General features: G+C 54.2%; 1 protein-coding gene across 1 annotated transcript; it reads left to right on the top strand.

The window, feature by feature from the left end:
* The first annotated feature begins 31,260 nt into the window (after nucleotides 1-31,260).
* On the top strand, nucleotides 31,261-137,679 carry RXRA (retinoid X receptor alpha). The gene is made up of 10 exons (XM_059864931.1): nucleotides 31,261-31,576; nucleotides 101,956-102,221; nucleotides 107,640-107,790; nucleotides 108,627-108,806; nucleotides 120,284-120,453; nucleotides 125,755-125,884; nucleotides 130,189-130,321; nucleotides 132,414-132,505; nucleotides 134,005-134,110; nucleotides 136,994-137,679. The coding sequence occupies exons 1-10, from the start codon at nucleotides 31,549-31,551 to the stop codon at nucleotides 137,139-137,141; spliced, it is 1,404 nt and encodes a 467-aa protein (XP_059720914.1). The 5' UTR covers nucleotides 31,261-31,548; the 3' UTR covers nucleotides 137,142-137,679.
* The last annotated feature ends 2,647 nt before the right edge of the window (nucleotides 137,680-140,326 follow it).

The raw sequence follows: 140,326 nt of genomic DNA, 5'->3' as shown, positions 1-140,326 counted from the left end.
CCAAAGCGACGCCAGCAGCGAGCCTCCAATGGAGCCTCTTATCTGGGCGATCTCGGAGCGCTGCAGCCGTTTCGCAAGGCATGTGTCACAGACAGGTACCCTGGGACACGGAAAGGGGAAAAGCATTTGCCTGGGCAGGAAGGCGGCTGCGTCACTGCCACGAATAGCGCCCCGGCATCCCGTGACCCAAAAATGAGATAACGCTGGCAGTGCCGGCTGAGCAGCCCGGGGACAGCGGGACACACAGCCGCGCACGGAGCCCTGCGAGCGCTGCCTCTAGGGTGGCAATGTGCTCCAGTGTCGCTCTGATTTGTTAAGATTTTCTAAGCTTTCTGGTGTTTACATTCTTGTAACGAACTTTCTCACAATAACTTATTGTTTTGCGTTATTTATAGAAGAAGAACAATTTGATAGACTGTTAGTTTGTCCGGTGTCATTGGAGAGGTAGCACTGTCACCCTCCAACCCACTGTCACTTTTGGAAATCTATAAATGTTAGAGTTAGAAAATAAACTTCCCTTTTTCTTCACCTTGAAAACAGCAGTATGTGCGCTCGTGTTGTTTCGTGTCCTGTAGTGACACCTCAGCTCTCCCTCGATGTGAAAAGCACCTATTGGAGCTGAGGAACAGAATAATCCCGGAGCTGCTGGAGCTGGAGCGCGATTTGCTGTTCCTTCATTCATTCATTCCTGCTCCGCTGGCCCCGCGGTGGCAGCTGCCGCCCCACACTCTCTAAGTGCGTCTCACACTTTCCCCGCAGCCTTCTCGGGTGCTGGGGTGTAAGACTCAGAGCCTCGGACAACAGCAAAACCAGTCAATTATATTTGCACCCTGCCTGCCTTGAAAGCCCCGGAGTGTGTCGGGTGCGAGCACAGCCAGGGGAACGCGGGAGCTCCTGATAAATTCCAAACAAAAGCACCATTATCCATATGGGACCTCGTGAGTGCTTCACGTACTCCAGCAATTCCAAGCACTCCGTGTATGGCTCTTACTCGGTTTTAACTCGATTTCTTTGAGATGCAAATCAGAGGGATTATATTCAGAGGCTGCATCAGAAAGTCTTTAATCCAAATGGGCTATAAGATTTATTTAGAAGAGCCAAATGTCTTGTCTGGGACAGAAGCAACTGAGCTGAACTGAAACAGATGGACATAAAGGAAATTAAGCAACTCTAATGGTCTTATCCAGAGTTTGAAAGTATTTGGTTTTCCTAAAGCTCCAGCTCCTGGAAGCACGTGATGAGACGGGAAGCTCAGGTTTCACTTAAAAACAGGCTTTGCAGTTCACTGAGAAAAACAATAACCATGTTTTTATTCCTCCAGTGGACAGAACGAGGGCTGCCTTCCAAACCCTGACTCCTTGGGCTTATGTCATCAGAGGAAAATATATTGAATGGGAGTTTTGGAGTCCTCATTTTTGCAGCAATGTCATCATTACAGCAGCCTGGATTCGGGATTTTGGGAAACCTGAGGCTGGCAATAGGGATCCCAGGTAGTTTGTTTCCTAAAATAGGGAAAAACCTATCCCTTGGGTCTGCTGAAGGTTTGTCCCTTGAAAAGTTCTGCTGTTTCTGGTGGTGCTTTTTAGGTCTCACCTAAGGCTGGGGTTTAAGCAGGACACCAGCACTGCCAAGGTCACCTCCAGCAGTGCTGGATGCAGCAAACCCAGAGTGCACATCTTGGATGCTGATAAACCACTGGGCTGGAAACCTGGAGAGCTCAGGCTGTCCCCCAGGATCAGGCATGTCTCCACCTCTGCTGAGGTCAGGAGATTTTCAGCTGGCAGAAAAAGCCTTCCCTGGAATGTTTGGCTCTGTTTGGCCCTGGATAGTCTGCTCAGACAGCAGAACAGATTTGAGGACATGCTCCCTGCCATCCCACCAGGGCATTTCTGGTGGCAAAGATGGTTTCTTTTGGGGAGAAATGTTGAGGTTTGAGTTGCTTCTACCACCTGCAGCTTTTAGGTGCTAAATAATGATAAGGCTGAATTCTTTAGGTTTCCTGAGGCTCTTGACCACTACCCAGTGCTCAAGGAGATCCCACAGACAGTCTCAACCAGCCTTTGCAGCTGAAACTCCTGATAAAAACTGGGAGAAGTCTTTCTATTTTCAACCCCAAGCCATCCCCTGCTTGCTCTCCCAGGGGAGCATCCAAAGCAGGGACATTTCATGTGTTTGTGCATTTGCCACCCTTCACCCCACTGCATTTGCAAGAGGATTAAATAAAAGGTGAGAGAATTGGGGACAAGGGGAGGGAGGGAGTGTGAGAAGGAGCTCATCCATTACCATGCTGTGCACAATGCAGGAGGTCTTGGCCTCCTGGTTTGAGTGCTTATTCCCCATAAAATACATCTGAGAGAAATCAATACAAGAGGCATGCCAGAACTTAAATCAAAGCACAAGGAAGCAGCGTTTGGTGGATGGAATGACCTTGCAGAGAGCTGTCAAAACTGAAGCCCCAGCCCTGCTGAGCACAGAACCTGCCAGGAAAAAACCCTGGAGTGAGGACTTGAGGCTGGCATGTGCTGCCTTGGCATGGCTTTCACTCTGATCTCTGCAGTGGAAAGCACAGGGGTGAGAGAGGCTGGTTGTGAGCTGGATCAACGGCAGGAGGGCAGAGTGCCAGGAGGCTCCTGGGGCAGCTGGGAGAGCTGATGTGCTCTGTGCTGCCCCTTTGGGCTCCTCAAGTACCTCAGAGATAACGGGGCAGGGGTGGAGGCCAGCTTGGAGATACAGAAAATGTTCCCCACACCCTTGGCCGTGCGTGACCTCGGTCCCTGGTGTCCCAGAGCAGGCGTCCAGCTCCGCCAGCTCCGTGTCCTGCCCAGCTCAGCAGAGGATGGAGAGCTGTGTCCAGCATCCAGGACCCCTCCTGTTGGGCTCAGCCACCTCCCCAGGCAGGTGCCTGACCTTGGTGGCAGGTCACAGCGCCGTGCCACAGACATCATAAATCTGCAAAGGTTTGCTGCAGCCAGGCTCCACCTCTGCAGACTGCAGGGCACATGTTCCCATGCTGGGAAATCTGACCCCTCGGTAGCCTGAGAGACAGGAGAAGCCTGGCTTTGGTGTTTTGAATAAGTGGCTTTTTATCTGAAATCCCTTTGGGAGCATGAGCTCAGTAACCAATGAAATTATATCTGTTGTTTCAAGCAGTGAAGAAAACTTGGCTTGATGTTTATTGAGATTTATGGCTTCCCTTGAGCTTAATTGTCTTTGGGAGCCCTGGATCTTTTTAACGGTTCAGCTAAGTGGTACTAAGAAGGATGGTAATGGTTTGAGCAGTCTGCCCCCTTAGCATATCTCTTTCTCTCACACAATTTGCTGATATTTGGGAAATATAGCTGATACCCTCCCCTCCTGAGGTCACAGCTCTTCACTGGTGTGAAACTCCAAGAGGCTAAACCAGGTGTGAAAAGCTCCCAGTGAGTGTTTGCTCGATGAGGCGCTGACTTCCATCAGCAGGGCTGTGCTTCAGGGAACAGGGGAGGAGGACAGGTCTGTGCCCCCACTGGGGAGGGTCACCTTGTCCCCCTGCTTTGTCACCCCCTCCTGGATGCTGGGATTTGTCTTCCTTGATCTTCCTGGTCTCCATCAACCGGGTGGTTTGGTGTAGGTGCTTCTCAGGGTCCTCAGCCATGGTGGCTATTCTATTCCCTCTGCTGGGGGCTCTGGGCTGACTGCAGTTTAAGCTGCTCCTGCCTAAGCACAGCATCCTTTCTTGAGCATCCAAGAGCTCATCCACAGCTGACCAGTGGGGTTGGGTGTTGGGATCAACCTATGGAACTGCCATAAGGAGAACGCCCCTCTGTTCTGCTCCTTGCACTGGTTTGAACTGGGAAGGGACCCTCTGCGCTGCAGGGAAGGATTCTCCTGCCCAGTGCTCATCCCACAGAGACACAACTCGGTGGTTGGTCCCTCAGGGGAGCACCCTCAGCTCTGGAGGGCTCTGCTGAGGGGCTTGTCATTGGGAGGGGAGCATCACCCTTCACATGTAATTATTCCTCACCTCTGGAGCTTTCCCATCCCTTATCGGGGTGGCCCTGATGGTTTGTTATCTCTCCCCAGCCATCCACCAGAGCCTGGCAGCGTGGGCAATGACCTTCACCTCTTTCCTCACCTCCCTGAGATGCCGTGGTCACTCGTGGCGGTGCTGTCCAGCCAAGGTAATTACACCAGCTCGTTATGGTTCAGCAGGCACCTTCATTAATAAACCTCAGGTTTCAGAGGTGCCTAACTCAGCCATTGGAAACCACATCTGGCTGGAGCTCTGCAGCCTGTCTAAGCTTTCAGCTCATCTCCCCCTGCCTAAGCGGTTTAGGAGGGGCAGTAAACAAAGTCTGTTTTGCTGGGGTTTGCGTGCTTTAAGGCAAAGAAAGCAAACACAGGCTCGCTGGGCTAATCTCCTCTGCGCAGAGCTGGGGGCTGACAGCTCCTTCCTGGGTCATGCCAGTGGGATTTTTATCTCTGCTGTGGCTCAAACAAGGAGTGTGGGGATGTTCTCCCTCCCCTGCGTGTGGTGCTGGCTCGTGGCACTCGTCAGGGTGTTGTTACTCTCTTGTGGCATCTCTAAATTAAATGAAATTTAGATGATCATGCTGGATGTGGGGATATCTTGGACTGTGTTTTCTCTCCTAATAACTCTTGGAGCCATGAGCTTCCTGCTGTTTTAGGAAAAGCCCCTAAAGAAGTTGCACTCTGAGGGAGCTGTGAGTGAGCCTCACCCTGGTGACATTACCAATGTGGCCCTTGCAGAGATTAAGGATTTAGACCTTGTACTGCTCTGCCCACACATCTTTAAAGCCTGGCTCAGCACTTGGGATGGGCTCTCCAGGGTTTGACTATGGGGTTTGGAGCTCCTTCCGTGCACCTGGGTGACCACACCACCTCCAGCCCGTGACACCTCTCAGGGTTGGATCGTTTTCCGTAGGCCAGGCCTGGTGTGTGGGAGGATGAAGTGCCACAGAAGAGGGGAAAGCTGGGGCTGAGCTCCACGGGGGTGTCAGGAGAGGAGATGGGGTAAGGAGATGAGTGGGGGGATCAAAAGGAATGGGGAGACAAATCTCCAACCAGCCACACCCATCAATAAACCATCCCCTCTAACAACCACATCCTGCCAGAGCTGAAGACAAGGGAGCAGGGCATGGAGGGAGCAGGGACCACCTGTGCATATCCCAGGTGCTGAGGGTGCTTTCCCACCCTGAGGATTTGAGGAGGAGGTGGCAGCTCTGGCTGGGGGTTGCTGGTGGATTGCCCATGGGGTTTGTGAAAGCCTCGAACAAAGACCACACACGGGAGGCTCAGGAGAGCGATGTGTCTCAGACCTTGAGGGTACAGGCAAAAATGCCTCTGTGCCTGACTCACCCGCTGTGTGCTAACACTGACTCATAATTACTGATTTCGATTCAGACAAAAGATTTATCTGCACTGGAACATATGGAAAATGCTAATGTAACCTCGTAGTGGAAAGAGGAGGCTGGGCTGCTGCCTGGCCCTGTGTAAGGCTTGGCCAGAGCCTGATGGACTGGGACCAGCTTCCCCACCCCAATTTATGTGTGGCTGGGATGAGTCCCCAAAGCTGGAGAGAGTCTGATCACCCTCATCCCTGCCCACTCTGGAGGGAATTGTGCTTGCAAAAGGTGAATTTTGCAGCAAGGACCATTTTTCTGGGTCCCGGCTCGGTTTCCCTCAGCTCTGGGGATATCCTGCTGTCCCAGGAGCTGAGTCTGGCCCTTTTTCCTGTAGGAAGGCAGCTGTGGGGATGAAGATGTCTGGCAGGCAGCAGCACATTGGCCCTGGCAGTGTGTTTGCACGGTACCTGCCCCCCAGCACAATGTGTGCGGCACAGCGGGCCCGTCACGGCCAGCACGCTCCTAAAGCCTCTCAAAGAGAGGCACGAGCAGCCACAACCCCCAGGAGAGGGGTGGATTAAACCCAGAGCAGAGCCAGGGCTTTGTCCCAGGGCTGTGAGCTCCCAGGGTGATGGCAGAGCCCACAAACCCCTCAGCTGCTGCCTGATGCTGTCCCAGCAGGGCAAGGCTGCCTCGCCAGGGCTGTGCCACCTCCTGCCCTGCCTGTGCCACCTTTCCCTCCCTGCTGCTCAGCGCTGCTGGATGCTAAGTGGAAATTTCCCCCTGTGCCAAGTGTTAAATACTTATCAAGCTAATGCAGCGTCTTTGGAGGTGTGTACAAGAGACAACATGTTACCCTAATTAACGAGCAGCTGGGCTTGGCACCGGGCTCTGCTGCAGCTGCTCCCGGCGCCTTTCCCAGGCTCTGCCTCCTCCACACCATGGCAGGGGCACAACCTGCAGTGGGGTCAGTGCCTCACTGGCTCCTCTCTCACTTTAGAGAGCAAGGTTTAGTTCCCAGCCCGAGGTCTGGAAATCTGGGGGCTGTTTCTGGGCTGGGTTAGGTGCCCTGGATCGGTGGGTCTGTTTGTAGCAGCTGAGATTGGGATGAGACGTTTTGGGGTGCGCTGATTTGGAGAACTTTAGGGGAACCTGCTGCTGGAGGAAGATGAACCATCAGGTTTGAATGCCGGTTTGTCCCTCCCTGGTGGTGTGGCAGCAGCAGCTCCCTTGGTTGGCTTTGCTGTGGGAATTGTGCTTGGGCAGAGGTGGCCAGGTGTCACTGGGGTCGGTGTGGCAGCTCCAGGGAATGGGACACGTCTGGTGGGATCAGTTCCGGAAAGAGAGAGGGGCTGGGATGGGTTTGCAAAGCCAGCCTTGGGGACAAGGCTGCAGAGCAGGCGTGGGGTGGTGGGAACCATTTGCAGAGTTTCTCATCTGGTTGACTGCACCTTCCCAGGGCCCAGCCCCTTTTATCTGGACCACTATGGATCAGTTCACTCCTTCATCCCCCCAGCCAGCCCCAAGCAGAGCTGCTGTACAAACCCTCCCCATCCTTTTACATTGCCTTGAGCTCCCTAACTCTCCAACCCCAGAGAAGTCATCTCAGCAGTAGATGTTTGTATCATGACCTACATTGCTATTGGGTTTTAAATATAATTTTTTTTCCCTGTGCCATATACCAGCTTCCCACATGCAAATTGCTCTGAGTGAACCATTTATCTGGAAAATAAAGGTTATGTTCTCAAAAGGCATTTAGTTCCCTTTCTGAATGATTGAGTGAGTTTTCTGCTGAGAAAACAAAGGTCTTTAGCACAGTCCAAGCCAATGACAGGGAAAAAGGTTCAGGTAAAACCCCTCCATTTATTTAGCAGCTCCCCCTTCCTCATTCATATTTACAAGATAAAAGGGGCTCCATCAACCCATTAAAGTTAAAATATGTGTCCTGTCTTCAAGGAAAGCAAATCCCATCTGGCATCCCTGGAGGAATATAACCTTAACTTCAGCTTAATGCCACATTAGGGTATCTTACAGATTCTGCCTGAGATTTACCTGCCTTAAAGGGAGATTTATTTCTGGAGCAAACAGGCTCATGTGACAAATCTCCTTCCACGAGCAACTTTGCAGAGGAGGTGAATTTTTGACTCACTGGTTCCCTGCTCTCTGCCCAGTGGTGAAGGGGTTGGTGACACTGAGGGATCTCTGGTCCTTGATGGGGGATCCATTGCAAGGCTCTGTCGCCTGTCTTGGGAGCTGTGGGATGGGAGCCTGGGGAGCTCCAGGTGCTTGCACTTGTCTGGGAAATCAGAGTTTTCTGCAGCCTCATGCCAATGCTGAACTTCATGTTGGATATACCCAGGCGACTTCCTCACAGATATTAACCAAAAGTGGCTTGGGATGGAAATCAGAGCTTCCTCTGGTCTTTCAAAGGGTTTTCAAGGCTGTGGGGTCATGGGGATCAGAGAGCTGTACTGCTTATCCGAGTGGAAATTATTCAGAGTTACCTGGAGGCACACTTTGGTAGCCATCAGTTCATTACTATTGCTAGTTTTACTGATATTCATAAAAATTATGAAGGCTTTTCTAAATGCCAAATGGATCAGAAATCCTTTTAAGTGTATAATATTATTTTTAAAAGCCATGGGTCTAAAATAAGAGGAGTCTCTGTGGGGTTTCCCCTTTACCTACACCTTGGATTGCAGTTGTAACCCTTCCCTCGGAATTTGCTTCTGAACAAGCACAAAAATGTGAGGGATACTCTGATAAAAGGGTGGATTTTGAAGAGATGCTGCTCCTGGCTGGGGGTTTGGGGCCAGGGGATGTCCCCTGTCACCAGCCTCAGATCCTTGGGTGTTGAAGTGCACACTGCTCAGCCTGAGAATGTGAGGACAAGTCAGCTGCACTTGGGTGCAGCCTATCTCCTCTCTACTCAACTGGCCTGCCTGACTGGTTTTTTATGATTATTTTTTATTCTGTCTCCAGTTAGGCAATACAGTTGCCTGTTAGAAATATTGCCCTGGGCTGCCAGCTCAGCCGAGGAGAAAAGCGGGTGTGTGTTACCCAGGGAGGATGGGCATCACCCCTTCACCCTCCCTGGGGTGGGCACCCCTCCCCTTCCCCTCTGCCAACCCTCCCCTCCCTCTGCCATTCAACGGGAGCATCCTTTGGAGGGAATTTTCTTAAGGGTCCCTCCTGACCCCTCCCTCTGCAGCTCTCCCACACCCTCACTGGAGGTTGTTTGACCAGAGTGGGTGAATTTAAGCCCAGCCTGTAGTTTGGGATCATTAACCAGCAAGGTGCCCCTGGGAAGAAGCAAAAAGTATTTGGGAAAATTTGCTAACAGACTCTAATGACTTAATAATCCCTGTTGGAGAGAGCCTGGCAGGTTATGTGAATGTCAGCTTTCCCTGCTCTGCCCAGAGCTGGGTCCTGGTTCTGTAATGGGGGGGTGTGACCTCCAACAAGGGGGAAAAAGGGAAGACAAAGGAAAGCATGGACACACTTCCATGGTAGGATGAAGAGGGAGCACAGGGATAGGCATCAGCCAGGAGCCTCATCAGCCTGGGCACAGCTGGGCTTTCAGGGGCCAGAGCAGCTCCCACACTCAGCTCCTGGCATGGCCAGGGATGGATCCGGGTCCAGCCAGCATTCCTGGATGTGCCATTTCCAGCAAAAACATCTGAGACCCCAGGGGACACGAGGGGGTAATGCTGGTCACCCCTGCTGGGCTGTGCTGTGGAGGAAGGGAGGACACAGGGCAGACTCACATCCCTGAGCAGGCTCTGACACAGCAGCAGCCCCAGTCCCTCTGTCAGGCACGGTCTCTGGATGTTGCCCCAGCTCACCAGGCTGTCATTCCTGATGTAGCTCCTGATTTGGGGGCACAGGACACACAGCTGGTCAGGAATCTGCTCGGGGTCCTCAGAGCTGGTGACTGGAGGTAGCTCTGAGCTTCCATCTCAGCTTGCAGCAAGAACTGGACAGGGAATGTGGCTCCTAAAAGCTTTGACTCCTCTCAGCCAAGGCTGGCTGGAGTGGGAATGCTGTCCTATTTTGGAGAAGCTGTTGGGAATGCCTCCCTTGCCTGGCTAAGCCTGGCTAAGGTCTGAGCAAGGCTCACGGTTTACGGGTCTTTCCTTGAAGAAGAAGGAAATCCAGAGCTGTTGAGGTGTGCCGTGGTTGAAAACATGCTTTGCACTGCCTGGCACACCCATGGCACCGGGATGGCCTGTCCTGGAGCTGACATCCTGCCGGGAAGCTGAAGCAAAGCAGGGAGGTGCTGCACTCCGCATCCCGCAGCCGAGACGGGGCGCGGGGGGATCACCGCCTCCTTCCCCGTGGAAGCAAACACTCCCGGGGCTCCGGCTGCTCAAGCTCCGGCTTGCCTGCCATCAATACTGTTCAAACAAGCCCAATGGCAGACGTAGCTCGGGGCCAAGTCGTGGGGCAGGCGGCGGGGAGCAGCCCGGCCCGGCCCGGCTCCAGCCGGGGCTGCGGGAGGTCCGGGCGGGCGCGTGGGTGCCGCCGGCATCGCGTGCCAGCCGGGCTCTGCCAGCCGGGCTCCGCCAGCCCGGGGCTTTTCCTCCGCACCTGCGGCCACTTTGAACCCCGGCCTCGGCCCGGAGATGACGGAGATGCGGGAGAAAACGTGGGAGAGCCGTGCAGCCGCTCCCCAGCCCGTGCTTTTGTTGCGCATCCCGCCGGAGATGCTCCTCCTCGCAATAGGGGCATCCCGGGATTTTAACTGCAGTTCCAGGCTGCATGTTCTACTCCCTCCCTCCTGCATTTTTTTTGTGGAATTCCCCACAAGAAATGGGGGGAGGATGCAGAGAGGGGTGCTCCCTGCAAGGCACCCATGCAGAGCACCCAGTTTTCCTGCTGGGAAGCCACTGTGGCTGCGAGGGAGAATGCAGGCAGCTCCACACGCTCCTCCAGGAAAAAAAAAAAGAAAAAAAAAAAAAAAAAGGCAGACAGAAAAAAAAAAAGAAAAAAGGAAAAGGCTTCTGAAGCTTAGAGCTGGATATTTATACACTTGACATAAAGGATATTTCTGCATTGAAGTAATAAGCGTGACTCAGTAAACCAATGGGGAAAGGGTGTTCCCTTTGCAGTAAAACCTCAAAAGATCAAAGAACTCCATGAACAGTTTAACATTTCGAATGTTAAAGGAATTGGGTTCCCCTCCCTCTCCCCTTCACCCCTCCTTCAAGTTTTGAAAAATAAATGGTTTGATCTTAGCTGTGAATGGAATGTTTCAGCAGCTCCAGGGATATGTGGTGCTGGCTGGGCAGGCGCACCAAGGTCATGGCGTGTGTGTCCAGGACCTGGCTCCCTGCTCGGGGACATCCAGCTCTGCCTGGGACAGGGACAGGCCTTGGGGCTTCCCATTCCACAGCTGAGCTCATGCTGGTTTATGGAAGCTGCCTTTTCCCAGATTTCACTGTGTTCTTCCCTTGGTGGAGCAAATCCTGTTTTTTTTGTGGCTCTGTCCAGCAGTGGGGAGATCTTAGGGCTGGTTCCTGTCCTCTGGCAGCAGCCAGCAGCAGGAACTGGTGCTCCAGTGGGAATTCCAAGTGGATATACACCAGGGAGGGATCCAGCCTGGTCAGTGGCTCTCAGACACACGTGCTTCCCTGGGATCAATAGGCTGGAGTAATATATTGTGCCAAGATAACAAATCACTTGGCTTATTGGGTCTTAATTAAGGCTCTTTTATCTCCCTGACAGGCACACACCTGGGCTATGGCCCCGGCAATCCGTGGCCGTGGGGACGCCGCGCCGGAGCCGGGGGATTGATGAGGCTCTGCTGGGTGGAATTACCTCATTGTGTTCGTGCCACTTGGGGCCATCCATCTCCTCCTGGCTCCCCCTTTCCCCATCCCACAGCCAGAGCAGCGGGCACTGCCCTCCTTCCTAGAGCCTCGTGGGTGGCACTGCCCTCCTCCCCAGAGCCTGGTGGGTGGCACTGCCCTCCTCCCCTGAGCCTGGTAGGTGGCACAGGGCCAGGGGACATCCCCAGAGGTGGAGGAGCTGGGGGAACTGGCCTGTTTGGACTAACCTGGTGGGTTATGGATACAGTTGTTGTACCCTGACAGCACGAAATGAAGACCTCCATCACCGTAATGCATTGTCAGGCTGTGAGCTCAGCCTCCCCCCGAGATGAATGAATGCAATATCTCCTCCTGCCAGGGGGAAGGAAGGAGGAAGAGAAGGGAAGGAGGCTCTGCCTCTGAGCTCCAGGCAGAGCTCTTGCTTTGTGAGGCTGGAGAAGAAAAGGCATTTTTTATTTGCCAGGCAGAGGCTGAGGGTGTCTGATCCCTGTGGAGCCCGTGACAGACACGTTCGCGCTGAACCAAGGGCTGCAACGCTCCTGGGGTGAGTTCATCTGCCACTGCAGCAATCTTGCCCCCATGCTGCTGCCAGCTGAGGCACCAGGGCAACTTATTGTGACAGATCAACCCCAATTTCAGCTCATGAAACCCAAGGATGGAGGGGAACCATCCAGACCTGGGAGGCCCACACCACTGGAAGCGTGTGTTCACAGCCACAGGAGTCTGAGGCACGGGCTGCATCCAGTCATTGGAAAGTAGGACAGGTTTTACTCTGAAGCCTGACTGCTGCTGCACTGACTTGGAGTGAAATAATGAGGGCTGGGAGTTGCAGGAGACTCACAGCTGAGCAGCTGGGTCCTGCAGGACCCTCTCTTTCTGCAGCATCACCCTTAGGTGGGTTCTTAAATCCTCTTCCACCTTGGACTCGTCCTTCCTGGCAGGCACAGGGCAGCAGGAGGCATCTCTGCTTTGCACCCTGGCACTGGGGCGGGCTGGTAAAGGCATTTCCAACACCAAAACTAGCTGGAAATGACACAGACATTCCAAATATTCAGGTCACACTGTGGTCATAGGTTAATTTTGTGACCATGGAAAAAATTGCTTCAGATTTCTCCCTTTCCCAGCATATGATGTGCCACTGGAACAGGGAAGTAACAGTTCAGTGAGTACCCAGGTGATGCTCTTGGTCATATGGATCAGTCCTGGAGCTGGACTTGATGATCCTTTTGGATCCTTTCCAACCTGAGATGCTCTGTGAAACAGCAGTGCCCATATCCAGCCTCTCCTAATAATTTCTGACACTTCCAAGAGCAGTTGCAAGGGGCAGAGTGGGAACTGTGCTCTGACAGGGCAGACACCACATGTTTGCAAATAGTCACTTAAAGCAAGAAAAGAAGGTTCTGAGCTGAAGGACAAGGAGCCAATAATTCATCTGAGTGCTAAACAAAGTCCAAAGTACTCACATTACACCAAATCCAACTGAAGGGCAACACCCTTCTGTTCCTGAGTTTTCATGGCTATTTACAGGTTTTTGGATGAGCATGAGAAAGTTGATCTAGGAATGGCCAAATCCCATAAGCTGTGGGTAAAACCTTCCCCTGCAGACTGGTTCAGTGTTGTTATTAAAGCCATTCACAACGGGGTTTCCCCATGATAGAAGGTTGTTCCTGATCTCTGGCATCAGCCAGGACAGAATTCCTCAGCAAGGACAGAATTCCCTTCCATGCTGTGGGATGTTGGAGTCTGGACTCTGCTCAGCTTTTGGCTTCCTCTTCCCCACAGCTTTAACCAGAGCTGCTCTGGGGGGTGTTGGGGTGTGATGGGCAGGGCTCAGGGGGGGATCAGAGCAGCCCCACCAGCTCAAACAGCAGGATGAGACACTCATGCCCAAAGTGATGCCACTGGGCCCAGGAAAAACCCCTCACACCATGGCACAGGTATCTCTTATCTCTGCACACATTTTCCAGCCTTGTATCCCTAAGAGCTGAGCTGTCACATCAGCCACATGGCCACTGTGTCAATTTTTTGGCCTCTCCTTCTCCTTCCCACCAAACTCCCTGGCTCTCCCCAAGCACAGGATGCTGCAGAGAGCCCCAGCCCTGTTTTTCCTCGTGGCTGGGGTTGTTGCTCTGAGTTTTTTCCCTGGAAGGTTAGGCCAGCCCTGCTCAGAGCCCGTCTCCATGGCTGATATACGATGCCCCTGTAATCTCCAGTGACATAAATTTCACTCCTGTTTGTCTCCCCGTGTCACATCCTTCTTGTGCCGTGTCTGTTATTGTGTCAGGCCTTGCCTGGTGTTTCAGCATTTTCCCTTGTTTGTCTTCTTCACCTGAGGAACTCCATTATGGGATGTAACAGCTTTAATAGCTTGTAAATGGGAGACTGGAGATTTTATGCTTCAGGGAGTACCAGCCATGACAGCGACTACTCAGGAGTGGCCTTTGCCGGTGTTTAGTACCTAAACTGGCATTTTCATCCAACTTTCTTTCAAAAAAAAAGGGGAAAATAGCTTGCATAAAGCTGTGAATCCTCACCAGAGTCAGGTGTGTCCCTGCTGGGATTTGGAGATGGAAGCTGGGACAGACTGGCATGGCTGGGAGCAGATGGTAGCTCCTCTCCACATCCAGCAGCAGTGCTGGGTTTGTCCCTGTCACCTGCACTGATCAGCCTTGAACCAGGGCTCAAAATGTCCAGCTTTGCCACTCTCTTCCCAAAATCCTGCCCTGTGGCTGATGGAGCTGCAGCCTTGGCTTCTGGAAGTGGCTGTTTGACTTTCCCTCATCAGCACAGAGCTGCGTGTGCTGCAACCAGGATCTAATTAAGCTGGTTAATCTGAAGGAGGTACTACATCTCCATGGAAAACTGCTTCAGTTTGGCTTCTCTGAATAATAAACAAAGCACTTGGGCAGATGATAGGGTATTTAAGTGTTTACTCTTCAGAGCATTAAGTGCTAAATTTGTTTTTAGCTCCCCTATGAAAAGCCCTTGCAGAGTAAAAGCACACAAGGGTCTCAGTCATCCCTCGCAGTTTTCCTCCACTCCTGCTGTGTCCAGGGGAGAGCCTGGCTCTGCAGCAGCCAGCAGCACCGACCTTTAGGATCCCAGGTTTAATCTGCTGGCAAGGAGCAGGGGATAAAGCAGAGCCAAGCCCCAGATCCAGCCGTGGGGATGCTGTGTGCAGAGCTGGCCCAGGGAGGGGGCTGTCTTCAGCTACTCCAAACTGCCATGGCCATCCTCTTCTTTTTTTAATCCATTCCATCCATCATTTAGTGTAATAAATTCCCTAAATGGAAAAGATAGAGACAAAAACCTCCGAGTGAGCCAGAGCACAGAGCTCATTTCTCCTGCTTCCTCCTCCTTACTGTGACACGGCTCTTTTGGCAGCTGAGGCTTGGGATGAGGGACCTGAGCAGGATCCGGCCAGGAGAACGTGGAAAGGGAAGGAAAAAGGCCACTGGGATGGCCCTGTGCAGCCTCAGGAGGGGAGAGGTTGTTCCAGCCCACGTGGGGCTGTGATGGGCTGTGCTGGTCACATCTGGCCACTGCTGGCCAAAGACCACGGCAGGGAGGCCTTGGGGGCTGAACTCGCTATAGAAAGGGAGCACAAAACCAACAAAACAACTTTCCATTTCTAAAGCTTGAAGGGGTTTGCACCCTGCCATGCCAGGACAAAGGGAGAATTAGCAGCCAGCAAAGAGAAAAACAACACAAAGCCACATCAGAGTGTCAAGAAGCCAAAAAGCCTTTTTCCTCCTTTTTCCTCCTTTTTTCTCCTTTTTCCTCCTTTTTCCTCCTTTTTCCTCCTTAATGCCCGGGTCCGGCTTTAACGACCCTTGATGTGGATGCGGAGCCGATGCGGCTCGGCTCTGCAGCACTTCGCATTCATCTGCCTGTGCCTGGGCTCAGCTCTCCCCGCTGCTGCTTCAGCTGTGAATTTTTAAACCAATTTTGACACATCAAAACCGATGCAGGATGACTCAGAAGTTTTCAGACAGAACTTTCTCCTTGCAGCAGGGGAAGGAGGGGGCGCGTGCATATTTAGCAGCAACCGCCTCCTTTAAATCGACCTTTTTTTTTTCTTTTTCTTCTCTTTTTTTTTTTTCCAGAAGAATATTATGGTTCAGGCAAATTTGGGATGTGTCTGAACATGCTTCCCATCCACATCATGGATTCAATTACAATGCAACACTTTGCAGATTTCTGTTAAATTTTAACTTGTTTCACATGGGTTGGGTGAACTTTGCCTGACATTTGGAAGCAGGCAACTTGTGTCATCAGGTTACACTCACACTTATCTCTGCAAACATATCCTTGTACCCAGCCCAGCACCAGCACAGCCGTGGATGGCATTAATTGGACCTGAAATGTGCTTTCCTGGGGCGTTTGGCTGCTGCCTGCTCGGGGAGGACGGGTGTCACCTTGTCCCTGCACCACTGACCATGTGCTTGGGCACATGTGTGGGATGCACAGGAGCTGGTCATGGACAGAAATTGTGGGAATGTGGTCTTGCTGGGAGGTTTTGGTGAAGGGCAGAGCTGGAGCCATGAGAGGGGAAGGCTTTGAGATGATCCTGTTCCCGGCCAAGCTCCAAATTGCGGGGATGCACCACGGCAAAGACAAGGGGGTGCAGCTGGTGGCCCCAAAACCTGGGCAATCCCACAGCTCCATGGCAAAGCAGTGGAGAAGGGCCTCTCTCCTGTCCCCAAAGCCAGGCAGGGGCAGCGTGGCTGGATCACTCTTGCAGGACCAACCTGGCCATTCCCTGCTCTCCTGCATTGCATTGAGCCATGGAAACGCAGCGCTGAACATCTCCTTTGAGCAGGATGCCTTTGAGATGGCCAAAAACCCAGGTCTGATCAAAGCCTGGCTGCTCTCCTGGTGCCAGGCATCCTCAGGGGGAAGAGGGAAATATTAAAACCCCAAGATCAGTCAGTGGCTGGTTCTTACTTCAGCTGCACCAAGTGACCGGCGCTGCTGATCAAAGGCCTCGCCACTGTTGTTTTAAAGGTGACATTAACATTTAAGGAGCTTTTGAAAGCCCTGGCTTGCAATAAAAGGCCAGACACTCAGTCACAGAGCAACTCAAACGCAAGTTTAATGATAATGAAACAGCCTTTTGTTCTTAAGCTCAAAGAAGAACCACAAACCTATTTATAGTGTTTATAATAAGGGCTGTGAAGCCTTTGGCACACAATCCAGCACACCGATACCTGCGAGTTACCCAGGGATCCTGGGAGGGTGCAGGGAGATTTTCTGCTTCTCCTTGGCTTCCAGGCACAACTGCCATGCTTCCTTCCAGGCAGTGATGCCAGGCTTTGGCCAGCAGTGCTGGGAGGATGCCTCTGCCTGGTCGTGAGCCTCTGCCAAGCCCTGATGCCAGCCTGGGATCCATGAGCGTGTCCCCAGCCCAGGTGGCATGGCATGGCATGGTGCAGTTGGCACAGCATGGCTTGGCATGGCTCCTCATGGCATATTTTGGCACAGCCCTGCTGCTCATCCCCTTCAGGACTTGTTCCCACCTGGAGCCCCTTGCACAGCTGTGTTTTGGTCCCCAGTGGCACATCAGGCTCCAAAGCTCTGTTCTACACCATTCTTCCCTCTCTGCAGCCCCATGCTGCTGCCTGCACCCACCCAAACTCCCCCTGGATGTTCCCTGGTGCAGAGCAGACCCAGCTGGCTGTGCCTGCTGATCCCCTCTGCTCTTGGAGCCAGATCTCCAGAGAACCAGGCACATTTGGCAACGTGGTGCAGACAACCACGGGGTGCTGGGGCTCAGTGCTCACAGCCACCAGCCTTCTGCTGCCACCTGGGTTATAAATAGCCTGGAAATGGGATCTGAGCAGATAGGAGCCACGGCTGGGTAAGAAAATCCTCCTCTCCCTGCGCTGGGTCTGTTTTGTCTCTCACTGTGAAGCTCTTTGCTTTATGGCTCCCAGCCCTGCACCAGCTCCTGTGCTTCACCTCAGAGCTCCAATATGGGCAGTGGCTGGTACCTTCCCTGCCACATGCCATTGGAAATATCCAGCCAGTTCCCTCACCCTGCAAAGTCCTGGAGAGCCTCTGCTCCGCTGTACAGACATGTTTTTATGGCAGTGTGTTACATCAAAGATCTCTTCTACGCCTCCTCACCCTCCTAGATGTGGTAAATACTGCTGGGTCCTGATCACATGCATTCCCTGAGCAGGGAAAGAGCTGGAGAGCCAAGCAGGAACAGGGGAGGGAGGTTTGCTCATTTGGCTCCTCAAGGGCTCAGGCCTGGCAGGTCAGAGGTTCCAGCAGAAGGAAGAGTGCAGGATCAATGTCCTGCCATGCTGCCCCAAACCCTTCCCGCCCACAGCGTTGTCCCAGGGGGAATTCCCTCTATTGCCTCTTGCAGTGGTGACCAAGGATTATTATTGCTGCTTTCCAGAGGGGTGAGGAGGCACTGCACTCCAAGACCTTGCTCTACACTCTCTCTCCTGCACCTGGTTGAGAGCTCCCCAAGCTGGGATGCTCCCAGAGCCGGGATGCTCCCAGAGCTGGAATGCTCTCAGAGCTGGAATGCTCTCAGATCTGGGATGCTCTCACCATGGTGGTCATTGTCTCAGAGCCCAAGCTGGGAGCCAGGATCTCCCCTTTGGTTTCTGAGGGCATGGATAGCCAAATAAATTAGCAATGGGAATGTGAGGGAGTGGGGGAGGCAGCAAGGGAGAGCTGGAGAGCTGGAAGTGACCCGGACCCAGGGAACAGATGCAACTCATAACGTTAACGAGGGGTTTTCCCCTCCCCAAAGGCACTGCACTCTTGAGAACAGGGGGTTTTCTATCCCATGGCAACACCAAGCAGGGAAAAAATGGGCCTGGCTTTTATTTCATTTTTTTGTCCTTTACAGGAATCGCAGGCAAACAAAAGCCCTGAACAGATTTATCATTTTTCTTTCTCCCCCACCCCCTCCTTTTCTTTCCTTTTATATTTTTTTAAAATAGGGTTAGAACAAGATGGATGGTTCCCCAGGCCCAGGGAATGAGCAGATCGAGGCAACCCTGTCGTCTCTGGCATCCCATTAAGCCAAGCTCTGCTAGGAGGCCACGTAGGACTTATTAAATTTGCCCCAGCCCAGACCCCAAACCCCATTCCCAGCACAGGGCTGCCCCAGCTCAGCCACCTGAGTCCCACCTCACCTCCCACCTCCAGCACCTCTCCTGCATCCCCCCCAGAGCATCCCCAGCCCTGCTCTTGCCCCTCATCAGCCCGGGAAACAGCTCCATCCATTCTTGTCAGCCGAGGCCGATTCGTCACCGCCGGGGTGACAAGTGCTTGTATGGCTCTGTCAGCCCCTGGCCAGCCCGGCCTGGGCCCCCTGCAGCACAGCCAAGGGTCCCCACAGGGAAGGGGCTGGGGGCAGTGGAGGGGGGCACGGCCAGCCCCGACCTACCCCTGACCCAGGGGCTGCTGGGGCTGGAGAAATGCAGTCAGGGAGGGGCAGCAAAAAGGGGAAAAAGGGGGAAAAAGGAAAAATAAGGGGGTAGAGAGATAATCTGAGCCCTGCCAGGTCTGCACAGGCCAGGCTGAGCTGGTGGGCAGGCAGATAGGATGCTCCTCATCCTCATCCCCATCCTCACCAGCACGGATATTTCCACTTTAATACTTAACAAGGCTTTAAAACCCTTCGGCAGCCGGAGTTTGTTCTCGGCGATAAATTTTGAATAGCTTATAAATTATGGACAGCACACGGTGTCTGTGTCTGGGAGCAAGGCTGGCCCCAGATTGCTGCTCCGTGGTGTAAAGCTGTGCTGGCATCCCCAGGAACTGGATCTGGGATAGAACATTACTGGGATCAGCTCACATCCCAAAGCTCCGTCACGTCTGCCTCACACCTCCCAGAAATCATCCCCCAGCAGGCAGGAACCACAGGGCAGAGCTCCAGGGCAGCAGAGCAGTGCCCAGCACCTCTGTCCCCACCTTTGTGGGTGTAAATAGCCAGAGATATATGGATATATGGATATATGGATATATATATATATATATATATATATATATATATAGCCAGGGATATATGGATATATGAATATATGGATATAGGGATATATATAGCCAGGGATATATGGATATATGGATGTATATAGCCAGGGATATATGGATATATGGATATATGGATATATGGAGATATATATATATATATATATATATATATATATATATATATATATATACACACACAGCCAGGGATATATGGATATATAGATCTATATAGCCAGAGATATATGGATATATATAGCCAGGGATATATGGATATATGGATATTTATATAGCCAGGGATAAATGGATATATGGATATATATATATAGCCAGGGATATATGGATATATGGATCTATATAGCCAGAGATATATGGATATATGGATATATGAATATATGGATATATATACCCAGGGATATATGGATATATATTGCCAGAGATATATGGATATATGGGTGTATATAGCCAGAGATATATGGATATATGGATATATATAGAGCCAGGGATATTTGGATATATGGATATATACAGTCAGGGATATATGGATATATATAGCCAGAGATATATGGATATATGGATATATATATATAGCCAGGGATATTTGGATATATGGATATATATAGGCAGGGATATATGGATATATGGGTCTATATAGCCAGGGATAAATGGATATATGGATATATGGATATATATATGGATATATAGATAGATATATATATAGCCAGGGATATATGGATATATATAGTCAGGGATATATGGATATATATAGTCAGGGATATATGGATATATTCAGTCAGGGATATATGGATATATTTAGCCACCAGCACACTCCCAGGGTGGAGGGGTCAGGTTGCCCAGCTCCTGTTGGCAACAATCCCCCAAAGAGCCCAGCTCCAAACCAAACATGGCCTTGCCACAAGACCCACAAACTCCAGCTAAAATCCCTGCAAACCACAAGCCCTGGATCCCACAGAAACCCCTCAGCTCTGGGGCTGGAGGGGATCCACCCTGGACAAAAAATCCTGCCTGGGAGAGGTGATTTCATTCATAGCAGCGCTGAAAGCCAAAGGGGGCTGTGCATTGGGCCTTTCCCACTTTTTCCCTGGCACAGTAATTAGGTTACAGCCTGGCTCCAGCTGTATTCCAAAGCTCTGATGTCCAATAAATGTGTACAATGTTCATATATGTGCCTGCAGTACATAAAGGCTGGAGGAAAAGGGCCAGTTTTCACTACATTAATTCATAAAGCAGGTCAGGCTGGTCTGGCCCTTTACCTCACTTGTTATTTCTATTTATTAGTAATATTGATGTTTCAACCAGGGAGCAGGACCCTATCGAGCCAGCTTTAATATCAGAAAAGATTTAGCAGGAGAGCTCTCTGGAATGAAGCAACAACCCCAACACCGAGCTCCTGCATTGTGCAGCTCACAAACACTGTCACTGTTATTTCTGATAATGTTTTATTTTGCATTTTGCTTCTGTGGCAGATCCAGAATCTCTGATTACCCTTGGACATGTCAAAGTCCAGCTGCACCCTCATCAGGTTATTAAAAACCCCTGTCAGGACTGAAAACTAATGAGGTTTGAATGTTGTGGAGCCATGGTGATAACGGGGCAGGTACCCACTGGTGTGATGAGGTGATCTGAGCTCTGTTAATTACCTGGGGAGGGTCTGGAAGGGCTGCTGGGGTGGGCAGCAGGACAGGGACAGGGACAGGGACATAACAGCCCCTTGTCCACGCAGGCCTGGACACATTTCTCCCTATTTTTCTCCTGAGGCTTTGATGGTTTTTGCTGATGCTGCAGCACCCAACGGAGAAACCTGACCACCAACAAAATTCTGGGTAAAACTGAGCTGTGGCTGCAGAACCAGGGATTATTTGGGAGCAGGCTGCTCCAGCCTGGAGCAGCAGGACTGAGCTTGCCTGGCATCAAAGGCAGCACATCTGTGAGCACTGGGGGATGGATCCCTGCCCAGGGCAGCACTCTGGGATGGCACCCACGGGACGGGTGCCCCTGGGGCTGGCACCCACCTGAGCCTTGCTCCCCACACAGGGAAGGTGTTTAGGCTGAATTAGGGAATGGCCACACACTCAGAAGGCCAAAAGTAAGTTTTTAAGCCCAGCCCACTCGAGAGGGATACAGAGGCCTGAACCTCATCTAACCCAGCTTCAAACTCAGTGCCTGCTGAGATGCTGAGCAAGAGCCAGTCCTCAGCCCTGAGTGAGCCAAGATACACTCACTTAACCAGGGTTCATCTGGCAAAAAAACCTGGAATCATTGACCCTTGAGAAAAAGCAGACATGGGAAATAAAACTGTCCTGGCCTTCCTTGTTCCCCATCCATGCTGAAAAACTTCAGTAGCAGAAGTGAGGACTGGCCAATCGTTCCTGCCTCCAGCACATCTCGTGGCTGATGCTGAGTTGGGGACTGGAAGTGGAGGATTCCTGTTCTGTCAGGCAGCAGGACCCTCTATGCACCTGTATTTCTGGAATTTCTTTAGGATGATAGTATTTCCTACAGCATGGTGAGCCACAAACTGTGTTTCAGTGATGCACCCAACAGCAGGATTGAAAACTGCTGGGAGCAGCAGCAAACCCAGAGGTTTCCAAAGAGCCACGGGAATTGTGACCTGCCTTGCCCATCCATGGCCAGGGCATTTCACTGTCAGGCTGTGCCAAAAACTCTGGGATTTCTTGTGTTTGTGGAGCAGAGTTGTGCCAGGGGTACAAACCCCTGAGAGCTGAGGTCAGTGCTGGGGGAGGAAACCAAGAGATTTCAAGAAATTTCAGGAAAAGACTCTTGGAATTCCAACCTTGCTTGCTAAGCAAGACCTCAGGGGTCAGACCCAGCTCTTGGTGACGCTGCCACAAAATCTGAGTGAAACTGGGAGAATCAGCCAAGGTCACTCCAGGCTGGGGAGTGACGTCCGACTTCCCATGGTGTAAGTGGCAGCAGAATAACCCCCTCCTCCCCCAAAGCTGCTCTCCAGCCCCTCTCCCACCATCTCTTTTGAAATATTTATGTTGGATTGTCCCATGATTTACACTGGAAATCCCTGAGCTGCCTCTCTGTCCCCGAAACGTGCGGTGTCAGCAGCTGGCAGCCAGGATTCCAGGATGCATCCTGGAAATCACAGTGCTGGGAGAGGAGGCACGAGAGCTGCAGAGGGGAATGACCCAGGCACTGCTGTTCCAAAGCACTTTTGGGGGTGCTGCAGGGTTTGGGATGTAGAGGAGAACGGAGCCCCCAGATCCACTCACAGAATCCTGGGCAACCCCAGCCCCCCGTGTCAGCCCCTCAGGGGGTGTGCCACAGCCAAGAGGGAATTTTTCTGGTGGACTTTCATTTTTGCAGGGAAATTCCAAAGGGCTGAAATAACAGAGCAGAGAAGCCCTCCTGGGCTCTGGAGGAGGAGGAAATGGGGGATTGTGCAGTGCAGAGGGCAGGGCTTGGGGCAGTGGGAGAGAGCCAAGTTCAAGACCTCCTACCTTGGGGATCATCCTGGTTTGAGGGTGATTCTGGGGTTTTCATGGCAAATCCTGGGATCTTTTACCAGCTGAGAAGAGGAAAATAATCAGCATTTCCCCCAGCTGATGTGAGGGGTGGCTGTGCTGCAGGGCTGTCCCTGAGCTCAGGCGAGCAGGGCTCCTCACCACCAAGGGCTGAATTACTTACACCTCGTGGCAGTGCTGGTGATTTTCCTGGGATAATGCAGGGAATGCTTTTCAGAGGCAGCTCCTTTTTTACTTATGGGAATACCCAAGCACACCTTGACAGACTCAGCAGGAATGGACCAGGACATCCCTCAGTGGAATCCCTCAGCATGTGGGACAGCACGGGGAGGGACATGACAATGGGACACCTTGGGGTGTCCCCAAGGCCACGGCCAGGTCCCCGTGGCCAGCCTGGCAGGAGGATGGAGCCCTTTTCCCCCAGCCCTGTGCTATTTACTGCTTGCTCTACGTCCTGGCCTCAGGGCACGGAGACTTCGAGGCCATATGAGAGCGTGGTGATGAACATCTCGCCTGACCTACTTACAGCCCGGGCCCTGGGACTTTCTGGAATTCATCCTCTCGCAAACACAACGTGTGATTTTAGGGCAGCAGAAATCTGTGCTGGATGGGGATGAGGGCCCAGGCTCCGCCGTGTCCGTGATGCTGCCGGAATTGCCGTGGCTGCCTCGGAGCAGATATCAATGCACAGGCTCCATTAGCAACTCTGATTGCCACTGATATGCTTCTCATTAGATCTCAGGCCTCACACATCATGATTTCATTTACAAGATGGTTTTTGTTTTCCCTTCTCTTAATTTGTCTCCCCCCTCCTCCTCCCTCCCACCCCGCCCCGCTCAAAAAAATGAATCTCATTAAAACATCACAATTGAGAGCAAATCGTGCCTTAATCCAACCTGCCAGGGAAGCCAGTCACCCTGGAAAAAATCTCCTTGAAGTCTCCAAGCAGGGACAGGCAGAGGGGGAGAATAATAAAAAGACATCAAATTAGGAGGTGCTGAGGCTTGTTTGAGCAGAGAGGAAGGGACTGTGGCTGCTGACAGGATAGTAATGCAAATCCCCTTTGGAGCACCCAGAGAATCAACCTAAATGGATTAATGTGAGGACAGAGAAGAAATTACTTTAGTTGTTTCCCTAATTCGATTCAATTTATTTTTATATGGCATTTCCATAGCGAGCATCTCGCAGCTGCGTCACCCAGAAGAGGAATAATACAGAAAGGCTCTCCTGGCAGGAGTGCTCACCAGAACAGGCAGCACAGCAGAGGAAGGAATATGAGTGCTGGCCTTGAGGATTTGATTTGCCAAATCATCAGGAAATCACATGCCTTTTTTTTTTTCTTTTTTTTTCCTCTCTCTCTCTTTGTTTGTTCCCAATTTTACTAATTTCCCCAGGCTTTCCTCAAACCATCTCCATAAATACCGAGGCTGATTCTAGCCTCACACTGCTTTTATAGCACTGTAACTCTGAGCTCACACTGGTTTTACACTGGTGCAGCTCCACTTATTTCAACTGAGTAAATTCCTGATTTATGTTTGTGGAAACGACAGCAGAAATAGGCCCATGGTTTTCCCTGGAGCAATGCCTGGCTCACACCGGGGTGGGGAAGAGGAAGATCAGGTCCCTTGCAATGCAAATGATGGAGAAAACTGACATTAAATTACTCCTGGACTCCAACTTTCAAAAAGACTTTTGCTTTCTTTTATTAAATGTTCTGCATTGTCAAAGTTGAAAAGGTATGGGAAGAGATCATCTGCAAGGGAGGGCTGGACATGTGATTGATGGAGGGGGGATTGCTGTTCCCCTCTACTTTTTTGGGGAAAATCAGCCCCCCTTCCTCACCCCAATTCCACCCATTTGTGCACGAGCTCTTCCTTGGTCCCAGCCCTGTCCACCAGGAACCTGGTGCTTTGGATTAAATTGAAACGTGGGCATCCTGTTAGCTTTAAAATATTTAAATGTAATCCTGGGGAATGCAATCCCTTTGGAGAGGGGTGGGAGAGGTCAGCCTGCAGCCCCACACCCCTGGTTGGTGCCAGCACCGTGGGGCCCTCTGCAGAGCCCTGCTAACAGAGCTCTAATTAATTTATTTTTTAAGGCTACACACCAGGGAGCTGGAGCTGATCAATGCTTCACCCTGAGGCCTGCTGTGTTTGGAGCACATATCACTGCCTCGATTCATTCCCTGTGATGGAGCCAGCATCCCAACACCTCCCTCCCAGGCTGCCCCTGCCCCTTGGCAGGTGCAGCATCCTTTGAGCAGCACCTCATCCCTGGCAGAGGCTCCCTTTCAAAGCAGCTCCCTGGATGGACACCAGACAGCATTTCTGGGGGTGATCCAGGCTCCTGAATCCCCCCAAACCCTGCTGAGGGTGAGGCCAGGCTGTGGCACCCAAGGGACCCTGAGCTGGGCTGCCCACCCTGGCAAGTGTCACCCTCCCTTGGTTCTGCTCCCAGGGAAATTCCAGGGGCTGGTGTAATTTATGGCTGTGGCAGCCAGTGGTTTGTCATGGGTTTGAGGAGTTTTCCCCTCTATTTTTGCTCCAGGGGCAGAGATGGGGAGATCAAGGCAGGCTGGCAACCAGCAGGGAAGTGACCTTTGCTGCTTTGGAAGTGATGGAAGGATGTTTTTACTCAGATGTGGGGCTGGTTTTGTGGCCAGGGGTCCCTCAGCTCCCACCAGCCTTGTGCTGTGCCCTGAGGAGCCTTTTGAGGTGTGAGGTGGCCAAAGAGCAAATCCCTTGGGGCCAGAGGTGTCACCCCAGCTCTCCCAGCTCTCCTGTGCTCCAGCCCCATGGAAAGTTCAAGGTGCCTTTATCCACCCTCCTGCTGCTGTCCCAGTCCTCCAGCAGACCCCTGGCTGGGCAGACTTTGGGTGTGGAAGGCCAGGAAGGGAAAGGAAGAGGATTCAGATTCCCCACTCCCATTTCTGAGCACCAGAACCCCTCTTGGCAAGCCCAGGGAGCACAACTCAGTGTGGCTGCATTGTTTTTGCAGGGCTGTGCTGATTTATTCAGGCTGAGGACCCTTTGCCACGGTCCAAACTTCACACCCAGAGTGGCACCACTCCCCTGAGCCCCTCTCTTGCTGCTTTTTGCCTTCTTCTGCTCCGTGCTCTCAGAGGAAGCACCAACACCACCCTCCCAGCCTTGACAACAGCCCAGGGCTCTGCAGGGACCCTTTGCCCTCCCCAGCCAGCCCCAGGGGGATGAGATGCCACAACTTGACATCAGCAGAGTAAAATATGGCCCTGGCAGTAATCTGAGAGAATGTGATGGTAATTTGGGGTGGGGGGAGGAGAGGAGGAGGCATTGAAAAAAGGAGGCATTGAAAGTACACTTCCTTTCAGTGCATTGCTGGGAAGAGCATTAGGAAAACCACTAGATTATTTTTCACATTCTTCAGTGCAAAACTACTGCATTTTATGACCACTATCAATAACAGCTATCATATTACTAATGCTACAGTTGCCACATATATAATATTTAAATCACATTTGTGGCTGACAGAGACCTATGGATATTCTCCATCCCAACAGGCTATTACAGTTCATATCATGTCTGTCATATAAATATTATGAATCATTTCCCACTATCTTTATGGGGGCTACATTGACATCATCAAAAAGGCTCTGGGTCCTGCTGGATACTGCATATTTATATACACCTTATGTATATGTATGTGAATGGAGGGAGATTTATGCCACAATCATGGGTAATAAATGCCCATGATAAAGCATATTATCTTCACACTTCATTTGCAAAGCGTTTTGTATGCAGGGACCAGGGGAAGGCCAGCAGAGGAGCTGTCTCTGAGCCACTGAGTCACATCCTCAAAAGCCCTGGTGTGACTCAGGAGGTGTCTGTGCCACGCTGAGCAGGCTGGGGTGAGCTCCAGCTGCTGCCCTGGCACTGCCTGGGTTCCTGGGCTCCCATCAGGGAGGGTTTGGCTGCTGTGCCACGGGCAGGATGGGGGATGCTCTGTAAATCTCACAGCTCGTGTGCTGAGTTTCATCTTCCATCCCTTAATGCTTTCTTTGCTGGCTCCTTTGGCAGCCAGGCTCCAGCCTGGGTGATGAGCTGGAATAAAGAGATCTCCAGGTGTTGAAAAAGGCAGGAGTAGACTCTCCATTTGTAAAGTCATTTTGCAAAGCAGTTCATTAAACCACTGTCCCTGCAAGCCAGGTGAGACATGCCAAACCCAATCCGCCAGAAAAGCACGAGGAGAGGATGAAACCTCCCTTAGGATTATTCAAGCTGGATCCAGACCAGAGCCCAGGTGCCCTGAGACCTTTTCCCCAAACCTGTTTTAAGAGCCTGAACACTCTATTAACACTTGTTCTATATGCAGAGACAGACAAGAACAAATGCAGCCTCGTGGCTTGGAGTTTGGAGGTCTCTAACCATGTTTAATGTCCAGCTCTGAAGCAGCTGAGGGTGCAGCTCTGCCTGAGCAAGAGAGGATTTGATCTGAGCAGTCCCCAAAAGAGGGGAGATTGCAGCATCTCTGCCTGTCCTCAGCGTGGGAATGAGGCTCTCCAGCAGATCAAATAAATCATGTGCATCTCACTTCATAAACAAACATCAGCAGCCTGGCAAATGCTGCTGGGAAACAAACCCAGGCAGTTGGAGTCTGCAGCACTGACACCAGTGCCTCGTCCTGGAGCTTTGCTGCTTGGTGTCTGCTGTGCCTCCCCCAGGAGCAGGAGCCCCCTCAGCAGCTGGGGGGGGGTTGGATGTGTCTGGGGGATGCTGAGGGTCTTGGCAAGGCTCTGCTCAGGGACTAACTCCACTTTCAGGCTCCAGAGTCTCTGACCTGTCCCCCAAAGTGTTGTTGTGTCTTTCCTTCCCAGAGGGGAGAAAAGCAGGTTGTGAGCTCCTCTTGCCCCTGAGAGCACGAGGTAGGTGCTGTCCTGAAGGGCTACAGACCCAGGCAGGAAGTTGCACAGTGCAGGGACTTTTCTCCTGTAATTCTGCTGGGACACACAGGGAGTACAGATCCTGGTCCTGGGACCTGCAGGGACTTTGGGACAGCAGCTCACTGGAGGTGAGGACAGGCCTGGGAAGGTCCCACAAACTCTGCATGAGTGGAAGGAGTCTCTCCTTGGCTGGATTTGGTTCTCAGGTCACTGGAGTCCCACACTGCCTGCTCAGGGAGGGACTCTGTGGCCACAAGCCCCAGGCCAGTGGCCACAGCCACCCTTGCTCCCACATCCTGGCACCTCTGGGCACCTGTCACAGCCTCCACGTGCAGCTAGAGATGGAACCCAGACACAGCCCACGAGCTCCTTCTATTCTTTCTCACTCAGATTTTGCATTTACTCTTTCCTTAATTTGTAACAAAATGCAGCCAGGCAGGAAAATAGATTTAATTTTTTTCCTAACTGTGCAGGAGGGTATAAAACAGTAGGGGAAGCACAGCAGGTTTTGCTTTTGTGCCCTGTCAGATAATTCAGGGTTATGGACAAGAAAAGCTGGAACCACTTAGGAAAAAATCATAGAGGCTGTGATTTCCAAATTCACTCACTGGGCCCAAGTGCCCAGTTCTGGACGTGGTCCCAGCCCCCAAAACATCTCAGTGCCTGTCTCCTGCTGAGGCCCACGAGCACCTGGATCCCTTTGCCCCGAAGGGTGGGAGCGTGGATGGAAGGAGAAGCCTTTGCCTAATTGATTTGTGTATCTGCTGAACACAGCATCCCTCCCTGCCCAATTCAGGCAGGATTGAGAGCTGGGACTGAGAGCTGAGGCCAGGCACCCCTAAATGATCCCATTTGATCAGCCTGCCTTCCTCAGGAGCCCGGGCTGAAGGGTGTTGGCATCGCCCAAGGGTGCAGAGGACAGGAGCAGCAGTTTGCCAAGCCAGCTCTCCCAGCCTGCACAGGACCTTCAAGCATCCCTGCACCAACCAGATGCACGAGGCAACGAGCTGCCAAAATTATCTGAATGTGCCCCCTCATGATGATTGAAGTCCTTCCTGGGAAGTGTCAGGCTGAAGGTGAGCACAGCATTAGGCAGCTTATTAAATTAATAGTGCATTAAAGAACTCAGGGGAGGTGGAAGGGAGGGGAAAGGGAAAGAGAAGGTTTGTAACATCACAGAAATATCCTGGCTTACCTTCTGGCATCTTCAAGAGACTGGAAATGTGGGACTGCATCCAGCTGCCTTCTCTGGGGCAAAATTCCTTTGGCTTCTGTGGGAGGTTTTACTCAAATAAGGATGGCAGGATCAGACCTGTTATTGTCACTGCAATTAACATTTAGATCCACATCTAACATGAACTGTTACAGCCTGGTTAGGGAGAAATTTAATTTGCTCTAAACAGCTTGATGGGAGAGGAGCATGAAATGTCCTGGTTATGGTAATTTCATGTGTTGGGAGTCTGCAAAGGTGGATTTGCAAACCCTGGCTCTGGTAAGCCTGGGAGCTGAGCCTGCTTTGGGACGGGGCTTTGGGGCCACATCCCCACCCCTGTGTTGGTGACACTCAAAGCCCCAAAGGCCTCGGGCACCCAGCAGGAAGGGGATGGGCAGGTGAGAGCCCAGCTCTGCCCCGAGCTGTGTTTGTCCTTATCAGACACATGAGCTTTAGTTTGTCTATTAGGAAACTGATTTCTACCTTTGAGCTGTCAGTCTGTGCACAGATATCCACGAAATCCGTGAGTTTTGCACTCTTAGAGACTTTGAACCTGCTTTTTCTGACAACCCCCAACTTTAATTTGTTTCCTCACTTATTTCCTTTTTTTCCCCTTTTCTCCCAGGAGTTGATGTAACTCACTCTTAAAAACTGACTTGGAGATGAAACTTGGCATTTAAGGTCCCAGCCCGAGAGCAAATGAAGTTACCAGTTATAAACACACACCAAAATCTGTTTGGACATGCTGAAATTACAGGAGCAGAGGATTAAAAGGATCCAAGACGCTTTATTTAGTTTTAACTTCTGCAGCTCCACCTGAGTGTCAGTTTGCAGCCACTTGCCTGACACAAGACGGGTCCTTTTTGGTGTTTTTAATTTCAGGTGGGTCGCAGTGGATTTGGAATTTTTGTTCTAAAGCAGATGGACTGGTGAAGAGGTCCCAGACTGGGATCCTGGGGTGTTGCCAGCTGTGTGCCCCTCACCCAGCCATGCCCACGTGGGTGGGGAAGAGCAGGGTCTTGTGTTCTCCTACAAACAGAAGGGTTGTAGCAGAAATCCAGGTGTTGGGGGCCTTTCCTGAGCAGCTTGAGGTCCCACAGTGACAGGCAGGCGATGGAGTGATAAGAGGACACGCCGATGGCAGATAAGAGGCCTCACTTTTCCAGGAGGAGCTGCTCGCTCTCGCTGATATTTCTGGCACGAGACACTTTGCCAATTAAAGAATAAATCAGGGCAGATAAGGCTGGGGAGCGTTCCACGGATCTGCCACACAGGGAGAACATCTGGGACACCCCTGATTGTCCCAGGTACCCCGGAGGCACTCACTGCAGGAGGGTTGGCTCTGCACTGGGAGCTACCTGTGCCAGCAGCACCCCCCCAGCAGCTGTCCCTGGTGTCACTCCAGCCTCGCTGAGTGCCCAGCCTCGCTCCCCAGCGTGTGTGAGCAGCTGCAGCGTGGCCCCAGCCTGTTTGTTATGCATGTTACCGCCTTGGAGAGCGAGGGTCGATACGATGTTTAATATGCTTCATGCATAGTGGAGTCGCTCTGGTCCATCAAGCCGCTAATACACATTCTTACAGGGCTGAGTATCATTTATTAAACCTGGAGGCCTGCCGGGGAAGGGGGGCCGGGGCTCTGGGAAGCGGCCAGCGGTGCTGCTGGGGTGGTACCGGCGGTGCTCCGGAGGTGAGAGTTTGCCGAGGAGCCGCGCACACACACACGCACAGAGAGTTATTTGTTGTGCCTCACGGATGGGAAATGAAATAAATCGTGCTCTGAGCGCTGCCCGCCCTGTGACACAGCCCGGGGACAGGCAGGGCTCCGGGGCTGGGCACAGCTGGCATTGCTCAGCATCACCCTGGGAACCCCTTCTGCTCCCCCTCCCAGGCTGCCACTGCAGCGCTACGCACCTCTTCTGTTTTTTTCCTCTTTTCCCTCCTTTTTCTCTTTCCCTCTTCTTTCCTCACCTCTTTTCCCTTCCTGCTCTTTCTCATCTTTTTTCCTCTCCTTTTCCTTCGCTTCTTTCCCTTCTATTTCCCCTCTTCTTTCCTTCTCTCGTTTTCCTCTCCTTTCCCCTCTCCCCACTCTCTTCATCTTCCCCCTTCCTCCCCATCTCTAATTCCCCCTTCTCGCCACCTCTTTTCCCCTCTTTTTTTTTCTCCTCCCTCTTGTTTTTTCCTTCCCCCCTCTATTTCCCTCCCTTTTCCCCCATCACTTTAAGAATAAAAAAACCCAACACAACCCCCCCCAAAAAAAAAACAAAAAAAAAAAAAAACCAAACAAAACCATCCAACACCACCAACCACCAGCGCAGCGCTCTCCGCGGGCCGGCGGGGCGGGCGCGGGGCGGCGCTGCTCGGCTCGGCTCGGCTCGGCTCGGAGCTCGGCTCGGCTCGGCTCGGCTCGGCTCGGCTCCCCCTGCGCGGGCCCCGGCGCGGAGCCGGGCGCGCCCGGCGGAGTTACATTGTTGGAGTTTGCCACAACTCCGCGGCCTCGGCTGCGCGGGGCCGCCGCTGCGGGGCCGCTGCGGGGCTGCAGCTTCCCCGCTGCCTCCTCCTCCCTTCCTCCCTCCTCCTCCTCCTCCTCCTCCTCCTCCCCGTGGGTGTTTTTTTTTTCTCCCCTCCTCCCCTCTCCCCCCGCGCTGATTTCCCTCCCCTCCGCCCGCCCTGCCTGTGTGTTTTCGCCGCCGCGCTCGCCGAGCCCCTTGGCATGAGTTAAGCACCAGCCATGGACACCAAACACTTCCTGCCGCTGGGTGAGTTCTGTTCCGAGAGATTCTCCGTTCCTACCGCGGGGGGTGGGGGGTGCTTCGGGACGATAAAATCAGCGCCTGTCCTGCCGCCTTCCCCCCTCCCCCGGCTCCGCTGCCCCTTCCAGCAGCGCGCACCGGGGGGCGGCGGGCGGGGGATGCGCTCGCCCCTTCCCCGGGGAGCGCCGCGGCCAGCGCGGGGCGGGCGGCCCGGCCCGGCCCCTGCCCCCGGCCCCTGCCTTCCACTTGGTATTTTTCTTCTGGTTTGCTGTTGTTTTTTGGTTTGTTTTTTTTTTTTTTCGTGGCGCAGCCCCAGGGACGGCGGGCCCCGGCCGGGGAGCCGAGCCGAGCCGAGCCGAGCCGAGCCGGGCCGGGCTGGGCCGGAGCGAGCCCCGCCGGGCCGGTCGGGCAGCGGCCCCAGCGGCGCTCGGAACGGGGCAGCGGCAGCGGGCAGAGCCCCCTCCCCGCCCGGGGCCGGCTCTGCTCGGGGCTCGGCAGCGCGCAGCCTGCGCTTCCCTCTCTTGCCTTTCACCTCGGTTTATTTTCTTTCTTTAATTTTTGACTTTTTCTCCTTTTTTTTTTTTTTTTTTTCTCCCCGCGGCATCCGGGGCGCGCAGCCGGGCAGGGGGAGGCAGCGCCCGGCCCCTCCGCTCGCATCGCCGGCTGCCAGACCCGCCGAGGTTGGGACCCTCTTGCCTTTTTGTTCTTATTTTTTTCTACCCCCCCCCCCCCCCCCCCCCCCCCCCTTTTAGCTGCGTTTTAAAACCTATTTCCAGCCGGAGTTTGCCATCGTTTCGGTGACTGAGTCAAGTCCTGGCTTGTAAGGGCGAATGCCTCCTGCGTCTCGCTTCCAGGAGAAGTGATATTGCAGAGCTCGGTGCTCGGGGTGGGGGGAAGAAAAGTTTGAGTGAAGTGGCCTGGCGCCAAGTCCGGGCTCGGGGGAAGAGGGGCGAGTGCTGCCATTCCTGTCCCCGCTCAGCCCGGTGGCTCCCAGCCTGGCTATGGCCAGCCAGACCGTCCCTCCTGGCTTCTCTGGGCTTTAAATCTGTGCTCAGCCTCTCCAGCCTGCCGCTGGTGTGTTTTGATTCTTTCTTCCTCTTGTTTTTTTTTTCCTTTAATGTGTTTGGGTTTTTTTTTTTTTTTTTGTTTGCTTGTTTTGTTGACAAATTGCAATTTCAGTTATTCTTTTCAAAGAGCAGAATAAATACAACCATCACAAGGTTTCCCCCGCAAGCCCAGCCCGCTGAGAGGCTTTCCAGGGCTGTGGTGGTCTGGGGGCTTTGGCAGGGACACCCTGGCCCTGTGGGCTGGCAGGGCTGTAGGTGGCATCCCCAAAATCCCAGTTTCACAGTGCCCTTCGTGGTCTGGGCTGGGAGATGCTGCTGGGGCCAAAAGCATCTCACCTGCAGTGTGTCCCTGGTTCCAAATCAAAGCAGCTCCTTTTGGCTGGGTCCAGTGCAGCTCTGGGAGCTCATCCCAGCAGAAGGTGCCTCTCTTGCCTCACTGGAATGGTTTAACCTTAGGGGTGGCTGTTTGGGGGATTCACATTTCCTTGGATGCTTTTGTGGAAGACAATCCAAATCTCTGTTATCCGGGCAGGCTCAGGCCTCTGTGTACATTAACCGTGTTTTCTGTCAGTCCTGAACTCTCCTGTGAGGCTGTAAATGCTAAAAAATACATTGTGCTATTAGTCAGGGTGGTTTGAGGGGGGTAGGAGGGCGAGAGGCTGTGACTGCTGGCCTGGGGAAGGGTTTTCACACTGGTGCAAGTGCAAAACAACTGATTTATCTGCTCATTTAGAAATGTGTCTGTGCCACACAATGTGCAGCACATCAGGAGCATCCCCAGGGAAAACAGGGCAGCCCCCCAGGACAGCCCTGCTGGGTGTGGTTAAAACTTCTCATCCTTGTCTCAGGAGAAAATCCATCAGTCTGTGGGAGCTGTTTGGGCTGTGTGGTCTGGGATTGTCTGGAGAGACTCCCAAACTTTATGTGCTGGTCTTTGGTCACTGATTATTGGGAAAAATCCCTGCCAGGGCAGTGGGTGCTGCAGGTTTTGGAGGGGAGGTCTTGGTCCTGCTCTGGGCAGTGCAGGCAGGTTGTGTTAAAAGCTTGTGAGCAGTTTGTAGGATGGAGGGGAACGTGAGCTGAGACCTTTCCAGTGAAACCAGAGCAGAGCTGGATCAGCCATGGGGCCTCTTTAGAGACAGGATGGTCCAAACCCCACCAGGTCCCAGCTCTGCAGGGTCCAGGGGTGTTTCACCAAACCTATCTCATGTCATTTTTGGGAGCTGGGGCTGGAAAAATCCAGGGGAGCAAACCAGCCCAGCTTGTGGGGTTTGTTTCCCTGCACACCAGCGCAGGCCTGAGCTGGGGAACAGCAGCAACACAGCCAAAATTCTACTCCATTACTGTGTCCCCATCAAAATCCCAGCTCAGTTTGGCCCAGCAAGGCCAACCTGGTGGTTCCTGGCCAAGTCCTGCCCGTGGTTAGACTTAGATAACCCCGCTGATGTCATGGCTGGAAGTGTGGCCAGCACTGGGCACTTTTAATAGTAGTATCTCATTTTCCTGCTTCTCTGGAGAGCTGCTGGCAGATGCCAGCCAGAGGCTCCCCATGAGAACAGCACGTCCCTGGGCATCTCCCAGGCTGGCTGCTGTCACCTGTCTGCCATCCCAGTGCCAGGACAACCTGCAGCCTGGCACAGGGGCTGTGGCACAGGTACCTCTGCAGCCCTGCTGGGGCTTGAAACACCTCAGGGTCCAGCAGATGCTGCCTTAGAGCCATCTGCAGTTACAGTCCTGCCTTTGCTAGGCTTAGCTTGCTCAGGGCTGTCCAGTTTTTGTTCCTCTGGGTTGTGCCAGGTCTACGGGAGGAGGGAAATGTAGAAAAATCCGTGGTGGGGGGATCACCTGTGGTGGGGTGCCTGGGCTGAGGTCAGGCTTTCACAGGGCACTGATGTGCAAACCAAGGACTCAGTTCTTCAGGTGGCTGCTTGTTCTCTGCCTTTTGCAATCCTCTTAGTGCTTTGTTTCCCCTTTGCCCATTCCCTGGGTGTCTCTGGGGAGGAGAATAGGGATGGTGAGCTCGAGGAGCTCTCCCTCCAGGCTCAGCTTTGTGGGGGAAGAAACAGTTAATGGGTGTCTGAGGGCTTCCCTCCAGAGGTCACTCCAGCAGGTTGTAACCTCTGTGTGTCCCTCTCCCCACCCTGCAGCCGTGCCAGGGCCAGCTGCAGCTGCTCAGGATGTGGGGTGAGGACTGTCCGTGCCGTGCTCAGGGCTGGAGCAGCAGCACTTCCGAGGAAAACAGCAAAACAACCCCCTGCATGTCCAGCTGGGACAGCCCAGCGCTGGGGCTGCTTGGTGAGCATCCATCAGGCACCTTCATCCTGCATCCCCTGGGTGTGTGGCTGGGATGAGCCTGGAGAGCTCCTCAGGGGAAACCTCAGTGTGGGTTGAGACCTCACCAGGATGCTCAGTCCTGCTCTTGATACCCTCAGAAACTGACAGCTGATGTGACAATCTGCAGGGAGGAGGGCTGAGAGATGTGGGGAGCATCTGAGCATCCCAGTGAGGAAGGAGGAATCCTCTGCCCCACATCTGGCTGGCTCCCTGGGGCTGGAGCAGGGCTTGGTAGGAGCAGGAGGTGAAGTCTGGTTGTGCACTGGTCTCTCTTGTAGGGTTCAGCCTCTCGTTGACACATGCAAAACAAGCTGGGAAGGAATTTTTGAATTTGCCAGGCTCTGGGTTGTGACAGTGAAATAAATCCTCAGAGCGTCCCTGAGTTTATTCCACGTTGTCCTGCTGGGTTGGAGGGAGCGTTTGTGTTTCTCAAGTTTTGGGTATTTTATTTATTTAAAAGAGAGCGGGGGAGAAAGCCACAGAATTTGAGTTATTCATTGCAAATATTATTATTGGCATTTTGCTCCTGTTGAGGGGGGGAAAAAAAAAACCAACAAGGGGGGAATCAAAACATTTCACTGGAAAATACACCCTGGCTTTGTCCCACCCACATCTTCAAGGCAAAAATAAATATTTATTAAGAAATGGGTTAAAAACCTTTTTGTTGAGTATTGTTTTCTGGGAGCATGGGTGGATTGCCATATGCCAGAGCCCTGCCACTGGGCTGAATTTTAGATTTTTTAGGGTTTTTTGCAGGGTGGTTAAAGAAAGAAGCAAACAGAGGAGCTGTGGGTGCTGCAGGGCTCTGGGCTGTGCTTTGGTCCTGCCTTGTCTGTGGGCTCTGTGCTCCTGTGAGCATCTTGGAGCCTTTTCCTGGGGATTGTCTGTGCTCAGAGTATTCCCCGAGGCTCCCAGCTGCCTGAAATCCCCAAATCATTCCTGCTATAAATAACCCAGCAGTGAGACAGCAAGAGCTGGTGGCCCTTGGCAAGGGATTTAACAGGGGTGTGGTGATGGTGTGGGGACACTGAGGGGTCCCTGTGGCCCAGCTGGGCTCTTCCACTGAGCCAAAGCCTGGGATCCCTCAAAGCCCTGCTGGCCAAGTGCTGCAGGGACCTTCCCTGTGAGCTGGGCAGCCTAATTGGGCTCTAATTAATCCTCCTCTGGCTCTGATCTCTTGTGGGGAGGGAAGGAACTGGGGCTCTCCTCGCTCTGACCTGTGGTGTGGAGGGGTCTGGGCATTTCAGAGGGGATGTGGAAGGAGCTGGGCACTCAGGAGGGATGCTCAGCAGTGTCAGGGATGCTCAGCAGTGTCAGGGATGCTCAGAAATGTGGAGGGATGCTCAGCACTTGAGGGATGCTCAGCACTTGAGGGATGCTCAGTCTGCACGGGATCCATCCCAGCACTTCCCTAATTGCTTCCTAAAAGGCCCAGGTGGGCTCTTGGAGTCAGTCGAGCTACAAAGCAATAGGGGAGGCAGCCTGGGTGGTTTTATTTTAATTGATTTTGTCAGGAGTTGCTGTATTTTATTACATTTAAAGACTAGAGTCTGGAATAACTTTGAACGTTTGACACGCACACAAAAAGCAGCTTTCTGACATTTTCCTCTTTGCTTGTCTTTTATTTTATTTCTCCCCTCTCCTCCTCCTCAAAGGGAAGAGTGTGCCTGGAGGGAGGACAGAGGAGGAGGAGGGAGGAGCAGTTGTGTCTCTCCAAAGGCTGCTCCAACATCAAGGCAGCGCGAAGCAGATGAAATAATATTGCAAATAAGGATTTAAAAAACCCTACAGAAGGATCCCCACACATGCCAGCCAGCTCAAACTGCCAGAAGATTTTTCAGACAGAAGCAATTTAGCCTGGGAAAATGCTCTATTGTTGAGATGGAAACTGGCTGTGAGAACTTGCCTTTTCTGACAAGGTTTGGTTTAGAAAAAGCAAAGCAAAGTCAAGGAAATCAACCTGAGTTTTTATTTAGAGGGGAGGGAGCTCTTCAAAATGGAGGGTGTTTTCTGAGATAGACAGGGAACAATTCCCTTGTGAGAAAGGGAAGAAAGGGCTCAAATTAAGCCCAAATGCAGCTCCTCTCCTTTGAAATTTTGTTTAACGTGGAGTTAAAAAATAATCCTGTTCAAACAGACCATTGGTAAGCACGAAATGCTTGGGCTTTTTTTCCCCTCCCCTCTCTTTCCCTTTTCTCTTCCTGTGATCCACAATAAAAGTTCCAAGGTTGCACCTTGGGGCTGTAATTCTGGTCACAGCTGTGCCCGTGCCAGCTCCTGCCTCTGCACATCAGCAGGGGATGGAGCTTGCCTCCAAAAGTCCTCTTCTGCCCAGATGAGGCAGATCCAGGTGGGAAACTGAGGCACGGGGGAGTGTCTGAGCTGGGAACGGGGCCCGCAGCGAGGGCGTGGGGTGGTTGTGGAAGCTGAGCTGGCCCTGAAGAGCTGATCCAGCTGGGATGGCAGCTCCACCGAGCTCCCCTGGGCTTTGCAGGGTCCAAAACTTCCAAACCCACTCCCCCCCAAAGCTGCTTTTTGGCTCAGGAGCAAAGGAAAGCTCCCAGGTGGGGTTTGTGGGCGAGCCAGGTGCTCCCAAAGCACAGGGCAAGGAAGGAACAGCCTAAAGATTCAGGGAGAGGGCTGGCATCCCCTTCTGTCCCTCCTCCCACTGTGGTCATTGCTCCTTCTTCCAAACCCTGGGGGATTTGATTTTTTGGTCAAAGACTTGGTTTTCTGGGCCACGAGTGGAGCTTGGTGGTGTGTTTGGGTCTTGGCTGAGCCTTTCCCTGGATCCCATCAGCTGCAGGATGGCTGCAGAGGCAGGAGATAAAAGGGGCCATGGTGGTATTGGGGACCAATAAAATGGTAATGGGATTCCCAGCTGGTTGTTACTTTTCATGGGCTCCTCTTTTGTGGAGTTTTGGCTTTCTTCAGCTTTACAGACGTGGGAAAAAAAAAAGAGAAGAATCCAGGGAGGGGGAGCTGAGGGAGCCTCCTGAGATTTACAGCCCCCCAGCTCTTGGAGCAGATCCTTTGTGCTGCCAGGAGCGGGTGAGGGAGGGATGCCCCATCTCCTTTCAGCTGGGCGGGAAGGCAGAAACATTTGATTACTGTTTTTCCATTTCTGGCTGACAAGTGAGTGCTGGAGGAGAGTTGTTTTCTTTGTTTTCTTTTCTCCCTTTGCTGTGAACTCTGTGGGCTGCTGCGAGACAATTTTGTTGTGGGCAGCGCGTCTCCTACGTGCCCGTTCCGGAGTGGCAGTGAGGCAATGGCAGTGGTGAGGCAAGAGAGGAAGGAGAAGGGCAGGAGGGGAGAGCTGCCAGCCAAAATCCACCCTGAGACACGGAGGTGGCAGGAGAGGGGGTGAACTTCCAGCCAAAATCCACCCTGAGACGTGGAGGTGGCAAGGTTGGGATGGGGAGCTGAGCGAGGGATGGTGAGTGGTGGTGGGGAAGAATTGGATCAGAGAGGCAGGAGCAGAGCCTCACATGGAGCTGGGGGAGCTGTTTGGCTCCTCCTGGGGGTGTGAAGGGTGGGTGAGAGTGGTTTGCCACTGCTGCAGCTTCCCTGCCCTGCTCCCAAAGACCTGTGTGCAGGTGGGGGCTCTTGGAAAAGGGATATTGGAGATATTCTGTACTGGTCATCCTTACCAGACTAAACTGGGCTCCCCTTCTGCCCCCAGCCCTTCTTTTTCTGCCCCATTTGTGGGAGATGAGTGATTTTATCAGGCCTGGGGAGCTGTGGCTCTGCCTGGTGTGGAGGAGCTGTGGTCTCTGACTGTGTGGAGCAGGCACCAGGTCGTGCTGGGGATGCTGGAGCACACTGTGCTGGGGAAATCCGTGATCCCACACTGCATCCCATCAGTGTTGGGGCTGCTTCTGGTGACCCCTCACACCCCACAGCAGCCCTGGGGGGGAAGTTCAGTGGTTGGGCAGGAAAAAGGGGTACCAGGGATGGTACCCACAGCCTGTGAGGGACCAGGTGACTCGAGCGAGTTGAAAGCCGCTGTCTCAGAGCTCTGCACCTGCGTGACCAACCCTCCCTGCTGACCTGCACTTGTTCAAGTGTGACTTTCAATTGATCATAAAAATCCAGCGTGATTCACAGCGTTCCTGCCCTGCAGCCTGCTGGGCTCTGTCTCTCAGCATTCACGTAGCGTGAGAGAGCAGATTGCCCTCCAGTTCATCCTGCTCAGCCTTAATGGGGAGCTGCTGCTCACTGGGGCTGCTCCCCTCACACACTCCTGGAATATATTAAAGACAGTGGTTTAGCATTTTAATTTCATTTTTTTCCCCCCTCAAATGTATGAAGAAAACTCCTCTCCAAACCTGGGGGTGTGGGGAGAAGGGAGGGAGGTGCAGCTCCCCGCTCCATCCCGGCGCAGCCCCCGCGTGCGTGCGTGTGGCTCGCAGACAGTGAAATTGCACCCTAGAGTTATAAAGCAATTGTCTAGCTCAGCAGCAGAATGAGCATGAAATGGTGCAGAAAGCAACTAAATAAAATTGGGTAAGGCAGATGCATGAAAATAATGACATCTCTATCCTGTAGTCAGGCACGCTCGCTCTTCCTCGCTGATAAACTTTTATAACAGACTTTGCATTTATTTTCCTGGGAAACCCTCCTGCCATGGAGATGTGTGTTGGTGTGGGGTGAGCCCCTGCACCCCCTCTCCTGTTTTTTGGGGCTGTGCATTCCTGCCTGTCTCCCCCCTCCCTGTCTTTCCTTGTTTTTGTTTCCAGAGCGGGGTTTTTATGCTCAGTCGAACACCACAGCGATAACCTTTGCGACTTCATTTCCTTTTTGGTGGCTGTGCCAGGCTGAGGGAGCCCTGGGAGCTGGTGGCTCTCAGGGTGGCCTCTCCAGTCCCATGGAAATGGAATGAAGAGATGCTTTCCTGCTTTGCTCTCACTTTGGAAGTTTCTCCTTTTCCCTGTAAGGCTCAGGTAGAGCAGGCTGTTGTGTGGGGCTTAGGACACCAGAGCAGGGATGGAACATCACCTTGGTGCACTGGCTCTGTCACCCCTTCTCCCTGGTGATGGCTGGTGACACCAGGGCCACCTGCTCCCACACTTAATTTATCCAACTCAATGGATTAAAATGCTCCCAGTTTGAACCTGGAGAATTGACTTCAGCTGTGATTCCTGCCCAGCCTTTCCCCTGGGCTCTGAGCTGCTGTCCCTGCTCAGACAGTGCCTTGGAGTGGTTGGCCTCAGCTTCCCCATCCCCTCCCAGGAAGCTGATGCTTCCAACACAGTCCAATGTTTTGCTCATTTTGTGCCAGGATCCCCGTGGAGACTGGGAACAAGCAGCTCCTCTTCCCACCCAAGGGGCCCTTTAGGTGACGTTAAGGCAGTGTCCCTGCTGTCCTCATGCCCTCCTGCCTCTGATGGCATCGCTGGGCGCTGCTCCACGTGCTTGTGGTGCCAGGGATGCCCTTTGTGGACAGGGTGCTGCCTGCTGTGTAGTGCCTGGATGCTTCGGAGGGCTCAGGACTGAGCTGCTCATGGATTCCTTTCCTTGTCTGCAAGGAAAAACCAGCCCTGGGCTGTGCTGGAGCCTGGGGCTCACCAGGCAGCTCCTCTGCAGCAGAACCTCCATCTCTGCCTTGGCTGTGTCCCTGGGGTCCCAGATTAGCTGCTCCAGTGCCTGCCCATCACACGCAGCCCGCCGTGGATCCCATGGGTGGGCTGGAGCCGCGTGCTGGCTGCTCAGCCCCGGAGCACAACACAGGACACACGGCATTTTCCCCTCCTCCTGCCAAACCCCAGCTCCTCTGGAGTGAGGCAGAGCAGGAGGTTTCCCTGCAGGGATTATTCTGGCTCTGGGCAGCTGGATGCCAAAGCCCTGCCAGCTTTTTTGCTGGTGTGGTTCCGCAGCACCGGAGCGGCGAGGAGGAGGAGGAGGAGGAGGGAAATGCAGGCGTGCAAAAATCAGTGTGAAAGCATAAATCAGGCCAAGAGTGAAAGGTTAAAGAAATCCAGAGGAAGCAGAGCGATGTGTGTGATAGAAAGGGGTTTCCTGTACCTACAGAGGCCACCCAGGCTCCCTTCCTGCCAGGGCAAACCAAAACTTTCTGCACCCCTAAGCAAATTGTGGTTGGCTGCTCGGGCACGCTGTGAGCCAGCCGTGCCAGCCTGGGTGTTAATGCCCTGTGCTTTACAGGCTGCTCTGCCCAGCCCCTGCCATGGGATTTATTTATAGGATGCCCAGGCAGATCCTGGGAAGTGCTGCAGTCAGGAATAGGGCTCAGAGGACAGCATGCAGTGTGACCTGTGCTGCCCTAAATCCACATCTCTCCACTGCCAGCCTTGCTGGTTTTCTACACTGTGCTCCTCATCAGGGACCTCAGAGGGGCTCCAGGAAGAGTTAAGGCTCCTGGGACGATTACCTGCAGGCCCCTATTTAAGCACTTAGGAAGGCTTAGCTGATCCCAGCTGGAGATAGCCTGGCCCCAGGCCAGCTGGGTACCTGTGGTGTTCAAATGTGGAGCCTTTAAACAGCGGTTTAGAGCTGGGACTTGCTGGGAGCAGGACCCCCAGAGGGCAATTTGGGGTGACTGATGCTGTCACCCCAAATAATCCCCTGCTTGTAAGGCTGGGAGACCCAGATTTTGTTGGCTAAGGGGTTTTTGGCAGTGTTTGGAGCTGTGTTTTGGTAGCAGTGCCCCGGTGCTTTACCTTGGAGTGTCACCCTCCTCTCCGAGGGGGAAAACCAGCAATTCCCTTCTGGCAGGTTTGTGCCTCACCTGTGGGGCAGGTTTGTTCTGTGGAAATCAGAGGCCATCAGGCTCTGTTGGGCTCGGGCTCTCTCTTTTCCCACTGCATTTTTCTGTCTGGGGTGGCTGAGGGGCGCTGGGCGCCGCTCCCTGCGGGCACCCGGGCGCTCCTCCGGTTGTCCTGGTGTTGAGCCACGGCAGCTGAGGCTGGGCAGGGGAGGAAAACCACGTCTGGCCAGGTTTCACAGCCTCTAGGTGTGTGCAGGAAATGTTGCAGGGCAGGGATTTCTTGCAGCAGGCCCTGGGTGGCAGGTAACAAACAGCAAGGTGCCCATCTGGAGCCCCCACCCACGCACACAAAGGGAGGCTCCTCCTCTCAAGGAACCTTCCCAAAACCCTGGAGCAGTGCAGGGGATGTGGGGCTGCTCCAGGAATCCTCCAGATCTCTTTCTTGGAGCGGTTGCATTTGCCCTCAGATGCTGGAAGGTGCAGGAAGGTGCAGCATCACACCCTGGGGGCACAGTTTGGTGGATCCCAGCAGCACCTTGGGAATGGTGTTGGAGCCCCAAAGCTCTGCTCAGGGCTTTCCCAAGCAGACAAACTTTAGGATGCAGCCTGGAAAGCAGTGCCACGGAGGGTGAAGCTCATCCTGGCTCATCCCTGAGAGCAGAGAGATGCTCCAGTCCTGCCCAAGATCTGGGGACTCCAGACCAGCCCTTTGTAGGGAGGACAGGACACATTGGGGTGGAGGAGTGCTGGGTAGGAAGGGGTGAGCCTGGAGTTGGGTGTAGGGATGTGCCTGCAGGGTGGGAGCAGCCGGTCCTGCCAGTTCTCCCAGGCTCTGGGAAGTCCCTCGAGCTGCAGTCGAGGCCAGGATGAGGTCCCAAGTCCCTCTCTGCCACCTCTCTGCTCAGTTTTAAGTCTTTGAGAGCACAGGCTCTGGGAAAACACCCAGAGAGCCTGGCCCTGGCTGGGAGTAAAAGCCAGCTTTGCGTGGGAAGGGAAGGCAGAGCCAGTGCACTCCTAATTCAAAACACCTTTACAAATGAATAAGGTAGAAGTGACTCTACAAAAAAAAAAAAAAAAAAAAAAAGCCAACCCCAATGCATTGAGCTGCCCTGTAATTGTCAGTGTGGAAATCACAGGCACATGAGGACTTGCAGTGAAGGATTGAATCCACAGCCTGATTTCCAAAGTGCAGGAGATGAGCTCCTGGTGTTAGTTTTTGGGGTCCTGTGGACCTTTGGGCAGAGGAGCTTTTGTCAGGGTGGATTTTTGTGGAGCCTGTGGCAGGGTCTGGAGCTCAGCCCTGATTTCATCAGGTGGCTTCAAGATTGCGTCAGCTTAACCAAGGACTGGGATTGACCTGCAGTGATTTGCTGACTTTATTATTAAGACAATGATGGGGCTGAGCTGGAGGAGAGGGATTTTGGTGTTCTCTGCCTGGTGGGATGACTTGGAACAGCGCTGGCAGCACTTCCCCAATTTTTCAGCCCTTTTTGCTTGGAGGAGGTAAAATCCTGAATGTACCTTGAGGATTCATTGAGGAGAAGGACTTTCCATCCCAGCTCTTGGCCCTGTCAGTAGCTGCAGAAGAAGAACATTATAAGGAGCTATTCATCATTGCAATTATTTTATTAAGAGAACACTGTGTGCTTGGGAGCTGGAAGAGATGAAGCTTTGGGATGTTTTCAGCATGATAAATACGGGTTGGTTACATCACCCAGCTTTTAAAAAATGGTCTGTGCCGTCCTGGTGAGAGAGGATTTGCAGACAACCTTGGAGAGGAGAGCCAGGTGGCTGTTCCAGCAGGGACAACAGTGCCACTTGTCTCTGCCTCGCCCTCAGGAACGGGGAGAGAAATCTCTGGGTTCTGCTGGGTGGGAATTTGATCCTGGTCTGTGCTGGACATGCTGGGATGGGCTCCTTGGGGGCAGGCACATCATTCCCGTGTGAGGTGGGATAACAGCGCTGCTCCCGGAGCGCTCCCTGCAGCCTCAGGATGCCAAACCCCAGAATGCTGCTCTTGGGGCTGGTTTGCAGATTTCTGTCCTGTGCAGCTTTTTCAGGGGTCTCCCACCCTGGTGCCACCTCTCCCTGCTATGCCAGGGCTGGTGGCTGGTCCCTCTCAGGCTGGCACCTCCGGGCGCGTTATCGCGGCCGCGCGCCGGGGTAAAGTCCACCATGGGAAAATGCCTGGTGGACTTTTAACTGGAGTCCTCTAGAGCCCAGCTCAGAAAGCTTTAACTCTTTCGTGGCAACCTCTGCTGGAAGGTAGAGAAGGAATGGAGCAGAGGATGGGCTGCCCACCTGGGCTCAGCTCCCTGCAGCAAGGGCTCGCTGGTGGCTGTGCCAGGGTGGTCATGGGGACTGTGCCAGCTGCTCCTGGGGTTACCACTGCATGTCCCCACCCCTCCACTGGTTCTGCTGTCAGAGCCTCAGCTCTTGTGGTCTCCCAAAATGCTGCTTTGGGCACGTAGGGGCTGCTCTGGGGTCAGTGGGCTGTGCTCCTCAGGACACAGGCAGTGTCCCTGCCCTGCTCTCCCTGCTGCTGGGTGGCCTCAAAGGATGAACCCCGTGGCTGAGGAGGGATGGACATCACTCTGCAGCATCCTCACCTATGGGAAGCTGCATCTGGAGCTTGAAAGGGGCCTTGGCACTGCCATTTTTGCTGTCCCACACTCTGATTTTGCCTCCTGCTTTAGACACCTGAGGGCCTGGTGGGATTTATTTCAGCATCTTCATCCTTCTTCCATTTGCCCTGTCCCTTGCTTTTGTTTTGCAGCTTTTCCCCCCCCCTCCAAGGTGAGTCTTGTTTGCTCTGGGTGGGTCTGTGAGCCCTGAGCAGGTCCCCACTGCTAGCCCAGCTGGTGACAGCAGCACAGCCAAGCAGCCACCTCTCTGTCATGGGGTGGTCAACTCATTCTCCATGGGGACAGCACCAGGGCGTGCTCCAGAGGGATTTATGGAGGGAAATTCATGCAGTGTAGGGTTTTTGTCTGTGGAGAGCAGCTCAGCATGGGATGGCATCGCTGGCTGTCCCTGCAGGCACAGCTCGGTGGGGGAGTGGGGAGCTCCCCATGTGCCACCAGCTGTGCCCTTCTCAGTGGAAGTGATTCCGGGGTGAGAAATTCCCACTGTGGAAGCCTTGATTACCGGGCAGAACTAGGTTTGTTTTGTTTATCATCCATTTCCTTGGCTTTGGAGGCATGCCCGGAGTTCTCCAATTTTGTGTGTGTGTGTGGATGTGTGATTTATTAGGATTCAGGGCTGGGGTTTCTCTTTTTTTCTGGTTTAATTTCACTTCCTCAAACTGACAGGCCGTTTGAAGAAACTTCTTTTGGATAATTTCCTCTATAGTTTTAAAGGGCCTCCTAAAAATAAAAAGAGAAAACATTGCAACATGGTCGATAATTGAAAAAACGCCCTGTCTGTGACCAGCCTGGGCCCTGATCTCAGCAACAGAGAGAGCTCAGAGGGTAGAAAAAAACATGAGTTCACTTTTTGGGTGCTTTTGACAGCAGGTAAGGATGGCTGGCTTTGCTTGTTTCTGTGTGGAGCTGTGATCCCAGGCACACTTGGGCATGTTCTCCCCATCCTCATGCGAGCGCTCCATTAAAAGCGCCGTGCGTGCCTAAACCCCTGCCAGCTCCCAGCTTTGGTTTCCTCTCCTCAACTCGATCTGTTCCACAGCAGTCAGGAAGAGGGAGGAGGGAGAGGGAAGAAAAAAAACAAAAATCCATTTAGAAGTGCTGGGAAATGTAATGGGAGCCTCCAGAGAGAGAGCAGGTAGGCGAGGGCAGAGCACCTGTAGCTGCCCTGAGCTGGGTTTGCTGGCGGGTTCTGCCCGGGGTTTTTATGAGGGTTTTGCAAGTGTGGGTTTTGAAATGGCTCTGAGAGGGTTTGTGCTGGGTGTTCTTGGGCCCGTGGTGCTGGGAGCTGCCAGGGAGCCCCGGTGGGGTCAGGCAGAGCTGGGGGTACCCAGGGTCCCGGGGGGCTGCGCTGTGCCTGTGCCTGTCAGCACGGAGATTGAGATGAAGGAAAACTTCCTTTCCCACTGTCCCAGCAATGAAAGCATGAGAGAGAGAAAGAGAGAAAGATTTCCCCCAGGGATCAGCAGTGATAAAAAGGCTCTCTTTTGAAAAGCAATGCGAGAAAAGAAGTGTGTCTAATCCTCACAGAGAAGAAAGGGAGAACATCCCTCTGCTGCGAGCTGGGCGGGGGCTGGAGGGACCCTGGTGTGGAGGCAGCAGCCCCCTGCTCCTGCCCGGTGCAGAGGAATCCTCTGGGCAGCAGCAGAGAGAAATTTCATTTCCTGGGATGCATTTGGGTGGGCTTAGGGGAGCTGGCTGCAGTGGTGCAGGGTGAGGGCAGGGGTGTGAGGGCTGGGGAGATGCTGCTGGCTCATCCCCACGTTGCTCAATCCCTGCACAGGAGCTCTGCTGGCACCCTGCGTGGGAGAGACTTGCACAGACTTTCTTTCCCCGTTTCCCCTTGGCCCTGGGACTGGAGGAGGCTGGAAAGGGGAGCTGCAGCCCTGAGCTAGGAGGGATGTGTGTCCCCAGGGCAGGTATCCCAGGGACTGCTGCAATCCTGGATCCCATTTTCCTGGTGATACGGGGCTGTGCAGCTGCCCTGACTGGCTGTAGCAGCTCCTGCCTTTCCTTTCCTGGTCCAGCCCTGTCACCATTTCTTCAGTGACAACTGCAGTGTCCAGGTTTGGCACAGGAGCTGCTCTGTCACCCTGTCAGTGATGGGACAGTGGTGGCTTGGCTGCTGGTCCTGTGTTTGCCACGTCTGGGCCGAGGCCACCGGGGTGCTTTTATTGCTGTTGTGGTTGATGATTTGTTTCCAGCTGCATCCGCCCCGTCTTGTGACTTGATTAAAAATTAAAGCAAACAGAGTGGTGTGGTGTGGCTGCTGTGAGCCCAGGGTCCCTTCCCCGAGCCCTATGGGGTTCCCAGCCTGTGGACTGGGACAGGGAAATCTAGGAATGGGAGGGACAAGGTGGATGGCAGTGGAAGGACCTGTCTGGATGGAGAGGTGGGTGCTGGGTTGGGAGCCATCAGTAGGATCAGGATCCTTTCATGGACTGTAGAGCTTATGAATGTTTATTTGTATCTCCTTGAGCTGAATAAAGGTAATCCCCAGCCAATAAAGTCCTCATTAGGCTGAAATTAATGAGTTTATGTTTCAAAATACCACACTCAAACCCACAACCCTGCAGAGGGAACTCCATCAGGAAGGGATGGGTGGATGGGGCAGTGGTGCCAGGGAGCAGCTGGGGAGGAAAACCAAGCTGGCATTGGGGTGTACCTGCTCCCTGCAGAGCCTGGTGAGCAGTGCCACAGTCACAGGGATGCTGCAGCATCAGGATGTGCTGTTGGGGAAGGATTTTGGAGACAGCCATCAGCATTTTGCTGTTGGAGGAGCTTGTGCTGGCTGGTGGGTGAGCACGGAGCATCCTGTGTGCAGGGAGCTCTTGAGCCACATGGCTTTAGAGACAACACCTCCCGTGTCTCAGTGTCACTGCTGCCTGTAGACTCTTCTTGCTGGCAGCAGGAAACCAGGGCTGGAATTCTGAAGATCATCCTGGCATGTCACAGCCAAGTGCCAGGAGTTTCTGCTCCAGCCTTTGGTGGGGGGGGGGGCTTTGGCAGAGCCCACCACCCTCTGCTTGTGTGGGGAGGGATGCAGTGACTCAGGAACCCCTCGCAGAGAAAGGGGAGCAGGAAGTTAGCTCACAGCTCTTGTGAAAGACAAAGCTGCCTTGACACCTATAATTAAAGCGGGTGTCAAGGAATGAGGTGCAGATTCCTCAGGGGGCATCTCACTGGGAGGGAGAGCAGCACCTGCTGACCCCGGTCAGGGGCTGGGCACAGGCTGGTGCTGAGCCCCCAGGGACCAAATGTGAGTCCCCAGCTCCTCTCCTTCCCAACAGTAAGGGATGGATGTGGATGGCAGGGCCGTGTGTGGCCTGTCTCCAGTCAGCACAAGGGAAGCTGGAGCTGTACCAGTGTGCCTGGAGCTCAGCAGGGTGGTGGGGGGCAAAAATCCTCCTGGGAAACGTGTGGGACCTTATCAGGGCAGAGCTGGGCAGAGGGTGAGGTGGGTTTGGGGTGCAGTTTGGGAATTGCAAGGCAGCAAGGGCAGCAGCAGGTGGAGGAGGCAGCAGTGGCGTGGGATGGTCTGGGGGGCAGACCTGAGTCCTCACTGGGGTTGGAGGAAACACTTGGGCACCCATCCTGCTGGGCACCCATCCTGCTGGGTGCTGGCAGTGCTGCCCCTGCCACCTCGTTCCCCTGAAGTGCCTGTGTTGCCCCCAGCACGTCTGTGAGGGCAGGGAAACTGAGGCACGGGCTAACGTTGTGTGTTTGTTCAGTGTGAGTGCTGACACGTGTGCTGTGTTCCCTGCTCTGATCCCTTCTTTTCCAGCCACTCCTCCCTGCAGTCCCTGGGCTGGTGCCAGGAGCACACAGAATTCCAGGGGGTCCCTGCATCCCCCTCCCCACGACACCCCAGCTCCGTCCCCGTGGCTCTGGTGCCTTCCCAGCAAATGCCAAATCTGCTGAGCAGACGGAAAAACGAAAAAGAGGGAAAAAAAAAAACCAACACCCTACCCAATAATATGAGGAAGAAATGTTGGTGTGTCCTGGGTGGATTAGTCGAGACTCCTTGCTGGATTCCTCCGAAGGGAGGTGCTCGTGCTGGAAGCCGGCCACCAGCCGGGCCTGCCACATTTTTCCTGGATTCTCTTACCATTTGGGGACTGAACTTTAGTCTGAAAATGATGTATTTTTAACTTGGTTGTGTCTGAGGGTTTGTCTCAGCTTCGGGCTGCTTGGCTTTCTCCTGGCCCGGCCATGCGCTGAAGGGATGTGGTGGGAGGTGAGGGCTGGACCCTCCATCCTCAGCTGGACCAGGAGGAGGAAGCAAAAGAAGGAAAGGTTTGCTCTGATGCCAAGAAATCCATTTCAGAAGGTTCCTCCTGCTTGGCCCAGGTGTGGAGCAATGGGAATGGTGTGTCAGGACAATGGCAGCAGGGATGGAGACGTGGGTGAGACAATCTGGTGTTGAGATCGCTGTGGAAAACAAGGATGAGTGTCTTGGAAAGGCCTGTAGCCTCAGCATGCAGGACTGATGGACCCACACACCACTGCCTTGAAAACAACCATCCAAGTGTGCAACATTCCTGTCTCTGGGGGCTCGATTCCCTCCCTCCCTCCCAGCTGTGGAGCTGTCACAGCACACTGGCACCGCGTGCCACCCGGGCTGGGCTCAGTCTGGCAGCGTGCTGAGGTTCTGCTGAGGTTCTGCTGAGGTTCTGCTGAGGTTCTGCTGAGGTTCTGCTGAGGTTCTGCTCAGCCCAGAGCTCTGCAGGGCAGGGCTGAGGCACGGTGGGCCCGTTGTTTATTGTAGGCTTGCTGGCCACAGTGGCTCTGCGGGGTGTCACTCGCTTCCCCTGCTCGGGGACAGAGCCTGCCCAAGCCAGCAGGACAATCCGGGCTGTGTTTTCATAATTAAAACAAATAAAACAAACCCGTGCGCGGCGTTATTTACAGTGCGGGCTCGGGAAGAGTCGAGCTGATATTGTTTCCTCGCAGAGTTTTTCCCTTTGTGGCTCACACACGAGTTTGTTGTTGTTGGCTGCTCCCGAGGCCGCGGTCTCGCGTGCCGGGGCTGCTGCCGGCCCGCAGCGGGCAGCTGGAGAGCTGGCATGGGGTGGGCAGGGCTGGGATCTGTCCATTGTGGGCATCCTGGAGAGCTGGCATGGGGTGGGCAGGGCTGGGCTCTGTCCAGTGTGGGCATCCTGGAGAGCTGGTGTGGGGTGGGCAGGGCTGGGATCTGTCCATCGTGGGCATCCTGGAGAGCTGGCACGGGGTGGGCAGGGCTGAGCTCTGTCCAGTGTGGGCATCCTGGAGAGCTGGCATGGGGTGTGCAGGGCTGGGCTGTGTCCATCATGGGCATCCTGGAGAGCTGGTGTGGGGTGGGCAGGGCTGGGCTCTGTCCATCATGGGCATCCTGGAGAGTTGGCATGGGGTGGGCAGGGCTGGGCTCTGCCTGGTGTGGGCATCCTGGAGAGCTGGCATGGGGTGGGCAGGGCTGGGCTCTGTCTGGTGTGGGCATCCTGGAGAGCTGGCATGGGGTGGGCAGGGCTGGGCTCTGTCCATCGTGGGCATCCTGGAGAGCTGGCATGTGGTGGGCAAGGCTGGGCTCTGTCCATCGTGGGCATCCTGGAGAGATGGCATGGGGTGGGCAAGGCTGGGCTCTGTCCATCGTGGGCATCCTGGAGAGCTGGCACGGGGTGGGCAGGGCTGGGCTCTGTCCAGTGTGGGCATCCTGGAGAGCTGGCATGGGGTGGGCAGGGCTGGGCTCTGTCCATCGTGGGCATCCCTGGGAGCTGGTGTGGGGTGGGCAGGGCTGGGATCTGTCCATTGTGGGCATCCTGGAGAGCTGGCATGGGGTGGGCAGGGCTGGGCTCTGCCTGGTGTGGGCATCCTGGAGAGCTGGCATGGGGTGGGCAGGGCTGGGCTCTGTCCATCGTGGGCATCCCTGGGAGCTGGCATGGGGTGGGCTGGACTGGGCTCTGTCCAGTGTGGGCATCCTGGAGAGATGGCATGGGGTGGGCTGGACTGGGCTCTGTCCATCATGGGCATCCTGGAGAGCTGGCATGAGGTGGGCAAGGCTGGGCTCTGTCCATCGTGGGCATCCTGGAGAGATGGCACGGGGTGGGCAGGGCTGAGCTCTGTCTGGTGTGGGCATCCTGGAGAGTTGGTGTGGGGTGGGCAGGGCTGGGATCTATCCTCTGTGGGCATCCTGGAGAGCTGGCATGGGGTGGGCAGGGCTGGGCTCTGCCCATCGTGGGCATCCTGGAGAGCTGGCATGGGGTGGGCAGGGCTGGGATCTGTCCGGTGTGGGCATCCTGGAGAGCTGGCATGGGGTGGGCAGGGCTGAGCTCTGTCCATCGTGGGCATCCCTGGGAGCTGGCATGGGGTGGGCTGGACTGGGCTCTGTCCAGTGTGGGCATCCTGGAGAGCTGGCATGGGGTGTGCAGGGCTGGGCTGTGTCCATCATGGGCATCCTGGAGAGCTGGCATGGGGTGGGCAAGGCTGGGCTCTGCCCTATGTGGGCATCCCTGGGAGCTGGTGTGGGGTGGGCAAGGGTGGGATCTGCCAGTCATGGGCATCCCTGGGAGTTGGCAAGGAGTGGCCAGGGCTGGGCTTTGGGAGTCCATAGGAGCTGGTGTGGGGTGGGCAGGGCTGGGCTCTGTCCATTGTGGGCATCTTGGGGAGCTGGTTTGGAGTGGCCAGGAGTGGTTTGGAGTGGCCAGGAGTGGTTTGGAGTGGCCAGGAGTGGCTTTGCCCATCGTGGGCATCCCCGGGAGCAGGTGTGGGGTAGTGAGGCCTGGGCTCTGCCCACCCTGCTGCTGTGGGCCTTGCCCCATGGCCCATCTGGGATTATCCATGGAAAGCCAGCTGGGAAGGGTGGATGTGCAGGCAGCGAGCCTGGTGCTTTTGTGAAGGGTTTTTTGCTGCTTTTGGGACTTGCTGCTGGCTCAGCAGGGAGCTCTTTGGGGTGAAATCTTTGGGGTTTCCTGCAGAGGGGTGGCAGGTGATTTTCCAGCAGGGACCAGCATCATGTGCTGATTGTTGTTGCCTGCAGCATCCCTGAGAGACCTGCAGGGTCTGAGCCCTGGCAGTGCCACAGCACCTGGCAGGATGGACGGGGCTGGTGGGCTCTGGCTCCAGGCTCCCACCCAGGGCTTTGAGCCAGGGTTGTCCTGGGGGTGCAGAAGGGGATGTGGAAGGGATGCAGCTGCAGCCCTCAGGGGTTACATGTGCCCAGCAGTGGTCATGCAGCCTCAGGTGATGCTGGAAGGGACATCCCTCACTGGGGAGGGGGATATACCCACGGGTCTGTGCACACAGGGAGGGGACATGGATGTGCAATTGTTCAATTTTCACCCTGCTGCTTTGGGGCAGGTACCAGCAGGGCAGGGAGGGCTGGGGTGCAGAGGAAGGTGAGCACCCCCCCGGTGCCAGGCTGCAGGCAGACACGTTCCCTGGGAAGCATATGGCAGTAATCCAGTGCCAGATGGGAATTTGCTCCCGTTGCTCCTGCCCCCGGTGCAGGCCAGCCAGCACTCAGCCTGGTGGCCGTGTCCCTGCAGGGACAGCCCCAAAGCCACCCTGGGAGGGTGGGCAGGGTGGCACTGCTGGATGGCCTCGTGCAGCCCTGCAGGGACACTGGTGGTGCTGCCTGGGCACCGGGGCAGCCAGCTGGGCACGGGCTCTGCACACACAGAGCTGGCTGAGCACACCAGCCCCTGCCTAGCGGGGCAGGGCTTAAGGCTGGGCTTAGGAGGTCAAAATCTGGCTAATGAGTTAATGGCAATTAATTAACTGCAGGGCACTTTGCAGATATTAACTAATTGCTCTGCTGTGAGCGCGGTCTGTGCGATTGCCCCACCTGACAGGCTGAGGTGTGGAGCAGCTGGAGGTGAGTTAACACCAGGGCTGTGACTCCAGCCAGGGCTAATTCTGCTCCTGTTGGTGTGGTGATCCTGCAGGCAGGGCAGGATCAGATCCCACTGTAGATCCCTCTCTGTTTTTCTGTGCAAGCTCTGTGCACCCACAGACTTTGGAACCCGAGCATCTCTGCCTGCTCTGTCCCCGTGAGCGTTTTAGGGGGAGGCAGCTGAAGCCACGATGTTCCTGGTAACCACCACCCACGCTGGCAGTCTTGTGTCTGCTGGCTCTTCACTGTGCTCCCCAGGAGCTGCTGCAGCATCTGAGCACCCACAGCACGGTGCAGGGTTTGCAGGGAGAGAGGAAGAGGAGCCCTCCAGGAGCTCAGGCTCCTCGCTGGGTGCAGGAGATGGCTCGGTGCAGGTGCAGCTATTTTTAAATCCCTCTGGACAGAGTGGTTTGGCCCCGGTGCAATTCTTGTTTGTTTGTTTATTTACTCCTTTTGGCGGCTGAGGAGTTCGTAGAAATGACTCAAACGTCGATTTATTTTGTCAGCTTTTGGGGAAGGGATTAAATCTCAGAGCCCCATTGTGCGAGCAGATCTAATTTTAGGCGTGTGATCTTAAAATAGAAGAAAGGAGAGGCAAAAAAAGCAATAATTAAATGTTTTTCCCTGGGCCAAGGGAAAACAGGCTGTGAGGTGGCTCCAAGGAAGAGATGTGGCTGCCCACAGCCAAAGTCAACACTTTGGGAGGTGGCTGGGGCTGCTTCTGGCTGGCACTGGGAAAGGGCACAGCACAGTGGTGTGGGAGCAAGGTGAGGATCAACCCCCTGGTCTGATGGCACCTGGGCAGGGCACAGCAGAGAGGTGTGAGCACAAGGTGAGGATCAACCCCCTGGTCTGATGGCACCTGGGAAGGGCACAGCAGAGAGGTGTGGGCACAAGGTGAGGATCAACCCCCTGGTCTGGTGGCACCTGGGAAGGGCACAGCAGAGAGGTGTGGGCACAAGGTGAGGATCAACCCCCTGGTCTGGTGGCACATGGGTATTTTGGAGCTTGGCCAGGCTGGTGGGCATGCATGGTGCCATGGTTGCTCATCCCACCCCGATGGCTCAGGGCTGGTCCAGCTCCTGATGCAGTTCCTGGCCAGGCAAGGTGGGTCTTGTGTCCACAGCCCTCATGGCCATGTCACCCTGTGCAGGAGGTGACCCTGGCTGGTCTCAGCATCCTTCCTCATCGACATGACAGAGTGGAATGTGCCTGTGATGTGGGGACACAGATGCTGGGTCCCATTTCATGGCAGGACCTGTCATCCCGTGAGCAAATATTCTGGTGATATTAAAATGCTTGGGATTTTCTAGCGAATCGAAGCTCTCCTAAGCAGTGCCAAGAACAATTCAGCAGCCTCCAAAACCAGCTTTCCCTGAGGATTACTTGTTCCTCGTGCCAGAATGATTGATGAGAGCGGGTAGGTTCAGGTGACTCAGTCCAGCGTGACCCGATGGTCTCATCCCCGCAGCCCGGCAGGGACTGTGCCATGGGATCCCTGCTCCCCATGCAGCCCCTGGAAAAGGCTCATCAGAGCCTGACAGCTTGCAGGGCATCTCAAAAACATCCCATGAGCTTGTCAGCACTGTGTAATCTCCTTTCTCCCTCCTCTCCAGGAAATTTCTTGCGAAGGTGTTGACAAAGTCAGAGGATGCAGGGGCAGCTCGTGGTCAGCTCTCTCCCCGAGCACCCACCAAACCTTCCTGCCTCTGTCAGAGCCTCTCCTCACCTCTGGCAGCCTTGGAGAGGATGGGAACCTGCTCCTAATGACAGAGCAGGAATAATTCTTGCTGTTACCTTGATAACAAAACCAGCCAACGCCACGAACTGCCTTTAAACTGCCAGCAGGAGCAAAAATGCAAGGCATGTGTTTAGGAGAAGCTTCAGTCTCTGGGTGTTTTTGGGAGGAAAAAAACATCCACAAGACTGTTTGCTTTTGCTTGAAACCTCTTTTGTGATGCCCCTCTCTTGGGTGGCTCTGTGACTTTGGACAGCTCAGGCTGTAGGTGGATGTTTGTGCTTGGAGATGTTTTTCCATATGCTCCTCACAGCTCCGCTCAGGGATTTTGCACATGGGCTGCAAGAGAGAGGTAGGCTGCTCTAATATCATATGATAATGTGAAATTAGCTCCACTTTACATAAATTGAGACACCCAGGCGCTTCTGGGCCTGGGTAGGGTGTGCTAGGGGTTCCTGCCCTCCTTCCCCTCTGCTGGGAAGGGAGGCAGAGCCCTGGGCTGGCTGGCAGCAGGATCCTGGATCTCTCCGTGCACACAGGGCTCTGCTCTCCCCTAATCCGCTGCCAGCCGAGGGTGAATTCCAACCCGTGGTGGAAATTTAGGTCAAAGGTGCTTTTAGTTCAGAGGAATATGATCAAATTAGGGCCTTTTGTGTTTGCATGTGTTGCTTTGTTTTTTTTGGTTTTTTTTTCTGGAGGGACTTGCGTAGGCAGGGCTGCAGGAAGGGCTTGGCACATAGATGGGCAGATCCTGACCATCTGTAAATCAGGACAGCGCTGCCTGTGCCTCTGGTAGGGCTGGAATTTCAGCTGGAAAGGTCACAATTGGTCCAGAGTTGGTTTTCAGCCAGGGATGTGTTTCAGGCCCTGCCTGGAAGGGAGAGGTGTGGGCACAGCTGGCAGAGCCCCTGAGCCTGTGGTGTTTCCCCAAGCCCACCCCGAGGGAGGGTTGGCTCAGGGACTCCCCTGAGGCCTGGGAGGTGGAGGGATTAAAATGTTATCCCTTGGGAAAAGCAAAGTCACCGTGCTGGTTGTCAGCTGGGAGCTTTCCACCAAAGCCTCTGCAGTTCTGGGGAATGGATGAATCCCCTGGCATCCTGCATCCCACTGCCACCCTGCGTCCCACTGCCATCCTGCGTCCCACTGCCCTCCTGCATCCCACTGCCCTCCTGCATCCCACTGCCACCCTGCATCCCACTGCCACCCTGCATCCCACTGCCCTCCTGCATCCCACTGCCCTCCTGCATCCCACTGCCTCCCTGCATCCCACTGCCTCCCTGCATCCCACTGCCTCCCTGCATCCCACTGCAACCCTGCATCCCACTGCCACCCTTCATCCCACTGCCACCCTTCATCCCACTGCCACCCTGCGTCCCACTGCCATCCTGCATCCCACTGCCACCCTGCATCCCACTGCCACCCTGCATCCCACTGCCACCCTGCATCCCACTGCCACCCTGCATCCCACTGCCCTCCTGCATCCCTCTGCCCTCCTGCATCCCACTGCCTTCCTGCATCCCACTGTCCTCCTAGATCCCACTGCCCTCCTGGATCCCACTGCCCTCCTGGATCCCACTGCCCTCCTGGATCCCACTGCCCTCCTGGATCCCACTGCCACCCTGCATCCCACTGCCACCCTGCATCCCACTGCCACCCTGCGTCCCACTGCCACCCTGCATCCCACTGCCACCCTGCATCCCACTGCCACCCTGCGTCCCACTACCACCCTGCGTCCCACTGCCACCCTTCATCCCACTGCCACCCTGCATCCCACTGCCACCCTGCGTCCCACTGCCCTCCTGCATCCCACTGTCATTGATTGTTCATCCCATTGCCATCCCTGCATCCCTTTCCCCTCCTGTGTCTCATTGCCATTCTGGTCCCCATTTCCCTCCTGCATCCCATTTCCCTCCTGCATCCCACTGCCTCCCTGCATCCCACTGCCTCCCTGCATCCCACTGCCTCCCTGCATCCCACTGCAACCCTGCATCCCACTGCCACCCTTCATCCCACTGCCACCCTTCATCCCACTGCCACCCTGCATCCCACTGCCACCCTGCATCCCACTGCCACCCTGCATCCCACTGCCACCCTGCATCCCACTGCCCTCCTGCATCCCTCTGCCCTCCTGCATCCCACTGCCTTCCTGCATCCCACTGTCCTCCTAGATCCCACTGCCCTCCTGGATCCCACTGCCCTCCTGGATCCCACTGCCCTCCTGGATCCCACTGCCCTCCTGGATCCCACTGCCACCCTGCATCCCACTGCCACCCTGCATCCCACTGCCACCCTGCGTCCCACTGCCACCCTGCATCCCACTGCCACCCTGCATCCCACTGCCACCCTGCGTCCCACTACCACCCTGCGTCCCACTGCCACCCTTCATCCCACTGCCACCCTGCATCCCACTGCCACCCTGCGTCCCACTGCCCTCCTGCATCCCACTGTCATTGATTGTTCATCCCATTGCCATCCCTGCATCCCTTTCCCCTCCTGTGTCTCATTGCCATTCTGGTCCCCATTTCCCTCCTGCATCCCATTTCCCTCCTGCGTCCCACTGCCATCCTTCATCTCTTTGCCATTCTGCATCTCTTTCCTTCATCCCACTGCCCTCCAGATTCCCTTTTCACTCCAGATTCCCATTTCACTCCAGATTCCCATTTCACTCCTGGTTCCCTCTGCCCTCCTGGTTCCCACTGCCCTCCTGGTTCCCTCTGCCCTCCTGGTTCCCTCTGCCCTCCTGCATCCCTCTGCCCTCCTGCCCGATCTCTGCAGTTCTCACTCATGGTCAGGAGTAGGGGAAGAAGAGTCACTGTAAATACCCTAAATCTCCAGCTTCTGTGGTTGGTTTTTTATGCTTGGTTCTCTTCTGAAGAAATCCATGAGTTGGCATTGCTGTCTGAGGCACAGCAGCCTCCTAAAACCTGTTTGTTTTCATTCTGACATTAACACAAGGTCTAAAACAAGCGCTGCAATTTCCAGGCCCGTTTGTGATTAGTGATGTGCAGGAGTGAACCATTCAGCCTTAAATTAATTGTGCTGGGGTGTTTTGTAGATTTTTTCCTTCTTCCTTTTTTTTTTTAAATTTTTTTTTTATTGATGCATAATGTATGATGAGAAAAAGTGAAAAAATAATTAAAGTCTGAAGAGCGCTGCATGGATTCATTCATTATGAAATCTGGGTCAGCAGCCGGAGAAGGAAAACAAGGAAGGGGGGCTGCTGGAGTGGAAAAACAGGACTTGAGAAGCGCTGCAGGCACGGCAGGAATGCGAGAAAGGCCCTTTGCAGGCAGCCTGGGAAATCCGAAGTTGCATCGTGGCTGCCCCCCGAGGAGGAGCCGCCTGCCGGGAAGGGGAGGGGGATGCTGGAGAGGGGATTCCCTCTCCTGGCTGCTCCTGGATGCTCCCGCAGCCCGGGGTGGGGGCAGGCGCTGCTGTGCTGAGCCAGCAGATCCTGCCGAGGTGATGGAAGTGCCTGGAGAGGCGGAAAGGGCTGAGCTGGGGATGGGGGTTTGGTGCAGTGTGATCCCAAAGGGCTGAGCTGGGGATGGGGGTTTGGGACAGTGTGATCCCAAAGGGCTGAGCTGGGGATGGGGGTTTGGTGCAGTGTGATCCCAAAGGGCTGAGCTGGGGATGGGGGTTTGGGACAGTCTGATCCCAAAGGGCTGAGCTGGGGATGGGGGTTTGGTGCAGTGTGATCCCAAAGGGCTGAGCTGGGGTTTGGGACAGTGTGATCCCAAATGGCTGAGCTGGGGATGGGGGTTTGGTGCAGTGTGATCCCAAAGGGCTGAGCTGGGCATGGGGGTTTGGGACAGTGTGATCCCAAATGGCTGAGCTGGGGATGGGGGTTTGGTGCAGTGTGATCCCAAAGGGCTGAGCTGGGGATGGGGGTTTGGTGCAGTGTGATCCCAAAGGGCTGAGCTGGGGTTTGGGACAGTGTGATCCCAAAGGGATGTGCTGGGGATGGAGGTTTGGGACAGTGTGATCCCAAAGGGCTGAGCTGGGGATGGGGGTTTGGTGCAGTGTGATCCCAAAGGGCTGAGCTGGGGTTTGGGACAGTGTGATCCCAAATGGCTGAGCTGGGGATGGGGGTTTGGGACAGTGTGATCCCAAAGGGATGTGCTGGGGATGGAGGTTTGGGACAGTGTGATCCCAAAGGGATGTGCTGGGGATGGAGGTTTGGGACAGTGTGATCCCAAAGGGATGTGCTGGGGATGGGGGTTTGGGACAGTGTGATCCCAAAGGGCTGAGCTGGGGTTTGGGACAGTGTGATCCCAAAGGGAAGTGCTGGGGATGGGGGTTTGGGACAGTGTGATCCCAAAGGGCTGAGGTGGCTCAGAGCATCCCTGTGCCGTGACATTCCTGTGCTGTGACACCCCTGTGCCACAACATCCCTGTGCCATCCTATCTCTGTGCCACGAGTATCCCTGAGCACATTGCTCAGATTTTGGGATTTCAGCCCTTGCCTAGGATGCAGCTAATTGAATTGCAAAGAGTGTGGTTGAAACTTGGAGTCTTCCCCGCTGGCAGGAAGCGCAGAGATTTCAAACCGTGCCTTTGTGCTGGTTTGGGAGAAAAAGACAGGATTTTTGGAATTTAATTGCAAGATGGAAATTCCTCTCCTTCCTCTTGCTCCTTTCACAGGAAATATGGCCCAAATTGATCAGACTTTGCAAACAATCAGCATTCATCCTTGGGAAATATTCCATCACTGGAGCATTCATCCTTGGGAAGTCATTTTCTGACCCAGTCACATGAAGTGCTCTTCTGAGCAAGCACTCTATCCCAGTCCCCAGCAGGATGGAGTCCTGATCCCAGTAGGAGCTTTGGGGCTTTCTCTTCAAGCAAATATTAACTCAGGCAGTGTCAGGAGACCCTTCCTCTTGTTTTAGCCCACTGAACAGCCACAGGGTTGACATGCTGCTCCAGGGAAGCCCTTTGGTCTGGCTTGTGCACACGCTGGGTTTTATCCCTTCTCCAGAGATGCCTTCCCTGCTCTCCTGCAGATCTGCTTGCATCATGTGGGAACCATAAATAAAAGGCTGTTGGATTTAGCTGCCTGTGTTGCAGCAGTGAGGCTGATACAATCCTGCATGCAGCAGACAGGGCAGGATGGGGTGGGATGGGATGGGATGGGATGGGATGGGATGGGATGGGATGGGGTGGGATGGGATGGGATGGGATGGGATGGGATGGGATGGGATGGGATGGGATGGGGTGGGATGGGATGGGATGGATGGAAATGTGCATTGATTGATCCCCCAGCTGCTGCTGTGCAGATGGACCTGCCTTTCCCTCCCAGGGAACTTCCTCAGGCAGATCCAGCTCCGTGCAGGGGCTGTGGTGGTGACACGAGTGACACAAACAGAGCTGGCTGAACCCTTGGAGGTCCCTCCAGGGCCTGGATCTATAACTAACAGCCACTGGTGCTGCCTGTGGCACGCACTGGGTGTCCAGGAATGCACCCAGCCCTCCTTCCCTGGGCAGCAGCATCTCCAGCTGTCACAGTTCCCTCCAGGGATCTGGTTTCCAGCCTGATTTAGTTGCAGGCTGTGCAGAGAGGGCTGCTTTGGGATGGGGAGTGCCAGGAAGAAATGGTTAAACTGGAGGTGCCAGGGTGTTTTCCCACAGGGTGAACGGTGGGGAAACACAGAACTGGTGTTGAATCGGAGAGAAGTAACAACGCTCCTGATTTTCCTGTGTGATTTAATAAAAATGTAAATTGACTCGGGGTGGATGACTCACTCTGGAGGGTGGTGTTGATCAAGATTAATTGGTGGCTGTGTGGAACCAGTTGGGCTTTGTTCCCTCTGCTCAAAGGCAGCTGGAGTGGTTCCATGGGGATGGTGTGGCAGAGGTCTGGCCCCTGGGCTCCCAGGTTCCTGCTGAGCCCCTCATCCCGTTTGGCCCCAGCATTTTGGGGCAGGGATGGTGGGCAAAGCCCTGGTGGCTTTATCCAGTGTTGGTGGATGTATGCCATTGAGAACCCAAGCCCTGGAAACTGTCCTGGTGCCAGCAGAGAGGCAGATCTCTGCCCAGGACTCACTGTGGGGCAGGATTTGGCCCCGTAGCAGGAGGGTCTTCCATCCTCCTGCTCCTTCCAGGCTGGGTGAAAACGTGCCAGGACGCTGCACTCTGACCCCAGTCCAGCTCTGGACACTAATGGATTACAAATAACAATAATAAATGACAGGAGATGGGATAATCTACCTACTGTAATGTTGTATTACCGTGGCTGTTAGTTATAGATTAATGTATAATTGCATTACATTGGCTACATATGCATAAAGCTCGTGCTGCGGGGCCTTGGCCAGCCTTTAACTCTCTGTGGTTCACAAAGAAACTTCAGGGCTTTGCTCCCACACATCCCAGGAGCCCTGTGCCAAGGCATCTCCTGTGTTTTTGCAAGCCAGGAGCATCTCTGCTGCCTCTGTGTGCTGCTGGAGCTGTGTGCTGCTGGAGCCCCATCCCCATCTCCCGGGATGCAGCTGCAGGGATGCACTGCAGGGAATGCTGGGCACGAGGGATTTGCACATTTGGCACCAGCAGGTGAGGGAGAAGTGGGAAACGAATCCCCCTGCCCCTCCATCACCTTGGCCTCACACCTGAGCAGCACAAGGCAGGGCTGTGAGGGCTCCCCAGCAGATCCTTGGCGTGACCAAGACCCAGTTCTGTCGAGAGTAATGAAGTGCGAGCCCTTCCCTTCAGTTATTTTTAATGTGGTTCTGCTCAGGCTCGGCTAAATCCGAAGGAGCTGCCTCTTGTTTGCAGAGCCTCCCCCTGTGCTGCCGGATTGCTGGGCTCAGGGTGAATTACTCACTGCTCTGAGGCTGCATGGACTCGGATCTGTTTGGTTTTGGGCTTGCCTCGCTCTGATGAGCGCTGGTGCAGATGATTTTCCTGATGTTGTGACCAGAGTTAAGGGTTTGGGGACCCTCATTGTGCCTGTGTTGGGGTGGGGCAGGCAGGGAGAAGGGGGTTTCACCCTTCCAGGGGGGTTTTCCAGCTGAGGAGGATGGTCTGAGGGCTCTGTCCCTGCCCTGGCTTTTAGCAGCTCCAGCCCCACTCGCTCTGCTGTTCCTGGGGACATTGATGTGCTCTTCACTTGTCCCATCCTTTGCTGAGCAGCACCTGCGGGAGGAATGGGAGTGGGAATTCCTTCCCTGCTCCCCTTCCCATCCCAGTACAGCCCTCCTTGCTGTCCTGCCTTTAATTTTTGCTCCCTCTCTCCCCTCTCCTCCCGAGAACGCGAGAAGCAGAGGCAGGAAACGTGGGCTGCTGCCAGATGGCTCGAAATGTAGCATCTGTAATACTTTATCAGAAGAAATTACGGCCCAATCACTCTCCCTGATTAAACAGCCTGGCCAGATCCTCCACGAGCCAGCTGGACAGCCTCATCCTCACCACAGGAGGGGAAGCCACAGGAGCAGGGGACGTGGGGAGGATGGTGGCAGAGGGAGGCTTGAATGGACCCTCCAGCAGCTGGGTGGGTGTGCTTCTGGACCCTCCTGGGCTCATCCTGTGTGGTGCCAGCTCCTGCTCTTTGCTTCCCATGGGCATCCATGGGGTGTGGAGGTGAGCACCCCTCCCTCGGAGGGTGAGGGAGAAGTTGATGTTTCCCCTTTTGTTGGTTTCCCAAATCTTGGAAAAACAGCACAGCGACCCTGTGGGCTGCTGATGTTTTGCTTGTGGAAGTTGTTGTGAGCAGGCACAGGGTGAGGGATGCTCCAAACCCCCGGGGCTGGGTGGAGCATCCCCCCAATCCCTGCACCCTCAGGCTGGGGATGCCGTAGAAGCGCCTGGAAACAGGGAGCGGGCAAGAAGGGAAACTGAGGCAGGGCGGAGGGTGCCTCTAGGACCTGGAAGGTCATCTGGAATGCTAGTGAGAGTTAGCTCCAGAGTTTAAGCCTCTGAGCAACCTGTCCTCTGGCTCACCCTGCCCTCGTGCTTGCTCTGAGCGCGGTGGCCAACGCGCCGTGCTGCCGGTTTCAATGGGCTTGGCGTGCGGACGGCTCTGCCATGAGTTCACCCCGGCTGGCTGGCGAAACGCAGGCGTGGACTAATGCCACTAATTTCCACTAATGCTGGTGGAAAAATCTCCTGCTGGCGTGAGCAGGGGCTGCTTTCCCAGACTGCTGCGTGCGGCGTGGGGAGAGGGGGACACGCCGCCTCGCGCAGGAATTCACGGCCGGGCGTAAGGAGCTGTTTTCTTCCCTGCTTCGCTTGAAGTGGGGACCAGATTTTTTCCTAAATGGAAAACAGGAGGAATCTGTGCTCTGAAGTGAGTGGAATTAGCTGTTGGACGTATGAAGTTTGTGGATGAAACACATGAAAAAGGGGAGGAAGGTGTTGAGTGTCTGCGCGTGAGAGGGGAGATCCGGTGTCTGAACGTGGCCTGACATGGGATGCTTTTGGCCTGAGCTGTCCTGCATGCCCATCCCACATCCCTGTGCCTCCCCAGCAAGCCTACAGGGACCCAGCCAGTTCTGGAGCCCACCTCAGACACAGATATGCTTTTCCCTGTCATCCCTCTGCCCTTGGTGGGGGAGAAACGCCGTGCTCAAGTAAAACAGCAAGAAAAGCACATGTTCCACTCAACTCCAGTGGGATTTGACTGCAGGGATGCAGGTGGAGCAGGGCTTGGGGTCTCCCAGTCTCCTGGGGCTTAGGAAGGCACACAGCCATGGGATCCTGCATGAGGAGGATGGAGGAGCAGCTTCCCTGGATGCTGGAGCCTTCCTCCCTCGCCAGCCTCCCTCACCAGCCCGGGGGCCTGGGCAGGAGGAGGGGAACTGTACACCTGGAGAAACATTATCCCTTCCCTTGCCCATAAATATTTTACGAGCAGATTAAAAATTGAAACCAAAATGAGCTCTGCCATCAGAAGAAACCGGCTCGGTTTCAAGTTCTGTTTAAGTATTTTTCTTTATAATGTAGCTGTGTCAATTAGAAAATGACATTGCTATTTAAAATGCTGTTCCGTAGCCCTCTTTAATTAAGGCAGCGATATAATACCAATCTGCTCTCATTAATGAATTTTTAACAATCAAAATGAGAGCTGAATGACGCACAGTTGGATTTGCAGCGCGGGTGTTTTCTCTGACGGCGCAGTTAAAGGAGCAGCGGCTGGAGAGGGGGAGAAGCTGCTCCTCCTCGGGCTGAGCAGCTGGAGAAGCATCTCAGCTGCTGCTTGGTGGGTTTGGAAGGGCTTCATCCCTCTGTTGGCCTTGAAGAATTGTCCTGGAGGGGGAAAATCCTTCTAAGGCTGGTGGGTGGCTTTGTGGGACCTGCACGGGAGCGCTGGGAAAAAGGAGAGATGCCAAAAGTCCTGAGCAGAGACACAACTGAAAATAGAGATGGGAGTGGGGTTGTGAGCCCAGCAGCCACCTCAGGGTCACATCCTGCCTGCTGCACCATGTCCTCACTGCTCAGACCCCCTGGGCATCCGTGGATCCCATCCCTGGCCCAGTTTTCCCCGGAGATCCCAGATTGTCTTTTGCTGTGGCAGCAAAGTGCGTGATGCAGTGCTGGGGTGTGTGGCCTTCCCACCCTAAATAAATCCCTAATTTCAGCCCTTTTCCCCACAAAGTGTTTCTGGTTTTGTTTTGACAAGGCAGGGCAGGGTAAAGATGCTCCTGCACCTCAGCTCGGGCTAATTGTCTCCAATTGTTGGATCAGGAAGCCTTTTTTCCCCGTGGTTATTCTCTGGGGTTGCTGGAGGAGCTCTCTCCCCTCTGCTTCTTCCTTCAAGGAGGCAAAACAAAACCAGGAATTTGTTTGAATAATAAAAAAATTACCCAGGCGTGAAAAGCTTAAGCGTAATCATTTCCGTGGCCTGCTTTGATTTGAGTTGATATGATTTGTTTGCTCTCTCATCCTTCCTCCCCGTTTCCTCTTCAGCACCCACTCCTTGCTCCGGCCTTTCCCTGACAGTTTGGGTATTTTAGGAGCAGTGTGTGCATGGAGCAGCATCCCTGGGATGCTGATGGAGCAGGGGAGCTGCAGGCTGGATCAATCCAGTACTCAAGCCCAGCATCTGGGGGAATCTGGGCTGGGATGGACGTGCAACAGGGATTTCTGCAAATCCATCCCTCTTCTGGTGTCCCCCTGCTTGCAGGGCCTATGGTGGCACTCCAGGTGAGCCACACCTGCAGCGAGTTTGCTTTGCAATTGTCACCAAAGTTTTGCTTTCAAATAGTTTTGTGTGGAGCTGGAGTGACCAGCCCAGAGGGGCTGGAGCTTCCCCCACCTCCCTCCCCTGCCAGAGAGTTGAGTGAGTGGGTTGAGGTTTCCTGGCTGGCTTTTTGTTGCCATAGGGAAGAGAATTGAAGCCTGGAAACCATCCTGTGGGTGCAGGGAGGAAGTGTCAATGTCTAGGAAAACAAGGAGAAAATAGCAGCGGCAGCACCGCCCGCCCGAGCCCAGCAGGAGTCGGGACAAACCCTCCTGGCAGATGGGAAAGGCCAACAGGGTCGTGCCTGGGGTGGTGTTTGTCCTTCCTGGCACTGCTGGCATTTAGGGATGCCAGCCAGCAAAAGCCATGGCCCAGGAGCAGCCCTGCAGGAGCTCCAGCTCCATTCCCTTCCTGCAGGGCTGGGAGAGACCAGAATGTGTTCAATAAGGGAATATGGAATTGTGTTCTCTGCTCTGATTTCGGGAGGAGGAGAGAGAGAGATGCAAGGGCGGCTTTGAGCTCTTGCCCAGGAATAGCCAGGGATCTGCTTGGAGGCTTGCATCTCATCCCACTGCTGATAATTTTGGAGCTGAATCATCTGCATTTCTGCTGCTCCCGAGACAGCGTCAGGAATACGCATCCCCAGGGTGTCAGAGGCACATTTTTGTGGGTTGACAATGGATCTGATTAAGAAAAAACAACCCAAATGACATCTAAAGCCGCCAGCCTTGAAGTCTGGACTCCTGTTGCTCATTTCCCATTCAGACACTCCTAGGGACGAGCGTGGCCGTGGCTGTACAGTGGGGCTGGAGCCAGCTCCGGGCTGGGGGATGAGTAAAACCCATCTGCAAACGCTGAGCGAGAGGAGGTGGAGGGGTGGGAGGTGCACTTTGGAGTGCTTTGGCTTCAGCCTGGCCGTGGGGGTGGCCCCCATGAGGCCAGGAAAGGCTCCTGTGCTGCGGGGCAGGGAGCAGGTGGAGCTGCACTGCCAGCGCCCCTGGCCACCTGCTCAGGTGTGGGGTCACTCTGACCCTGAGCCAGCTCAGGGGGGTCAGCTGGCGGTCACAGGGCCTGTCCCCTGTGGTCCTGCACTGTCACAGCGAGGGCAGGTGTGCCCAGGCAGGGCATTCCCTGCTGTGGCTGTCCTGAGCATCACTCAGAGCTGTCCTGGGCATCACTCAGAGCAGTTCCAGCATCCATCAGAGCAGTTCCAGCATCCACCAGAGCTGTTCCAGCGTCCACCACAGCTGGTTAAAGTGAGCTGTGCACCTGCCAGCCCAAGCCTTGAGGCACTGGGTGCTGACCTGCCTTGCTGAGCACCTGCCTGGGGCCGGGGCAGTGCAGGGGCAGCTTAACCCATCCTTCCCTGGCAGCAGGAGGAGAGGAGAGGCTGGATGGAGCTGCTGATGCACAGCCCTGCAAGAAGCAGAGCTCTGGCTGCTCCCCAGCAGGCGTGGGGGGACAGATTTCTCCCAGCAGAGAAATGCCTTTTGTCACCCAGCCTGGTGTCAGGCGTTGGCCACGGGGCGTCCTCTGTCACATTGGGCACTGCCCAAGTGGCTCTGCTGTCTGCCACTGCAGGGATGGCAGCTCTGAGCCTTCTGCTCCTCGAGGGGGAAAGGGAGGGAAGGTTCAACCAGAGGACCTGGGAGAGTGCAAATTGATTTTTAAGGGGATCCTGCAGGGAAGCTCCCCCACATTGCTGTGGCTCTGCTGTCCCCAAAATGCCACTGCCAGCCTGCCAGGGTGGGCAGAGAGCTGCTTGTTTGTCACCTGTTTGTGAGCCAGGCTGCCAGGTAATATCCTGTGCCCAGGACATGCCAGCTCATTGCTGGGATTGTCACCAGAGTTTCACTGGGGCGTGGGAACTCCCTCGTGCCAGGCTTTTGGGTGGCTGTTGGGGTTGAGCTGGCACACTGGTGTGCCCCACACCAACTAGTTTGTCCTTTTGTGACTTTCCTACCTGAGAAGTCCTTTTATTCCTCATCCCACTGGTTTTCTGTCCCTGCAGCTCTCGTGGCAGAGGCACCTGGGGGTCTGGGACAGACCTGGCTCAGCCTAGGGGACTCTGCAGCTCCCCCTCCATCCTCTCACACCTGCTCTCTCCCAGCCAACGAGTTTCATTAACGTACTAATTAGGGTTAAAGCACTAATTAGAGTGTCTGTGCCGTGTCCTTGGGAAGGCAGCTTGGCTCCTGGGTGCTAATGGAGCTGCTGTCACAACAAACACCAGGCACACGTGCTGCTCCTCACCCAGCCCAGCCGGCATCCCGGGATTCTCCTGCCCACACCATGGAACAGGAGCTGCTCCTGGCAGCGTTCTCTGTCCCTGTGTCCCTCTGTCCCATGGCTAAGGCTGAGTTTAAGGGGTGCTTTTGAGTATATTTTCTATTATTTAATATATTTTAGTAGTAAATTTTCTGCTAAGCGGTGCTTTGGAAGGTCAGACGTGGTTTGTGAAGTCTGGAGGAATTCAGTGAAGTTTGATCTCCCCACAGAGGGCTGCAGTATTTTTAATACCTCTTCTGCTCAACCTTCCCCTTCAAAATGCCATTTTCCCCTGTAAAAACAGACTGGCGTGGCCAAACAGCCCCCAGATGACACTCAGAGCTCGCTTTGAGCTCAGAAGAAGCCTTGCAGCTGGACAACAAACCCATTTCCCCTGCTTCCTTGGACTCTTGAAAAACCTGGAGGTTTGGGGCTTTGTTTTAACCCCATCATCTCCATGCTGGGGAATCCAGGAGCCATCCCTGGGAAGCTGCAGGCGGGATTGCTGTGTGCCTGCATGGCACTTTCCGTGTCTGAGCAGCGTGTTCCTGTGTTGTCATGAAACAGAAGAAGAGGATAATTAAATTGCCCTTTTCCCAGCAAAACGTTCCCGTCTCAGCTCCGCGGCGGCCGGGCTGTGGCTCGCTGCCAGGCACACATGCCTGGCTGCTGATGGGAGGTGTGAAAAGCACCGGGGAGGGGATGCAGTGCTGATTGCTGGGGGGGCTTGGGGAGATTTGTCATCCCCCTGCAAGCAGAGGCAGGGCTGGCAGTGGGGGATGCCAGCCAGGAGGGGTCCTGGGTGCCCCCGCCGGTAATTCCCAGCCTTTAAGCTGGGGCTGCTGGAGGGCTGGGATAATGGAGATATTCTTGTCCTTAAGCCTCTCAAGGGTTGCAGGTCTTAAAAAGGGCTCTGGCTGTCGAGTCTGCTGGGCTCAGGCTGGGCATTAGCAGGGTGGGAGCAGTGGGGCAGCCAGGACAGGCTCAGCAGGTGATGCCTGTGGCTGGATCAGCGCAGCTTTGGCGGCTGCTGCCGGTGTTAGGGAGCAATCCTTTGGGAGCAGCCAGGCCTGTCAGCTCATCCCGGCTCTCCTGCCATCCTGGTCCCTCTCTGAGGTGCTGCTGCTCTATCCCCGAACTGTACCAAGCTCATGTAAAGGCAGAATTTTGTGTTTCTGCTCTTAGCCAGCCTTCCTCGTCTGCTTTCTTCTCTCCTCTCCTCCTCCTCCTCCACCCCCTGCCACCCCGGATCCTGGGACCCATCAGTGTTACTGCTTTGCCTTCAGCTATGACCCTCCAAGAGCTGGCTCTGCCCTGCCGTTGTCACCCCTCGGTGTCCCTCCCCTGGAATATTAACGCCACAAATCACAAGTGACAGCCTGGGCTGGACACGCCGGCCGGGAGGAGGTGTCGGAGCAGGGGTGGGACACGTGGTGGCTTTGTCCTTCTCCTCAGGGCTGTGTTTTGCTTCCAGAGAGAGGGGAGCAGCTGAAGCCACCTTTAAAAGTGGGTAGATGGAAGGGTAGAGCAGTAAGGTTGGGATTTTCATCCTGCTTGGATGCAGACTCCTTCCCACCTCTGTGGCTTTCCTCTCCTCCACCCAGCCAGGTCCAGCTTGGCCACTGTGCTTTCTTCTCGGTGACCTCCATGGGTGCTGGGAGCCCTGGAGCTGGGCTGGGAAGGAGCCATGCCCTGTGGAAATGTGTGCACCCCAGGTTTTGCCGTGTGAGGAGCTGGGGAATTTCCGTGTTTGGTGGATGCAGGGAGGAGCAGATGTAAGGGGGATTACGGGCGGCTTTTTTGCACGCGTGTGTGCACACGTGCAGCCAGGCAGGCAGGGCTGGGGGCTGTGTGGCACTCCTGAGCCTGGCACCCTCTCTGTACTGACAGGAGCATGGGGGAGAGCGCTTGGGCACATCTCTGGGGGCCTGCAGTGGTTGGGGACAGCACTGGGGACGTGGCTCTTCTCACTGGGCTCGTGCTGCTGAGGGAGGGCTTTTGATGCACCGAGAAGTCCAAAGATCAGAGAGGGCAAAGAATTGAAATGTCACTGTTAAAAACAGCTGTGCAGCCACACAGGGGTGGGATTGCTGCAGGGGGAATGGGCAGTGTGGGTTGTTGTCCCTAGTGGGGGTCCCTCTGTGCCTCAGTTTCCCCAGCAGTGAGTGGGGGAAATACAGAATGGGATGGCTGTGGCCTGTGCTGGGTGCATCAAATCGTTCTGAATCACACCCTGCTGTGGCAAACAGCATCCCGGGTCATCCCATTGCTCCAAGAGCTTGCCAGAGACTCCAGCATTCCCTGGAGAGCAGCTGCCAGCCAACCCTGTGGCTCTGGCAGCGGCAGTGACAGCAGGGCAGGGAGCTGTGGCACCAGCAGAGCTGCTCAGAGTGAACACTTTGCCTTCCTCTCCCGTTCCCAGTGATGCATTTCCAAGGTTTTTATTTGAGCCGTGCCCCAGCAGCCCCCCGGGCTGGGTTTGGGAAGGGCCAGGGCAGGGAGCGGGCGCTGCTGCCCGCGGGGCTGCCAGAGCTGACCTTCCCTCTGCACTGACCTTCATGCCCATCAGCATCAGCTCTGCTGCCTGTCCACGTCCAGGGATGCTGGCTGGGAGGCTGGGCAGCCCAAGGCAAGGGGGCTCTGGGGGCTCAGCAGAGCCCCAGGGAGGTGGGGGTGTGCTGGGGTGGATAATTCAAGGTCTTTGCCTCGCTGACAGAGGTTAAGAGGGGAGCCAGGGGATCTGTTTGGAATATCATTGATGGGAGCTCTGCTGTGGTGCTGCTCCTTGGCCTCCCCTCAGCCCTGCCCAGCCACATTGGAAGGGGAGGGTGGGAGGCACAGCTGAGGAGCAGCCATTCCCCATGGGCTGCCCCCAGAGGAAACAAACATGTCACTGGTGTGGAAAATCCATGTGGGATTGGCATCCCCAGAGAAGCTGGGGAGGTCTGGGCACTGGGTGCTGCTCAGCCTTGGGGTGATGGGGTCAGGATCCATGTGGGTGTCAGCACACAGGTGGGAAGGCCAGGGGATGGTCCCTGTTCCCAGACTGCTCCTCAGGGTCTCCCTTCTGGCTCAGAGGGCTCCTGGGGGTGTTTTGGTGTTACTGACTGGTGACAGCCCCTTCCTGGTCACCAAGGGACTGTTTGGGAGGGAATTGCCTTCTTTAACCTATTCTGTCATGACTTTCTGCCACACTGGGGGACAGGCTGGGGGGAGCGCTCAGAAATGTCACGGGACACACCTCAGCTGTCACCGAGGGTCACTGGAGGAGTTTTGGACCAGAGCTTCACCTGCTGCCTGTGTGGAGGATCCCAGAGCATGCCTTGAGCTGACCTTGAGCCATCCTATTCCCACTGGTGCCCAGGGAATGCTGTCAGGAAATGGGTGACAAAACCACAGCGCCGAGGTCTCCGCAGTGCTGCACCCAAAGTTATCTCCAGCAACATCTCCTTTTTTTTGGAAACATTAAATAAACCAAGCTGCAGGAGCAATGGACTGGGCTCCCCATCAGCTGGATTACAAATGAGAAGAGCCATCACCCCTCTTGGGGTACCCCAGTTTCCATGTGTGGAGGCGTGGAGGGTTCCAGGTTGAATTCATCAGTGCTTTGCTGCTGTGGTCCCTGTCCCTGCCCTGTGCCACCTGTGCCAGCCTTGTTCTGGCCCCTCATGCCAGCTGCTCTGAACACAAGTGATGCTTCGAGAGACCCTCCTGGTGCCTGTGGTTGTTCTCCTCCTGGGTCTGTTCCTGGAAGCCATTCTGAGATTGCTCTCTCTGAGAAAAGATTGGTCTGAAAAAGGTTGAAATACCACAGGAAATGCTGTTTGTCCAAGACACCTTCCTCAGCCAGAAATGGCAAAACCTCCTGATTTTGGATGAAAGTTTGCTTGTCCTGGGCTTCACCTCCCTGAAGTTTCTTTCAGCCAGGATGTGGGCAGAGTTTGGGTGTGAAATGGGTGCTCCTGAAGGAGCTGCTGGGTGCCTCTGGCATGGAGTGCCTCCTCTGTAGCACCCTGGTGGGACAGCAGTGGATAGGTGCCCATCTCTGCCGGGTGTGTGACAGGTCCCTGTAGGTGTCTGGTGGCAGGGTTTGCTCACAGGATTGTGCCACCTTCATCACTGCTGGGGAGGAAGAGCTCACAAGGCGAACCAGGCAGCACCCACTGGTCCCCTGCCTGCTGCTGGGCTGGCTACCTGGCCAGGGGGCCGAGGCCTCCCTCTTGGAGAAGAGGAAAAAATAATAATCTGCAAGCCAAGGAGCTGGGAGCTGCTGGGAGGGTATTTATCACGGGGAAGAAAAAGGCTCTGTTCGCTCTCCGCGCAGCGGCTGTTTATCACACTCGCAAGGGGATGGAGAAAATGTTCCATTTGTTGGGTACAGCCGGCAACCCACACAGAGTATAAATTAAGGGCTTTTACATGCAGAGTTCCTGAAATAAAACACACACACACACACACACACACACACACACAAAAGAGAGAGGAGTTTTGTGCCGGCCCCGGCGCGCTGCCTCTCCCTGGCTGTCCCTGCGCCCCAGCCCCGGCCCGGTGCTGGCTCCCGTTCAGGAATTCCACATTATCTCTGAGCCTTTCCAGCTTCCTCAGCAGGGAACAGCTCTGCTTCTGTCTTCCTGCAGCCACATCTGGAAAGTGTTAGGCCGGGGTGTCAGCCGGCAGGGCTGGCATGTGCTCCCCCCGGCTGGGCACGGCGCGCTGGCTCCGGCACCCTGCCCGCTCCCTGCCCCGCCTGCCTGGCTGCTCCCTGCCCTGACACTGCTCTCAGGCTTCAAACTGCCTGCCCCAGAGGGCTGAGGGGGAGAGTTTGCACTGCCTCCCCTTTTTGGAGACTTTTGAGGGAGTTTGTGTAGCTGCTGCGGGGAGAGAGGGCTCCAAGGACCTCCGAGGGTTGACCTCTGCAGGGATGTTCTGCTGTGGTCAGGAGTGCTCTGCTGTGGTCAGGGATGCTCTACTGTGGTCAGGGGTGCTCTGCTGTGATTAGGGGTGCTCTGCTGTGGTCAGGGATGCTCTGCTGTGTTCAGGGATGCTTTCCTGTGGTCAGGGGTGCTCTGCTGTCATCAGGGATGCTTTTCTGCCATCAGGGATGCTTTCCCGTGGTCCCCTGCTCTGCTGACATCCTCCTGTGCTCCCTGTGCAGATCCTCCTCTTGGCACCCTTTTGGAAAACTCGCTGCCTGCTCAGGGGAGTTTTCATCCCCTGGATCTGTTTCTGGACTGGCAATCCCTGAGCTGTGGCTCAGCAGGGATGTGGTGCCGCATCTGCTGGAGGCTCGAGGGTGGAGTTTGTGAGAGGTGAAACCTCTGTGATTCCCCAGTGCTCTGGGAGGTGTCTGGGGAGGTTCTCACTGCGCTCTGCTTGCTTTTAATGCCTGTGGGCTCATCCCACTGGGATGTCTTCATTCCTTAGGGAGTACCTGGGCCATAAAGACATTTGGCTGCCAGCATCTCAGGCCCCCAGGAGAAATCCCCACCTGGTGTGGGCACATGGAGATGCCCAGTTGGATGATCTTCAGGTCTTTTCCCACCTCAGTGTCTCTGATTGCAGCAGGCCAGTTGAAAATGGAAGAGCTCCCAGCGACATCCTGGTGTTTTAGGGTTCCCTCTGTGGTCCTTGGGGGATGTTGGTTCCTTGCTGCAGGTGTGGGTGACACTGGAGAGGGAAAGGGCTTTGCAGGTGTGATGGGTGATGCTTTGCAGGTGTGATGGGTGACACTGGAGAGGGAAAGGGCTTTGCAGGTGTGGTAGGTGACACTGGAGAGGGAAGGGGCTTTGCAGGTGTGGTGGGTGATGCTTTGCAGGTGTGATGGGTGACACTGGAGAGGGAGAGGGCTTTGCAGGTATGGTGGGTGATGCTTTGCAGGTGTGATGGGTGACACTGGAGAGGGAGAGGGCTTTGCAGGTGTGGTGAGTGATGCTTTGCAGGTGTGGTGGGTGACACTGCACAGAGGGAAAAGGCTTTGCAGAATGCAGGTGGTTCAGGGACTGATGTGCCCTTCAGAGCACAGGACATGGAGAGCTGATGGCTTGTTTTCCAAGTGGGATAATGACAGTGACCTGGAAGCAGTGCCTTAATGACCTAATGACCGGCGTGTGCAATGCACAGGAGGGTCTTTGGCAGAGAGGGATGTGGAAATGCCTAACCAGAGAGAGCTGCCATGCTCTCTGGCTTTTTTTCCCTTTTTTTTTTCTCCCTTGCTTTAAACCTGGCAGCCCTGCCATGATGGGATTTTAAAATTAAAGTTAAAAAAAAAACCAAACAAACCAGAAAAAGAAAACAGGCCTTGGTTTTATAGACCCTGCAGATGCATCCGGCACCAAACTGATCCCAGATGCAGCTCCACTGTCAATAGTGTTACACGAGGGATCAATCCCCTTCATTGTTTTATGTGGCCTCTACAGCATCATCAGCTAATTAAAGCTAATGGGTCCCAGAGCAGCACTGACAGCATCTGATCCTATCAGCCTGCACAGCCTTTCTCTTGAAGGGCCACTCCAGAGCCAGATCCTGCACTCCAGACCCTGGCAAAGGGCTGTATTGACTGGGAGGATCAGGCTGCAGATCAATGGGAGCTGTTGTTAAACAAACATCGCCGGATTAATGTCAGCTCCGCAGGGGGAGGAGGTCGATGGCTGCTAATTCGAGAGGGGTGGGAGGGAGGGGACGCGGTGACAGCGGTGACAGGGCGTGCAGGGGGACAGGCCAGGCTCTGAAAATGCTCCCCGTGTCTGTGGCAGCGTCTGAGCGTTTCCCAATCTCGGGTTTATCATCACCCTGGGCAGGAGGCTGTGCTGGACGGGAGCCCGGTGGTGTCCCCAAGGACATCAGAGGTGCCCAAATCCCTTTGCTTTGTGCGTCAAGGGCGGCGTGGTGGCCTTGGACTGTCCCCAGAGAGGACAGGGACCCCTGTGTCCCTTCCACACGCTGTCCTTGGCAGCCCGTTGTGGTGGACCACTAAATCTTGGGCTTCTGCTCTCCCTTCTCTTGTGGCTCCTGCTGTCCCTTGGCTGGGGATCAGGGATGCCCAGGGATGTGGCTTGGGAAGGTTTCCATTCCCACATTGAGCCACCCTGTGCTGCAGGCAGTTTGCTTGGGACTTTCTCCTCTCTTTCCCCTCATTTTTCTCCCATTCCTCTGTTACTCAGAAATTCTTTATCCCACTTTTGCAGTAGCAGAGCTGGGGAGGGTCAGTCCTGCAGGAGTGACCCTTGCCTTTGGACTTTGTGTCCCTTCACTCTGCCCATGATTTTACCAGGAGGAAAAGCCCAAGGAAGGCTCCTTCCCACCGCCACCTTTTCATCCACCATCCCCTGCATCCACTCGTGCTGCCACTCTGTTACCCAGAGCATTCCTGCTGGGCTTAGTGAGAAGGCTGGAGCAGCTCTTTGGATGCTGGGCTCCGAGCAGGAGGCAGGAGCTGCTCCCAGCTGACATCTGGGAGCTCGGCACAGCTCCGGTGTCAGCGCAGCTGAGAGCGCAGGAGGTGGGAAGCCCCAGCCACCTGCAGCTCGGTTAATAAATATTTATTTGGAGGTGACAAACTCTCTCCTGGATGGAGCCAAGTGAGCAGAAGGAGGATTGCGGGGGAGCCATGGGGTGTGCTTTTTTTGGGGGGTTTACCGTGGGGATGTCGAAAGGAGCAGCTGACAAACCAAAGGATGTTGAAATCCACATTCATTTCCCTGACGCGGCTGCCTGACGTCAGGGCAGGCAGGAAACGTCCCCCTTGGCAAGAGAGGGCTTGGCACAAGGAGCCCTCATCCCATGGGCACAGTGGGAGCGTGGCTGGGGGCTGGTGAGATGTGACGGGAAGGATCAGGAGCCAGGAGGATGCCAGGTCAGAGTCTGGTGTAAATAATGAAAGGGCTGAAGTTTAATTGTTCACTTAAAAAGGAGAGTTGAAGGGAAGGGAGCAGCCAGGGTGATGGTGCTGTCACCTCGCTGTGACTTGGGGCTGTGGTGGGTGATTTCATGGTGCTGGGAGCAGGGACAGAGTGATTGCCTCGGGCACTAACCTTGGGAAAATGGAAAAAGCTGCTTCTGGTCCATCTGTGTGTGGTCAGGGGAAGGGAAACTTCCTGTGCTGAGACTTTGGGCCATTCTCTCTATGCCAGACCAGTGTTCAGCAGTCCAGTTTGATCTCTCTGGGCATCGGGGCTGCCCTGTGCTGTTGGCAGCAGGGACAAGCCCATCTCCTGTGGCTGTGCCTCCATCCCTGCCCTGAAGCTGCTGCTGGGCCCTGGATTGCAGCTGCAGGAGGAGTTGTGCAGCCCGTGCTGGTGACTCACCGTCCTGTGGCGTCTCAGGAAGCTGCTGGTGCCATGTGTGGGCAGCAGGGCAGTGCCCTGCCTCATCCTGCAGCAGCCCAGCTCCATGCCAGGCTGGAGCAGGAGCCTGGGATACAGCAGGGTGTGGGTGCTAAACCCCACTGGTGCCTTGCAATGGACGTGCTCCCAGCCTGTGATCTGCTCTGTGGCACGCTGGGATGCTGCTCCTGGGGTGAACACAACCACCAAGGGGCTTTGGTCTTGGTGGTGTCAGTGCCAGATTTTCTTACAGGGATCTTCCACACTTAGCAGGTCTGCAGGCACCAGCCTTGTCAAGCTGAAGGTTTGGGGAGAACTCTCCTGGATGCTCTTGTGCATCCCTGCACCCTGTGCTGACGTGGAGTGGGGAACCTCCACTGTCCCCACTGCCCCTTGCTCATCCTACCCTGTGGAAATGGGTTCAGCAAAACCAAACCTCAGGAAACTCCTAAGACCTGGCCCTCCCAGGAGGCAGGGTGTGAACAGAGAGGCTGCTGAGCTGCCTCCCTGTCCCCTGCCCCGTGGGGACGTGGGGTGGCAGAGCTGGCAGCGATGGAGCAGCAGGGACCTGGCAGATGAATAATGGAAGCGCTGGCATCCGTTTTAGATTAGCGAGAGAAAGCTCAGTGCCCATCTCGCCCAGCATGTAACTTTAATGCCGAGATAATGAGCAATGATATTTATTTGTAAGAGATCTGGAGATATCGCTGCCCAGGGAGCAGCCAGGAGCTGTCAGAGCCCTCTCCAGCCCCGCCGTGGCTGCTCCCAGCTGTAACCCAAGCCCTCCCCTACGCCCGGCTCACTTTTCACGCTCCAGCTCCGCTCACCGAGCGGGACACGTGGGCTCGTGGGGAGCCCTGGCTAAGATTTGCTGAAGCTGCTCGTGATTTGGGCTCTCGTGGGGAGGAGATGTTGGTCTTGCCAGGGGGGTTAGGAACAGCCCCTGGCACCTGCAGGTCAAGCTGCCAGGACAGGGTTTAAACCCATCTTAGAGCCTGCTCCCCACGCTGTCCCTTGGAGCACGGGGATGTGCCCAGGGAGGATGTGGGATGATCTCTGTCTCATCAGCTGAGCTGGGGAGGGGAGGGTGGTGTGGAGAGCCTGCAAGCAGGTGCTTTCCTCCACCGAGCTCCTGAGATTTTGGAGCTGTTTTGTGGAGTTTGGGAGCAGACTCCCAATTGCCTCCTCCTGGCTGGGTCCATGGGGATGTTCAGGGCAGTGACATGTGCTCTGGGGAAGCAGTTGTGTCTTGTGGGTATTTGATCTCCCTCAGACACCCCCCAGGTGGGGAACAGGGCTGTTCCTGCTTCCCTGTCCCAGCGTGGGCTGGCCCAGGAGGGCTGAAGGATGCGCAGCGTGGTGTTGTGTAACTGGCCAGCAGACAGGCTTAGGCTGCCTCTGGCAGGTGGGTGTCCCTTCCTTATTAAGCCATCCCAGGGGTAATTAGTGGGTTAAAGCCTGATGAGATAATGCTCCATTATTTTTGTGCTCTTGGGGGATTAGGAGCAGCGGGGATTTCTCAGCGGCTTTGTCTCCGCTCAGCTCCTGGGCTGGCACGTTTGCAGGTGGGTAAGAGCACCTGGGCATTCCTGGCACCCCCATTCCCAGGGGTGCAGAGCCTGGCTCGGGGGGCTGCTGGTGCACAGGCTGTGCCTGGAGGGATCTCCTGAGACTGCCGGGCCAGCCCCATCCATCACGGCGCTCCCGGCCGCGCGCCAGCGGAGCGAGGAGGTGACACTTCCAAATAAACAGGGAGAGGTGGGTGGTGCGTGAGCCGAGGGCATCCCAGGGGGCTTCTCCCGTGATTTATGGCCGGGACAAGGCGGGGCTCTGGGCTCAGCCTCTGGAAGCTGTTTGCTGTCACACTGCCGTGGGGGCTGCAAGGACAAACATGCCCCGCGTGTCGCTGCGGTGACACGAGTGGCTCTCCCGGGAGCCCGGCCAGGGACAGCCTCAGCATGCTGATGGAGCTGGCGTTCAGCCCTCTGGGAGTCACAGGGATGCTCAGGTCAAGCAGTTGGGTGGCTGAAAGCAGGAATGGAGTGAAATGTGTTTAATGAAACAAGGCCTGGCTCGGCAGGCCTCCCCTCCTTGTGGCACCCCGGCACAGCCAGCCCCGGAGCCGCAGGGATGGAGCTGGCATTGGAGCAGGGAAGCAGGCAGGCTGGACGCGGGCCAGGCTGTGCACTTGATCCAAACACAGCTGGAGCTGATCTGATGAAGTGAGAGGTTAAGAAGAGAGCATCTGTTATCTAAAGGGGACACACAGAGGGAAACTGTAAGCTCTTTATTCCCCCCCAGCCCACCCCCTCTGTTCAGTGCATCATCTCGGACTTTATTTCTTTGATTTATTAAGGAAGCCTGAGCTTCTGGGGCTGTAATTAAGTGACACTGTGTGAGCTTTTGATAGTGCATGAATGATATAATGGCTCGCACGGTTGCCGTCTGCTCGAGTGCTTCAGGAGCGAGATAACACGAGCAGGGATCCCTTCTGCCCATCAGGGAGCAGGGCTGAGTCACTGGGAGGTGACAGAGGAACGAGGGAAGGATGCAGAGACACTTAGCACCGAGCTGGGAGCACGGTTCAGGAGGGCAAACCTGGCCCTGGCTGCCAGGAAAAGTCCATCAGAGCATCCTTACAGCTGCTGGAGGCTAACCCGGGGGCTGCCCCTGCCACTTGTCCTTGTTCCCTTGTGCCTTGTGCTGGAGGTGGAGAGGGCACCACGGAGCCTCAGCCAGCTCCTGGCTGCTCCACGGTGCCATCCCAGGGTTGTTTTTAGGGTAGGCTCAGGGAACAGTTGGTGTCAGCATCCTCAGCATCCTGCAGGTTTCCCTCTGCTCCAGGTGGAGTTTGCTGGCAGAGCCTTGGTGTGGAGCCAGGGGCTGGGGAGTTTTGGCCAGGAACACTTCTGCCAGGCTCTGGAAAAGGGCCAGACAGACACAGCTGGAGGTGTCACGAGAGATTCAGTGGAGCTGTGTCACCCTGTCACCCTCCCCTCCCTACAAGGGGTCCCCTTGCACAAGGTAAGGCTCCCAGACAGGGTGGCATTTCCAGGCAGGCACGCAGTGTTACCGTAGTGCCGAGGGAAGGGTCTGTTCACACTCCTGCCTTGCACAATGGGCTCTGATCATGGTGTCCCTGTCCCTGTCGGTGTCCCAGGCCACGCTGGGAGCTGGCAGTCTCTGCTGATGTCCCTGGCTTTCCCCCAGGGCCCAGTTCTATTCCCAGGATGGCTGCTGAGCCTCCTTCTGTGCCCAGCAGCGCTGCCCCGGCACCCGCTCGGCCACGCCTGGGGTTTAGGCAGATAGAAATTTCTTTTTCCTGTAAGGAACATTTTTGATACATAAGCAGGATTATTTCTGTGGCTTGGCCAGCAGCCACAGGAGGAGCAAACTCAGGGCCTGGAGAAGATTTCGGCTCCTGGCTGAAGGGAGGGAGGAAGAGGAGGAAAGAGGAAAGGATAAAAAAGCCCAACCCTACATGTAAATAAACTTAAAAATAAAAAAAGTGACAGAGATTATTTGCTGCTTAATGAGCTAAAATGTCCAACCTCCCACCGAGCAGTGACATTGTTTATAAACTACAGAGAGGGCTTTATTTTAATGGGCAGTAAATCCCATTCATCCCCAGCCCTGGCAGTGCGGGATGAATAGGCTGGCGCTGGACGCAGCCTCCTCGCTCCCGTGGCTTCTCCAAGGGGTGTTTCTTCCCCCTTTCCCCATATTTGCTGTTTTCTTCCTTTCCTCCTCTCTCCTAACCCCCAATAACAGGGTTATCTGGCCAGGAAGAGAGGAGGAATCTGTCCCTGTGCCTCGGCATGTCACATCCGCTGGCGTTTGTTTATTCCTTTGGAAAATGCTCCCCCCTCCCCATTCTGTCCCTGGGTGGCAGCTGGAGAGTGGCCCAAGATAATCACAGCCTTATTTTTTATTTATTCCTCTTAAATAAAGCCTCCTGTAGCCTGCAGGCAGATTTTGTCCAGTTGCCCCCATCCCTGCAAGCAGGGAGTGATGGTCCTTGGAGCAGAGCCCCGGTCCTACAGCTGATCCCACTGAGGATCCCTGTCACAGGGAAAACGGTGGTTTTGGTGTGGGGACAGCCCCTCTGAGTGTGGCAGTGGGGCAGGAAGGACCTCAGGCAGCAGCCAAGCAGTTGTAGGCAGGAAATGCAGATCAATATTTTGTCCTGGGCAGAGCATTGTGGAAAATAAAAACATGGTGGAAGCATTTGTGGAAATGAGAGGATCTGAGCTGGGGGTGAGGTTTGGGTTAAAAAATGATGGCAGTGATTTCTCCAGGTTTGGAGCTGGTCAGGCTGTGCAGAACACGTGGCTGCCAGTGGGAAGCAGGTTGATAAATGTGGATTGGGGGATCTTGAGCTGCTGGGAGAAGTTGGGAGCTGGTACCCACCATAGGAGATGGAGCATGGTCAGGTCGAGTGGGGATTTCAGACATGCCTGACTTCCCCAGCCCCTCAGAAAACTCCTGGCCATAACTCCTAGGGTGATGTACTCCTAAAGCAAGAAAGAAAATAGTAACTTATCTATTCCTGCTTGAGTTTAATATCCATAATCTGCCATTAATCAAACCAGGGCTGTAAGATCCTTACTGAGGCCTAATCAGTGCATAATGGATTATCTACAGGAACTAATAAAAGGTAATTATCTATGCTTTGCAAGTTCCAATTACTGTACTTATATGATCAATTAATTCTTGTAACAGTTTCCCAGGTGCAATTTGTGTGACAACATGAGGCTGACTGCAGGCAGAGGCTTGGTGCCTGCCTGGCTGCAGGGATGCCAGCAGGGATGCCAGCAGGGATGGCAGGAGGGAGGCTGGCTGGGATGGCTTGAAGCTGAAGGAGAAGAGGTTTAGAGGAGATATTGGGAAGGAATTCTTTACTCAGAGGATGGGCACAGGTTGCAGAAATTTAGAGGAGATATTGGGAAGGAATTCTTTACTCAGAGGATGGGCAGGGGGTGCAGAGGTTTAGAGGAGATATTGGGAAGGAATTCTTTACTCAGAGGATGGGCACGGGGTGCAGAAATTTAGAGGAGATATTGGGAAGGAATTCTTTACTCAGAGGATGGGCAGGGGGTGCAGAGGTTTAGAGGAGATATTGGGAAGGAATTCTTTACTCAGAGGATGGGCGCGGGGTGCCCAGAGAAGCTGTGACTGCCCTGGCAGTGTCCAAGGCCAGGTTGGACAAGGCTTGGAGCCCTCTGGGATAGTGGAAGGTGTTCCCTGCCCATGGAGGAGGTGGGACAGGATGAACTTGCAGTTCCACCCAGATGCTGTGCTCTGGAGGGTGGCAGATGCTGGTGGCAGGGATGTCACCCTGCCAGCACAGCCACCCTGGCACATCCCAGTGCCTGCCCTGGCAAAAGCCAGCTCTGTGAGGGATCTGAGGGACAGTGAGCCCACCCCTTGGTGGGCTTTCAGCCACGCAGGGTGGTCCTGCCCCAGCCAAAGCCCCTCTGGCCTGGGCTGTCCCTCCCTGGAGCAAGAGCCGAGCGCGGTTCAGCGGCCGCGCGGCCCCGTGGGTCACTGCAGGGCCATGGGGACATTGCCCCGAGCTCAGCATCACCCCGGGGACCCCCAGTGCTCCCTTCCCATGCCCCCAGCACAGCCAGAGAGGCAGCTGGCTCCACTCATCTCCTGCTGCCTGTCCTCTGCCTTGCAGAGCCCTGGGAGGGTGTTAAAGGAGGAGGAAATATTCCAGCAATGCCTGTGCAGTGTTAGGGACGGCTCAAAGTGACAATAAATTTGAGACACTTTACGTGTCCACCCGGGGCCCAGCATTGTTGTGGGTAATTTGAAGCAGATTGAGGCAAATGGCAGATCTGAGGGTTCCTGCAGGACCTGGGATGGAGGAGGAGAGGTGCTGGGGAATGGAGGAAAACACCATTCCTGTGCTGCCCCGAGCCAAATCCTCCCAGGCTGACCCTGGACACCTCCTCAGAGTGGTGCAGCCCTGACTCGTGACTCAGCCTCTGCTTCTTCCTCCTCTTTTGGGTTTTTTTTTAATGTTCAGCAATCCAGTGTCACCTTTTGGTGTCCTGCAGGGTCAGGATGTGTTTTGGGCTCACTCAGATTTGGGGTCCCAGAGCCAGGTCCTGCCCCTGAGATGACCCAGCTGGGACATGGGGATGTGTCACCTCATCCCTGTCCAGTCCCTGTCCTATTGAACCAAACCCTTCTTGGGAACCAGGCCTAAGGGGTTTGGGAAGGTGTTGGATGGGTTTAATGAAGTTCTCTCAAGATTTGTTCCAAATCTTTCTGTTTGGTTTGATTTCAGCCTTTGCAGAATTTCACATCACTGCAAAAGAGCAGAAACCAGAAATTGTTTCAATACAAAACTTGTTTTTTTTTACAAAAACAGCTGTTGACATGGGATCTTTTGAGAATTTCCATTGTTACTTCCCCCCAACATGAAATTAATTCATCTGTGTGAGTCCTTTTTCTGGGAACAGTCCTGGTTTCATTGACATTTTCAGTTAACATGGAAAAAAACAAACCCACAAAAAGGAAAAAAAAAAAAAAAAAGGAAAAAACAACCCCCTGAAGCCTTTCCACTCAAAAAAAGAAACTCCCCTCCCAGCTCTCCCAGTGCCCAGGATACAACCACTGCTTTGTTCCCAGCATGGTGATGTTCCCAGCTTGCTCCAAGCTGTTCTGCTGGATGGAGCTGGAGGGGAAGGGCTGTTTCCTCCTCTCTGCTCTCACACCAGCTCTGGCACACGATGATTTTGGGGGAGGATGTCTCCATGGTGGCCAGAATTTCCTGTCTTGGTGTGGCTCGGGGGTTTTGGGCATTTCTGGAGCTTTGCTGAGTCATGGGATGGGGAGGTGGATGCAGGCAGGTGTCTCCATCACCTTGGGGAACCCACTGAGCACTGAAATACAGACCTGAGGGCAGAGAGCAGCTCCCAGCGCAGCCCCCTCCTCTCCCCTTGGCTGCAGGACTGTCCCCAGCTCTGGGCTGGTGTCCTGCACCAATCCTTCCCCTCTGCTGGCTCCTGGCCCCCTCCACTGCTTCCTTTGGTTTGGTTTTCCAAGCCTTGGCCAGGTGTCCAGCCCTGCCCAGTGGGGAGGGAGCTCTCTCCATGCTGCTGGGGATGCTCCCACACACAGCCCTCAGCCCCAGCCTCTTCACAGCTGCTTTATTCTCCTTTCTTCCTTTTGTTTCATTCCTCTTTGGGTTTTTTTTTTTCCCTTCTCCCCAAGCAACCCACCACAGGCTCTTTCAGACATTCCCCTGCCGACTGTTCTCCCACTCCCATTGCCCCATCCCAGCTTCTGCTCCTGCTTTCTTGTCTGGGCTGGGTGTCTGGGTTGTGGGGACCGAGTCTGGGCACACCAAATCCCCTTCAGCCCCATCTCATACCTTTGATTCCAGCCTTGCTGCCTGCCCTGTGCAGACGTGGCTGCCTGCCCATGGATGTGCCCACGTGGGGCTGGCAGTGGGGTGGGTTTCACAGAATCCCAGAATAATGAGGCTGGAAGAGACCTCTAAGGTCATCGAGTCCCACCCATGCCCTACCACCTCACCTAGACTCTAACACCAGGTGCCATGGCCAGTCTTGTTTTAAACACATCCAGAGATTCTGATTCCACCACCTCCCTGGGAAGAGCATTCCAGTGCTTTATTCTTCTTTTGGTGAAAAATTTCTTCCTGATACCCAACCTACCCTTCCCTGACGTAGCTTGAGACCGTGTCCTCTTTAGAGCTCAGCACCCACCCTCTGGCTGATTTACACCTTTCTGGGACAGCTCATCTTGCACTGAGCTCCAAAATGAGCTTGACAGCGAGGTCACAGGCTCAGGCAGGTGATGCTGGCCAGGGGGCTCAGGCTCCTGACTCAGGTGCTGAGCTCAGCCCTGGGTTCCTGAGAGCAGGAGGGCAGGGATGCCATGGCCCAGACCCCCCCAAATTCCCTGCTGGGTGGCTGGTCACAGCTGGGTGCATGAATCCCATACTTCAGACTGCACTAATCACAGGTCTGGCTTGATGAAATCCCCCCCAGCCCCCTCTGACAGGGACTGTGAAGTGTGGTTTCACAGGAATTGTGGTTTCTGGGGAGAGCTGCTGGCCCTGGCAGGTGTTGAGTGTGACCAGTGCAGATCACGCTGGGAAATGCCACCCTGGGTGACAGGGAATCACTGCTTGGCAGTGGGAAAGGCCAACAACTGTTTGTCAGGATTAGGAAGCGTGTGGCTTGGCAAAGCCTGGCTTAGCAAGGGCCGATGCAGATAGACACGTGTTCCAGAGCAGATCTGTGTTTGTTTGCTGGCTTTGTTTTAATTTGAAACTGAACCCTCTTCCCTGTGGTTAGATCCTCCCAGCTAAGCAAGTTTTAGCACAGGGAAGTTGCTCAAGGAAGGGAAAGGATGCTGGATGAGGCGTGAAGTGAGAGCAACTGCTGTTAACCACAAACACTTCCCAACCTCTGGGAACCAAACCATCACTTCCCAACCTCTGGGAACAAAACCATCACTTCCCAACCTCTGGGAACAAAACCATCACTTCCCAACCTCTGGGAACAAAACCATCGGGGGTTTTTTCCTCCATCCTCTCCATTCATCCCCTTTTCCAGTGCATTATTTCCTAAGCCAACATTGCTGCTTTTATTATTCCTGCTCATTGTTTAACTAGTACCAGAGGTGTACACAGTGTTTTCAAACTCAGGGGAAGAAAAGGACCTTCCTCATAGGGGGTGTTGTGCTAATTTAGGTGATTGTGGTAGAAATAATTAAGGCTGAGAGGGGCAGGGAGCACCATGGAGTGGTGTCAGAGCAGAGGGGTGGCCTGGAGCGAGGTCCTTGTGCTATCTTTCACCTGGCAACAGGAATTCTGAGGAATTAGGGTTGTGGGAGAGGCATCATCACCCTCAGACACAGCTCTTGTGCCAAGGGCTTCCAAAAGGAGAGGGAAAAACAATCCCAGGCTTGTGGCACCTGGTAATGCACTGACCCAATTGTGCACTGCTGTGTAAGGGGAGAGAAATTCCTTCCTGACCCTTGGGCTCATCAGCCCATGCCCTGAAGCATGAGATTTGATTTTCTTTATCTGGCTTTCCATAATTGCAGATGCCGTGGTCGGTGCTCCCTGTATCCCACCCCTGGGAAGCAGCATCTGCTGCCTTTAACTCAATGGACCTTCTCCTCTGGGAGTTCCATCCCGAGGCCTTGCTGGGAAGTGCCTGGAAGGAGGGAAAGGTTGCTGGTTCCATCAGCCTTCCCAGCACTGGTGGCTCAGCTGGGGAGGGCAGGTGTCCCCATTGCCACGGGTAAAGTCCTGAACATTTGGGATTTCTGTGGGTGCCCTGCCAGAGCCCATCCCAAAAGAGTTAAAGCCTCTCTCCCTTCCAGCCTGGGGAAGTGGAATTAGTCACAGCCCTCAGGAGAAGTGCTGGCCAGGTTATAAAAATGACAAACGAGCAGAAATCAATAATGAGGTTAGTGTTTTCTGGGAATGCCAGGCACAAAAGGAAAATACATCAGCACGGGTGGCGGTGCTGGGATGGGCTGTCCTGTCCCTTGAATTGTCCCTTTCTCCTCCTCATCATCTTGGAGTCTCCCTGGCACCATCCACAGTGGGGTGGTTCTGCACACCAGCACCTCCCTGGGATTTTTGGCTCCTCCTGGAGTAAATCTTGTGTGATTCCAGCTCCCTGTGGGTGCTCCTTCATCACGAGCCAGCTCCGGGATACGGGAAATTGGGGATTCCAAAGGGTGCCCCCGGGGAAGCTGGGTTTCAGGATACAGGGCAGTGTTCCCACAGCAGAGAGGGAGCATTGGAGGCCACGTTTCCTTTTCCAAAGGGATTTGGGCATGTCTGGAGAGGAAATGGCTGCCTAATTAGATGGCTTGAAAATCTTTACCACCGCTCGTTACAAATGCATTCATCATCCCCTCTTGAAAGAACCACGCTGCAAAAATGACATTATTATGATTATTATTATTTATAGTGTAGATATGAATGAGCTTCATCCCGTCCTAGCCTGGGCTGGGTTCAGAAAGTGACCCAACATCCCAGTGCTGCTTCTTGGCCCTGGTGTCACCTGGGTTCTGTGCCCTAAACCTAATTTGGGATGTCTTGGGAATTTGTGGCAGTGCTTTAAAGTGGGCAGCTTTAAAATGTGTAAGAGAGGGGGAAAAAAGTGGCCCAGGGGTGTAAATAAGAGATGGGAGTGAGGGGGGTGATACCTGTCAGAGGTCAGTGCAGGGAGGGAGTGGGGAAGGCTGGGGTGGCAAGGGCCTGAGCTGTTCCAGGGGAGCAGGAGGTGTCTGCACAGCATTCCAGGCTTGGTGGCTTTCCCAGGGTATTAACACATTTCTCTAATTAATGCAAACTTCCTTAATCAGCCTGGGATTCTGGTTGACCTGGCTGGGTGTCTGCTCCCTGCTCTGGGATGTGGTTTCTCTTGGAGGCAGTGCCTGGTGCCTGGAGCTCTGTCACAGCCATGAGGAGCCTCAGGGATGGGTGGCAAAATCTTGATCCAAAAATCTTGATCCATTGTGGTTCTTCCCTGCCTGAGGTGCCCTGGGTGACACCCAGACCTTGAGGAGCTGTTGGAGAGCAAGGGGTTAATGGAAGCTGAGGGGGATGGATACCTGGGAAGAATTCCTGTTCCTCCAAGGAAATTGTTGGTCTGGGATACTCACAGTGCTCATTTTCAGGGTGCTGTCTCCATCACCACTTCCCAGTTGGAATTAGTGGGGACAAAGTGGGCTCAAAGCAGGAGCTCTGACTCCAAGCACCCCAAGAACTCCTCAAACTTAAAATATCCCAGAGCAAGCCAATCCCACCCCCTCACTGCCTGGATGGAGTGAGGCAACACCGGGGAGTGAAGCATTCCCACCCCCTCTTTGCCATCAGCCGGGCAGGCAAGAGGTGAGCAGTGTCCTGCTGGGATGAGATGGCCCTCAGGAGAGCCAGGCTGGGATCTCTTGGTGCCACAGGGAGCTGCCAGCACCTGCCTGAGGCACAATTCCACGTGCCATGGCACGTCCAGGCACTTCCACAACCACGGATCCGTGGGAGCCGCGCCGGTGCGAGGCCACCTCCCCGCCTTGGGTCCCTGCCAGTGCCCAGAGCTCTGCCCGTGCTGGTGGCACTGGTCCAGCCCCCAGGCTGATGAGGTGGCTCCCAGTCCTGGTTAATCATTTGCCAGGCAGAGCTGCTGGGGTGTATCTGAATTCCTCTCTCCCGTGGACACGCCGCGCTGCGCTCGGCTGTCGCGCTCTCGCCCCGAGCTGCTGCACCGAGTGTTTTGCAACAGAAAACCCCAAACCACATGAAAGCCGCCGAGTTTCGTGTTTCACCGTAACCCCAAATTCAGGTTTGCCAGGAGTTTCAGTAGTTTTACCAACCTTTCCCACGAACCTGCAGTGAGAGCTGTCGTTGAGCCCGGTTTTGATGCAAACCCAGGTGCGACTCCGGTGGCGTTTGAGGTCTGTGCAAATGTGAAATCCGAAGGGTTTTGAGAGGAAGGAAGGAGGGAACCCAAACACACGTCAGGGCAGTGCTTGCAGAGAGCTCTGCTCACATCTGGGGCCAAGCTGTCGTTCCTTGGGGACCCAGGACCGTGGCACCCATATTCTCTACACTGAGGGATGTTCTTGGGGATGCTCTGAACAAACTTGGCAGCACCACCCCCAAACCAGCTGCTAGAATTTGATAAATGCTGGTGCTCTGAGCATCCTGGCTCTGGGGAGTGACCTGAGGACCTTGTGGCAGCTTATTCTGGTGTCTGCCACCTCTGGGGCTGCTTTTGGAGTGGCTATGGCTTTGCTTTAGGTGAAACCCAGTGCAAGCCAGCGGTGTGCACAGATGCTCCAAAAAACAAACGTCGGGGTGGGGTTGGGGCTCCCTCTGAACCACGCCTGGCACACACCCAGCCCTGCCTCTGGATTCTGTGTGTTATTGGATCGCTTTTTCGGCAGCGCCGGCTTTCCTTTCTCCAGCAATTTCCTGAAATAACGTTAGGGAAATGTGAAAATCTTGAACTTTTGAACCTCCCCGGAGGACGGCAGGAGGAGGGGACGCCCGCCTCCTCCCTGACGTTTATTTTGGCTACAGGGCCTGGGGATGGGGAGGAGGGGGCTGTGCAGGCCGCAGAGGAGCCGGAGCAGCGCTGCCCCTTATTAATTAATGACTTTCTCATCGGTGGGTCACGGAGGCGAGGAAGGCAGAGGAAGTTTTCTTTTGCTGGCAGATGCCGGGGAGAAGGGGAGTGCCTGGGCTGGGTGGCGAGGGCAGGGGGTGACACTCGGGGTGATGGATGGGGCAGCGGGATTTTCACCGGGCTCAGGACACGGGCAGAGAGGAGCAGAGGAGGGAAGGGGGATAGGCTGTGCCTGGGAAGTACTTTTCCCTCTGATGAACTTCAGAGGAGAATAAATCACTGCCAGGCTGCAGCTGCGGAGCATGTGACGCTGGCAAATTAATGGGCCTTCGGAAAAGCGGCCATCGCGTTCCCCTCCGGCCTCTTAAAGGCACCGCCGGCCTTTCCAGGGCTGGGAATGGGGAACTGGGGGCTCAGGGCTGGGCTGGGGGAGCCTCGTGGGCCTGCTGGCCCCTGAGTGAGCTGGGTGTGCCCATGGAGGTGATCTGGTGTGAGGGCCCTGTGGTGGTCTCCATGGGGGAGATCAGTCCATGGCAGGGCTCAATCCATGGTGGGACTCAATCCATGGTGGGACTCAATCCGTGGTGGAGCTCAATCTGTGGTGGAGCTCAATCCATGGTGGAATGCAAACCATGGTGGAATGCAATCCATGGTGGAGCTCAATCCATGGTGGAGCTCAAACTGTGGTAGAACTCAATCCATGATAGAACTCAGTCCATGGTGGAGCTCAGTCCATGGTGGATCTCAGTCTGTGGTGGAGCTCAGTCCGTGGTGGAGCTCAATCCATGGTGGAACTCAGTCCATGGTAGAACTCAGTCCATGATAGAACTCAATCCATGGTGGAGCTCAGTCCATGGTGGAGCTCAGTCCATGGTGGAGCTCAATCCACGGTGGAGTTCAATCCACGGTGGAGCTCAATCCATGGTGGAGCTCAGTCCGTGGTAGAACTCAGTCCGTGGTGGAACTCAATCCATGGTGGAGCTCAGTCCATGGTGGAACTCAATCCATGATAGAACTCAATCCATGGTGGAGCTCAATCCATGGTGGAGCTCAGTCCATGGTGGAACTCAGTCCATGGTGGAGCTCAGTCCATGGTGGAGCTCAGTCCATGGTGGAGCTCAATCCATGGTGGAGCTCAATCCATGGTGGAGCTCAGTCCGTGCTGGAATTCAGTCCATGGTGGAGCTCAATCCATGGTGGAGCTCAGTCCATGGTGGAGCTCAGTCCATGGTGGAACTCAATCCATGGCAGAACTCAATCTGTGGTGGGCTCCTCCTGTGGACAATCAGGGCCAGGGTGCTCCTGGGACTGTGATTTTTGGGTACCTAGTGGGGCTTGGTGTAGTGGTGCCTGTGCTCTCACCTGCTGGAGTTTTGCGTGCCAGAGTGGAGGATGGAGACAGATCCAGGACACCCAAAACTTTGTGGCTGGAGTGTTGGATTTGCATCAGAGATGGCTCAGGGCAGCAGGGTGCTGTGGCAGGGGACCTTGGAGCATCTTTATCTTGGTGGCACCACGTGCTAGGGCTGGGCATTCCCAGACATCCCATGCAAGCTGCTGGAGATTTTCCAGCTCATCCAGGGTCTCCAGGGCCACCACCCAAGCCCACCACACCACCTTGCTCCTCTTCCTCTCTCTTTAGAGCAGTGGTGGAAGAAGGAGAGAATGCAGTGCTGCAAATCCTGCCCAGCGCTGCTGGAATGTGGGAGGGGGAGGGAGCTGAGCCACCAGCCCAACAGTTAAAAATTACTGAATACTTCCCTAATATAATTAGGTTTCCATGTGGGCAATTGCCTTAATTGCCAGAGGGATGTGGGGCTGTGCAGGGGGAGCCAGGCTGGGCTGGCCCTGTGCTCCTGCTTTGGTCGGTGTCTCGTGTTCTGCTCCAGCTGCAGCAAGGGATTTGTGGGGGGAAAATATTCCAGGGGATGCCCCAGTAAGGATTTGGCTGGGCCAGAAATAAACAGAAGTGAACATGGTGAGGCTGGAAGCAAGTGTTGGCAAGCAGGACCCGTGTCACCCTCCTTGGATGGGTTTGCTGGAGGATGAGCTCAGATTCTACCAGGACGTGCTGCAGTTTAAATTCCTGTTTATTTTCTAAGTGCTGTTTGAGCAGGGAAAGTTAGGCAGACAAAAAAAAAAACAAAAAAACAAAAAAACCAAAAAACCCCATCCAAACCAGAGCCCAGTCTGTGATTTACGTGGTAAAGGAGAGAAGTGGGGATTTAAGGAGAAGGGAATATATAATTGAGATGAACGTGTAACATGAGCAGGGATCCAAACAGAGAGATTGTAATCAGAAGTGTGAGGAGAAGCTGGGGTTTATTAATGAAACGTCTCATGCATTTGTCAGCTGGAGAGGAGCAGCCTTCCCCAGCAGCTGGAGGTGGAGGGGGTGGACCTGGGGATTCTCTCGGTGCAGGGATCCAGGCTGCCATCTTCCTGCTCGCCTGGATGCTGCTCAGCCTGGGAGTCCAGGCAGGATTAGAGGAAAAAAGGAACTCTGTGGTTTCTGGGAAGCTGGATGGTGTTGTTTTCCTGGCTGGAATCTGCCCTAGAACTCAGGAGCTGGGGGAGCTGCTCGGCAGGGCTGAGAACCACCCGAGGAAGGGCTTGTTGGAGCCTTCTTCAAAGTCCCTCCTCTTCCTCATGCTCTCCCAGTGCTTGGCTGCCCTGCAGTCCCCCTCCCTTGAGTGCTGTGATGCCCAGGCACATCTGGGAATCCCACATCTGGCACATCCCACAGCCCTGCTAGCTCCCAGAGCTTGGACACAGCCCTCTGTCCTAGCCTGGAGGCTGCAGTCTGGTGCAGACACATCTAACCCAGCTTTGGAGGAGCACTGGGAGCCATGTGGAGAGCATGGAGCACCCATCTCCAGGGTCCTTGGTGTCACATTTCCAGGAGCTGTGTGCCTGGAATTCCCTGGAATTCCCATGGTTTGCCCTTGCTGTGTGGTGTGGGGGTTCTGCTCCGTGCTGCGTGCTCTGTGCCGTGGGGATCACCAAGTGCCTGCTGTCGGGGTGACTCCAGGAGAGGTGACACCAAAACCTGGTGAAGTCACCCTGTTTCATGCCCCACTCAGTCCCTTTCATCCCTGCCCAGCATTGCCTTTGGGGCCTCTCCATGGATTGGAGTTGGCTGATGGGGTTGGGCAGTGGGGGTTGGACAACGCTCGCGGTGCCCGAGGGGTTAACCCGGAGCCGTGCTCAGCTCTCAGCCTGTAGATGAAGGGAACATTTTTGTGAGGGGTCCTTCCCCTTCCCAGGCCCTGGCAGTTATCTGTGGGCTGCCAGAACTGTGGAACGCCGAGCCCCGCTGGACATTGACCCGCCGGTGCCGAGCTCAATTAGCTGAGGCTATCTGATTGGACTTGGTGCAGCCTAATTAGCTTTGGACTCCAACCAGAAACTTAAACCCAAAGGCAGCTTGCAGGCAGCCCATCCCTTGCTGCTGCCTGCCTGAGGGAGGGAAAAGCTTTCCCAAGCCTCCTCTCTGGCCTGGGAAGGGGAACGACCCACCCAGCCTGCCTGCCCATCCCTCCGGCCACACAGCTGGAGTTGAGGGGCTTAAACCTCCCCTCCTGCCCCCCAAACCTGTTCCTGGTCCCCAGCAGGTCACATAAAACCAGAGGCAGCTTCTTCCTCTTGGAAAAAAGTGCATGGCATCTAGTTTCTAGAGGGAACTTGCTTTTTTGGAGGGGGATCTGGCTCTGTCTCCACTGTCGTGTCACACACCTTCCTGTGGAGCAGCCAGTTCTCAGGCTTCTTCTTCCTCCTGGACCTGCAGCTGAGGGTCACAAGGGGGGTGGTTTGTCCCTGAGGGAGCTGGCTCACTCCAGAGGGTTCTCCAGTCATTGCTGGAGATGTGGAGGAGGAGCTGAGGTGGGAAGGGATGGCAGCTTTGGGACACTGGGTTCCTTTCCCTGTCTGTTTCCACCTCTGTGACCATTAACCCTGCTGGGAAGGGACCTTCAGGGATCTGTTGGCCAGCTTCCCACCAGGCATGGTTCTGAGAGGTGGGCATTTCTCCAAGGAGACTTGGAAAACAGCCTTCCCATGGGCTGCCCTTGCCCACTTCCCAGCAGTGAAACCCTCTGGAGAGTTGGCTCATCCCACTTGGATGCTCCTGAGATGTCTCCTGACCAGGTGACACCTCCGTGTCTGTGCCAGGCTTGCTGGGTCTCACTGAGAGATGGAAAAGTCCACGTGGCCTTGCCATCCTCCAGCACCCCCTAAGGAAAACCACCACAACTGGATTTCTGGAAGACCAGTGAGCAGTGTTGGTTTTGCTGGTCGGTGGCAGCACAGCTTTGGTGTCTTGGCTGCCAGCTGCACTCTGGTGGTGAGCACCAGCCCAGGCCCCGCTGGATCAATTAAAGCCCATTATGCCAAGTGAATGACTGTAATTATCTCAAATCTGGATTAATGTGCACGCACAGCACCGTAATATAATCCTCCTGCCTGGTGCTTTGTGGGCTGTTGTTCCTGGGAGCCAGGCAGAGGCAGGGATCCACAATTGATGGCTGTCTTCCTCCTCCTCCTCCTCCTCCTCTCACCTCCTGCTGCTGGCTCAGACCTGAGCATGGAGCTTGGCCCACCCTGCAGGATCTCCAAAGCCACGTGGGCTGATGGTGCTGAGCTCAGGTGGGAGCAGAAGGTGTTGGGGAGGTGCTGTCCCTCCTGCCAGTCCCCAAAATCTGCAGAGCAGGGGTGGATGCAGCACATCCTGCACCTCCAGGACTCACCAACAGTGAGCCCACAGATCTCAAAGGCAGTGCTGGGCTGCTCTGCTCTTGGCCTTTAGGATTTGGCTCATCCCAGATCTGCTGGGAGCTCTGAGGGTTGGGAGCTCCTGTTTCCCAGAGCTCTCAGCATCCTTTGGGCTGCTTCTTGCCCTGCCTGCTTTGCAGAGGGATGTTCTGGGGCTCAAGGGAGCAGGTTCCACAGGGGTGGAGAGCTCCAGGTCTGAGCCCCTTCTGCTCTCCACCTCCCTCCTCCCTGGAGCCCAGCCTGGGGATGTCCCCAAGTGCTGGGGACAGTGGTGGGATGACCTGGAGCAGTGCCTGATCTGGGTTCTCTGGTGGGCCCAGCACAAGCCACGTGTGTGGCTCCTTACTGGGATATCCTGGGGATCTCCAGGGTGAGTGGAAGCTTCTCCTCTTTCTGCTGGAATGAGCCTAAAGCTCCTGAGCTCCCCGTGCTGGATCCTGCTTGGATTTTCATAGCTCAGAGCCCAGCACCCCCTCAAGGGCAATCAGATCACTTCCAATTTGCCCATAAGCCCATAAAACTGCAGTTGAATGTAATTAAAAGGCCATAATGAGCTCCAGCAACCTGTGGGACCACTGTGCTTGAGCTCTCACCGTGCTCTTTTCGGGGACTGGGATGGAGCCAGCCAGGCTGCCAAGGTCAGAGGCTGCAGGGAGGATGAGGAGCTCCCTGGGCAGGATGGGCAGACTTTGGGAAGTGCCACCATCACCACGTCCCCACCATGGTGATGCCCATGAGGAAGGAATCCCTGGGAGCAGCCCTCTGTTTTTGTGGAGCAGAGGGAGCTCTGCTGGCATCATTTCCTGCTCGTTTGGCTTCACTGATGCACTTTGGAGGCTGGAAAGGGACCAGCAGGTCCAGTCACCTCTCAGCATGGCCTGTGCTTGGGGAAGGGGGACAGGGGACAATTGCAGCAGTGATGGCTGAGCCCTTGTCCCTGGTTCCCCCAAATCTCCCATTTAGGGTGCATGAGGACACCCAGAAAGTTGGAGAAATGCAACCCCAAGCAGGATTTGCCTGGGAAACCCCAACTCTGCCAGATTTGGGGCACACAGCTGGCTTGGGGGGGCATCAATCCCCCGTCCCCACACCCCAAAAGCACCGAGAGGGGACAGCCCTGCTCTGAGCTACTTGTGCAGAGGGCTGTGCCACGTGGAGCCCTTCATCAGGCAGCCCCTGGCAGCCCAGGAGCCCTGGCAGCAGCACCACAGTGCCCCTATTATGGGCTGGCCCTGCCGAGGGTTCCCAGGCAGTAAATGAGGGGCACTCTGAGTGCAGAACAGAGAGCATTGTGAGAGCAGAGCCGGCCCTGCAGGGATGAAATAGGAGCCTGTAATTTCTCAGCACTGTTGTGACATCTTTGCACAAGCGTGTGATTGAGTCACATTTGCTTTATCAGCAGAATCCTTGTTTGCCTGGGTGCACCCTCCCCCCTCCACCCAGCGCTGCCAGGGTGGGGGAGAGCTGCCTGCTCCCCTTCCCCCTGGGCTTCCCTGCTCTCCTCACACTTCCCGTGTGTCCTGCTCCTCACCCTTCCTGCTTTTCCCTTCTCTGCCTGCCCCTGTCTGCTTGGGAATGGGTGGGGGGCCTCCATGTGGTGGGGAGGTGGTTTGGGATGGGGTTCATGTGGTGTTTCCTCCAGTGACTGGGGACAGCAGCTTCTGGAAAATTCCCCTTTTCAATCCTTCCCCCCTGGAGGTGGTTTGGGATGGGGTCCATGTGGTGTTTCCTCTGGAAAATTCCCCTTTTCAATCCTTCCCCCTTGGAGATGGGTGCAGGCTTCCAGCTCTGCCATTGCTCCAGGAGCAGGGTGGGATTTTAGCAGGCTCCTGAGAGGGTGGGATGGGGTTTTTAAGGGAAAAAAATCCCAAAGAAGCCCCTGTGCTGATGCTGAGCACAGTTGAGGAGCCCTGGCATGGGCTGTGTGCCCCCTCCTCCACGGCAGCTGTGAAGCATCAGGAGCAGCTGTCCCAGTTTTGGGGAGGGTCCTGTGGTAGGGGGTCTCCAGACCCCTGGGCACCCAGGGTGCAGCAGGTGATGGGCTGAGTTAGGGGTGGGTGTCTCCCAAAAGTGGGGCTTTGGGCCAGATTGGCAAAAAGTGGGATTTTCTCCAGAGGAGAAGATAAAACAGGACAGAGAGGAAGAAGAGGTGTCGGAGCTGCAGAGGTGACCCAGCTGTGGGACAGGGATGCTGCTGCCAGGTTTGGGGTGGGTCCCACTTTGGGGACCCCCCGTGGCTCAGCAGTGGGATGATTTTGCACTTCCCCTTCTCCTTGTGGGAAGAGAGCAGAGGTTTCCTGAGTGCTGAGCAGGAATTCTGGCTGGGGAGGGAGAGGCTGGCATGCAGAGTGCAGTGGAAAGCTTCTCCTGGGTGCTGTGAGCTGCAGGTGAAATGCTGGCAGGAGGCAGCACACAGAGGGATGCTGTGGGATTCCTGCAGCCAAGGAGAAGCCCTGCTGCTGCACTGAAAGCCCAAGAGCACCTCTGCTGCTGGCTGGGCTCAGCAGAGGGGCTGCAGGAAGGTTTTGGGGAGAGTGCAGAGCCAGAGGTGAGAAGCTCTGTGGCTTTGAGGTTTTAGTTTGGTCAAAGTGAAACCTGCTGGGGGGGAGGAACCCACCCTGTGCAGACTGCAGCTGAAACTTGAGTTTCTCCCTGTCCTTGAGCAGCTTGAACCACCACAGCATCACCTGGGGAGGATTCTGAGTGTGGCTGGGGAAACTCTCCCAAACCTCAGAGCGGGTTCCTGAAGAGAAACTGCACGTGGTGGTTTTGAAATGCCTGCCAAAAGACAGGTTTCTGTGTGCTGCCCCATGTGCAGGGCATCTCAGAGGGATGTTCTCAGGTTTGTCTTTGTACTCAAGTCCAGAAATACAAAAAGAAAAAACAATTCCAGTTACTTTTGGTGAAATCAGAGCTGCTCAGCACGCTTGACCATGCTGCATTCCCATGGTCCTGCTCCTCTTTGCCTGTAGCTGTGGAAGAGATACTCAGGAGGGATTTATGGATAAAACACAGCTGCATCTTCTGCCAGCTTGGGATCCATTCCCAGGGATTCCCTGTGTGCTCAGAACCCAGGTGCTTTGAGAGGATCAGCTGCCTGTCCTCCCTGGGCAAAGTGCTTTAAACACAGCTTCATTTGCTTGGATTTGCCACAGGGTGCTGCTTATTTCTTGGATCCATGGGTGGGTTTTGGGATAAGAGCCACACTGCTCTCTCAGGTCACCCCCTGAGTGTGCCCACGTCAGGCACTGCTGGGTCCATGGCAGCTGCCACTGCTGGAAGGGGGGCAGGCAGCTCTTGCTCCATCCTCCCCCCAGTTCTCAGCTGTGCTGCTAGAAACTGAGAGCAGACTTACTCAAGATTGTAGGCCAGGGGCTATTTCAATTCATCCCCGAGTTGGTGATCAGGACAAAAGTGAGGACCTGACCTCTTGTGGCCACAGCATTACCATGGCAATTTCCACATGGAAACCACTGTCCTGCCTGCACCCTCCTGTTCTCCTGCTGGGTTTTGTCATCCCCTGCTCTGCTGTGGGCCAGGTGAGAGCAAAGAAAAGGGAAAACCTCCATCATTTAAGGTTCCTTGTCTGGAGAGAACGAGAGATTCCCCAGCTGCTTTTGAGGAATGAAAGCAAAAGGACACGGATTTGCACTGCTGGGTTCATTTTGGTGCAGAGCCACCAAAGAGGGAACGTGGGGCTCTGCATTTACCTGCTCCACGTGCATTTGGGGGTGAGGATTTGCCACCTGGGCACCCCAAAGGGATGCTGGAGAGCCCAGGAGGAGGAGGAGGATGCTGGCAGGAGGCTGATCCGTGCTGCTTGTCCTGCTCCCTCCCGGTGTTGCCCTGCAGAGCTCTGACACCAAGGGTTGACTTAAGGAAGGGAGTGGCAACCCAAATTTAGAATTTCCTCCTGCTTAATACCCAGGCTTGATTCGCTTTCTGATTAAGGAGGAAGAGGTGCTGAGGGAAAAAAAAGAGAAGCGGAAGCAGGGGGGTGTGAGTGGCTTTCCAAATCTCAGCTGGTGCCAGGGACAGGCTCCTGGGCTGGTCCTACAGTGACAGCTCCTCAAACAACCCCCTCTGACCTGCTGCAAACCCCTCTGATCCCAATGGACTGGCTGTGGGTTGTATCCTAGGCAGGCAGCCCTCCTCAGCTGCAGAAAACCACAGCTCAGGGAGTCTGCTTGTGCCTTGAAATATGGTTTTTTTTAACTTCCCCTCTCTCAGATCTGAGTGCTGAGCCACTGAGCTGCTGAGTAAACTCCCAGGGTATGCCAGAAAAGGTTTTCCAGCAGAGCTAGGTCACTGTAGTTTTACTGGCAAAGCCTCTTAGGCATCAATGAAGATTATTCTGGTGAAAGCTTCTGCTGGTACACTTTATTCCAGTACAAATGACCTATCCTGGGAAAAAAAGCACCTCTGCACGTTGGAATTGTTCTGCCCTGGGACATTTTGTGGTCTAGAACTGTTCAAATCACAGCCCTTGGTGATAGTGCTGGATCAGCAGAAGCTGCTTCAGCTGCTGCAGACGTGCCCTGGCCAGGCAGCAGCACTTGGAGTGACACTGGGTGACAAAATGCCACAGGGAAGGGTGGCAAGGGCTGGTGGCATTCTCTGTGTCCCTGGAGGGTCTGACCTGCCCATCTGGGGTGCATCCAGCCGTGGATGTTGGCTGGTCCAAGCTGGAGCCTTGGGCTGAATGCCAAGGGCATGGAAAACAGCAGTGGAGCTGCCCATGGGTGTTGGGTACCAGTGTTTTGTGAAGATTTTTTTTCCCCCTTAATGAAAGTGATCAATAATATTCTTGTTCTAATTAAGATTATTATGATTATGATAATACCAGAAGAGTTCTGTCTGAGGGAGGGGTGATGCAGCAGTTCAGATGCTACCCTGGATTTTGGGACTGCCAGGATCTGTTCCCAGCTTTGGCATCAGTTTTTGTCTGGTTTTGGGGCTGCTGCTGCTGCAAAGCTCTGTGAGGTGGGAATCCATCCCAAAGAGACCTTGGAAAGGCAGGGATCTGCTGAGGGAAAGGGAGGAGCACCAGGAACACAAAACTCAGGCTGGGTCTGGTGTCCAGGGGATGATTGCTGGTGTGGGAGCACTCCCAGGGCTCCTTGCAGCCATCCCTTGCACATGGATCATGTGGCCCTGCCCTAAATGTCATTTTCTTTGGGAAAAAAATTCCCATCCAAACTCTGTGGCTGGCAGGCTCGGAGTTTGGAGGAAGAAAAAGAGCTTCACTGCAAATTCTCCAGCTGCTGACGAGCTCTGGTTTCTGATCTCCCACTGCCATGGGGCATCTTTGGGGAGAGACAGAGATCCTTGTGCTGAAACAAAGGACACACACAGAAAATAGCTGCACTTGAGGGGTGTGACAGAGGGGAAATGCTTTCAGAACTTTTTTTTTTTCCTATTTTTTTTCTTTAATTTAGAAACAGGCACAGAGTTTATTTTGGTCAAGAGATAGTCACACACAGAGCAGCTTTAAATGGCAGAGCTCCTCGAGGAGAAGGAGCAGGCTCACAGTGCTTGAGCTGAAAATGCCTTTGGGGAAATGCCTCCTCTGTTTGCTGCAGTCCAAGTGGAGCTCATCACTTTGGGAAGTTATTTCTGTCTGTTAAGGATATTTCCTCAATCTAGGCTTTTTTCTTTTTGAAATCAATCTTTTTTGTAGCATTCTTTCTGCAGTCCAGGTCCTTTAGGATACTCGTGGTGGGGAGGAGGGCAGACTCCTCATATCCCATCTCTCCACCTCAAGTTATATTTTCCCCAAACTCCAATTCCCTCCAGCCAGGGACTGGCAGCATCTGGGCTGAGTTGTCTCAAGTGGACTGTTGATTTTGCTGAGTTTAAAAAGCCACATTTGCTTGCTGGATGTAAATGTTTGCCATTGCTGCCTCTCTCCCAGCGGGGTTTGGAGCTGGGAGTTTTTGGATGAGGAGTGGAAACCTCCCAGTGTCCAAGAAGTTGCATGGAACTTTTGAGTCCTGATGTTCTGCAGAAGTTCTGGTTCAGATTTCCCAGTGTGGCTGAGGGGTTTGGGTGTAAACACCCCCAAATGTGGCTATGCCCACCCACAGCTCCATCCACTCACCATTATCTCTCTCCTCTCCTTTCCTCCCCTTTCTGGTTCTCCCTCCCAGTTCCTGGCTGGATGTGGGAGCAGGGTGGGTGAGGGGAGCTGGTGTGGTGCTATGGGATGTGCATGGGAGGCTGGCATCTCTCCCAAAATCCCAATTCCTGAGGTGCCCAGGAATTGGGATTTTGGGAGAGATGCCAGCCTCACACGTGCTTGGCTTGGGCTGTTTGCCAGTCACCCTCCTGTGACCTCTCCTGCCTGAAATATTCTTTAAATATTTAAAGAATATTTATAAATAAATATTCTTTAAATATTTAAAGAATATTTATAAATAAATATTATTCTATTAAATAGATTATTATAATAATAATTATATCATTATAACTATAATATAATATAATATAATATAATATAATATAATATAATATAATATAATATAATACGATTATATCATAATATATTATATTATATTATATTATATTATATTATATTATATTATATTATATTATATTATATATAAATATTCCTTAAATATAGATACATATTATATATATCTATATAAATATAGATTCCTCAAATATTCTCTGAATATAGATAGAACTATAGAAAATATGGTTATATTCTCAAAATATAAATAGAAAAAATTCTAAATATTCTTCCTTTTCTAAGAGGGAGGACTGTGCTCTGCTGCCTTCCCTTTGCACAGGTCAGGGGCCTGTTTGCCCTGCATCTGCTGCATCCTTGGAAGCTGTCCCTCCATCCCCCCGTGCCTGTTTGTGGGGTCCTGCTCCTGGATGGCTCTGGGGGCTCTGCAGGGCCCTGCTGCTCTGCCAGCCCTTTCAAAACCCCAAACCCAGAGAGCTCAAGCCCAGGAGCAGCCCTGGAATCCTGCAGGAATTTCCTGGGGTTCCTGTTGTGCCTCCCTCACGTCACTCAGCCAGGGGTGACGTGGTGGCCGGCGCTTGGCTTGTGTCAACATCCTGTGAGAGCCCAGGCCAGCCCCAGGGACAGGGACAGGGACAGGGACAGGGACAGGGCTGCTCCTCTGCCACGGCCCAGGGCGGCTTCTGGGGTCACTGATGGGATTCTGGGGGTCCTGGGGCAGCAGTGGGGTGCTGGAGGCAGTGATGGGATTCTGGAGGCAGCAGTGGGATTTTGGGGGCAGCAGTGGGATTCTGGGGGCAGCAGTGGGATTTTTGGGGCAGCAGTGGGATTTTGGATGCAGCAGTAGGATTTTGGGGGCGGCAGTGGAATTTTGGGGGCGGCAGTGGGATTTTGGATGCAGCAGTGGGATTTTGGGGGCAGCAGTGGGATTTTGGGGGCAGCAGTGGGATTTTGGATGCAGTGATCTGACTGTGGTTGCAGTGGTGAGGATCTGGGGGCAGCAAAGGGAATCTGGGGGCAGCAGTGGGATTCTGGAGACAGGAATGGGAGACTGGAGGCAGTGATGAGATTCTGGGGGCAGCAATGGGGTGCTGGAGACAGTAATGGGACTCTGGATGTTGCAGTGGGGTTCTGGAGGCAGCAGTGGGGTTTTGGATGCAGTGATGGGACTGTGAGTGCAGTGATGGGATTCTGGGGGCAGCAGTGGGAGATTGGAGACAGTAATGGGACTCTGGATGCAGTGATGAGATTCTGGGGCAGCATTGGGATTCTGAAGGCATAAATGGACTCTGGATGCAGGGATGGGGCTCTGGATGCAGCAATGGGATTCTGGAGGCAGCAGTGGGATACTGGTTGCATAAATGAGACTCTTCATGTGGTGATGGGGTTCTGGGTGCAGTGATGGGGTTCTGGAGGCAGCAGTGGGATTCTGGTTGCATAAATGAGACTCTGGATGCAGCAATGGGATTCTGGAGGCAGCAGTGGGATTCTGAAGGCATAAATGAGACTCTGGATGCAGTGATGGGGTTCTGGGTGCAGTGATGGGGTTCTGGAGGCAGCAGTGGGATGCTGGGGCCAGTGGTGGGACTGTGGAGGCAGCAGGGGGATGCTGGGCCAGTGGTGGGACTGTGGAGGCAGCAGGGGGATGCTGGTTCCACATCTCTGCGAGAGCAGCATCGCTGCCTTGCTGAGCCTTCTCTTCCTCCTGCACCAGGATCAGGGGTCTCCAGGGAGGGTTGCTGAGGCGGGGCTGCTGTGGGTTCAGGGTTTCCCACTGGGTGACATTCATGTGCTGATTGCTCCAAAATCCTGGGGACACAGCTGATCCTGACGGGTGCAGGCGACTGAAGGCAGAATTTTGAGTTCACTTTGGGGTCTGCAGCCACAGGCAGAGCCACCCTGAACACCCAAGTGGCCCTGCTGGTGTGTCCCTGTCTCTGGGTGTCCCTGGTGTGAGCAGGGGGGTCCGGGTGGGTTTTGGGGGAGCCCTGCCCGTGCTGCCCCCCTCCTTCCCCGCCGCCTTCCGCCCACCCCTCCCTGGGGACTGGAGCCAGCCCCTTCCTCGCTGGGGATTGTTTTGCAAGCAGCGTGACAGGATGAGGAGGAAATGTGCCAGGAATGGCTCCGTGTCTCCTCTTGGGAGAACTGGAGTCTATTTATAAGCCCCCCTTCCCGCCCCCCTGCTCTGCTCCCCCGGGACAGGCAGACACAGCCTGTCCTGCTGCCTGCAGAGCTGCTCCTGCTCCCCCTCCCTTCCAGAATCACTGAGACATTCAGGTTGGAAAAGACCTCCACAATGCTCAAATCCAACCTCTGGACAGGCAGCATTCCACGTGTGTGCTGAGCCACCTCCACCTGTGGGTGCTGCTCCCACTGTTCCCCAGTGGTAAATCCAAATTATCCTGTAGCAGGAGGGAATCAGCTGGAGCAGCCACGCTGAACCCCTGGCTGTCACATTCTCATTTTCTGGAAAAATCTCTTGGCTCAGGATTTTTCTTCTGAGAAGCTTCAAAGAGGAAAACAATTCTTTTTTTTTTTTTTGCTTTTTTGTTTGTTTGTTTTGCTTATGTAGAGTATGTTTGGAGATTGTTTACTCACAAATGATTGTTTCATTGGATTCTGGTGTGAGTTGTTTTGACTCGTTGGCCAATCAGTGCCAAGCTGTGTCAGACTCTAGACTAAAGAGTCACGAGTTTTTATTATTAGCTTTTTAGTATTTAGTAAGTATCTTTTTTTTTATTTTTTAGTATTGTGTAGAATACCATACTATACTATAGAATACAAAAAAGATATAATTAATATAATATTGTAAAGTAATAAATTAGCCTTCTGAGAACATGGAGTCAGATGCATCATTCCTGCCTTCATCTGGAGCATTCCCTGGAAATCCAGCACCTGGCAGAGCTTAGAGCTGTGCCAGGGAGGTGGAGGAGGGCACTGGTGCCTGGCTTGAGGTGGAGATGCTCTTAACGAGGTGGAAATGCTCTTCATGCCTGCATGGATACTGCAGGAGGTGGTGTGGAAAGATGGAGCTGCACTGGGAATTTTGGGGGAGGAACAGGGAACTGCGGCTCAGGGCTGTGTCCCACTTGGGTGCCTGCATGGATACTCCAGAAGGTGGTGTGGAAAGATGGAGCTGCACTGGGAATTTTGGGGGAGGAACAGGGAGCTGTGGCTCAGGGCTGTGTCCCACTTGTGTTCCTTCATGTCTGCATGGATACTCCAGAAGGTGGTGTGGAAAGATGGAGCTGCACTGGGAATTCTGGGGGAAGAACAGGGAGCTGCGTCTCAGGGCTGTGTCCCACATGGGTGCCTGCATGGATAATCCAGGAAAAGGTGGTTTGGAAAGATGGAGCTGCTGGGAACTTCGGTGGAGGAACAGGGAACTGCAGCTCAGGGCTGTGTCCCACATGGGTGCCTGCATGGATACTCCAAAAGCAGGTGGTGTGAAAAGATGGAGCTACACTGGGAATTTTTGGGGAGGAGCAGGGAGCTGTGGCTCAGGGCTGTGTCCCACATGGGTGCCTGCATGGATACTCCAGGAAAAGGTGGTTTGGAAAGATGGAACTGCTGGGAATTTTTGGGGAGGAGCAGGGAGCTGTGGCTCAGGGCTGTGTCCCACTTGGGTGCCTGCATGGATACTCCAGAAGGTGGTGTGGAAAGATGGAGCTGCACTGGGAATTTTGGGGGAGGAACAGGGAACTGTGGCTCAGGGCTGTGTCCCATATGGGTTCCTTCATGTCTGCATGGATACTCCAGGAAAAGGTGGTGTGGAAAGATGGAGCTGCTGGGAATTCTGGGGGAGGATCAAGGAGCTGCGGCTCAGGGCTGTGTCCCACTTGGGTGACTCACCCCCTTCCCTGTCCTCCTTCTCTTGCAGATTTCTCCAACCAGGTGAATTCCACGTCCCTGAACTCCCCCACCAGCCGGGGGCCCATGGCCACCCCGTCCTTGCACCCGTCCATCGGGCCGGGCATCGGCTCCTCGCTGGGCTCGCCGGGCCAGCTGCACTCGCCCATCAGCACCCTGAGCTCGCCCATCAACGGCATGGGCCCCCCCTTCTCCGTCATCAGCTCCCCCATGGGGCCACACTCGATGTCTGTCCCCTCCACGCCCAGCCTGGGCTTCGGCACCAGCAGCCCGCAGGTAAGGGGGCACTGCTGAGGGGACAGTGCTGCCAGTTTGGGGACACTGCTGAGGGGACAGTGCTGCCAGTTTGGGGACACTGCTGCCTGTTTGGGGACACTGCTGAGGGGACACTGCCACCTCTCTGGGGGCACTGCTGAGGAGACACTGCCACCTCTCTGGGGGCACTGCTGAGGGGACAGTGCTGCCTGTTTGGGGACACTGCTGAGGGGACACTGCCACTTCTCTGGGGACACTGCTGAGGGGACAGTGCTGCCTGTTTGGGGACACTGCTGAGGGGACAGTGCCGCCTGTTTGGGGACACTGCTGAGGGGACACTGCCACCTCTCTGGGGACACTGCTGAGGGGACACTGCCACCTCTCTGGGGACACTGCAGAGGGGACACTGCTGAGGGGACACTGCTGAGGGGACAGTGCCACCTCTCTGGGGACACTGCTGAGGGGTCACTGCCGCCTCTTTGGGGACGCTACTGAGGGGTCACTGCCATCTCTTTGGGGACAGTGCTGAGGGGTCACTGCCGCCTCTTTGGGGACACTGCTGAGGGGTCACTGCAGCCTCTTTGGGCAAGGAGGAGGCACCTCTGGGGCTCAGACAGGCACCAAGGGGAGGCAAAAAGCAGAAGCACAAGGGGGAAGCCAAGCTGGAGGCACCCTGCTCCTTTGTGGGCTGCTCTGGGTGGGCTGTGAGGGACCAGCACAGCTGGAACACAGCTGGCCATCTACTGCTGTCCCCAGGATTGGGGTGGGAGGGGAGTAGTGACCACACCTGGGTCACCTGGGGGCTGGTGTAGCTGTGGCAGGAGCCAGAGCCACCCTAGCACTGTCTGGGATTCTTCTCCTTCCTGGGAAGCAGCACATCCCCTCCGGGGCCAGCCCACGTTCCCCAGAGAATCATGGAATTGTTTTGGTTGGAGAAACCCTCTGAGACCATCCAAGTCCACCACAAACCCATGTCCCAGGTGCCACACCCACACACCTTTAACACTTCCAGGAATGGTGATTCCACCACTTCCCTGACAACCCTTCCAGTGAAGAAATTACCCCAAACAGCCAATCCCAACCTCAGCTGGCACAGCTCGAGGCCATTTCCCCTTATCCTGTCACAGGTACAAACCCAGGGCTCCTCTGCCTGCTGCCCCTTTCTCCTCACAGGGCAAGGATGGCCTTCAGTGGCTAAAGATTATGTAAAAACCCCTCCAAGCAGGGTGAGATAAGCTCTTTTTAAAAATAGCCAGATTGGGGTGCTGGCCAGCCCCTGCCACCTGTTGCTGGCTGCTCGCACGGGATATGTTTAGTAAAAGGGCAGATTAAGGAATTGGCCACCACCTGCCACTGGCTGCAGGTTTATTTATTCCAGGCCCTCTCTGGGACTCAAGCACCTGCCAGCACCTTTATTTTTAAATATTGGCCTGATTTATTCCCGGGGATAACAGGGTTTTTTACTACGTGGGGCTATTTTACTACATGGCTGCTATCTCTGGGGACCCACAGGCATCCAGCATCCCTGTGCTGGTCAGAGAGGAGTAAGATTTGCCTCTGGATGAGGTTCTCCCACGCAGGATTCAGCCTGTGACCCCCTCAGATGTGCAGGGACCTGCTTCCCACTGAGGGACAGCAGCAGGGTGGACACGTCCCTCCCACCCCAGGGCAAGAGGAACTGAAACCGCGCCTGGGAACGGGCAGCCAAAGCAAAATCAGCAGCCCCGGAGCCAGAATGGTGGGGAAGGAGTGGGAAGGGGGATGTGAGGCAACCCTGGGGGCAGCCACAAGCCGGGGAGGCGGCGGGGAAGGGGCGCTGGTAAGGTGCAGTTTGGGAGCGGCCAGCGGGGGAACCGAAACGAAGCAGAGCTGCAGGGCAGGAGGGGAAGTGAGAGTGTGCTGGGATGGTGCTGGGAGCGAGCTGGCTCCAGCCCTGGGGGCTCCAACCCTTGTTGGCTCGAGCCCTGGTGGTTCCAGCCCTGGTGGTTCCAGCCTTGGTGGCTCCAGCTCTTGGTGGCTCCAACCCTGGGGGCTCCAACCCTGGGGGCTCCAACCCTGATGGCTCCAGCCCTTCATGGCTCCAGCTCTTGGTGATTCCAGCCTTGGTGGCTCCAGCTCTTGGTGGCTCCAGCCCTGGTGGCTCTAACCCTTATGGCTCCAGCCCTGGTGGCTCCAGCTCTTGGTGATTCCAGCCTTGGTGGCTCCAGCCCTGGTGACTGCAACCCTGGTAGCTCCAGCCCTTCATGGCTCCAGCCCTTCATGGCTCCAGCCCTTCATGGCTCCAGCCCAGGTGGCTTCAGCTCTTGGTGGCTCCAACCCTGATGGCTCCAGCCCTGGTGGCACCAACCCTGGTAGTGCCAGCCCTTTATGGCTCCAGCTCTTGGTGGCTCCAGCTCTTGGTGGCTCCAGCCCTGATGGCTCCAGCCCTCAGAGCACCCGTCCTTTGTTCAGGGACTTGTCTGAAGTGTTTTTCCCCAAGGTGACACTTGGGATGTCCTCAGCCTAATGGCTCCTGCCATCTGTTCCCTGTCTGGCCACATTAGCTCCCTGTCCCTGTCCCTGTCCCTGCAGTGGGCAGAGGCGCCTACCTGGGCCGGCAGAGTGCAGGGGGGAGGAGGAGGAGGAGGAGGAGGAGGAGGAGGAGGAGGAGGAGGAGGAGGAGGAGGAGGAGGCAGCGGGGCCGATGCTCGGGCGGGCAGCGCAGCCCCCCTGGCCTGGCCAGCAGAGCACAGGGGTAATGAGGCGTGTGGCCCCCGTGGCCGGGCAGGGATGGCACTGATGGAAGGTGCTTTGCCTCAGATGGCAGATGCCACTTGCCATCAGGCCACGCCTCGTCGCCTCTGGAGAGGCAGCAGAGCAGAAGGGCACGCGGTGTGCGAGGTCCCCAGGGTGGGTCCCCTCCATCCCAGCTCCACCGGGGTGGGAAGGAGCTGCCAGGCTCCCAAAAAACAGGGGGCTCACCCCACCCTTGTGGTTCTGCAGAGGGGAGGACCCTGCTGCCCTCAGCGCCCTCCCTCCCGCTCTGGGAGGTTCCCAGGATCTCACAGGGTTTGCAAACACAGCCCCAAAATCAGGGATCCTGCCCTGGAATGCCAGCATCCATGGCAGGGGATGCTGGTGCTGGGCTGGCCCAGGAATGAGGGCCAGACTGGGGGCTAGACCCTGCAGCTCCAGGATTTAACACGCTGCTTCAACCCTCTCACCTAAAAATGGTGGGAAAACCGGGAAAACAGTGCAGGGTTTTCAGCAGGAGCTGCGAGGGGAGGACTTTCCATGCAGGGCTGTGAGGAGCAGCCGCCCCAGGCAGCGCTGGCAGCAGCTCGGGATGCCCGGGGCCAGTGGGGAGAGATCAGACGTGGGATTAGATCGTCTGCCTTTGCACAATGCTCTTTGTAAGGGTGCCTGGGGGACTGGGGAAGGGCTGGGGTGGTTTTGGGGATGGGATGGGAGGAGGAGGAGGAGGAGGAATAAAGCTCTGCTTGCCAGGAGGGCCAGGATTCGGTGCTGCGTGCGATGAGCTGGAGAGGGAGGGAAGGAGCCCAGAGGTGCTGGTGTCACTGGGGAAGCAGAGCCCTGGTTCCTCCCCTGTCTGGGCTCTTTGCTGAGCTGGAGCCGTGCTGTCCCAGAGCAGAAATGCTGTGCCAAGGCCGGGGGCTGCTGTCCCCTCCTCTGTCCCGCACGTGCTCCCGGGGCAGGCGCCAGGGCGGTGTGGGAACCCCGGGCTGGCTCTGCTGAGGTTTGGAGCCCGTGCTGGGAGAGGAACTGCTGACTTTCCCCTCCCCAGCCCCGGGCTGACTCAGCTCTGAGCAGCTGATTCTCCAGGCTGAGGAGGTTGGTGGGACCCCCACCCTCCAGGGTGGGGCTTGCTCTGCCCATCATCCCCCCAGTGGTTTTGGGGGGTTGCTTGGGTTGGAGGTGGTGGGGAAGGGTTTTGTCTTCATCAGGCAGCCGTGGGCTCTGGGCTGGCTCCCACAGCCAGGGATGCAGCGTGCCAGGAGCCATCACCACCAGCTGCACCTGGGAACTGGCTCCACTTCCCAGAAAGGGCTCTGGGAGGGATTCCTGGGGCAGGTCACCCTGACCTGGCCACCCCTGCTCCCAGGGGAGCACCGAGATCATGTGGCACTCAGAAAGAGATGCTCCTGCCTGGGACCTGCTCCTCCCTCCCCTCTCTGCTCTGTCAAACAGCAGCTGAAGCCAGGAGTGCATCCCTGGGTGGCACAGCTCCCAGCTGCCTTTGATTCATCAGCTGGCACAGGCAGGTGACAGAGGGAGGCACATCCATCCCATTTCTCCAGGGTGGGTTTACCTGGCTCTGCTGTGTGGCTGCCAGTCATCTGCCTGCCAAATATTCCCCACCAGCCTGGAGACTTGAAAGCCAGAGGAGCGGCTGTGCTGCTCTAATTGACAGATCACAAGCCCTGGGACTTCCCTGAATTAATTTGTGACAAGTGCAATTGCTGGGGATCTCTGTTAGAGTAGAGAAAGGCAGCAAACGGAGTCTCAGGCCTGTGAATCCATCCTGGGCTTGGAGGGTGGCTGGGGTGGTGGCTCTGGGACAGTCCCTGGCAGGCTGGTTCCCTTGGGGACACCCCCAGTGATCCCAGCCAGCTCTGCTGAGCTCCAGAGCTGGCCAAGTCCAGGTCCCCATCACCCCCAGACCCTCCTGAGCTTGTCCCCAGGATGGGTCCATCCTGCAGCTCTGTGCCTCAGTTTCTCTTTGCACACACGTGTGTAACAGCCCAGTGGGGATCCAGCCCAGGAACCCTTCACTCCACAGCAGTGCCGTGGTGCCAGCTCCACCCAGTTCTCTGCCTCCTGGGGCCCAAGGGAAGGAAGGACAGACATTTGGGAGTTGCAGGGACATGTCCCACCCACTCCAGCTCTGGAATCCGGGCCCTGTTGCAGCTGGGATGTGTTTATTTGCCATGGAGCTTTCCTTTGGAGAGATAATGCAGAATGCACAGAGTGTCCTGGCCTTCCTCATCCCTGCAGGGGCTCTCTCCCAGCCAGCAGCTCTCCCACAGCCACCCCTGCAGATCTCCTTGCCTGTGTCCCATGCTGGGGTGAAGCTGGGGTGGCTGTTGAGCCCTGGCCGTGGGGGCTGTGCTGGGGCAGCGCAGGAGGAACTTGCTTTCCAATAAAATCATGGAAAAACATCCTCCTTGGACGGGCAGGGTCAGCCCTGCCCAGTGCTTGGGAGGCTGGCCGTGTCCTGCCCCTTGTGTCACCCTGCTGGCAGCTCAGAGCCACCCCAGCTCCTGTGCCAGGCCAGGTGAGTGCTGTGCCTTAGTGTGCCCAGATCCTCTTGGTTCAGCAGCGCTGGTGCCCGCTGGAAGCTTGTCCTGTCCTGTCCTGTCCTGTCCTGTGTGCGAGTGACACAGCCCCATGTCCCCATGTCCCCAGTGCCAGCTGAGCCCTGTGCTTGTCCCTCCACAGCTCAACTCGCCCATGAACTCCGTCACCAGCACAGAAGACATCAAGCCACCCCTGGGGCTCAATGGAGTCCTCAAAGTGCCAGCACATCCCTCAGGAACGATGGCCTCCTTCACCAAGCACATATGTGCCATCTGCGGGGACAGATCTTCGGGTGAGGCTGGCAGGGGCTCAGGGCAGCGGGCTCAGGGTGTGGCAGAGGCCTGGCATTGGCTCCCTGGCTCCTGGCAGCATGGGCAGTGCCAGCAGGAGCTCTCCTTTGGGACAGCACCTGCCTGTGCCTCACAGAGGAGACCCCAGGTCCAGCACTGGGGTCTCATCCTCACCCTACTGGCAAAGAGCAGGGGGTGTCCTCCCTCTCCCCATCCTTTGATCCTCACTGGTCACACAATGCCACATGAAAAGATGCTCTTGACATGGAGTTCCTCCACTCCTGGGAGATAAAGATGGGCTAATTCCCTTGATTCTCCTGCTTTTCTCAAAGCTCCCTGCTCTAGGAGAGCTCTGGTTGCCTGGTTTGTGAGCCCTTGGGGACCCCTCCTGGGATCCAGGCTGGAAGTGGGGGGTGGGAATGTGGTACAGAGCAGGCTGGGCTATGTGTCTGCTGTGGGGGGTTCAGAGAGCTCACAGAGGGGCACCCCTGTTCAGCTCCATTAATTAATTTCTAAATGGTGGTGGAAGTCCCCAGGGAGTACGTACAGTGTGAGGAGACTGTTAATTGATCTTGATTAACATCATCACAATGAATAGCAGACGAATTCATGGTGATCAGAACATTCATAATGATCAAAACAAATGTTCTGCCCTGCCCCACCCCAGCTGTATGGCCCAGCAATGGCCTTTCCCTGGGTGGAAGGCAGGATGTCACCCACGGATGGCACCCTGACCTCTGCTCCCCCCAAAACTCAGCTGGGACAGTCCCTGAGAAGATCTGCAGGCCAAGAAAGGATCTGGGGCCGCCTTTAAACTCGAGTTTTCTCCCTCCCCCAGGTAAACATTACGGGGTTTACAGCTGTGAGGGCTGCAAAGGCTTCTTCAAGCGCACGGTGCGGAAGGACCTGACCTACACGTGCCGGGACAACAAGGACTGCCTGATCGACAAGCGCCAGCGCAACCGCTGCCAGTACTGCCGCTACCAGAAGTGTCTGGCCATGGGCATGAAGAGAGAAGGTAAGGCCAGCCTGGCCAGGGGGCTGCAGTGGGAAAAAGCCATGGGGGCTTGCTCCTTAGCTGGATAGCTGATTCTCTGTAGGGTCAGAGCGCCCTGAGCAGCAGTATTAGGGTTGGGTATCTCAGTGCCCGAGGCTGAACTGCTGCACAGTCATAGCTAACCCTTAGCAAGCTCAGTGATTGTCAGCTCTTCGTGATAGCAGCTCTTTATAGTTTCAGCTCTTAGCTTGCTAAGGGGCTCTGGCTGATCCTGGCTTTCAGAAGAGCAGACTGGAGAGAGGAGAAGAGGCTGCTTTGGTTTATTTATTTGGTTTATTTGGTTTATTGAGGGTTCCAACGACAGCTCTTCTGACAGAATGGGCCAAGGCAGCCCCTTTTATAGGGTTAGGGGGGCTTGGGAACTGACCAGTTGTAGGGGTTAGGGAAAATAGCCTGTGGGGTCACAGAAAGATAAGCAGGCCTGGAGGACCGGAGTGAAGGCTTCTGGTTCAGTTCCTATGACTTGGCATTTCCTTATCTCTAAGCCTTTATCCACCACGGGGCTGTAGCAAGGCCTGTGTCTGCTCCACTGCAGGGAGCTTGGAGGGCACCAGGAGGTGGTGGCAGCCTTGCTGAGGGGCACGATCGCTCTGGTGACAGAAATCTCGTTTGTGGTTTGGGTTTGCGCCTCAGCCAGAGCATCTCCTGGTCTCCAGAGCCTCTTCTTCCAGAGCCTCCCCTCCCTGTGAGTGCCAGAGCAGTGTGTAGGGGATGGTTAGGGGCACTTTCCACTCCATCATGGCCTTGGGCACTTCCAGGGATGAGTTTCCCTGGGCATCCTGTGCCAGCGCCTCAGCACCTATCCAGTGCTGCATTTTTTGTCTCATTGGGAAGAAAAAAGCAGTTTGGTCTCTTTAAGATTGCTCTTCCTTAGTGGAATTTAAATTTAGGATCTAAACTTCCCCGGCAGTGCCTCTTTTAAATGATCTTTTGAAATGCTGACTGGGTCTGTTCTAATCTAGCTGGCAGAGCGGGCTTTTAGCAGACAGGACGTGAGAGTGACCCCAGTCCTGTGCTGCTTTCTCCCCTCACATCTTCAGAGCCACACTTGCCTCCCTGACAGGCTGATAAAGCCAGCCCTGCTCTGGCCCTGGCCCACAGCTCCAGCCTGGGAGCCTTTGAAGAGCACTCAGGGCTGTCTGGAGTGTGGAATAAACTGGGGCTGCTCTGAGTGTTGGGCAAACCCTGCCACGCTCAGTTTATGGGGTTACCCCGGGACCAAAGCCACCAAGTGTCACAGCTGTCTGTGCTGGAGGTGTGGGGGGATTTCCAGGGAGCCCAGGGGACCTCCTTGGCCCTGCTGAGCTTAACCCTTGGGTGCTCAAAACAAATGTTCCTGCCCCAGCAGACCATGGAATGCAGAGATTGAGGCATTCAGGGCAGGGGTGGGGGCTGGCAGTGCCCTGGGTGCAGAGCCGTGGGCAGTACTGGATCCCACAGGAGATGTGCAGCAGGATGTGGAAAATCTGATCCACAACCCGAGCCATGGGAGACTCAGGTGACCAAAAAGCAGCCAAGAATTCTCCTGTGTGTTCAACCAGAGGAATACAGAGCATCCCCTTCCCCTGGCACAGCATCCAGAGCCTTTCACAGAGCCAGTTACCTTTCAGCCCCCCAGAAGAAGGTGTGTAGGGCTGGGAAGAGCAGCAGGAATGCTGGAACTCTGCCACCCTGTGAGCAGGTACCTGCTCCCTGCCTGCCCTTTGTGCTGATTGCATGGGCAGCACCGCTGAAAATTACAGGTCCATTAATTAATTCCTAAATGGTGATGGAAGTCCCCAGGGAGCACGTACAGTGTGAGGACTCTATTAATTCATCTTGATTAACATTATCACAATGAATAGCAAATGAATTCATAATGATCAGACAATTATTTAAAAGTGTGACAGATGGGATCCTGGTAACTCCAGGAGTGCATTCAGGCAGTGCTGATGGATCTGGTGAGGGCAGCCTTGGGGAAGGGCAGGAGCTGGTGATTTGACAGTCATCATTTGGTGATTTGGGCACAATCCCCACGTAGGGAAAGCTGGAATAACTCCCCTGTCTCTTGTTGTAAACCTAAAATTCAGTGTCTCACAGCAATGTGTCAGTTGTGCTAAAGCTGGAAGTCAGGAGTTGGGTCTTGCTGAGCTCTGGTTTTGAGCAGCTCTGGAGTTTCACATGTGAAATCCACCTGGTTTGTCAAAGGTCTCTTCCCATTGCACCCATCCCAGCTGACTGGAATTGGCCTTGCCCCAATCCTGCTCCCACCTCTATTTTGGGGAAGAGTTTTGGGCTAAATCCTGCATTGCTAATTCCTTTTGCCTGAGTATTCGCATCATAGCTGCCTTTTTATTCTCTGGCATAAACCCTTGTATCTTTTAAATTACAGAGCCCAGGCTATGGGCTTCATTTCCCTAAAAACCATCTAGCTCTGGAGAGCTAATTTATAGCTGTGTAAAGGCACAGCAGATTCCTGCTGGGAAGTGTCTCTGCTGTAGCCCAGAGGTGCTGGGATTTGGATGTGAAAGCCTCTCAAATCAGTGCTGGAGCTGAGTGAGAGGCAGGGCTGGGCAGGGCAGCAGTGCTGGGAGGAGGAGTGAGAGCCAAGGCTGTACTCCATTGAAAGAGGGTAAAAGGAAAGGGGTTATTGGGTGAGAAGTTGGATTAGAGAAGGCAAAATCAAGGTTTGGAGGGGTTTGATCCCAGCAGCTGGGGGTCTCCAGGTGAACATGCTGAGAGCAGAGCCAGAGGGATGGACCTGGTGCTCATCAGAAGCAGAGCACACCCAGGGTGGCCCTGCTGAGGGACAGGGATCCTTCAGGGCTACAAACCTTGGCTTAGAGAGGAGAAAGGCTGCAGGAGCAGGGGATTCCTCCTGCTGTGTGCATCCCTTCTGGCTGTTCCCTGCTAGGAACACGTCAGAGAGATCCCAGCAATCACAGTGAGTGAGCCCCACACTCTGAGATACTGCAGCCATAATAAATAAGCAGCTGGGAACATTTTTTTTTTCCCCCCCTATGAATTTCTGCCAGCTGTGGAAGGCTTTGGTTTCTTGCACTCTGTCTCCCACTAAATGCAGGATAGTCAACAAAATTAAGATTACCATCAGGGATCTTGGCTAATGCAGGGATTGTTATTGTGGGGGTGGCTGTTTGCATCCAGGAGCTGAACTCTCCCTGCTCGATCTGTTCCTCATCAGGCTCTGAGGTGTCTGTGCACCAGCAGCCTTGGTTCCAAAGGGAAAAACTGGGAATTGCCTCGGAATCAGGGAGGCAGAGCTCTTGTGAAGAGCTGGGAGTAATTGGGGAGCTGGGGATGGGGGTGCTGTGTGCCTGGGGGTGACAGAGAGGTGACAGGGTCGGCAGGGGCGGGGTGAGCTGGGGCTGTCCCGGGTGAGGAGAGCTGGCAGCGCCTCTGGGATCACACAGGGAGCAGGAAATACCAGTGAGGAGCCTTTCCCATGCTCCCGTGGCTGCCTCACAGGGAGCAGGGCTGGGAACCGGCTCCCAGAGCCTTCCCTGGGTGTGAGGGGCTCCTGGGGAGAGCCAGGATGGGAGCAGGGATCCCAGAGCCTTCCCTGGCCATGAGGGGCTCCTGGGGAGAGCCAGGATGGGAGCAGGGATCCCAGAGCCTTCCCTGGATGTGAGGGGCTCCTGGGGAGAGCCAGGATGGGAGCAGGGATCCCAGAGCCTTCCCTGGATGTGAGGGGCTCCTGGGGAGAGCCAGGATGGGAGCAGGGATCCCAGAGCCTTCCCTGGATGTGAGGGGCTCCTGGGAGAGCCAGGATGGGAGCAGGGAATCCAGAGCCTTCCCTGGATGTGAGGGGCTCCTGGGGAGAGCCAGGATGGGAGCAGGGATCCCAGAGCCTTCCCTGGATGTGAGGGGCTCCTGGGGAGAGCCAGGCTGGGAGCAGGGATCCCAGAGCCTTCCCTGGATGTGAGGGGCTCCTGGGGAGAGCCAGGATGGGAGCAGGGATCCCAGAGCCTTCCCTGGATGTGAGGGGCTCCTGGGGAGAGCCAGGATGGGAGCAGGGATCCCAGAGCCTTCCCTGGATGTGAGGGGCTCCTGGGAGAGCCAGGATGGGAGCAGGGATCCCAGAGCCTTCCCTGGATGTGAGGGGCTCCTGGGGAGAGCCAGGATGGGAGCAGGGAATCCAGAGCCTTCCCTGGATGTGAGGGGCTCCTGGGAGAGCCGGGATGGGAGCAGGGATCCCAGAGCCTTCCCTGGGACATGAGGGGCTCCAGGGGAGAGCCAGGACCTGCTGGGCTGCCCAGGATGGGAGCAGGGAATCCAGAGCTTTCCCTGGGGAGAGCCAGGCTGGCTCTGCAGGACCTGGTGCCAGGCTGCAGGCTGGGCTCTGGTGCCAGCTGGCTGTTGGTGCATCTCAGAGAGCTGCTCCCCTGCAGCACCTGCAGCTCAGGCTGCATGGCTGAGCCCAAAGTTGTTCCTAAATCCAGGTGCAGGTGCAGCTGCTGAGATCCAGAGCTGGGCTCAGAGCACCCAGGACATCTGTCCAGCTGTGCAGCCCTGCTCTCTGACTTCAGGACTCCATTAAACTTGACAGCCTGAGTTAATTCTCTCTCTTGCTGTGTTTGTGGGTTGGTTTTCCCCCTCTCACTTGCCAAGCTGAGGGGTTCAGCCTGGGAAAGGTTGGCCTTGCAGCATCCCCACAGCCCAGAGACCTTCCCATGCCTCCAGGGAGCTGCTCAGTCACTCAGTCCAGAGGGACTGAAGATTCCCACATGTGCCTGATCCCCTGCCATGGCTGTGCATCCCCCTGCAGTTTGGGCCATCCCAGCTCCTGGACCATCCCTCAGCAGCAGGAGCAGTCTGGGGAGAAAGCAGGAATCCAGGTTTCCAGCCCACTGTCCAAGTGAATGTGAAAGCAGGCAAGTGGCCACAGCCTAGTGAAGGGGCAGAGTTCAAGAGCACAGTTATTTTTAGGAGTAATTTTGGAATGGAAAATGTCTTCCAGCTTAATGAGCTTGTTTCTTATATCCTTTTAAAGTGCTGCTCTTTAAACCAGCTGGTTAAATGATTCTGGGTTTGGGTTTTTTTTTTGTTTTTAAGGATGCTCTTAGGTTGAGAAAACGAATTTGGCTTTCTCTCCTTATTGTTGCTGTTTGTTTATACTTCAGTGTCCAGAGAGTGAAGTGAACTAAGAGATTTTTTGCTGTTGTTTTCCAGAGCTGTTCCTCTTGTGAGCTAACTGCATGCAAAGGTTTCAATCCACTTTTTAACACTCTGAAGTTACACTTTTTAATTACCACGGTGGTATTTTGCATCCCTTAAAAAAATTACAGCGTTCAGTTGAAAATGTTGGAGGGGAAAAAAACCCATTTATTTCATGTGTTGCAGCTTTTGAGGTTGTTTACAGTAGCAGAAAGCTGCACCTCTGAAAAAGAAAAAAAAGAAAGGTGACACACAAAAGCAAAGCAGAAGAAACACTGTCTGAATTTGTTTTCTCAGCTGTCTTGGCATTTTGGATATAAACAGGTACCTGGGGCATAAATGCTTCAAGATGCTGCTGATGCACAGCAGAGATGTGGCTTTGTGAAAGGCAGCAGAGCCCAGTAAATTCCAGCGTGAGAGAAACAGAAATGCCCAATAACCCCCACCCAGCACCTCATAAATAACCTGCAGGATGGGGGAGAGCTGAAACTGGGCAGACTTGGGGCTCTCTGAGCTGAGCTTTGGTACCTTCCCCTGTGCTCTCAGCTCACAGAGAGGAAGAAAGGATAATTCAGTGCCCCAAAAAATGGTGTTTCCTGGAGAAAACCCCATTTTTGGGGCACTGAATTGTCCTTTCCCCATGGAAAGGATATTTGTGAATATTTGTGGATGGAAAGATATTTGTGGATAGAAGTGAGTTATCCTTTCCCCTGTGCTCCTGGAGGGGTGGATTTCCATCCCAAAAAGCTCTGTATTGACACTGGGTGAGAGTCACTGGAGCTGCTGTAGCCTCCAGGTCTCTCCCAGCAGATAAACAAACCTGTGCTGCTCCTGCCCTCTCAGAAACTCCATTGCCCTGTGGGAAATCCTCTCCCTCCCTCCACTGACATTCCTTTGGTGCAGAAGTGCAGTGCCCACCCACGGGGCTCGGTTTGGGCACCAGAACTGGGTTGGGTGGCACTTTGCAGTGGACTCCAAGCTGCTTTTTTAGCCATCAGATGCTGCCCCCTGAGCAAAGCCAAGGTGTCCAGGGTGATGTGGACACCTGCAGAGGATGGATCTGGCATTTTGGCCCATCAGCCCTCGGGCTTGGGGAGCTGAGGCTCACCTGCAACCCACAGGATGAGACATTTTGGATTTTAAAGACACCAGAGGTCACCAGGGAGTGGCTTGGACACATGGGGCTCCATGTCTTGCTGTACCACGACCTGGGGACGTGCAGATGGGCTGGAGAAGCTCAAGATGAAACATGACAGCAGCTGGCCTGAGGCAAGTACAGACCAAATCAGGCAGAATAACAGGAGAGGCTCTTCATCAGGTGCCATGGAAAACACAGGCTTCTGTCCTTGGCCAGGCTCAGACATAGCTGGAGGAGGTGGGGCTGCCTCTCCGAGCTCTCTGACTGCATCTTTTTTTCTCCTCAAGTGGATTGCAAGGTTCAAATGCTTCCCTTATGTTTAGAAAACCAGCCTGGGAAAGCTCTCAGCCACCCGAGGCTCCTTGAAGAGAAATAAAAGCAGTGGCACAGCCATCAGCAGTGGGGAGCTTAGCTCTGGAGACACGGGGTGGCCACAGCTTGGAGAGCTCTGCCTTGCACCAGAGGCTTTTCTGGGATGCAGCAAGGCAAATTCCTGCCTCAGCTCCTGCATTTGAGGTGGACAGACCCACTCTGTTGGTCAAAAGCTGTGCCACCCTCAGGACCAGGAAAAGCAGCGTTGTTGGGAGCTGAGAAGAGCAGGGTTATTCCCATTTTGGTGTCACCAGACAAGCTGTCATGAGGCTGCCACCTTGGTGGTTCTCTCCTTAAAAACATAGATAAAAACCAAACCCACAAAGGAATGCAGTTCCCAGACCAGATCCATTGGAAAAATGTGGTTTTGTCATCTCTCCTGTGGTTTATTTGACTAATCCCCAGTGGAGGGGGGAGTGGGCTCCAGGGTTGAGGCCGTAGGTCTGCATGGTGAGGGGTCTGCTCACTGCTGGAGATTTTCCCAGATTTCATGGGTAGAAAAACCACCTGTCCTTCTTTCCTTCCCTCTCTTCTGTGTGTTGCTTTTTTCCTACATCTCAAGGAACACAGTCCCCTTTTTTTTCCTGGGATGGTGATGTGTCTCTCTGCTCCTCTCCTAAGAAGGAACAGCAACTTGTCAGGTCCTCAGGAACTCCAGGGAAATGCTGGAAGAAAATCTGGACATTTTCCATGGGGCTTGTGCCTGTTAATGGATGGATGGAATGGATGGAATGGATGGATGGATGGATGGATGGATGGATGGATGGATGGATGGATGGATGGATGATGGATGGATGGATGGATGGATGATGGATGGATGGATGATGGATGATAGATGGATGATGGATGGATGGATGGATGGATGGATGGATGGATGATGGATGGATGATGGATGGATGGATGATGGATGGATGGATGGATGGATGATGGATGGATGGATGGATGGATGGATGGATGGATGGATGGATGATGGATGGATGATGGATGGATGGATGGATGGATGGATGATGGATGGATGGATGGATGGATGATGGATGGATGGATGGATGGATGGATGGATGGATGGATGATGGATGGATGGATGGATGGATGGATGGATGGATGATGGATGGATGGATGGATGGATGGATGGATGATGGATGGATGGATGAGGGATGGATGGATGGATGGATGATGGATGATGGATGGATGGATGGATGGATGGATGGATGGATGGATGGATGGATGATGGATGGATGGATGGATGGATGGATGATGGATGATGGATGGATGGATGGACGGACGGACGGACGGACGGACAGGGGTGATGGCAAAATGATTCCACACTTGTCCTGCTGTTGGAGCAGGCTGCCTGGACAGATGACACTCCTGGTGAGGGCTGGGTTTATCTTTGGCTGCTGGGTGGGCCTGTGCCATCTGCAGTGCCCGGGGTGTCCCTGCTGCAGTGCAGGCTGTGCGTGGGGCTGAGCTGGGATGAGTCAGCTGTCCCTGACCAGCTCTGCAGGGAGCTGCAGCACCCATTTTCTGGTGCAGCAGCTCTGAGCTCGGATCAATACAAAGAACTCCTTCTGTGTCTGATCTCTGGATTGTTTGCATCAGCTGGGTTCAGCCTGGTCGCAGTGAGGTGCCCTGGCAGATCCTCTCCCACAGCCCCTGAAGTGTGTCTGACTCTTCAGGCCAGGAATGTGGCACAGATGAGGTTGAGATTTGCAGACTGAAGGCTTTAAGCAGCCCCTGTCTGCCCAGACCTCTGCAGTGCTTTGCCACAAATCCCATGTCCAGCACGAGGACGTGGTTTTGGGGTTAACACCATGGTGGGGTGACCCCAGTGATCCCAACTTTGCACCATCATCCTTGAGAGCTGCTGCAAATCTCCAGCAGCTCTTTGGCATTTAAATCTTTTTATAAGATCCCATTTGTTGGGGGTTTGCCTTTCTCTCAGGCTTTCGTGTTATTTAGTAGGTGTTTCATCTCCTCTAATGTGCCCAGAGGAGCCTTGGTGCATCTGTGCTGCTGAAGGAGGGCTGGCATTGAGCAGAAACTTCCCTCTTTCTGATGCTTGGAGAAACAGGAGTGGGCTTGGAGGGGTGAAATTAAAGCAGGGTTTTATGATGGCTTGAAAAAGAAGAAGAATCCACGCCAGATGGACAAAAGCCACGACACAAATCTGGGTTTACCTGGCTCTGGCAGCCCAGCAGGCAGCGTTGGTGGGCCTGAGGAGCCTCTGCAGCCCAGAGAAGTTTGCAGGAAGGAGCCTCTTGCCTTCTTGCATAACAGCTTTCACATGGCAGAGCCTGAGCTCTGCTGGCATGCAGCAAACAGCAACACTGAGGGAAGGAGGGGGAGCCCTGGGAATTGGCCCCACCAGCTGGGTTAATGGGATCACCAGCCAGAGAGGGCTCCTTCAGCCTGTGTCTCAGTTTCCTGGGGTTATTTTATTTTATTTTATTTTTATTTTATTTTATTTTATTTTATTTTATTTTATTTTATTTTATTTTATTTTATTTTATTTTATTTTATTTTATTTTATTTTATTTTATTTTCTATTTTTTAATTCATAGTTTATTTTAATTTTCTATATTTATTTTATCTTATTTTATTTTATTATTTATTTTATTTTATGTTATGTTGTTTTATTTTATTTTATTTTATTTTCTATTTTTTATTTCATAGTTTATTTTAATTTTTTATATTTATTTTATTTTATTTTATTTTATTTTATTTTATTTTATTTTATTTTATTTTATTTTACTTTTATTTTATGCCTTGCCTGAACATCCCATAACCTGCTTCAGCTGCAGCAGGGAGGGAGTGCTGGGGTAATTGTCAATAAATAGCAAGGATTTGACATTATTGGAGTGGCTCAGCAAAGAGCTGGGTGGGTCCAGAGAGCTGTGTCTCATGGCCAGAGATGCTTGGGCTGTTCTCAAGCAGAGTGGGCTCAAACGTGCTGTGGAAAGTGTGGGATTTAGGGTCTGTGACAAAGTGATTTAGAAAGAGAGAGTTCCCCGTGCTGCTGCACAAAGCTGCCTTCCAGGTGCAGGAAAAGCCTGTGCAGGTTTCCAGGGGAGGTCATTAAAGATAATAATAATGTTATTAGCATCTAGTGAGTGTTTCTCATCTCTGAGCTGCTCAGATATAATTCATCAGCATGTGACAGGCTGCTGGCAAGATCATCCCCACCCCACAGGATTTGGGACAGGTCTCTCCTGTCTGTCTGGAGCCACAGGCAGGATGGAGGTTTGCATGGAGCTCCTGTCCCACGGGAGCTGGAGAGGGGCATGGCATGGCCTCCAGGGCAATCCAGAGGGGGCTGAATTTGGGATTTCTGCCTTAAACTGACCTGACTCTTTTCTTTAGGATTCCCTGATTCTGTCCCTTCACCCACTCCTTTCCCTCCCCTGCAGTGACTCAAGGTGGGGCTTCCTTTGTGGTGCTTCCCATCATTTGTCTTGGACCTTTTTAATTCCAGGACCTGTCCCTCTGCAGAGAGGGAGCTTTCCCTGTCCAAGCAGGGTCGTCCCTCTCCATGCACACACAGAGCTGATTTCCCAGCCTGGGGCTGCTCCCAAACCTCCCAGTATTCCCTGGGATATCCCACTCTGGCCACACTGGGAGCAGGTATCAGAGAGGGGTGATCCTGCAGGATGCTTTGGGGTTTCAGGGTCACCTGCAGGGCCTGGGGGTGGCTCTGTGAGAAATGGTACTCACTTCCAAAATATTTAAAAGGTTTATTAAAACCTTATCAAAAACACACCACAAGACTGAATAGATTAAATATTACAGTGCTGGGAGCAGAGGATTTTTCCCACCATGTGCTCATCCACACAAAGGAGGTTTTGCCTTTTAACCCTTTAGCTCCTCCAGAATTCTGTCCACTGACTCCTCCTTCAGTGTCCAGTGGTGGAGATCACTTCCTTAAATCTTGATTGGAGGTCTGGGGCTGCCAAAGTAATGAGCCAACCCTCCCAAATGTCCCCAACCCAGGCCAGCCCCTGGTAACAACACAAGGGGGGTAAAACATAACTCCATAAATCCATTAGAAACAGAACTCCATAACTCCATAAAACTTCTCCTAACATATGTACATGGTTTTTGCCTTTTTATTGTGAGAGTCACCCATCCCATTGTGGAGATGACAGTCTGGTCAGAGAGAGAGAAAGCCAGATAAGCTTCCCATGAATTGGTCTGGGAAGTTTTAGGGAGGCAGAGAGAAAGAATGGTGAACAAATGGTGAACAATCTGGTGTTTGTAATAAGTTGTTTTCCTCATAAGATGCTTTACCAAAGGGTGCCTTCTTAATTAAGCAATTGTGTGAAATGTGTTGATTAAATGACCAGTCAGGCCCACCTGTGTGGGAGCAGTGTATAAAAGAGGGGGTTGCAATAATCTGGGGCCTTCTAGCCTGTTTGCCTTCTGACCTGGAGTCTGTGTCACTCATCCCTTCCTGACTCAGAGGTGACAAGAACAGCTGACAGAACCAGAGCACACAGCCTCCAGCTGCACCAAGGGAAATACAGGCTGGATGGCAGGAAAAAACTTTTCACAGAAAGGTGATAAAGTTCTGGAATGTTCTGCCCGGGGAGATGGTGGAGTGCCCATCCCTGGGGGTGTTTGACAAAGCCTGGATGAGGCACTGGGGACCAGGGCTGAGCTGAGGTGTCAGGGAACGGGTTGGACTCGATGGTCTTGAAGGTCTCTTCCAAGCTGGTGGCTCTGTGATGCTGCTGTGTGACAGTCTGACCGTGCCCCTGTCCCTGTGTGTCCCTCACAGCCGTGCAGGAGGAGAGGCAGCGGGGCAAGGACCGCAACGAGAACGAGGTGGAGTCCACCAGCAGCGCCAACGAGGACATGCCCGTGGAGAAGATCCTGGAGGCTGAGCTGGCTGTGGAGCCAAAGACAGAGACCTACATCGAGGCAAACATGGGCCTGACCCCCAGCTCGGTGAGCACCTCTGCCCAGCCCCTCCTGGGGACACCAGAGTGACCGTGGGGACAGCACAGAGGGGTTGTCCCTTGTGGGAAAGAACTTGGAGTAACTTCTTTGAGCCTGGTTTCACAAGCTTTTAGAGGCTTGTAACATGCTTTACATAGCTTAGCTACTCTTGGAGGCATAGAAATTGGTAAGATGGCTTCTGTTGCAGTGTTAGAAATGAAGAGGTTTAATGAAAGGCAAAATAACAGAGAAAAACTGAGCTAAGTGCAAGAAGTCTTTGCTTTTGATAAAATACTTTATAAAAGCAATTAGTTTCTTTGTTCACTTTTTTTTATTTAGTAAATTGCTTAAGCGAGACTTTTTAGCTTTTGTCTAATTAGCAATTTTTAAGTTTGAAATGAAGTTCTTTAGGCTTATAAAGTAGCTTTTTCACAGAATTGAAAAAAGAAACTTTTAGTCTTCTTTCTTTTTTGAGAGGACAAAAAATAGTCTTGTCACTCCATCAACAAAGGGCACATGCTATAAAGAACCAGCTCAAAAATGCAATTCTTGGCTCTGCTGTGGGCTCTGGGAGCCAGCAGGAGAGCAGAGCCAGCAGCCACCAGCCTTTGGTGTCTTCTGTCCCACAGCCACAGGGAAGTGAGAGGTGCTGTAAGGAGTGATTGAAAGGGCTCTCAGAGGAGGTTTTATTGTAAATAACAGCCCTCAGTGCTGAAAGGCAGGAAGACACTGCTCTGAAGAGCTCAGAGACCAAGTGAGGCAATAAACCTGTGTGGCTGAAGTGCAGAGAGGTAAGAGCTGGGAGATGAGGGTGTGACTTCTCAGGTGCAGAATTATGCAGCTGCCTGGCTGTGAGGAGAGAAAACCTGGAGAAATTTGCCTGTGAGTTGGCTTTCAGGTTCTTTTCCCAGTTAGAAACTTGCACTGTAACTGGGCCTGCTTGGAGCAGCTGGGCTGTACCAGGATGTTGTGTGCACAAGGGAGGGATGGCAGGGAAATGGGACAGGAGCAGCCTGGGCTGGTGGAGGGAGTTGGGATGAGATGGTCTTGAGATGGTCTTGAGATTGGGATGAGATGCACTTGAGATTGGGGTGAGATGCTCTTGAGATTGGGATGAGATGCTTCTGAGATTGGGGTGAGATGCTCCTGAGATTGGGATGAGATGGTTTTGAGATTGGGGTGAGATGGTCTTGAGATTGGGATGAGATGGTTTTGAGATTGGGGTGAGATGCTCTTGAGATTGGGGATGAGATGCTCTTGAGATTGGGGATGAGATGCTCTTGAGATTGGGGATGAGATACTCTTGAGATTGGGGATGAGATACTCTTGAGATTGGGATGAGATACTCTTGAGATTGGGATGAGATACTCTTGAGATTGGGGATGAGATACTCTTGAGATTGGGATGAGATGCTCTTGAGATTGGGGATGAGATACTCTTGAGATTGGGATGAGATACTCTTGAGATTGGGATGAGATACTCTTGAGATTGGGGATGAGATACTCTTGAGATTGGGATGAGATACTCTTGAGATTGGGATGAGATGCACTTGAGATTGGGGTGAGATGCTCTTGAGATTGGGGTGAGATGCTCCTGAGATTGGGATGAGATGCTCTTGAGATTGGGGTGAGATGCTCTTGAGATTGGGGTGAGATGCTCCTGAGATTGGGATGAGATGCACTTGAGGTCCCTTCCAGCCCAAACCAGTCTGGGATTCTATGGAGAGTGAGGGAAGTGTTTTTTGCCCTTTCCTATGAGATCTCCCTTATCAAAAGGGAGAAATCTCCCTGCAGAGCAGCAGCCTCCTAATGTGAGAGCCAAGCCCTCCTCTGAAATTCCATTTCTAGGACAGACCCTCTGCAGCCCAGGCAGTGTTTAGGGGCAGCCCCCACTCCTCCATAGCCCCTTTTCCCATGAAAGCAGTGGGAATAGAGGAATTCCTCTGAAAAACTGAGGCTGCAGTGGGAAGCATCTCCTGGTGGCCACCAAGTCCTTTGGGGGACTCAGAGGTTGAACTCTGCCAACATTTGGGCTGGCTGAGCCAAGAGAGCACTGAAATATCCCTGTGCAATTCCTGCTGGGTGGCTGTGAGGCTGAGCTGATGAAATGCAGCTGTTCTGAGCAAGTGCAAGGACTCTGCAGTGTTTATTTTCTGTTACAACAATACTTTTATCTCTCTCTTTATATGAGGAGGGTTTGAGTCAGAAATCCCTTCCTGTGGCAGGGGGTTGGAAATAGAGCATCTTTAGGGTCACTTCCAGCAGAATTCTCTGAGGGATCTGGGAGTCAGTAATTGGCTTTTTGGGATGCTCTTTTTGCAAAGTCAGCTTTTCCTAGCATTCCTTAGGTGGCTCTTGGATATTCAAGGCTTTGTGGGATGGACAGAGCCAATCCCTCAGTGAAACTCCCCAGGACCAGGCACAGGACCGGGCACAGGACCGGGCACAGGACCGGGCACAGGACCAGGCACAGGACCAGGCACAGGACCAGGTAGAGGATAAGGTAGAGGACCAGGCATGGGACCAGGTACAAACCCTCACCTGCATTTAGGAGGAGGATCCCATCCCCACGAGGCTGCAAAGGGCTTTTTTTGGAGGAGATAGTGAGGGGCTCTGACTGCTCTCAGGATCCAAAGTCCTTCGGGGGAGCTGGAGCCAGCCTGGTGCTGACTTGAAAACAAACCCCAGAGAGGGAGCTGAAATAAATGGCTTCGTCTGGCACGGCGTCTCCTCAAATTGAAAGCCAGTTCCTGCATAATTCAACAGGCATTACTGTGAACAAGGATGTGTGTTGCATCTAAATAGAAGCAGGAGGCTTGTTGAAATGCCCTGTTATTGTCGAGCACGAGGTGACATTTGTAGCAGGTTTAGCAGATGGATGAGATCAGCAGCTCCCGGTGACTGAGGCCACCACGGGATGAGGAGAGAAGACAGAGGAGCTGCTGCCCTTCCCCAGAGCCCAGGTGATGGAAAGGCAGACAAATCGAGGCCCTGATAAACACAGGGAGAGCACGAGCTGTTTGCTGCTGGCCTCGTGTGCTGGGTGCTTTGATTTGTGCCTCTGCACTCAGGCTGGTGACCTGCAGAGACATTTCCAGCTGGGCTGGGGCTGGCAGGGTGATTCAGGGATTAGCACCCTTGTCTCCCACATAGAATGGGTTAGAAGGGACCTTAAAATCACCTTAAAAGCACCTTGCACTATCCCAGGTTGCTCCAAGCTCCATCCAGCCTGGCCATGAACTCTTCCAGGGATGGAGCAGCCATCTGGGTACCCTGTGCCAGGGCCTCCCCACCCTCCCAGGGGAGGATTTTCCCCAATATCTGCTCTAACCCCACTCTCTTTTAGTTCAAATCCATTCCCCCTTGTCGTTGTGTCTGGCCCAGTGGGTGGCTTTGCCTCTCCCCCACACCTTGGCAGTTTGGGCTCCTGCCCTGCAAGCACGCTCTGGCCAAAAGGCAAAGCCTGTAACAGAGAGCTGTCCTCCCCATTAGTTCTTAATTGGCCTTTGAAGGTCTGGTTTCAGGTCCCCATTTTGTGGAAGATGCCTCCAGGCTGCAGTTTTCCAGGAGGATCAGGTGCCCTTGGGCTCTGTCACACGGTGCCCTTGCTGTTTACTGCAGGAGGGGATTTGCTTTCCGTGCCCAGGGAGGGTTTCCAGCACTGCCCTGGGGCCAGGCAGGGCCCTCTGGACACTTTTAGCTGCTTCTCACGCCCCAGTGATCAGGTTCTGCCAGGAAGAGCCCTGGTGGTTCCAGGAATTGCCATCTGAGGTGGAACTGAAGCCGAGGATGAGGCTTTGGAGCACCAGAGCCTGGGGACAGCTTGTGCTGTCAGGGACAGGGCTGGGGCACCTGGAGCCCCTGCTCGAGGTGACAGCCTGCCCAGGAGCCAGCCCTGATGAGAGCTTTGGCAAAAACATCTGATTTACCTACATTACCCTTTTTCTGGGGCTCTGCAGGGTTGCTGCTGCAAGGGTTGGGTTCTGCTGGAGCATAAGGCATGATCCCCATCCCACCTCGCCTGGGTGCCAGGATTCTCCACCTGGCTGAGCAAACTGGGATATCTTGAGGGATGTTCATGGTCTGTGGTGTCCCTTCTGCTCCTTCCTGCCTCTGCCCATCCAGGTTCCCAGTGCTTCCAGTGAAACCCTGAACCCTGCAAAGCTCCTCCTCACAGGCACTTCTGGCTTTCCCCCTTGTCCAGGGGAAATCCCAGGAAAAGCCCAGTCCCTGCTCCCCTCTCCTTCCTCAGAGAAGAGCCCCAGCTCCCTGGGAGTGACACTGCCCTGCCCTTGCAGCCCTGGGGGAGCTGCTGGAGGGGTGGGACAGGGGGGCACATGCCAGTGTGGTGCCAGCCTGTGCCCATCCATCTCTGCACGCGACAGGTGGAAACCCTTCCCGGGCACCTGCCCTGAGCCTGCCAAACCCTGGCTATTTTAATCCTGGAGAGTGGGAGAGGTTGGCCACTGAGGCACAGAGCTTTGGGTTTGCTGCCAGGGGACTGGGCAGGGCTCTGAGGGGCACAGGGGTGACTTGGTCCTGCTCTGCCCAGCCTGGGATGTGCCACAGGGTACCCTGACATCCCTGTCTGCTCTTCCTCTGAATTTACACCCCTTCCCCCTGCAAGCCAGCTTCTCCTGCAGGGTGGAAAGTGCTCTTTTCAGGCCATGGAGGGAAGCTGGTTGTACAGTGCAAGCTGCTGGGAATCAGCAGGGGTTCCAGAGGGAGATGGGAAGGGCTCATCCATCCCTGTCCAGAGAGGTAAACCCTCCAGACTCACTTGGATCAGCGAGCTCAGCCTTCCCCAGGGTTAAACAGGCTCTTCCAGTTCCTAATCACAAATCCACTTGAGCTGTGAGCAGTTCCTTTAAACAGGGATTTGGTGTGTTTAGGCTGACTGTCCTCCTTGAGAGCAGATGGTTTCTGTTAGTGGATAATATTTCAAAGGAGAGGGGTTTTCTCTTTTTTTTCTTTTCTTTTTTGTTTCCCTGTAATGCCCCCTCTGGTGCTGGTTTATCGAGCTGAGAGATGCTGGAGTCTGCCCTTCCCCAGGCTGGAGCTGCTTGGATTCATCAGTCAGGGTGATGGATATGGAGTCTCAGCACTCCCAATTCCCATGTTGGGGCTTGCTAAAAACAATTACAACCCTTGTGGTGGAGCAGCCAAATCACTTCCTTTGCCTGTGAGTGATAACACCCACCTCAGGCATGGCAGGCAGGCTGCTCCTCCAGCCTCTCTTTCCCTCACTCTGCCTTTTCCAAGCTTTTCCATCTCTTTTTAAATTTATTTTTTTTAATTTTGTTTTTGGCAGCCCAATGACCCGGTGACAAACATCTGCCAGGCAGCAGACAAACAGCTCTTCACCCTGGTGGAGTGGGCCAAGAGGATCCCCCACTTCTCCGAGCTGCCCCTGGATGACCAGGTCATCTTGCTCAGAGCAGGTGAGTGACATCTGTCCCCTGGGACAGGTTGTACCCTCAGATTCAGGTCCTGGCAGCTTGAAAAGCTTGAATTGATTTTGGATGGACTCCGGTAGTTCAGTTTTTAAGCAGGATTTTGAAGGCCTTCTATGGGATGCGTTGGTGAGTTGGATCCAAAGTGTGGCCAATCAGCTGAAAAATGGCCCAGCTTCATCTCTGATCCATGAGGAACTCAGAGATGGGTGCTGGGTGAGTTAACCAAAGGAGTTAAGCTCTGCCTGCCTCCCAAACTGAGGCTTGAAAGACCAAGCTGGCTCAGGCCCCCATGAAATTTCATCAAACTGAAATGTTTGATCATAATTAAAACCAGAAAGGAGAGAAAAGTACTCACTTCTTCTCCCACCCACCAAGATGAAAATAGAGCTCTCAGGGCTTATTTTAAATTTCCTTGTGCAGCAGGAGGGCTGCAGGAGCAGCATTTGGGAGGTGGAAGCAGTTGGTTGTAGGGAGGGTCTTCCCCTCTTGAATGAATTCAGGCTCCTGCTGCTGCTCAAAGCTCATGGAGGGCAAGAAACCAGCAGCAGAGCTCAGGGAGGATGTGTTTGAGGCATGAAGCTCTTTGTAAGACATTGAAGTCCTTGGTACTTTTAAAGTTCCTTTTATTTCCCCCAAATTCACTTTTGTCCTGCACCCTTCCAGGATGGCTCCTGCAGCCTCTGGGGGAAGGTGCTCCATGGATTTTGCCAGAGCTGGCTCTGGGACCTTGGGAACATCCAAAGTGTGAATTTGAAGAGGATTTCTAGAGCCTCTTGTGAGAGGGGATGAGCAGGGAAGCCTCTCTGAGGGGATCTTTGAGGGCTTTCTGCACAGAGCTGGATTCAGACAAAGCTCCTTTTGGGAAGGGGAGCCCAGCCCCACCGTGGCAGTTCCAGGTTTTCCTCTCTCTTCAGCAGACAGCTGATTAAAACTGGAGCTGGAGAGCTCCTGACCTGTGTTCTCTGGTTGTCACCCACTCCACACAGCAGGAGAGGGGCTGCCAACCCCCTCACACCCCAGATTTCGTGGTGGCTCCAGCCCTGAGGCTCCCTGGAGCTCCCTGCTCCAGACACCTCTGCCAGGGCCTCAGATAACCTTCCCCAGGCCTTCCAGCCAGTGGCTCAATGTATTATTGAGTGGCCTGCTGAGAACAGCTGCCCATGAAATATTGAAGCATTAAAATCCAGCTAAGAGCCTCGCTCAGGCATCCTGGGAGGCAAAACAAGTGGAGCACACAGCTCTGGAGGAGCAGTGCTGCATGGGCTGGCAGCAGCCCTCCACAAATCTTGAATCATTTAAAAACACTCCTCTCTGAGCTGTTTGGAAGGGAAGGAAACCTGATTTTTTTTTTTTTTTAAAGCGTGGTTTCCACCAGTTTTCTTGTTTCCAAGCTGAGACAGGAATAACCTGATGTTTTCTCAGCCTGGCAGAGGATGCTGAGTGTTACATCCCTGCAGCTGGCTTTGTAGGGCTGGTGGGGAAACTTGGCAGAGAAATGGATTGGCACAATGACCACTGCTCTGCCAGAGTGCCTTCCCTGTGCCAGAGGAGCCAGAGCAGCCCTGGAGGCTGCAGCCACCCTGTTGGGTGAGACAGGAGTCCCAGAGGCACAGAACTCTGCCCTGCCCCTCCAGAGCTTGGCTGGAGTGCAGAGCTCTCGGGGGACACTCGGTTGGTCTCCAGTTCCAGTTTGCTGCCTGTGGTTATGGGGAATTTTCCCTGCTTGCCTCTGTCTTGGCAGCTCTTTGGGAAAGCCAAGGTGGGAAAATCTTCCCCATTTCAGCTGCAACATGCCAGCTCTGCATGGGAACAATCCAGAGGAAGGATGCTGATGAATCCAGCCCTCCTTCACTGGAATGAGCCCAGCTTGGGGTGGGTGTGGAGAGCCAGCTCTGGTTCCCGTTGGTTGGAGCTGCTGTGGGGCTGTGTGTGACAAATTCCCATGGATCTGGCTCTGGAGTTCCTCTTCCTACCGGGAGCAGGGCTCTGCAGGCTCCTTCTCCTCCATCCTCCTCGGGTTTCAGTGTTGCAATCCCTGTGAAAGTGCCAGGCCTCACCCAGTAAATAGCCAAAGAAATGTTCCCGTGCCTGGGGTGGAAACATCCTGTGGCCACTTAGGAAAGAGTGAACTTTATTCCTTGTCAACATTCCTGATGGCACAACCCACGGCTGCAGCAGAAGGTAAATACAGCACACATGGTTATTCCAGGCTGTGAGATGAGTTCTTGTGACAGGAGAGGTGAGGGATATTGTTGTGTTGCTTTTGCAGCCTGGGGAAAAAACCCCTAAATCCAAATATCCTGAGGTTTCTGGACCAGAGCTCCAGAACATGTTCAGGCCAGGGGTGTTGCAGAAGACCCCATCTTGTCTTACTGAAGATGCTGCTCCTGGCTGGAAGTCACCCAGATTCCCACCCTTCAAGCCTGGCAGCATTTCCTCTCCTTGGGGCTTTGTTTCAGGAATTCTTGAGCTCAGCCTGTGATGGATTTAGGAATTGAAGAGGTGTTGGATTGGGGAGGGGAGCTGGAAGGTGTGGAGGTCCCATCTCCCTTCCCTTCCCTGTAGGTCTCCTCTATCCCAGAGCAGCCTGCCCAGCTGGTAAAACCAAAATCTGTTTCCCAAGCAGCTGTGGGAGCAGCCACAGACGTGGGGGCTGTGCAGAGAACAGACCCAATCCCTGCCAGCACTTCCATGGCAGGAGCAGCAAACCCACAAATAAAGCCAGAGATTCCATGGTCCCTTTTACAGGGCTCAGGGCTGGGGGATGACCTGCTGTGGCCTGAGGAGGAGCCTGATGAGCTGATAGCAAGTGCTGATAGGGCTGGAACTGCTGGGAGGCTGAGGGCAGAGGGAGCTCAGGGCTCCACACCCACGGGGAGCTTGGGGCAGAGCTGTTTGCTCAGTGTCTGCATGGTTTATAGAGGAAACTGCTCCCCTTATTAGCTTTATTTTTAGTGCTCTGGGTTCCTGATGGTTTTTTTCCTTCCCTGACATCCAAGAAAAAGCTGGCTCCCCCTTCCTTTCCCACATCCAGCCACGTTCCTGCACCAAGGGCTCCTGCTAGAGAGGTGATGGTTGAGAGGAGACTTCCTTGAGGATTCCATGGCTCTAACCTGCAGCATTGTTGCTTTGATTTTCTAAGGTTTTTTAAGACTTTCTGATGTTCACAATCTCGTAACAACATTTCTCACACACTTTATGTAAATAACTTATTGTTTTATATTCTTTTATAAAAGAAATTTGTCAAACTGTTGGTTTGTCCAGTGTCATTGTACAGGTGGCACTGTCACCCTCGTGGCACTGTCACTTTTAGAAATCTCTAACAAAGGCTCCTGTTAGAGAGGTGATGTTAGAGAGGAGATTTCCTGAGGATCCCATGGCTCTGACCTGCAGCCTTGTTGCTTTGATTTTCTAAGATTTTCTAAGATTTTCTAAGCCTTCTGATGCTTACATTCCTGTAACAGAATTTCTCACACACTTAAATAACTAATAATAAATAAATAACTTATTGATTTGCATTCTTTTATGGAGGAGGAGAAACTTGATGGGCTGTTGGTTTGTCCAGTGCCGTTGGAGAGGTGGCACTGTCACCCTCCTGGCACTGTCACTTTTAAAAATCTCTAACAAAGGCTCCTGTTGGAGCGGTGATGTTAGAGAGGAGATTTCCTGAGGATCCCACGGCTCTGACCTGCAGCCTTGTTGCTTTGATTTTTTAAGATTTTCTAAGATTTTCTAAGCCTTCTGATGTTCACAATCTCATAACAAAATTTCTCACATGCTTTCTGTAAATAACTCGTTGTTTTGCATTCTTTTATGGAAGAAGAGAAATTTGATAAACTGTTGGTTTGTCCAGTGCCGTTGGAGAGGTGGCACTGTCACCCTCGTGGCACAGGCACTTTTAGAAATCTCTAACAAAGGCTCCTGTTGGAGCGGTGATGTTAGAGAGGAGACTTCCCCAGGATCCCACGGCTCTGACCTGCAGCCTTGTTGCTTTGATTTTCTAAGATTTTTTAAGATTTTCTAAACCTTCTGATGTTCCCAATCTCGTAACAACATTTCTCACACGCTTTATGTAAATAACTCATTGTTTTGCATTCTTTTATAGAAGAAATTTGACAAACTGTTGCTTTGTCCAGTGTCATTGGAGAGGTGGCACTGTCACCCTCGTGGCACTGTCACTTTTAGAAATCTCTAACAAAGGCTCCTGTTGGAGCGGTGATGTTAGAGAGGAGACTTCCCGAGGATCCCACGGCTCTGACCTGCAGCCCCGCTGGTTCTCTCCTGCCCAGGCTGGAACGAGCTGCTGATTGCCTCCTTCTCCCACCGCTCCATCGCCGTGAAGGACGGGATCCTGCTGGCCACGGGGCTGCACGTGCACAGGAACAGCGCCCACAGCGCCGGCGTCGGGGCCATCTTCGACAGGTAGGGCGGGTGGGTGTGCTCACACACAGGGACACCTGGGGGACACGAACCTTAGGGAATCTAGAGATGTTAGAGGTGAGCTTTATTGGACTTAATTGAACTAAATGGGTAGGCCCTGATGAAGTTAAGAGTTGGTGGTTAACTAGTAATTGATTGCTGGTTAGCTGGGTTTGTAATATAGAATTGTAAGAAGAATATTCTGTATTCTTATAGAAGAATATAGAATATTCTTCTATTGATCTATATAAATTTCTGTATTCTTATAGAAGAATATAGAATATTCTTCTGTTGATCTATATAAATTTCTGTATTCTTATAGAAGAATATAGAGTATTCTTCTATTGATCTATATAAATTTCTGTATTCTTATAGAAGAATATAGAATATTCTTCTGTTGATCTATATAAATTTCTGTATTCTTATAGAAGAATATAGAATATTCTTCTGTTGATCTATATAAATTTCTGTGTTCTTATAGAAGAATATAGAGTATTCTTCTATTGATCTATATAAATTTCTGTATTCTTATAGAAGAATATAGAATATTCTTCTGTTGATCTATATAAATTTCTGTATTCTTATTGAAGAATATAGAGTATTCTTCTATTGATCTATATAAATTTCTGTATTCTTATAGAAGAATATAGAAGCTGATAAATAGCTTTTAGGAGCATAAGACAATTGTGGGCCTCCTCTGTTCTGAAACCAACTGAGGGCAGGGAATGGGAGTTCTACCAAGGGTTCATTTGTCAAATTTGCATTGGAAAGGTGGAAAGGTCAGAACGAGGAAGACTTCATTTACTTCCTCATTTTGGGACCCCTCCCCATTAAAGGGACCACTGACCCATTTCAAGGAACAAACTACTCATGCTTAATGGCTTCTGAACTAATTACCATGCTTAATAGCTTCTGAACTAATTAGCACACAGAGTGGGGAATGGGATGTCCCAAAGTTATGACTCAACAGCATCAGGGATGGAGGGCTGGGGTCCCATCAAACCACCTCACCTGGACATCCCCATCCCTGTCTCCACCCCAGACTGCCTCCATTCCTGCCTGAGGGCTCTGAGGAGCCCGGGATGAGGGAGTCCATCCCATGAAAACACAAGGAGAAAACCCCTCCTTGAAACCTACAAAAAACCCAACAGCCCCAAACACAGAGGAGGCTGCCCAGTGCAAAAACCCAACAGCCCCAAACACAGAGGAGGCTGCCCAGTGCAAAACCCAACAGCCCCAAACACAGAGGAGGCTGCCCAGGGCAAATCAAAGCCCCTTCCATGGGGTCCAGATGCCTTCTAACGTTACGAGGAGGCCACTCCTTTGTTCCTTTTCATCTTTAATTGGACCAAGACGTGATTTTATTTGCACAATGAGAAGGCCCCAGCGATACTCAGCAGGTTCCACAGGCGTGTCCCGAGGGCTCTTTAATCTCAGGCTTTGGGAAAGTGTTTTAAAGCCAGGCTTGCAGGGTGTTTGACCCACAGTGTGACTCCAGACACTGCTGAATTGCTGATTTCTCTCCCTGAGACTCATCTTGAGTTGAAACCAAATCACCTTTGCTGCTCTGCTCTGTGAGGAAATTGTTCTTCGGACCTGGGTGACATCATTTGTTCCTGTGAGGTCATAAGTGCAAGATCATGACTTTGCTGCAGGATCTAACATGAAAAACTGGGCAATCAGTGGAAAATATTTCAAGACCGACACCTTCAGTAAGAGCAAAGGGAGCAATAAAAATTACCGGCAGAGGAAATTACTTTTAGGTACCTGTTGGGGTGGGTTTTTATTGTTATTTTTTATTTTTAGGCAGCTTTCTCAGGTGCCAGAGCCTCTCAGTGAATGGATGAAGGCGGTTTTTATGGTCTCTGTTGTATCTCACAGGAACTATTGATGTTCCTAATGAGCTATTTTTTGATGGAGGAGGAAAATGAGGCCACATCCTCAGCTGGTGCAGGCCAGCACCATCCCCAACTTCGTTAAACGTGACCGGAGCTTCTCGCTCTGCCTCTGACAACCTGGGGCTTTTCATTCCTTTTTTTTAATTTATTTTATTTTTATTTCATGCTGACTCTGTGCTTTCTCTGTCGTTTTGCAGAGTACTGACAGAACTGGTGTCCAAAATGAGGGACATGCTGATGGACAAGACAGAGCTGGGCTGCCTGCGAGCCATCGTCCTCTTCAACCCCGGTACGTGCCTGGCTCTGCTCTCCAGACCCCTCTTGGCTGCTCTCCTGTCCCCCTGGCTCCTTTCCTTCCCCCAAAAAGCCCTGTTGGAAATAGCAGAGGGCTATAGGGCAGGAGGGGAGCCAGGGGTAAAAGTCGGTTTGGTTTGGAAGGACCTTCAAGCTCATCTTGTTCCAAACCTCCTGCCATGGGCAGGGGCACCTTCCGCTGTCCCAGGTTGATCCAAGCCACATCCAACCTGGCCTTGGGCACTTCCAGGGGTGGGACAGCCATCTGAGCACCCTGTGCAGGGCCTCCCCACCCTCCCAGGGAAGGATTTCTTCCAAAAATCCAATCTAAGCCTACTCTTTTTCAGTTTACAGCCGTTCCCCCTTGTCCTGTCAGCTCTCCCCCTTTTAGAGTGACTGTGAAAAGAAAGTTCAGGTGCTTGAGGGAGTTGTTCCTGAATTGGAACAAAGTGGAATCTGGATGTTGTTGAAGAGAAAAATATGGATTAGAGCAACACCAGAGCATGGAGATAATTGTCTGTGCTTCCCAACCTCATCATCCAAGGGCTTTTATTACCTGCATTTCTGGAAAAGCCCTTTGCAGACCTGGAGAGGCTGAAAGACATCAGATGTGCTCATAAAATAAACAAAACCTTCCATTTTTGACCACAGTTTCACAGGCTCTGGGAGGGTCACGCTGCTCCCTTCTCCCTCTCAGCCCCAGCTGCCCAAGGGAAGAGGAAGGTTCAGTGCCAGGGATTTTCTCCAGCATTCCAGGGAGCAAATCCCTGTGCAGCAGGAGCAGCCTGCACATACCTGCACAGCTCTCTGGATTTCAGGGTGGATCAGAGCAGAACCAGATGGTAGCCAAGGACAAACCTCTCCATCCACCACCCCCCCTGCCCTCCCTGAGCACAGTTTGTGCCCAAGCACAGCTCCTTGACTGGATTTTCCCACCACAGCCAGGCCATGCTGTTCCAGCAGGGTTTATTACAATTTCTTTGGTTTGTTTTTCTTCTTGACCAGTTTGGTCTTTTTTTTTTTTTAGTCCCCCCCTCCTTGTAATCAGCAGTAATTTATTGTCTGTAATTTGGGATTAGCCATTTAAGGTCAAAGAAGGGGAATCTGGAGAGGTTCCCGTGGCACATGTGCTTGGGGATATCGATTTCTGCACTGTCCCTCTCACCCTGCTAAAAACAGATCCTCACTGGGCCCTGTCCTGGGGGCTGTGCCAGAGCAGGGGCTTCTCCTTCAGCCCCACCAGCCCAGGCAAACCCTTTCAAATGAGGCTCTGGGACCGCTGGAATGAGCCAGAACATTTGGGGATGGGTCATGAGGTGAGGAAAAATCTGTAATTGTGGGGTAAACCTCCGAGTGCTCCCCAAATCCCTGGAGCTCAGAGCTTGCAGCCACACTTTGGTGGGGCTGGAAGCGATGGAGGGAGTGCACAGGGGGGTTCCTGCTTGCCTGGGAAGCCTGGAGGTGTTTGCCTGATGGTTTTTTGTTGCCTTTCAGACTCCAAGGGGCTGTCGAACCCGGCGGAGGTGGAGGCGCTGCGGGAGAAGGTGTATGCGTCGCTAGAGGCTTACTGCAAACACAAATACCCCGACCAGCCCGGCAGGTGAGCTCCCTGCGCCCCTCCTCCTGCACCCTCCCCTCCTCCAAACCCCCTGCAATGGCTGCTGCAGCTCCCAGGCTCCCCTCTCTGCTCTGGGCTCTCCGTTCCCAGCGATTCCCTGCGGATAAATCCCTCATTTCTACCCGCTCCAGCTCTGAGCATCCCTAAAACCCCTCCCCTGTGCAGTGCACAGAGCTCTTTATTCCCCTGCCAGGAAATCCAGCAAGGTGGGCCGACCTGAGGAGCCCCAGCTCCCGCAGCCCCAGCAGTGGGATGAGCCCATGTGGGAAGGGGGTATCATTTCCCTTTTGGAAACCACGGCCAGCGAAACCGCAGCAAAAATAGGACTCACATGGAGTTAATTTTCGGTGGCAGATGAGCATCATTGCTGGGAAGTGAAAGCCTCAATTGATGCTCTTTTTCTCCCCTCCCTGCCTCCCCCAATCCAGCTGGGAATGGGAGGGGGAATTAGGAATGTGTTCCTGGACGGCTCCGGAGCTGAGTGGGCGCATTTTCCCAGCTACAGCCTGGAGCTGGCAACTGCCAGTTCAGTTCCTGACAGCTTCTTGAGAAACCAAGCAAAGCTCTGGAAGCTGCTGCTGGTGCATGAATGGTGGGGGAAAACAGCCCAGGCAACTGGGATTTGCATCTCACCTGCATTCCTGGCCTGGTGTGGATGGTGGGGTGAAAAGGGAGCTTTCACAGCAGCGGGTGCAGTGGGCAGAGCGTGCCCTCAGAGGTGATGCTGGGTTTGGGTTTTCCCCCACTTTGGGTCCCAGGTGAAGAAAGGTGTGCTGTGCAGGGATTTCTGGGATGTTGCTGGTTGGTTTGAGGCAGGCAGAGTGAGGATGAGGGTGCCATGGGGTTTGTTGGGTTTGTGGGGAGCAGGGGGATTGAGGGATGAGGAAGGAGCAGGGCTGTCACCTCTGCTCTTCCAGAAAGCTTTATTAAACTCCATTTCTGGAGCAAATCCAGAGCCAGACCCTGGACTCTGGATTGCAGAACAGCTGTTCCTGGCACCAGGAGAGCTGCCTTGGGAATCATGGCCAGCAGCTCTTCTGGATGATTCCCTTGGTGGGGTGAGCTCTGGCTTTGCACATTGTGCTGGATCTGCAGCCTGGCACACGCAGGGGTGGCACAGGGACAGCAGCAGTCCACAGCAGCTCCCCAGGGCTCTGCCTCAATGCTCTGTGGTGTTTGAGGGAGTGTTTGGAGCCCAGAAGCTGCACCAGGGGCTCTGGAATTTAATCTCTCACTGGCTTTGAGTGACCTTGGCCTGGGAACCTTCTTGTGTGATGCTCACACCCAGCCTTGGTGACCTGAGAGGTTCTGCACGCTCGGGGATGTCCTGAGAGCTGTGCCTGGCCCCTGCTGCCCCCCCTGCATCCCTCAGAGGTGCAGGGCAGTGGTGGCACCATCCCAGGTGCCTCAGGAGGGTGAACCCCTGGGCTGGGAGGTCGGGGTTGCACAAGAGCTCCCCAAAGTTCTCCCAAACCCTGGGCATCCTGCTGGCCCCATGGCACAATGTGCTCACCAGCTGGGGCTGCAAACAAGTTCTCCCTGTGGTTGAGCCACGTCTGGGACCTTCCCCTGCTCCATGCTGTGGGATTTCTGGAATTCCCACCTTTTCAGGTGCCCCAAATCCCCATCCAGCAGCAGCTTGGAAACACCAAAAAGGAAGTGTTCTGCACAGAGAGGCATTCCCAGGAAAATCCAGCCCTGCTCCCCCCTTGCAGCCCCTGCTGCTCCACAGGGAGGGCTGGGTGCCTACGTGACACCCAGCAGCCTCAGGCAATCAGGAATCAGGGCTCTTTTCTCCCCTCCCAGCCCTGGCACGTTGTGCTGTGGGCTGGTTATCTCACAGTTAAACATATCCGAGGGCTGGAGCCATCATCTGGTTTGGTTTAAAGTGAAACTTCCTGAATGGGATGGTAGGACTGATTTGTTTTTCCTGGCTCTGCTCCCACTGTTCTTGCCAGCTCAGCAGAAAAAAAATAGGGAGAAGGAATTGTGCATGCATGTAGAATGTCTGTGTGCTTGTGCATGTCTCTGTGTGTGTTCTGCAAGGTCCTGTTCTCCCTGGCCCTTTGCTGCTGCTGCTCAAGCCCTGATTTTGCAGCAGGAAAAGCAGATGACCCTGCTGCAGCCATTAAAGGGTTTTTTCCCTGGGTTGGGAGCACTCCCACAGGGAGGTGACATCCAGTGGCACCTGGGCTGCTCCAAGGCACTCTTGCAGGATCTGGTGGCTTTCTCCTGGCTCCACAGCTTCTTGTCACCCTCTGAGCCCAACAGCCAGCAGCTTTTCCCTGGTTAGGATGGCTGCTCATTGCCATCCTAACTTTTAGTGACTGGAGAGCAGTGCCATGAATATGGGAATGACAGGAGTTGTGATGGGCTAGAGGTAAAAGTTCAGGGATAGATTGGGTCTGCTGTATTGAGATGCTCAGCAAAGAAAAGTACAGAATGCACTGGAACCTAAAGAAAAGTATAGAATGCAGTGTGACCTAAAGAAAAGTACAGAATGCAGTGTGACCTAAAGAAAAGTGTAGAATGCACTGTGACCTAAAGAAAAGTACAGAATGCGTGGTGACCTAAAGAAAAGTATAGAATGCATTGTAACCAAAAGTATAGAATGCATTGGAACCTAAAGAAAAGTACAGAATGCAGTGTAACCTAAAGAAAAGTACAGAATGCCATGTAACCTAAACTCAGGGTCTCCAGGCCTGCCTGCAGCTGGAGCTGGCAGCTGTGGGCACAGCTCTGTCACCCAGACCCTGCACTGCTGTGACTCATGGGTACAACAAACTGCATTTTGGAGAGCTGCTGGAGCCCCGCATCCAGGCTCTTACAGAGATATCTGACCGTGCCGTGTCTCCCTCCCCCCAGGTTTGCCAAGCTCCTGCTCCGCCTCCCAGCCCTTCGATCCATCGGCCTGAAATGCCTGGAGCACCTCTTCTTCTTCAAGCTAATAGGTGACACACCCATCGACACCTTCCTGATGGAAATGCTGGAAGCGCCGCACCAAATGACTTAGAGAACTCTGCTGGGTCAGTCCCTCGCCCGGCCGGGCTCCCTCGGGGCCCTTCCTCTGCTTTCCTCGGCCCCAGCCCGTCCCTCCCTGCTGCCCCCAGGGCCACAGGCACCGTCTGCTCCGGGGCACCCCCGGCCTCCTCCTGGTCGCCTGCCCCCCTGTCCGTTCGCTGTCACTGCTGCGTCTCCAGACCTGCTCGCTGGTTCCCTGTGCTACTTGTAGAGGAGTGGGAGCGGAGAGAGCTTTGCCAACCCCTGCCCCCCGCAGGAGAGAGCTTTGCCAGCCCCGTGCCATGAGGTTTGGGATGAGCCACCGCGGGGCTGGTGTCACCCCCGGCCCTCCCCTGGGCACAAGGACGGTGCCAGCCCTCGGGGGCAGTGGGGTTTGGACGAGCCGAGGGGAGTGGTTGGACTCTGCCAGATTTGCAGCTGGGCTATTTTCAGAGGATGGAGTTTTTGGAAAAAAAAAAAAAAAAAGAGAAGAAGAAGACAAAAAAAAAAAAGAAAAAAAAAAGAAAAAAATTTCTATTTTTGGTTTCTAACTATTCTTAGTAGTCTCGGTAGTTACTTTGCGGAGGGAGAAGCCGTGCCCCCTGAATGAGTCACCCCTGGCTGCACAGAGCCTTCTCCTTCCACTTCAGAGCAGAGCATTTGGGATTGAGCTGAATCCCCCCAGAACACGAGGCTGTGCCACAGGAAATGCCCTTTGGCCACCCCGCAGGGCACCTGGGCATCGCTGCCCACCCCAAAGGCGAGGACGTGAGCCAGCTGCAGCGCTTGCTTTAAGGCTGCCAGGGACTCCCCATGGCCCTTCCCCATCTCCTGGGGGTTTGCTGGGACCCCTGCCCCCAGCACAGCATCCCAGTACATCCCAGTGCTGCCCCAGCATCCCACTGTCACCCCACTCTGGGCTTTTGGGGTTTCGGCTCACCCAGGAGGCTGCTCCTGTTCCTTCAGCCCTGCCAAACACTGCAAGGCAACAATTAGTGGGAGGGCTCGGCCAGCTGGTTAATTGCAGCTGTTAATTAGTGGTGAAGCAAGAACAGGGCTCCCCCTGCCCTGGATCTCCGCCGTGGGGGTGGGAGGGCCTGGCTGGGTGGGGGATGTGGCAGCAGCATCGTCCCTGTCCTCTCCGAGATTCTGAGAGCACCCAAAGCACTTTGGCTTTTGCACAACCCTTTCCTTGAGTCTTGGTGACAGGATTTTGGGGGTTAGGGACAGGAATGTGCCCACGCCCCATGGGATGGGATTCCCCCAGGAGTGTGTGGCCAGCGAGGGAACCATCCCACTTCACCTCCCTCCTTGTCAGGTGTCTCCTGTGCCCCACAAAAACACAAGTTGGAGAAAAAACAAAGCAGAGGGAATGATGAGGGATGCTCGGAAGGGTTTTCCCCCTTGGCAGGATGGACACACTGTGCTGGGAGCTGAGGAGGAGGTGCCAGGGGCTTCCCCACCACTTCCATGTGCTCTGTGTTTTAAAAAGCAAAGGATGAGGTCCCAAAAATCTCTTCTTGCTCCCCGTGGTTTGCAGCTGGTTGAAAACTCCTTTGTTCCTGAAGGGGGATGGGGCAGCACCCACCACCCCACTCCCACCTCTGTTTTGGAGGGGACACCGTTGCCACCTGCCTGTTGCCATCCCAGCTGGCAGCTGGAGTGCCCAGCTCCATCCCCTGCAGCTCCCAAATAAAAATACCACTTCAGGTGGCAGCTCCCGCTGGGGCTGGCCCGAAGTGGCGAATCTGCAGAGGCAGGCAGAGCCTTGGCTCTGTTTCCCCAGCAGCCTGCAAGCCACTGAAAATATTATTAAACAGCTTCACCCTGCAAGAATTTGCCAAGAAAACGAAGCAGGAGAAATGAAATCTGGCGAGGGTGCCAGGAAACACGAGCAGGCTGTTCCCTGCCAGCGGGAGGCTGGCGCAGCCCCGGGGGGGTGCAGGGAGGTGGCAGAGCCCCCAGCCCCGAGCCCACCCAGCCCCTGGGCAGACCCCAGGAGAAAGGAGCCTGAGATTTGCTTAGCACAGAGTAAAAGCTTTGGGGAAGTTGGTGGATGTTGCACTAGGACAAACCCGCTGGTCTCTGGTGGGTGGAGCCGCTTTTTCCATGGGGGATGGCTGGGGTGGGGCTCTTGGGTGCTGTGGTGGCACAGTGGGAGCTCCCATCCCATCCCATCCCATCCCATCCCATCCCATCCCATCCCATCCCATCCCATCCCATCCCATCCCATCCCACCCTGTCCCATCTCGTTTCATCCCATCCCTTACCATTCTGTCATGTTCCATCATCTTCCATCCCGTTTTTTCCCATCTGTCCCCATCCCACCCTGTCCCATTTCATCCCATCCCATCTCATGTCATCCAGTCTTCATGCAATCCCATCCCATCCCCATTAGCATCTGACCTTACAAAGCCAAGGGGGAGGCTTTGCAGGGCCCAGGCCCATCCCCATGCCTCAGTTTCCCTGCTGGAGCAGCACAACCCCAATCCATGTCCGTGGTGGGGATTTTGGGAATCCATGTCCGTGGTGGTGGGGATTTTGGGAAAGGCTCAGCCTTGTCCTGGGGATTTCACTTCTCAGCTGGTGAGAGGGAGTTGGGATTCCCTGAGCCCCCACAGCCCAGCCCCTCCATCCTCATCCCAGCCCTTCCCGTGGGAAGGAGAAGCTTTTGTGTGTTGGGAACAGCCAGAGCAGCCTTAAAGCAACGAGCTTTGCATGAGTTTGGGTCTTTCCTTTGTATTCTTTTCACTCTGGGCTTGTATTTGTTGTTGTTGTTGTCCTCATCACGATAAGGCTGAGTGTGGAGAGGTGAGTGTGGCTGAAGGAAAACAAAAGGCACATTATTCCCTGGAGAGGTAGGACGTGGATTTCACCAGCTCTCAGTGCTCTTGCAAAAATCTGCTTCCACTCGGGTGATCTGTTTGTAATGCTTATTTCAATTCCTTTTTGTTGGTGGGACAATCTTTAATTTTCTAAAGATAGCACAAACATCAGCCTTTCAGCCAGCTGCTGCACCCCTCGCTGCATGTTCCACCCACCCCATCCCCAAGGCAGCACATCCCAACCCCCGTGGCAATGCCCAGCTCCCCTTGGCACTGCAGCTGCCCAGGAGTGGCCTTGGGGCTCTCAGGAGGGGGTGGAGACGCTGAGCCCTGGCCCTGCTGACCCCTCCGTGGCCGTGGGGACAGCCCTGGC

The sequence above is a fragment of the Haemorhous mexicanus genome, chromosome 21, assembly GCF_027477595.1.
Source record: "Haemorhous mexicanus isolate bHaeMex1 chromosome 21, bHaeMex1.pri, whole genome shotgun sequence".
In the NCBI taxonomy this organism is placed as follows: Eukaryota; Metazoa; Chordata; class Aves; order Passeriformes; family Fringillidae; genus Haemorhous; species Haemorhous mexicanus.
The sequence above is the reverse complement of the archived record's forward strand: the minus strand, read 5'-3'. Positions and strand labels throughout refer to the sequence as shown.

Excerpts from the sequence above, each read along its gene's own strand:
- RXRA (XM_059864931.1), top strand. The coding sequence starts at position 31,549 with ATGGACACCAAACACTTCCTGCCGCTGG. Across the intron at positions 31,577-101,955 it reads CAAACACTTCCTGCCGCTGG|ATTTCTCCAACCAGGTGAAT; the intron begins GTGAGTTCTGTT and ends CTTCTCTTGCAG. Across the intron at positions 134,111-136,993 it reads TACCCCGACCAGCCCGGCAG|GTTTGCCAAGCTCCTGCTCC; the intron begins GTGAGCTCCCTG and ends CCCTCCCCCCAG.